The 104784-nt window shown below is 45.2% G+C and overlaps 6 protein-coding genes and 2 long non-coding RNA genes across 21 annotated transcripts in view; 5 read left to right on the plus strand and 3 right to left on the minus strand.

Moving 5' to 3' along the window:
- LOC113032854 (uncharacterized) overlaps nucleotides 1–3993 on the minus strand; it is a 14608-nt gene extending 10615 nt beyond the window's left edge. Inside the window, exons 1-2 of the mRNA XM_026186004.1 lie at nucleotides 3942–3993; nucleotides 3207–3629 (exon numbers count right to left, since the gene is read on the minus strand). Of these exons, the coding sequence (XP_026041789.1) occupies nucleotides 3207–3629; nucleotides 3942–3993 (475 nt within the window). The remainder of the gene's footprint in view (nucleotides 1–3206; nucleotides 3630–3941) is intronic.
- Nucleotides 3994–9436: 5443 nt separating this feature from the next.
- LOC113032342 (uncharacterized) lies at nucleotides 9437–16881 on the minus strand. The gene is made up of 3 exons (XR_003273862.1): nucleotides 16704–16881; nucleotides 9964–10016; nucleotides 9437–9566 (listed from the first exon to the last, which is right to left on the minus strand). It is a non-coding gene; the product is annotated as an uncharacterized LOC113032342 (long non-coding RNA).
- On the plus strand, nucleotides 14586–21300 carry LOC113032339 (C-type mannose receptor 2-like). 5 transcript variants are annotated; one of them, XM_026185217.1, is made up of 7 exons: nucleotides 14586–14774; nucleotides 15451–15653; nucleotides 17931–18310; nucleotides 19275–19631; nucleotides 19717–20043; nucleotides 20114–20211; nucleotides 20602–21300. In XM_026185217.1, the coding sequence occupies exons 3-7, from the start codon at nucleotides 18202–18204 to the stop codon at nucleotides 20740–20742; spliced, it is 1032 nt and encodes a 343-aa protein (XP_026041002.1). In that variant the 5' UTR covers nucleotides 14586–14774; nucleotides 15451–15653; nucleotides 17931–18201; the 3' UTR covers nucleotides 20743–21300. The 5 variants fall into 5 exon arrangements, with proteins under 5 accessions (XP_026041002.1, XP_026040998.1, XP_026041001.1 ...); XM_026185213.1 differs by lacking the exons at nucleotides 14586–14774; nucleotides 15451–15653 and adding an exon at nucleotides 17530–17599 and having other exon boundaries at nucleotides 17931–18025; nucleotides 18257–18310; XM_026185216.1 differs by lacking the exons at nucleotides 14586–14774; nucleotides 15451–15653 and adding an exon at nucleotides 17545–17619 and having other exon boundaries at nucleotides 17931–18025; nucleotides 18257–18310.
- Nucleotides 21301–24280: 2980 nt separating this feature from the next.
- On the plus strand, nucleotides 24281–27275 carry LOC113032341 (uncharacterized). Its single transcript, XR_003273861.1, has 3 exons — nucleotides 24281–24556; nucleotides 26517–26787; nucleotides 26893–27275. It is a non-coding gene; the product is annotated as an uncharacterized LOC113032341 (long non-coding RNA).
- A 12687-nt stretch (nucleotides 27276–39962) lies between these two features.
- On the minus strand, nucleotides 39963–57415 carry dcst2 (DC-STAMP domain containing 2). Of its 8 annotated transcripts, none has more exons than XM_026184973.1 (17): nucleotides 57341–57415; nucleotides 56945–57083; nucleotides 55728–55987; nucleotides 53048–53218; nucleotides 52718–52819; nucleotides 51771–51965; nucleotides 51424–51489; nucleotides 51138–51351; nucleotides 49187–49344; nucleotides 48894–49058; nucleotides 48648–48815; nucleotides 45855–45955; nucleotides 43287–43420; nucleotides 42274–42401; nucleotides 41333–41426; nucleotides 40348–40524; nucleotides 39963–40211 (listed from the first exon to the last, which is right to left on the minus strand). In XM_026184973.1, the coding sequence occupies exons 2-17, from the start codon at nucleotides 57049–57051 to the stop codon at nucleotides 40022–40024; spliced, it is 2430 nt and encodes an 809-aa protein (XP_026040758.1). In that variant the 5' UTR covers nucleotides 57052–57083; nucleotides 57341–57415; the 3' UTR covers nucleotides 39963–40021. The 8 variants fall into 8 exon arrangements, 7 of the variants coding, with proteins under 7 accessions (XP_026040758.1, XP_026040760.1, XP_026040759.1 ...); XM_026184975.1 differs by lacking the exon at nucleotides 57341–57415 and having other exon boundaries at nucleotides 55728–55851; nucleotides 55930–55987; nucleotides 56945–57067; XM_026184974.1 differs by lacking the exon at nucleotides 57341–57415 and having other exon boundaries at nucleotides 51138–51339; nucleotides 56945–57067.
- Nucleotides 57169–68557, plus strand: dcst1 (DC-STAMP domain containing 1). Its single transcript, XM_026184981.1, has 16 exons — nucleotides 57169–57235; nucleotides 57343–57468; nucleotides 57864–57938; nucleotides 58020–58148; nucleotides 59564–59703; nucleotides 59818–59986; nucleotides 60192–60335; nucleotides 60992–61113; nucleotides 61200–61354; nucleotides 61428–61527; nucleotides 61608–61703; nucleotides 63916–64042; nucleotides 64570–64686; nucleotides 65065–65207; nucleotides 68003–68101; nucleotides 68363–68557. The coding sequence occupies exons 1-16, from the start codon at nucleotides 57205–57207 to the stop codon at nucleotides 68459–68461; spliced, it is 1872 nt and encodes a 623-aa protein (XP_026040766.1). The 5' UTR covers nucleotides 57169–57204; the 3' UTR covers nucleotides 68462–68557.
- Nucleotides 68558–71080: 2523 nt separating this feature from the next.
- On the plus strand, nucleotides 71081–98836 carry adam15 (ADAM metallopeptidase domain 15). Of its 2 annotated transcripts, none has more exons than XM_026184219.1 (25): nucleotides 71081–71700; nucleotides 73418–73509; nucleotides 80900–80976; nucleotides 81459–81537; nucleotides 81627–81703; nucleotides 83126–83381; nucleotides 83999–84064; nucleotides 85062–85133; nucleotides 85222–85391; nucleotides 85468–85552; nucleotides 85726–85874; nucleotides 86860–87037; nucleotides 87188–87280; nucleotides 87367–87562; nucleotides 87974–88082; nucleotides 88307–88502; nucleotides 88836–88913; nucleotides 90406–90517; nucleotides 90605–90758; nucleotides 93098–93206; nucleotides 93919–93987; nucleotides 94938–95006; nucleotides 95835–95900; nucleotides 96308–96459; nucleotides 97065–98836. In XM_026184219.1, exons 1-25 carry the CDS (start codon nucleotides 71550–71552, stop codon nucleotides 97129–97131), a joined length of 2922 nt encoding a protein of 973 aa, XP_026040004.1. In that variant the 5' UTR covers nucleotides 71081–71549; the 3' UTR covers nucleotides 97132–98836. The 2 variants fall into 2 exon arrangements, with proteins under 2 accessions (XP_026040004.1, XP_026040005.1); XM_026184220.1 differs by having other exon boundaries at nucleotides 71081–71459.
- A 3462-nt stretch (nucleotides 98837–102298) lies between these two features.
- Nucleotides 102299–104784, plus strand: part of LOC113032532 (semaphorin-4B-like) — a 16823-nt gene continuing 14337 nt past the window's right edge. The window contains exon 1 of one of the 2 annotated variants that reach the window (XM_026185502.1): nucleotides 102299–102460. In XM_026185502.1, coding sequence (XP_026041287.1) covers nucleotides 102370–102460 — 91 coding nt within the window. In that variant the 5' untranslated portion in view covers nucleotides 102299–102369. Of the gene's footprint in view, nucleotides 102461–103208; nucleotides 103551–104784 lie in introns of those variants that run through there. The other variant, XM_026185501.1, reaches the window with a different exon arrangement.

Genomic DNA, 104784 nt, shown 5'->3' on the forward strand with positions numbered 1-104784 from the left:
GGAGTCCACATCTCCGAGGATCTCATCTGGACGACCAACTGCTGCAAGCTGGTCAAGAAGGCTCACCAGCGCCTCTTCTACCTGAGGACTCTGAGGAAGAACCACCTGTCCTCAGACATCCTGGTGAACTTCTATCGCTGCACCATCGAGAGCATCCTGACCAACTGTATAACAGTCTGGTACGGGAACTGCTCTGCCTCGGACCGGAAGGCGTTGCAGAGGGTCGTAAAAACTGCCCAGCACATCGCCGGAGCACCACTTCCTGCCATAAAGGACATCTACAGGAAGCGGTGTCTGAGAAAGGCTGGGAAAATCATCAAAGACCCCAGCCACCCATCACATGGACTCTTCACCCTCCTGCCCTCTGGGAGGCGCTACAGGAGCCTCCGGACTAAGACCACCAGGTACCGGAACAGCTTCTTCCCCACAGCTGTCAGACTCCTGACCAGAGATGGGCAGTAACGTGTTACGCATTACTGTAATCTGATTACTTTTTTCAAGTAACGAGTAAAGTAAGGGATTACTATTGCAAAAACGGTAATTAGATTACCGTTACTTTCCCGTAGGAACGCTGCATTACTGCGTTACTAAAACCGTGATTTTTTTTGCGAGAATGTCTCACGACAGTGACGTAAGCGAGTGCGCCGTTAGTGACAACAGCTGTGTGCAGATCAACAATGGATCACATATCGAGTGCGGAGAGAGTATGAGCGTGCAGCGTTTAAAGCGTGGAAGTACTGACCTTACTTTGAGTTTGATTCCATAAAAAGTGACAAAAACATTAGTGTCCGCTGTGCGTGGGAAGAAAACTTCTTTTTACAGCGAAAAAACCCCTAAACTTCCAACAAGCACCGAGTAGCTACGACGTAATGGGAAACTCACAGAGAAACTCGCGGATTCTTCCACTGACCGCGGCACACCTGCACCAGGGTAAACCTCCGCCTGCCCCACTCCTGCTTTACAGGTGAAAATAGAGCAACAGGACCGCTGAGTCTTTGACTTTATTTATTTTCTGCTGTGTTTTACTTGCATCTATTTGAAAGACTGAGTGTAAACACACAAAATATTTTATTTTATGAGCTGGAATGTGTAGAAAATAGGTTTAAATGTTAAACTAATTTCTTCCAGTCAGAGAATGTTGCAGATAATTAAATGTTTGCTTGATGCATAAAGTTAAAAGATTAAAACTAATAAAACAAGTTTTAAAAAGAGACTTTTCCATTTGATTACATTTTGTATGATGGATTATGCAGCAAAAGTAACTAAGTAACTAAGTAATTAATTATTTTTGAAAATAAGTAATCAGTAAAGTAACGGGATTACTTTTTTGGGGAAGTAATCAGTAATTAGTTACTGATTTTTTCAAGTAACTTGACCAACACTGCTCCTGACATCTGACCCACGTTAACACGTGGACTGGACACACATGCACACAACCACCTATAACTGAACACACACAATGGACAAAAACAAACAAATGGCCAACCGTACCCTCAAACACACAATAATAACATGGACTGAACCACCACTCACAACCACTAGCACTTTATACAGCCTCTGTAGAAACTATCCACATATCTCACTGATCTAAACTGCACTACTGTATGATTCTATATAAACAATCATTACAATATGATAATTATAATTCTAACACTGTTTATAACTTGTATGTTTATATTTCATATTTCTGTATAGTTTTCATATTTATAGCTTGTATACTCACTACAGCCTGCACATACTTATAGTCACAGCATATTCATGACATACCTTCATACCATGTTCATTGTAACAGACCCATTTCTGTAATATATCTATATTGTGGCTAAAGCACTTTAATAATAATAATAATAAACTTTATTTATAAAGCACACTAAAAAACCAAGGGTATACCAAGGTGCTTGACAAAAATAAAATAGGAAAAGGGAGATGGGAGGGAAAAGAGAAAGGACCAGGCACGTATCAATTATAAAAACCTTGACAATCATAAGATATAAAAGTAGTTCACAAGCATAACGGATAAAAATGTACCAACGCACACCAAGTGTTAACTAGGTGGAAAGGCAAGATTAAACAAATAAGTCTTCAGCCGTGATTTAAACAGTGGCATAGAGTCAGACGCCCGGATAGCGACAGGAAGGTTGTTGCATAAGACCGGGGCAGCTACAGCAAACGCGCGGTCACTGCAAGACTTCAGCCGAGAACGAGGTTGCTCCAGAAGAATTTGAGTAGCAGATCTAAGTGCTCTGACAGGAGAGTGTAACCTGAGAAGCTCATTGAGGTAGCTCGGCGCCAAATTATTAATGGTTTTGTAGGTGAAAAGTAATATTTTAAATTGAATGCGGTATTTAATTGGAAGCCAGTGCAAGCCAGCAAGAACAGGAGTGATGGAAGAAAACTTCCTGCTACCTGTCAAAAGGCGTGCCGCCGCATTCTGGACAGTCTGCAATCTAACGAGAAGGGTGGAGGAAAGGCCAATGTAAAGAGAGTTGCAGTAGTCCAACCTGGAAGTCACGAATGCGTTTTTCCAGGTCAATGTGCGGAATACAGCGCTTAGCCTTAGAAATGAGGCGCAGCTGATTAAAACTAGACCTCACAACAGCAGACACTTGCTTGTCAAATTTAAGCGAGCTATCCAGTAGTGCCCAAATTACTGGCATAATCAGAAGGAGAGCTAGCAAAAGGCATCAGAGCAGCGCACAGTTGGTCGCGGGGGATTTTACTATCAAACACCACGATCTCCGTTTTCTTTTCGTTCAGGACAAGAGAATTACTCTTGAACCAACCTTTAACCTCATGCATGCATTCACGAAAATAGTGAAAAGACAGCAAGATCGTCAGATCCATTTCTGGATGGATGCAAACTGCATTTCGTTGCCTTGTACTTGTGACGTGTGCAATGACAATAAAGTTGAATTCTATTCTATTCAATGATATTTTTTATTAAGAGATGAAGTTTCACTCATGTAGGGACTGCTGATACTTAACTTTTGTTTGTTGAACTTGTGATGATTTATTATAAATTCTTCATTACTGCTGGTGTTCGACTCTATGACGCTGTTAGATCAGATTCATCTCTGGATGTTATAACACAGACTAAAGTCAGCGAGGTGTTCTTTAGATCACTAACAACATAAATATAATTGCGTCTGTAGATTCCTAATATAATTTATAGAGCAGGTGTTTGTGCTGGCACAACATGTTCTTACCAACAACTCTGACAGTCACTCCTCTGCTGATATTAAAATGTACTTTTGTGTGATCGACTTCCATCCTGAAGCAAAAGGTTGCGTGATCTCTCTGCTGCACGTCTCTGATCTGTAAAGTGCAGTTTGTCTTCTTGTCTCCCAGATATTCAAAGCGTTGTTTGTGATTTTTTGAATCACTGTCGTACACAAATGGTTTGTTGAGCTGACAGAGCTGATGCTGCTGGCTCTGATACCAGACGACTCTGATGAGCTCTGGTGGAACTTCTCTCCCACCATCACTGAAAGTCTTCAGAGGTGTGAAGGTGCAGGGGAGGGTGGCAGTGGATCCTCTGACAGCACAGGTAGACGTGAGAGGATAGATCACAGTTTGACCCACAGCACCTAAAGACGAGCAAACACAGAGCTGAGATTCAAACACAGTGACTCAGTTTAGAGACAGAAAATACAGACTGCTGTGTGTGAAGCTCTAAAACAAAGATTCAGTTCAAACAATCAGATCTTTGAATCTGGAATCAAACGCAATCAAAAAGTGTCCCCAGATCAACTTCAGATTTAAAGATTCAAACGACTTTGATTCTGTGTTCTCGTTCTGTTGTTTCTGAAAGAGATAACATTTCATACGCGTGAAGCAATCAAGATATCACGAAAAAGGCTTCAGTCACAGTGGAGTTTGTTCTTTAACAACAGTTTGATGTGAAAACAGAAGCTTCATCATCATCACAGTCAGAGTCTTACCTGCCAGCAGGAACAGGAGCCCCCACAGCCTGTTTTTGTCCCAAACTGCCATCCTTACATTTTAATGAGCCGACTGAATGACTTCTTTAAACGTGCGGTCAGCAGTGCTGATGAAGACACTGGCTGACATCGTCTTAGCTTTGTGGTCGTGTCTCATTTCCTCTGATTTTTTCGAGACCTTTTGAGAGCATTACCTGTTACTGAAACATGTCATGAAGTGCAGCTTTGGTGAGGAGGAACTTAAATGTTTGAGTTTCACTGGTAGCTCTATGAAATGCACCACAGAGAGGTGGTCGTGCTGGTAAACAGGCAGTGAAGTCTGATTGATTTCAACCAAGAGGAAAAGAAGCAGAAGCGGTTTGGCTAAAAATAATTCAAAGTAAAACCAAAAAAAACATCAAATCCATCATCAGTGTCACAGTCAGAGTCTTACCTGTGAGCAGCAACAGGAAACCCCACAGAGTGTTTTTGTCCCAAACTGCCATCCTTACGTTATAAGGAGCCGATTTATTGTTTGAATGTCTGCAGCAGGGCTGATGAAGACACTGACAGACAGACTGAGACGCTGGTTTGTCTTTGTGGTCAGTGTTTCACTTCCTCTGTTTGTTCAAAGCTTTACTGTTACAGTACTGTTGAAGTACAGGGAGGAGAAAATAACAGGTTGGAGCTTCACTGCTAGAAGTGCAAACAGCTGAAGAGAGGGGGAAACAAGAAGGGCTTTACTTTTACTTTCACATGTTTATTGTTTCATGTCACTAATTATTATCATGCTTCTGGCATTTACCTTCATGCTCGTGCTCTCATCCTGCTGAAGAAACCTCGCCCAAAATATGTGGAAGCCTCATGAGTCCTTCAACAAAGAAAAGCATTTTAGGTGCTGTTAAAGAACCTGGGTAAATATAACAAACCTCAGAAGACAGAAAACACATTTAAATCAATTTCAGTATTCGACATTTATATAGTTAAACAGAGCAACACTCGCCTCAGGGTGACAGGGATTCGCAGACGTGGTGATTCACAGACAGATGAAATGTAAATGTAATGTAAACAGAACTGGTCTCAGCACAGAAGCCGTTGTTGTGCCCTCTCACACACCACAGCAGACCTGTATGTTTGTCTGCTTTTTGTTTTTGGAGTGCGTCGTGTTACAGATGTTAGCTAACCAGGAATCTTCTACAGCAGGGGTGTCGAACTCCAGGCCTCAAGGGCCGGTGTCCTGCAGGTTTCAGATCTCAGCCTGGGTCAACACGCCTGAATCACATGGTTAGTTCAAGAACTCAAGTTCAAGACATGTTGAGGAGGTAATGTAGCCATTTAAATCAGCTGTGATGGATCAAGGACACGTCTAAAACCTGCAGGACACCGGCCCTCGAGGCCTGGAGTTGGACACCTGTGTTCTACAGGAAACTGTTTTGATGTTTCTATTTATAGACCGCATGGTAGAAAAGTAAAGGTTGGAGGGAAGATGTCAAAGCAATGACTAGCAGCCTTCTTACTTCACAGGTATGAGTGGAAAACAGATCGAGACAAGTGGCCAGCTGTGGTTTTTACAGCTGCAGGAGGTGGCCTCTCACCTACTAAGAGGAGGAAGTGGTGTTTATGGTAAACGCCCCTGAGCTAAGTGCCTTTATTTACATGAATGATTCACAGGTTAGTGCAGAACGTATTGTTTGTTATTAGGTGTGACGTGACTAAATCCTCCCAAACTTCAGGATCCTCTCTTGTCCTGTCTAATCTTAGGTTAGGAAATCCTCAATAACACCTCAGCCTCGTGTCTCTAAGTTGGTCTCCAAACCGCTCAGCTGTCCCTCTCATCTCCTCATTTCTAATTTCTGTCCAATCGGATCACCTCCAGTGAAAATCTTAACGACTTCAGCTCTGTGTTTCTGTTGGTGCTGAAATATCTCAGGTAGTCTGCTCATAGCTCTTTAGGAATCAACTTATTGGTGATTATTTTTGCTATTTGTTGTAGATTTAATTGAAGAAATAGTCGAAGAGTTCAGCTGAGAACAAATGATGTTTAGGCGACACAGAAAAACCTTTGTGGATCCTGGAGAACTATTAAGAAACTCTGGCTCCCTGGAAGCAAACTATAAAGAAATGTGTGGTTACTTTACACTTTCCATAGTGCTGTATATGTACTCAATGATCACTAAAATAGAAAACACCCAGTGAGTGACAGTTCTCTGGGTGAAATGCTTTGGGGTACTGAGGGAATGCTTGGTCTGCTTTGAGCTCACGAGAAGGAAACAGTATCTTAAACTGCCGCCTGCACACTTTGCAGACGCATCTCTGAACACAGATAAAAACAGGAAACTGAGGCGACAGTTCACACAGCTTCGCCACAGTTGGACAGCAGACTCCTGGAAAATGTCGTCTGGTCTGATGAGTCTCGACATTTTCACGCTACACTTTGGGCTCATCAGTACCATCTGAGCATTATTCAAACATCACAGCCTCCTTGAGTACTCTGTGCAAAAGTTTTAGGCAGGTGTGAAGAATGCTGCAAACAAAGAAAGCTTTCAGAAATATAAAAGTTGAGCCATGAGTCCCATTCACAGAGAGTTGGGGAATGGCTGCAATCACAGCATTGTAAGATGGTGACAGATGTACCCTTAGGCCCCTCCTCCATTCAGAGATGGTCTTTCCCTTTTCACGTAAATGGCCTCCTTGACTCCGCCCTCAAACCAGCGCTCCTCCCTGTCCAGGATGTTACATCCTCATCATTGAAAGAGTGTCCACTGGCCTGTAGGTGTAAACAGACTGCAGAGTCCTGGCCTGACGAGGTGGCTCTGCTGTGTTGTAGCCAGAGGTTGTTTGGTTTCCCCGATGTATAAATCCTGGCAATCCTCCTGCACTTAACAGCGTACACTATGTTACTCTGTTTGTGTCGGGGACCCGATCCTTGGGGTGGACCAGTTTTTGGCGCAGCGTGTTTTGGGGTTTAAAGGTCACAGAGACCCGGTGTTTAGAACAAATGCATCTCAGCTGCTCCGATACTCCTGACACGTACGGGATCACTACAGGTTTTTGCTTTGGCAGCAGTTGTCCTTCTCTCCTGGATCGGCTGGAGCTTTCTTTAGGTGCCTTCCCAGCTTTGACAAACGTCCAGCCGGGATAACCACATTTACTCAGGGAGGAGACAGAAGGATGTGAGGAAGCCTTCATCCACAGATGATCTGTGCTTAGTTCTCCGGGATGTTTGGAACAACCTACCAGCCGAGCTCCTTCAAAAACTGTGTGCAATTGGACCTAGAAGAAGGCAAAGGCTGGTCCCACCAGATATTGATGTGATTTCTCTTTTGTTCATTCACTGCATTTTGCTGATTGATAATAATAAATGATTAGCACTTCCATTTCTGAAAGCATTTTTTCTTTACAGCGTTTTTTCTCACCTGCCTAAAACCTTTCAACAGTTTTAGGCATGTAACATGTCACAAAGCTACAAACATCTCAAACTGGTTACTTGTTGGACAAGTAACTGAGAGCTGGATTCAGATTTCAGCCCAGTAGAGCACTTTTGAAATATGGTGGAGCAGAAGATTCACATCAGCGACCTGCAGCCTTTGTGTGATGCTATTATTAACCCCGATTCTTTTGTCCCCATGATAGAACAGAGAAAACCGACTCATAGTGTGTTAAAACATTTATATTTCTTTTTATTCAATCATCTTCCGGAAGAGAGACCCCTGCACAGCCCAAACGCCAGTTGCAGGATCTCTAACATTAGAATCATAAACTGTGCCTCATATAGGTTTTATTTTGGTACTTTACACGTCACACAGGTTCAAACATTGCTTATTTGGCAAAGTTCCTCTTTTCTGTGTCTTATCTATTAATATGCCTGTGCTGAGCAAAAGTCAAAAGTGGCCTTGCTCTACAAGCCTTCAGTACATAAAACAATATAATAGGAAAATAAGGATACTAAGGATATTGATTTCATGACACCATCTGTCCTTATGGACTAACGTCTCTGAGGAACGTTTCCAGCATCTTACTGAATCTCAGGACTAAGAGAGCTCTGAATGCAAAAAGGGTCCAAGCCAATACTAGCAGGGCATCGCTAATCAAGGGTCCAGTCAATATATCTGCTCTGTGACAGCAGGTAATAAAGTAATGGAGCAATATTCAGCCTGCAGCTTCCTGTGGTTAGCTGTTTACTGACAAATATGGGTCACCAACAGGAAGCGTCAGCCACATGTAGGTTATAACCTTCTCTCTGAGTGGGCACTTTGCATGTGACGACAGCTGAAACAGTACACAGTGCAGACTTAATCACAACGCTGCGACTCAACCACTTTGTTATGGAATCTGATTTAGAGCAGAGATTAGAAGCAGGAAATGCCTGCTGAGGTCGGTGTAAACCAGTGGAGGCAGGTTTACACCGACATTAACAGGTGTTAAGTGTTAAAGTTGACTTTAACATGAGTGCAGAGAGAAAATGTGATGTTCCAGCACTCCTTAGAAAGAGAGCGTGTGTGATTCAGTGAGTGATGGTGTTGAACGGGACTCTCAGTTACAGGTCAGTGGTTGATTTTGTCATCATACCATCAGATCTGCAGTTTCTTGGACACACGGGTGAAGAGAGAGAAGCTCAGCTGATCAGCACTTGGTGGTGACTTGAATCAGGTGCTTGGTACCCGACAGACCTGGCGTTTCTAAACATATATGTCCCGGGAGGGTCTTGCAGAGGCCTCTTCCACATGGTGGAAGCATGAGCTGCAGCCTCAACATGGACCAGTGTGGCCCAGGCAGCGGCTGAGAGGAAAATTCAGTAGGAGTTTGGACAGGACATGAAGCAAGACTTTTAGCTGGCCCTGAAATGATTCTAGCAAACTGTAACTTGATTTGAGAGGAGGTAGTGGCCACTCCCACTGCCACGCCTTCCACAGAGAACATCGAATCGAATCCGGGGAAGAGGAGAAGGACTCACCCATCACTGCAGGTGAGGTCATTGTAGTAGTTGTGACAGTGACGGAGCAAATCTCCACGGGGTGAGATGAAATGAGCTGTGGTTGGAGCGTCGCTGGTCTTTGTCTTAGAGACAGGAGGAGCTCTGTCATTTGTCTCTATCACTGGCATCCTGGTCGCTTAACTGACGTCTTCTAGGGATGTCCTACAGGGAGGAGGCTCCAGGGCAGAGCCAGGACACACTGGAGAGATCTGGCTCTTTGCTTGGCTGATCACCCTGCTCTCCCTGCTGCTTAGACTGCAGATGGATGGAAAATTTCACTTCTTCATGCGAGTTGGAATATGGCCAGATTTCCTAACGCTTTGCAGCAGGAGCAAAGTCAACTTTTAGTGTTAAAAAGCTACAGTTGGGATTTACTAAAGAGGCACAGTGAGAGTTTTGAATCAGAAAGGAGCAGACAGGGCTCATTTTCACCGGACTTACTGAGGAGTTACAGAACACACAAGGTTGTGGGGAGAACCTTTAAATTAAGTTTTATTATTTTGATGGTGGCAGGAGTGTTCATTTATTTTGAAAGAACAAGGAGAACAGAGCAAATGTGAAGAAAAACAGTTTGTGATGATTACGATAAAAAGAGACAGCAGCAGGTATATTACAGGTGATAGTGGCGTTGGCCTCATTCTTCTTCGTTGGTCCTCAGTGACGTCTGGAGGCTGCAACAGAAGAAGAAGACAGCAGCCGACAGGTCGGTGCTGATAAACAGGCTCAAACTCCAAATCATGACAAGTGATGCAAACAGAGAAAACTTTGTGATGATTCAGATAAAAAGAGACTCGGTGTTCAGAGGAAGCATGACGGTCTGACAGAGAAAGCCATCTGTGACCGTTGCTGAGGCTTTTTCTCATCCTCAGCACCGACAGTGTTTGTGTAATTACTCTCACTGCCAGAAGGGGGAGACACAGCTCCAGCCTGCAGGGAGAAACACTGCAGCTCTGGATTTCCAACAAAGGAGTTTATAAATCAGAGTTTTAGTTAAATAAGTTAGCAAACAAATGTAAAAGAAGAAGCACTGCACTGAGTGTTTTATACCTGCGCAATACTGTGACTCACCTGAGCTGCCAGACATCTTCAGCTCTCTGCTGCTGACCTGCTAACAAGATTTCCTGAGCAGAAACAAGAAGAACAGTTTAATTTTCAATAAAAAATAAAAAATATTGTTGAAATGTTTGAAAGTATATTTTACAAGTGTGTTCGGCCATGATTTATCAGTGAAAAGTCCATTTTATTTTCCACTTTATTTTTATAGCATCAGATCACAGCAACAGTCAGCTCAAGACACTTTGAGGGTTAAAACTCTACAACATTAGGAAGTAGGAATGGGTGCAAGAGAACAACGAAGGAAGTAATAACTGAAGTTTGTTCTGAAAGATTGACCTGAGAGGGAGAGTCAAAACAAACACTGAGCGGTTCTTGTAGAGAACCACTTCTACTGTTCCTTAGATTTGTTAGTCTGCTTGTCCATCTATCACCGGTTAACAGTACGTTTAGTCACTGTGCTATCCTAGCCTGGAGGGTTGCGATCTCAGGGATAATAGTAGATCAGCATGGGGTTTTGAGGTTCGTTTTATTTATTTATTTTTCCCCCTTTTTTTTCCCTCTCCCCCTCTTTCTTTTGGGGGGGGGGGGGGGGGGTTCCAGAGGTTGGGACATATTTTTTCTGCACCTGCATTTTGGTACCTGAATGGCAAGCTCGCAAAGTCATCTGCTCTTCGTTTTATAAGCTGGAATGTTAAAGGTATAAATAATCCGGTTAAACGCACAAGGGCTTTTACTCATTTAAAATCATTGAGATCCGATGTTGTATATCTGCAGGAAACACACCTCCGATCAAGTGAACAAATTCAACTAATTAAACTGTTTCTCTGCTTGTCTGCATTGCCACAAATTGTTCTATTTGGTGATGTATCATAGAACTGTACTATATAGTGTATGTACGTTTCTGTGTTTGCTAGTAACTACCATCAACCTAAGGTCTCAGCTAATTTATCTTTGCAGAGATGTTCATTTGATTGTAACAGCAGTAGGAAAGAGCAGTAACAAGAGTAGGACAGCTAAGCTAATTATGGCTAAACATTTGGAATTTAATGAAAGCAAAAATTGACCTTGCAAAGATGGATAGGTTTATTTAGAAAGTCAGCTATTTACATTTAGTGTTCGTCCCAAGTAGGAGATTTTGAATTGAGTCTAAATTGACCGCAAATTTACTTAACTTGTTAAAATCAACCAGGCTGTTACTGAAGCAGTCGAGGAATTACCTTTGAGGTCTCAGTCATAGGTAGTAATGCAAAATCTAACATTACACTAACCTTATATTTTTGTAAAAGGCAAAATGGACTTTTTTCCAGGGTGGGGGAGTGTTTCATGTCTGTAAGTTAAAATTGTTATTTTTGTTGTTTCCTGATTTCTAAGAATTGGGAGAACAATTACATGCTAACAAAATGATGCATTTTGGTTGCCCATGTTTGGTGTTGCTTTGGGCTTAGGGTGATCACTGACGATGACTTACACCTAAAAGAGCTCAAAATCAGAAAACGTTGCTCTAAAACATGTTGACATGGTAAATGAAAATGAACAATAATCAAAATTGATCATGCAAACTGAAAGACTACTTACTATGTTTCTCTTGTTACTTCATTAGCCTCAGTGTTCTCAGATCATTCTTTACATAAAAGCACCCAGTTGTCTTGCAAAGAATGTGTAGGATTAGTGCAATCACACACATTCGAAGATACTGGTAGTTATTGTTTCAAATGCCTATTTCATGACAACCAGGCTAAATTCATCTAAGGGAGTATGAAAGAGATTATCTGGATGCTGAAATGATTGTTAAAATACATTAGGCCAATAATAGTAGACCTGTGCTACATTTGTCCAGCTAGGCAACACATATTTCTGCATAAGAGATACATGAGACACCCTTTAAATAAGCAAATTTCATGTTTAAAACATGGAAATGCAGCCAAAATGGACCATACAATGGCCTCAGTGAACACATCAGCACATAAGTAGAGATGAGGAAACTCAATCACATTAGACATTAATATGACTATGAGTAAATTATATATATTATATATTCTGTTACATGGTTTAAAGAATACAATGTGATAATCACACATGAGAACGCTGTTTCCAGTTATACAAATTTATTTTATTTCACTATTAAAGAAACCAATTATGTGAATAAAAGCTCACCACAAGAACATCTCCCAACCCAGTCTTACAAAGTTGCAGTTACAATAAAAAACTGTTGGTGAGCTAAAAAACAATCCTGGTGCTGATGCTTGTCATTGAACGTTTTGGACAGAGCTCTTGATTGAAATGCCTACCGTTGTGTGTAGGCATTTCGGTCCAGATGTTATGGAGTTCAGTTCAGCTAAGATGTATTTCTAAAGCACCGGATCGCAAAAATAGCCGCTTCTCGGCTGTTTATATTGTAAGGTAAAGACCATACAATATAAGAGAGAAAACCCCCCAACAATCAGATGATCCCCTGTGAGCAAACCCTTGATGACAGTGTCTGTGAAGGTTATCAGTCATCAAGGCCATACTAGTCTAAGGAGCTTGGAAAGAAAAGCGCCTGGACTTCTTTAAGTTAAAGAAGTCCAGGCGCTTTTCTCCAAGCTCCTTAGACTTGGTGACGGTGGGAAAGAAAAACTCCCTTTTAACAGGAAGAAACTTTCGGCAGAACCAGGCTCAGTGAGGGGCGGCCATCTGCCTCGACCGGTTGGGGGGGGGGGCACAGCTGTTATAACCCCTGACGCAGCATAGCTTCTAATTCTGAAAGATACGTAGATACCTTAAACCTGCACTCTTTGCAGGACACCAAGCGATGACACGACTTGCAGTACTATAGGAGTCTATGCAGAAACAGTTTTCTCTCTTGAATCTCTGTAATTTTTTTGCTACTGAGTGTCTGGGTGCAGTCACTCATTTTGGGCCAATTAAATCAAATGAACTTCCATTGTCTAAGTTATAGCCCTATTGAACCTGCGTTAACCAGCTTTAATAGGGAGGGCCAAAGTCCTAGTTGTGCTAAATTTCCTCGAATTCTCCTCGGAGATTTTCGAGTAGCTTCCTTTGTTCTTGAAAGTTCTTTTCCATTTGTCTCATCGCTTCCCGTCCATTCCACATCTTTTTGGTAAGGTCACTAACCGTATTTTCTAAGGCCTTATTTTGTTGTTTGAGTATGTCAACTTGGACATCGTAGTTGTTTATCAGATTGTTATGTTCTTCCTGTGAATCATACAGATTTTTCTTGACCTCTTCAAGCTCTCTTTTCATTTCCTCAAATTCATGGCACAACAACTCCTTTTCTCTGTTGGTCACGTTAACATCATGTTGGGAGTCTTTCTCAGTGGCTTTGAAGATCCGTGATTCTCCTTTCGCACCCTCATCGTGTGGTTTCAGTTCTTTTTGAGAATCACCACTCCTTTTGGAAAGCTCCTGGAGGTCCTGTTCAAGAAGTTCGTTATGCCGCCTCAATATGTCAATTTCATGTGCAAAGCATTGGAGTTCCAGGGTCTGTCTGAGCTGTTCACTGTCCGTTGTTTTGTTTTCCTCATTCATGATCCTTTTTCTTTCTTCCCTCTCTTGTAACTCTTTAAAGGCTGTGTTTGCCTGATGGAGCTCAGTTTTAACAGCCTGTATTTCCTGTTGCATGTCATCTTTTTCCTTTTCAAAGTCCCTTTTCAGCTCACACATGCGTTTTATCATCACATCATTTTCCTCTCTTAAAGACTGGTTGTCCTTTTCCATGCCTTTCACTTTTATAACATAGCCTGCCTTTTTGCTTTGCAGCTCTCTGATTTCATCCTGCATTTCCTGCATCACCTCTTTGTGTTGCTGAATTTCTTTGCTATTGGAGCTCTGTGAATCCTGTAGAACTGTATTCAAATATTCCAGCTCTTGAATTTTGAAGTGAATTGTTTCATTCTCTAGTTGCAGGTCTCTTTTCCTCTTGTTTTTAGAGAACCCACTTCGTTTGAAGAGAACTTCAATGTTTTTTTGGAGAATCTTGTTCTCATTTATGAGCTCTCTTTTTTGCTCCTTAAGGTCGGCGTTCTCGACTTTAAGGTCACGTATGGTAGAGTTTTGTTGTTTGAGAGTTTTATTCTCATTTTTCAGCTCTTTGATTTGCTGTTTAAGTTTTTCGTTCTCGGCTCTCATGTTGCATACAACAGGATTTGACAGACTCATATTTCAAATTGAAGTTGATGCTAAATCTCTGTACCAACTAAAAGATTTTTTAAAAATACCGTCAACTGTGTCAGAAACGCAAGTTTCCAGTAGTTTCCTGCCTAGTGAATTCTTCCACTCTCTTTGAAAGACTGCCAAGAGTGAGAACCTCTCCCCTATTTATAGGTTTTCGTGTGCTGATGTCATAAAGAAGACCAGAGATCAAAGGGATTCTGGTGAAACGTCACTGTGTCTGGTCTGGGCAGTTCTGAATTGAATAATAACAAAATGACGGGGGGCGTGTCTGGTAGCCATGTGAAGACGTGTTGTACAGGGCTCCTCAATGCAGGGCCGGCCCGTGGCATAGGCCGTATAGGCAAATGCTAAGGGCGCCGTCCATCAGGGGGCGCCACGCCAGTGCCATAAATGTTGAAAAAAAAAAAGTTGGTACTATTATTTCTAAATACAAAAAATAATCCCACGTTAATTAAAATGCAAAGTAAAGCTTAGTTAATAGAAACATTATTTGTTACAACATTACGCCCCCCCTCCCCGTACAATGCGCCCCCTCCCTTCCCGTATCATGGTTCCTTTTGGACACAAGATGTCAAAACGGCCAAAACTGTCAGGTGGCCAGGGAAGAAAAAAGAGAGAAGAAGAGGAGGAGAAACGAGAAAAAGACAGAGGTAGGTAACGTTAGCCTACATGAAATTATTTGAATGTGATAGTAACCTAAATTTTTAGCATTAAGCTAATGTTACATGATTCGCTAATTGCTAATCAATAAATAGCTAGTTAACTGTTTTAACGTCAGTTAATATTGTGGAGGGGGCTAAATTGTTATGGAAAATAATAATGTAACGTTAGGTAATTACAGTACTCCCACCTTTCCCACCATTCCTCATTTGTATTCATCTTTTAAGCAGGTGTTTTTTGTTTACATTGTTATTGCCTTCTGGTTAGCTAACGTTTACCCTGCAGGTAATAGTCACTTTTCCACCCCTGTATATATTATAGTTGTAAGCCTAGTTGTTAAAGCGCACATCATTAATGTTAATTAAGCAATATCACATGAGAGGGAATGCTGTTTTTTAATATGAACACTGCTGTGATTCGGTCAAAGATAATCATAACATAACATTCTCATATGATATTATACTGTTACTTTGCATTCTGCTAGTCAGCATTTCACTGTAATGATGACAATAAATTGAATCTAATCTAATTTGCATATCAGTTAAGATCATACATATATCTCTTTGGTTTTTCATTTATATTATATCATTTCATTTTATTCCTGGAATCATATGTTTTTATTATTAGACTTTAATACTCAGTGGTGTCACATACTCCTCTCTTCAGATGCACTGTTGAAGTTTCTAAATCCCACCCCTGGGCCATCTACCACATCTACCGCTGCTGCCTCCACTTCAGCAGCACAACCCACCAGTGATGCAGCATCAGCAGCACCAGCAGCACAACCCAGCCATGATGCAGCAGCATCAAGCGGTCTTCCTGCTGCACCAATAGACCCTGCTGACTGGCCTTCTGCTTTAACTGAAAAGGTACGAACAGAGTTAGTTCACAGAGGTCCATTTGTAATTGATAGTGACTTCACATTCCCGAAACAGAAAGACGGGCGAAGGTGTCAGCATGATTATTTTAACAGACTCTTAATCAATGGGGAAAAGGTGAGAAGAACCTGGCTTATGTATTCGAAAAAAGAGGATAGCTTGCACTGCTTCTGCTGCAAAATGTTTTCCAAGAGAGATTACAAACTGAGTAGGGAAGGTCTGAAGGACTGGAAAAATGCAAGCCACTTGCTCAAGGTCCATGAGGATAGCCAGGAGCATAATGCTCACATGGCAACATGGAAGGACTTGGAGGTCCGTTTTGCGAAAGGACTCACAATAGATAAACAAGAGATGGCACTTGCTGAGGCTGAGAGAAAAAGGTGGCGTGAAGTTCTACATCGTTTGGTGGCAATAATTCAGTCCTTAGCTGAAAGAAACATGGCTTTCAGGGGGTCCACAGACACATTAAATAAACCAGACAATGGCAATTTTCTGAAAGAAGTGGAGCTTATGGCCAAATTTGATCCAGTGATGAAGCAGCATGTCAGTAGAGTAGAAAGTGGAGCTGGCAGTCACATACGTTATCTGGGAAAAACAATCCAAAATGAACTGATTGACACCATCAGTTCAAGAATAATAAAATGCATTGTGGAAGATATCAAAACATCAAAGTATTTCTCCATCATTTTAGATTGCACACCTGATCTGAGTCATAAGGAACAGCTCTCTGTCATTGTTGCAGAGGAATCAACAGGAGATCATTTGTCAACTCTCATCCTAAAACGGATAGAGGAGCTTAACATTCCTTTTGAAGACTGCAGAGGACAGTCCTATGACAATGGGGCCAACATGAAGGGAAAAAATAAAGGTGTTCAGGCAAGGTTGCTTCAGCTAAACTCAAGAGCTTTTTTGGTCCCATGTGGTGCCCACACTTTAAATCTGGTAGTAGCTGATGCTGCAAAAAGCTCACCAGATGCCCTTGGCTACTTTGGGCATTTAGCAAAATTATGTTGTGTGTTGTTTTTTGAATCACTGTCGTACCCAAATGGTTTGGTGAGCTGACAGAGTTGATACCACCGGCTCTGATACCAGCGGACTCTGATGGCCTCTCGTGAAACTTCACTCTCATTGAAAGTCAGTGTGAAGGTGCAGGGGAGCGTGGCAGTGGATCCTCTGACAGCACAAGTAGACCAGAGAGGATAGATCACAGTTTGACCCACAGCACCTAAAGACGAGCAAACAGCGATTAGAACGCAGTGACTCAGTTTAGTGATGGACGGTAAAGGGACTGACTCTTCTATAGCGCTTTATACAACATGCCACATTCACCCATTCACACAAACACTGCTTTCTATGCTTGTCAGTGCTTTCATACACCGATGGCTGCATCAGAGGCAACTTAGGGTTAGTATCTTGCCGAAGGATATTTGCCATGCAGACTGGGGCAGCCAGGGATCGTCAGTAAATACAGACTGCGGTGTGAAGCACTAAAACAAAGTTTCAGTTCAAACAACAAGATCTTTGAAAAGTTCTGACTTTTTGATGCAGAATGCAAAGGTAATGTCATCAGATCAACATCAGACACAACCATTCAAACTTCTTTACTGTTCAGATTTTCTTGAGAGAGAATTTTTGATCCATCTGAAACATTCAAGAGATTAAAAAACTCATTTAACTCAATCAAATCTGTTCATTAATAACAGTTTGATGGGAAAACAGAAGCTTTTTGGCCAAAATTATTCCAAACCAAAGTTTGAGAAGCAAATCAAATGATCATCATCATCACAGTCAGTCTTACCTGCCAGCAGGAACAGGAGCCCTCACAGACTGTTTTTGTCCCAAACTGCCATCCTTACGTTTTAATGAGCCGACTGAATGACTTCTTTAAACGTGTGGTCAGCAGTGCTGATGAAGACACTGGCTGACACACTGAGGTGGTGGGTTTAATGTCTCTGTGGTCAGTGTTTCACTTCCTTTGATTTTTCAATAAGTTCATTGTAACTGAAACATGTCGTGCAGCCTGGGTGAGGAGGAACTCACAGGTTTGAGTTTCACTGTTAGCTCCTCTGAAATGCACCACAGAGACGTCGTGTTGACGCAGAGACGACCAAATCCAAAAACATAAGGAGAGAAAAAATGATGTGCTGAAACATCGATTTACTGGAGTTAAAACTTTTAACTGTCCTGTTTTTGTTGTTTCTAAATAATAATTTAACTAAATAATTTCTGCTTGTTTTAGTGTTGATAAGTCTCGTGCTTCTTACTCAGGGTTACCGTCATTCTCGCTCTCAGGCTGACCAAGAACCTCCGTCTGAATAAGGGGAAGCTTCATCAGTGTATCTCATCAAAGAAAAGCCTTTCAGGTGATGTCAAAGAAACAACAAACACAATAAACCTCAAAAAATGTGGTTCTCATGTTTGCTGTGTTCAGACCTGTCTGTAAGGCGAATGAAGACACTCGACAATGAACGTAACCTGATTCTGATTTGATTAAATGTTAAGAGCATGAAGTTCTGAGCATGATGCTGCTTTAAGTGTTATGATTAATAATGAACGAGCAGCTGCAGATGAGATTCATGAGGACGTCTTCACAGTTTTTCAGCTCTCAGTCATGAAGAGGTGTGGACTGATCCTGCTGCTGCTCTCAGGTCTGTGAACTCATCTCAGTCGCCTCATTTACAGTTTGAATAAAACTTTTGATGTCAGAAAATCAAAGAAAGCACAAAGTGAACTGCTCCATAGGGATTATTTTAAAGGTGTCTGTAAACGAGCTTCAAGCAGTCACAGGAACACTCGTACAATCTCCAAAGACCTTTGTCATGTCAACTAAACTTCTAAAGGTTTCTTTGGGTCCAGTTAGAAGTTTGATTGACAGTTTAATGGTCGGTAGTTTGTAAGAGTTTGTATAAAGTGAAGTAAAAGAGTAAAGAAAGAAAGGAGGGAAGAGTCAGTGCATGAACGTGGCTGTTTGTGTGCACTGCTGAGAAAAACACGTCTTGATTTTATTTTCTGTGTAGAAATCTGACTGAAAGCCTGAAACGCTGCAAACCCGTCAGCTCGCTGAAAAAGATCCTGACTGCTTTTACCACGTCCGTGTGCACGTTAGAGCAGGGCGATATGACCAAAAATATTTATCACGATATTTCATTTTCTTATTGTTGCCTAACATTGTACCGGTATTACTGTGAACGGTATAATATGGCCCAGCCCTAGTGCACGTGTTGTTCAGCTTTGAGCCTCGACCACTAACACGTCGTTTTCCTTCATTGTGCACACTGAAGAGGAAAAATCGTCCAAATACATGTGCAATAAGGCCAGAGTGAAAAACAAACTTAGCACTGTTAAAGCAGCTTTTTAAGCTGATGTGAGAGTTTCGCCCTGGAGCAGGAAACCAGTGTGTAGGTGTCCACAGGCACCGTAAAACAGCTTTTAACCAGTACACGAGTTACACATCCTTTGAAGGACACATATATTAACATATATTCACGTCTTTAAAGATGTCAACAAAAAGTTTGCGTTGTGGTAGCATGTAAAGAATTTATTCTCCTGATGACTAAAATAGTCGAGCTGAGGTGAGTCTGTGACCGCGCTGACTGACTCGTGTCCTCTCAGGTTACGTGATGGTCTGCCATCTTCAGTCTGATCAGTTAGTCAGACAGCTCCACCTGGTTGACCTGCAGAAGTCCTGGAACGATGCTCAGCAATACTGCAGAGATGAGTACATTGACCTCGCCATCGTTAACAGCTCAGCTCTCATCCAGGAAGCCCAGAAAAGGGCGGGGAGCACCAAGGCGTGGATTGGACTCTCCAAAGACTGGACCTGGTCTCAAACTGGTCCAGTTCAGTCATCCTGGTTTAACATGTGGTCACCGGGACAGCCAGGGACTGATGAGTGTGTGATAATAACTGGATCTGGATCATGGTTCACAAGACCGTGCTCAGCTACTTATTACTTTGTCTGCTATGACGGTGAGTGTTTCAGACTTTGGTACCAGGGTTTGACAAACTGAACATTTTAGCTGCAGGTTTGAATCCGTCTGATCTTTTGTTTCAGCTGCGACTAACAAACGCATCCTGGTGAAGAACTCAATGACCTGGTCTGATGCTCAGTCTCACTGCAGACAGACGTACACAGACCTGAGCACCATCACCAACACGCAGGACAACAGCCAGGTCGCTTCTATGATGCCATCTTATTATCAAGCCTGGATTGGACTGTACAGAAAATACTGGACGTGGTCAAACTCGAGCACAGCCTCCAACCTGCCGTGGGGGCCCGGGCAGCCTGATGACAGCGTAAACTGTGCCACAATAGTCGGATCAACAGGCTCCTTCAACAGTCATAACTGTAGTGACCAACGCCCCTTCCTCTGCTCCAGAGGTGAGTCTGTCCTCTGTGTTTCTGCACAGTCTGGTCCTCCTGGGCTCATCGGGCTTTTCTTTCTCTGCAGATGTCAAACCTTCAGCCTCGAGATCAGTGAAGGTTCAGCTGAGGGCGGGATCTGCAGACCTGAACGACCCCACAGTGCAAGAATCCATCCTGCAGCAGGTCAGAGGTCACACGGGCCCCGATACAAGGAACAGACCGCTATAACTACTGTGAAATGATAGAGAGCAGTGAGTCTGTGCAGGTTCAGGGACACGTGACAGCACACAGCTGCAGAGATACGGGGCTCGTTTAATGCAATCCCATCCATTTGTATTATTTAACCTTTTTAACTGGTAACTTGAAGAAGTCACTTAATTTCAGATTACTGTGAGGAGACGACATGAACCAATGACAGGCAATGAGGCCTAATTCCAGACTTCAGTTTCATCCCCAGCCAGTTCATTTAGTTCATTTCCCCCAGAAACAGCACCAACAATGTTTTCTGCTCACTACAGAAACAACGGCTGATTAATGAGGAGCTTCTGTTAATGTGTGAAAACTGTGTTTCAGGTGAGGGAGAAGCTGGTGGAGCAAGGAGTCACTGAGGAGGTGAAGCTGAGGTGGAGGACACAGCCTGATGGGAAGGTTTTCCACAGAGAGGAGGAGACAGCCGCTTACAGTGAGAAGGAAGACTGTGGCGGTTTAGTCTGAACGTTATTGGCTGATGTTCCTCAGATGATCTGCTGTGTAATTCAACTTATTTCCATCTCTGTACTCTGACTGCTGGACTGTAACAGCGTAGCTTTGCATGACTGACAGTTGGAAATCATCCTTCTTTATCCTAAGCTCAGATCAGAGTGTCTGATGAGCTGTTTTATGCCTCTTTGTTTCTTCTGATTGGTGAAGCTAAAGTTTGCAGGTGAGCGGGTGGGCGGACCTTCTGTGTCTCAGATATAAATGTTCATGATATCCTGTCTCTACATATGAAAGTTCAAGAGGAGAAAAAGGTGAAACTGAGTGTTCAGAGCAGCCTGATGTCTGAGCTTTTTGACTTCATACTTTATAGTTCAAATGAGCACCCAGCAATATAACAGTAGATATGCCATATATGTCAGTGAATCGCGCATTTATGCTCTCTATTATCATATTAAATATACATTTTTCTGTCTCAGAAATGTCTCTGCTGCTGTTTGATTCTGTAAACTACAGTCATGGCTCTGCATCCATCTTCATTGTAAACTCTATTCAATAAAGTCTATTGATATTTTATTGTCCTGTCAGAACTTTCAGTTGCTTCATTTTTATGCTCTTATTTTGAATTTGATGCCAGTAACACACATCATAAAGGCTGAGACAACATGAAGTTTAATGCTAAACAATAAGACGTCTCACATACAGTGAAGCTGATTGGCGGGACAGCAGTCACATGACTGGCTATGAAATCCCAGACAGACAATCCAACAGTTTGTGAAACATCTGAATGTAAAATGCTGAAAACTTCTGCTGCTCATCTGTTCACAGAAAAATCTGTGAAAGTGACGAGACGGCTGTGTGACGGTGATTTTCAAAATAAATTCAGATCAAATATTTTCTGTTTTAAAACACAAAGTGTTTCACAGTCTGATAAAACTCCACATTAAGACCAGAGTACCTGTCCACACAGCGGTGCATTCACTGCTGCACACACACACACACACACACACACACACACACACACACACACACACACACATTAGAGGAACAGAAGCCAAAAACAACAGGAAACAGATTAAAGCTCATCTATAAAATGAGTTTCCAGCAGTCGCTGCCCTGACATGGACATGGCTGATGTGTTTACAGATTCTGCACTGTAAAAAATGGCAGTGACATATAAACCATGTAAAATCCCTACAGAAATGTATAGTAAACCCCAAAACATATTTTTCCTGTTTCAATTCAATTCAATTTTATTTATATAGCGCCAAATCACAACATAAGTCGCCTCAAGGCGCTTCATAGATACAGAGAAAAACCCAACAATCATATGACCCCCTATGAGCAGCACTTTGGCGACAGTGGGAAGGAAAAACTCCCTTTTAACAGGAAGAAACCTCCGGCAGAACCAGGCTCAGGGAGGGGCGGGGCCATCTGCTGTGATTGGTTGGGGTGAGAGAAGGAAGACAGGATAAAGACATGCTGTGGAAGAGAGACAGAGGTTAATAACAGATATGATTCAATGCAGAGAGGTCTGTCTCAATCACAGTGAATTTTTGTAAACTATTAAACAGAATGTTTTTGTTACATTTACAACATCAATGTGTGATTATAATCAAATTTATTTGTTAAAACTACAAATATTGGGAACAAAAACAGTGAAATACTTTAATATTCTAACAAAACAATTATGTTAATTTGACATGCAAATATTGTAAAAACTATAGTTTTAGTCAGTTGTTTTTAAAATACACGAATTATATGTAAGTCACTTTACAAGTTTATACCGTAGGCCTGTAACGGACCTACTTTAAACATGATTCATGAAATTATGCAAATTCAGGTATACGGCTAATAAAAATGTATTCACAGAAAATGCCATTGTGAACTTGAGAGGTTACTTCTCTATTTTTATGCTATACAAAAATATGCAATTATAATGACATTTTTTAATTATTCAGGCTTATTTGCAGCCTATTGTACAGTAACCTATAAGAAATTATTTATCGATAGCCTAAGTAAAACTTCTGTTCAGTCATAATCCTGATATTCTTTATGTTTCTTTTAATTTTAATGTGATACTTAGACTAGACTACTGTTTTTGGGTTAGGTCAGCAATGTATCATATCACAGGCTAAACAACCTAACGGTGCCTTCCATAGGATGTCTATGGTGCCTCCTCTCCACAGAGCTGTAGGCTACTGTAGCCTGCACTGAGTGCCTCCACCTCCACCATCATCCCCATCGCCAAGAAGACAGCTGTGGCCAGCCCAAATGACTACAGGCCTGTTGCACTTACGCCTGTAGTGATGAAGTGCTTTGAGAGACTGGTCTGTCAGCACATCAGGGCCGGTCTGCCTCCCACTCTGGACCCCCACCAATTTGCCTACAGGACAAATCGTTCCACCGAGGACGCTATCACCATAGCGCTCCACACTGCACTGAGTCACCTGGAGCACCGAGGAAGCTATGTGAGAATGCTCTTTCTGGACTTCAGCTCAGCATTCAATCATATCATCCCAGAGATCCTGGTCCAGAAACTGTCTCCTGTTTACACTCTCCGACTGCTCCCCTACCCATCTCTCAAACACCATCATAAAGTTCGCGGATGACACCACAGTGGTTGGACTCATCTCAAGGGGGGATGAGTCGGACTACAGAGATGAGGTCAACAGACTGACTGAGTGGTGTTCAGTTAACAACCTCCAACTGAACACCACGAAAACTAAAGAACTTATCTTGGACTTCAGGAAGGGCAGAGCAGACCCGGCCCCACTTTACATTCACGGGAGCTGTGTGGAGAGGGTACACTCCATGAGGTATCTGGGCGTGCAGATATCTGATGACCTCTCCTGGACTGCAAATACCACGGCGGTGGTTAAAAAGGCCCAGCAGCGTCTCCACTTTCTGAGAGTGCTCAGGAGGAACAACCTGGAGGAGAGGCTGCTGGTGACATTTTACAGAGCCACCATAGAGAGCATCCTAACGTACGGCATAACAACATGGTATGCAGGGTGCTCAGCTGCGGACAGGAAAGTACTGCAGAGGGTCATCAACACAGCCCAGAAGATCACTGGCTGCTCTCTGCCCAGCCTGGAGGTCACTGCAAACTCTCGGTACCTCAGCAGAGCTGGCAATATCATCAAGGACCACTCTCACCCCAGCAACCAACTGTTTGAACTATTACCGTCAGGCCGACGGTACAGGTCACATAAAACCAGGACAGACAGATTCAGGGATAGCTTCTTTCCCAGAGCTATCACCGTAGTAAATAAGCACAAAAACAACTGAACCTATTCCATACCGTCACTGTCATTATATTATGCTGCTATTCATACTGTCATCATATTAATGCTGCTATCCTGTATATATTGTACATACTATTGTTTGAGTACTTACGATTGTTTTTTTTTTGTACTTTTTATATTTTACATTTATATTTATTATTGAAACTTGCACCAAGGGAGTGGCACTCCAATTTCGTTGTACTCTGTACAATGACAATAAAGGCTATTCTATTCTAGGAGCTGGGTTCTGGTTATATGGTGTTCTTGTCTGTATGTGTTTTTGGTGCCTCCCTTTTTGTATAGGTAGGCGGGGCAGTGAGTCACTGAACCTGGCACACCTGTTACTCATCAGCTGCATTCTTCAGAAGTGTTCTTTAGGAGCTACCTGACAGAAGACTAGTGTCCGAGTATTGACGTTTTTGGAGAGTCTGTAATTCTGCCCCTGCCTGCTGGAGCCGTTGGATTATTTCTGGTGACTGTAAGAAGTTTTGTTTCCTCCCCAGGATTTCGCCTCGTCTGGAGGTTTTGGCAATAAACAGTACCAAGTAAGCTCTCTGTAAAGTCTACTTTAAGCTTTTCTCGGTTATCGGTTATCATTTTTTTAGATCGAGTGCACTACCTGTGTGTGTTTCCTTCCACATAAAGCTTTGCAAAAATTGCATAAAAAGCGCTTGCAGGAACAAAAACATAATATTCCAGAAACACGCTTTGTGATCCGATCAGCTGTTCATAACACTTCCCACAGTGAAACAGAGTCAGCAGTGTTGCCAGCTCCTCAGTAAGGAAAATCGCTATTGGTTGTCCTAAAAGTCCCTAGAAGTCGCTAAATGACGTCATCACCAAATTTGCATAATAGGTCATGCTAATCTAATTGTAACCTATGTTGTTGGAGAGAGAAATAACATCGTGGAAGAGACATAAAGTGAGTAAAAAACGTCCTAAATGCATTTAGAATTTATTTAGAACTACAAATTAAATTTCTTTTAGCAATTATTGTTTTTTTTAAATGTCACAATTCCAACCCTGCTCCTTTACCCGGGCTTGGACCGGCAAAAGTGACCCGAAATAGGCGCTCTGGTGGAGTTACTTTGTGTGTGTGTTTATAAGTAGTTTTAAACCTTGTGATCCACAAAACAGCATAAGAGTAAAAGAAGAACTGACTGTGTTACAGCACCCGCTGCTTGTTGAGAGTAAAAGCAATAAGGGCTTTCACGTCTTTTTTTTAGCGGGTCTGAAAACTTGCTAAATATAGCGACAAAGTTGGCAACACTGGAAGTCGCGAACTATCGCATGTGCGCCATTTCCTGCCCGAAACCGGAAGTGACGTCATTTTCGCGGAAATGTAGTTTTTTACTTGTAGGCCTTAATTGCCTATACTGGTGTTTTTATAAGTCATGTTTGACTCTATACTTTTCTGAATAGTTTCTGTGATGCTTAGAACTCGAATTGCACAGCTGGAAATAGTTTCTTTTGATGCACATGCTGTTTTCTTTGCAAATTTGCATCATAGGATTGTTTTTTCGTTTTTCCTGCAGTATATAAAAATTGGTGTATCTCCAAAATAAAACTATGAAGACACTCAAAATAAATTTCCTGCTGTTGTAAACTATTTTTTGCAACTTTTTTTGTATTTCAAGTTTTGAGGGATAAACCTCTTAAATTTCTCCAAGTAGAAATATATATGTAAAAAAACCAAAAACGATTTTCAATTTTTTTGTAGTTTATTGTACTTTTTTGCAATTAATGTAATTACTATGGACTTAATGCATACATATTATTACAATATGGGCTATAACAGTTGTATTGATGTATAGCAACTTGAAATGCTCCCACAAATGGCACTACAGCATGTAAAAAAAAAAAAAAAAAATTAATAATAATATAAGCTCTGGCGGACTTGGTTCTATAGTAGGTCGTAAGGGTTAAATAAATATCGTCAAATAATCGAGATCTCAATTTCAGTGAAAATAATCGTGATTATCATTTTTGCCATAATCGAGCAGCCCTAGTGTACAGTGGTCCTTCATTTATGGCGGGAGTTACGTTCTAAAAATAACCCGCCATAGCTGAAATCCGAAGTAGCCAGCTTTATTTTTTTACAGTTATTATAGATGTTTTAAGGCTGTAAAACCCCTCACTACACACTTTTCTCAGACAGACATGAACATTTCCACACTTTTCTCTCTTGTTTAAACTCTCTCAAAGTTCAAACCTTTGTAGAAAAATGAGTCCAGTATTATAGAATGGTTGCATGTGTTTACAAAAAAGAAGAAAGTGTAGGAAGCATAAAGCATGTTCCCCAGATGGTATTAATGACATGTACAATCTCACCCTCAGCCCCCAAATTACAGTACAGATTATTAAGAAAACTCACATAAAACCATGTCATCTGCTAATTCAGCCACTGATACGCCAGAGAATGATAGTCAGTCTTATCTCGGAAATATGTGTCTCTTTTACCTTAAACTGCAAGGACAGCTGCTAATTCCTGCCTCTATAATACAGATTACTTGGATTTGAAGGGGAAAAGGTCTTCTGGACTACATGACCACAGTTGGTGTCAGCAAAAGCAAGACGTTCCTTCAGACTGATGCAAGGCTTCAGAGGATACGGGGACGGCAGAGTGGCTGCTCAGATGATGTGAAAGAGGTGGTCCTGCTTCTGCTCAGCTACTTTGAAGAGAAGGAGTCCATGCTTTTCCATGTAGAAGATGCATGTCTGGCAGATGAGGTGCAACTGGAGCAAGTGTCTCTGACACCCACGATTATTGTCTTTGGTAAGTCTGTTTCATAGCTCTCTCTCTCTTTTTAATTGCACTGTTTATAGAATCTCATGTACTGCAGTGCTTATTAATATAACCTGTTAAATAATTTGTTCTCAGGTCAGTCCTGCTATTCCTTAAGATGATACATGCTGAGTCTTGATCGGAACCTCGTCAGCACAAACATATCCTCATTCATTTCTGCACTGTGCATCGTGTTCGGGAGCTACTACAATTTTAACATCCATTATCTGAGCTGGCTTCCACTCTGGAGGTTCTTCGAAGGTGAGCAAATATGTCTTTCTTATTTCTCAGACCTGAGAATCTCGCGTTACAACAATTGTGATTGAGACTCTGAGATCTGGAGTCTGGCTCTGACTCTTGGCTGGGTTTGGACCCGAATTAAGACTGTTTTTATAAAATAACAGTCTTTATTTTTCCTTTTCATAATGATCATGTGTTTTGAATAATTGTATTGTTTGTTATTTTCTCTTTTACCGTGGGAGGGGCTTTCATGAGAATGAAATGAATATTTTTTTTTTTTTTGCGAGAATGTCTCACGACAGTGACGCAAGCGAGTGCGACGTTCGTGACAACAGCTGTGTGCAGATCAACAATGGATCACATATCGAGTGCAGAGAGAGTATGAGCGTGCAGCGTTTAAAGCGTGGAAGCACTGACCTTACTTTGAATTTGATTCCATAAAAAGTGACAAAAACATTAGTGTCTGCTGTGCGTGGGAAGAAAACTTCTTTTTACAGCGAAAAAACCCCCAAACGTCCGAGCAAGCACCGAGTAGCTACGATGTAATGGGAAACTCACAGAGAAACTCGCAGATTCTTCAACTGACATGACTGCTGCAACTCGCCTGCCCCACTCCTGCTAAACAGGTGAAAATAGAGCAACAGGACCACTGAGTCTATTTGAAAGACTGAGTGTAAACACAAAAAAATATTTTATTTTATGTGCAGAAAATAGGTTTAAATGTTAAACAAATTTCTTCCAGTCAGAGAATGTTGTATATAATTTAATGTTTGCTTGATGCATAAAGTTAGATGAGTAATAAATAAATAAAACTAGTTTTAAAAACCATTTGATTACATTTTGTATGATGGATTATGCAGAAAAAGTAGAATTGGGCTGAAAGATCTATCGCTTTATCACCTCTTCAGGTTGTAACTAAAAAACTAATTACTTTTGAAAATAAGTATCAGTAAAGTAACAGGATTACTTTTGGGGGGAAGTAATCAGTAATTAGTTACTGATTGCATGGCGCCATCTGCTGGCCAAACCTTCACATTGCACTACAAGAATAAAGACGATGTAGTGTGCATCCTGGTAACTGTGGCTTGTTTACAGACTCTAATATACTGTGTGGAAATGTACAGAAGATTGTTTGTTTTGTTGCATTCAGTAAGACCTGAAATTAGAGACTGCACTTCTATACAGTCAGATTTCTTCCAACCAGACCAGCTGCCCCCTGCTGGCCTGTAGAAAGAATGCAGATTCAAAGCTTCACGTTCAGATGCGCCAACGTCCATCCTTTTTTTTACAGCCTATTTGTGACTTGGCCGCCATAGCAGTGGGTATCAGTGTGTTTACAGTTTTGTTTACATGTGAACAAAAAGAAGAACAGGACTGTAACTACATGCAACCAAAGACGTGATTGGTCAATGCATGTGGACTACAAATAAATATGTATATAAATGAATAAAAGCATCTTTCACCATTTTTGTTCATTTAGCCAATTTTTTTTTTTTTTTTTTTTTGCAATAAGTCATCCTCTGCCCGCTGTGTCCACAAAGGACGTGTCCACCTATAGGGCTCAGCAAACTCCAACCGCTCCACCACTGAGGATGTAGGCCCATCCTTCCTGTCCACTCAGTGAGCCGATACACACCAACGTTGATTTTCTCACAAATAATTATTCTTATAAAAATAATTCAGTCGGCACACCGCAGTAGGTTTGTTATACTAAAAGCAGTCACAGGTTTATTAACATTGAGATGATCAGATGGTTTACAGTCAATAAAAACATGTTAGTAATATTCAGAGTGAATATAAATGATGTTAAAAACAAAACATCACAGTTTCAGCTAAGAGATGAAGTCTAAATGAGAAGTAATTTATAAGATTGTGTTAACTCCAGGATTACATTAAAAAAGACATTGATTAGCTAAAAACATCCTTGTTCCATGTTTTTGTTAGAGTGCAGTCATGTCGGTGACCTTTCCCTCTGCTCGACTTCACCTACGGAGGACCAAAGCTGACTTCATGAAAATAAAGTAATACAGCTGATAAAAACGACTCATATAAAACACTTTGAAATACAAACGAAAAAATACACAATTTAATTCCTTTTAAATACTTTTTCATGGTCTGTGTTCATCATTTTAAATTCATGTATTAACTTTAGAGAACCTTAAATATTATTTCAGTATTTTTATGATTCGAGATCAGTTTGAGTCAGACTTCAACTTCCATACAAGCAGAACAGTGACTATAATTCTCCTTTTATCCATTTTCCCTATTTCATGTTGTGTTATTTTAGTATTATTATTGATAAATAAATTTACTATTTGAGTATTTTGTGGACATATTATTACTCATTTGTTACTTTTCAGTGTTACATATATTTTGCGATGTATTTGGTCAAGAACGTCTTAGCTCTGTAAATCGTTTTCATTTATGAAAGTTTAAATTATATTTATTTCTAAACACATGTTGTCATTTACAAATGTGTTTATTCATTTGGCCTGTTTGTTTTTCAACAAGTCACCTTTGGTCCTCCGTATATTCGGTGGGTTTGAAACAGACTGCAGGTTATAACTCGTCTTTAATGCAAACAAAGTTTGAATATCACCAATAAAACTCTTCTTCTTTTGTGTCTTCATGTCCCACTGTTACCCTGCAGCGCCCCCCTGTGGTCTGCACAGAGAAACCCGGCAGGTGTGGTGTTTCTGGGCTCAGGTGTGGTGGCGTTTTGGCTTCAGAGCTCACTGCAGCAGGCAGGTGCACTTGGTGCCTTTCTCTTTGTGCATGGTGCCGAACAGCTGAAGGGCCTGGTTGTTGATCAGCTTCCAGAAGTTGTCGAAGGAGATGTTCTGGCCGCTCTGCACACCCATCTGCTCCAGGACCTTACCCAGGCCTTCTTCATTCTCCACCGTCTGCAGGCAGGAAACAGCAAGTCAGTCAGCACTGCTGGAAACACTTAGTGGAAACTCAGGGGAGCGTGATCTCAGGCACAAAGCACTCCACCAACTCTGGTCCAGAATAACAGAGAGGAGGATGTGACCTGCTTCATTACTGTTAGCATGAAAGAGTTTTATTTCATATTTTTTGCTTCTCTTGTATGCTTAAGCATCCATCCATCCATCCTCTTCCCATTATCCTTTTCAGGGTTGTGGGGGGGCTGGAGCCTATCCCAGCTGTAATGTTAATTCAATATTTTTAACATAATACTGACTCTAATCACTTTTTCCTTTCTTTTCATGCAAAGTGTGTTTTAAGCTTGTTTTAAGACTTTAAAAACAACGTTGAGCTGTCAGTGCACAAAGACTCGATTAGTCTGATTGTTACCTAACGTGGGACGTTCTGCCGACTGATGGCAGTTCGCTGAAGAGAAGCCCAGAATTAAATCACCTCTGCGGCGCCCTCTGCTGTGCAGATGACTGCATTTACAGTTGGTTTCCAGGTGATACAACAAAAAGCAGAATTCTTTACGACAACTTTCAGAAATATCATCAAACTTTAAGCTAAAGGAATCAGTTGCTTTGTCATTTCCAGAGATGGGCAGTAACGCGTTACTGTAATTCGATTGCTTTTTTCAAGTAACGAGTAAAGTAATGGATTACTATTGCAAAAACGGTAATTAGATTACCGTTACTTTCCCGTCGGAACGCTGCGTTACTGCGTTACTAAAACCATGATTTATTTATTTATTTTTTGCGAGAATGTCTCACGACAGTGACGTAAGCGAGTGCGACGTTCGTGACAACAGCTGTGTGCAGATCAACAATGGATCACATATCGAGTGCAGAGAGAGTATGAGCGTGCAGCGTTTAAAGCGTGGAAGTACTGACCTTACTTTGAGTTTGATTCCATAAAAAGTGACACAAACATTAGTGTCCGCTGTGCGTGGGAAGAAAACTTCTTTTTACAGCGAAAAAAACCCCTAAACCTCCGAGCAAGCACCGAGTAGCTACGACGTAATGGGAAACTCACAGAGACACTCGCGGATCCTTCCACTGACCGCGGCACACCTGCACCAGGGTAAACCTCCACCTGCCCCACTCCTGCTTTACAGGTGAAAATAGAGCAAAAGGACCGCTGAGTCTTTGACTTTATTTATTTTCTGCTGTGTTTTACTTGCATCTATTTGAAAGACTGAGTGTAAACACAAAAAATATTTTATTTTATGTGCTGGAATGTGCAGAAAATAGGTTTAAATGTTAAACTAATTTATTCAAGTCAGTGAATGTTGCATATAATTAAATCTTTGCTTGATGCATAAAGTTAAAAGATTAAAACTAATAAAACAAGTTTTAAAAAGAGACTTTTCCATTTGATTACATTTTGTATGATGGATTATGCAGAAAAAGTAGAATTGGGCTGAAAGAGCTATCGCTTTATCACCTCTTCAGGGTGTAAATCATGTTTTTAAAAAGTAACTAAGAAATTACTTTTGAAAATAACTAATCAGTAAAGTAATGGGATTACTTTTGGGGGGAAGTAATTAGTAACTGATTACTTTTTACAAGTAACTTGACCAACGCTGGTCATTTCTAATAAAAGCATGTTGGAGGATCAGTGTGAAATCTAGTTCGGTTGTAGACATGAAGGATTTTTTTATTTTAGGAATGATTTGATTGGGAGTATAAAAACAAAGTCTGTTTCTCAGTTGAAGCCCTCAGCGTGGACTGGGATGGATAAATAAGTGACAGAAAAATCTGAGTTTTGCTGACTTTGTTCCAAATAAGGTTTTAAACCCAAAGCACAACAAAAACACTTCAACTTCTACCATCTGTGCAGATTTCCCTTCAGGACTTTCTGAGGACTGTGTCTCCGTCATAACGTCTCTGATCTGCAGTGAGCATTCCCGAACACGTCAGACGTCACCGAGGACGCATATTATTCCAGCCCCCACGCTTAATTAACGAGGAACAGACGCATGTTCTCCTGCAGTCTGCTTACTTGGTTAAACAGCCTTTGTTTGGAGACCGAGTTAAATGATTTGTGATTGGAAGACGAGCTGTGATGTCATCAGTACCTTGGCAATTGCCGGCATCTGACTGGAGATCATGGACTGGAACTGGGTGGTGTTCATGGTCGGTCCGTTGTCTGCAGCTTTGTGAAACTCGGTGACCAACGTGTTGAGGGCCAACTCCAGCTCTGAGTACTGAAACAGGAGCAAAACAGCTGCTGTTAGCAATACTGTTATTAATCATCAGGAATCAATAATCAGTGAGAGACTGACAAAAGCTCTTGACCAACAATTTTTAATTAACCGTTCTTTCTTTCTTAATAAAAAGGCAAAGATTACGTCTGAACCAGAGTCACATTGTTTCATATTCCTGGAAACTTTGTTCCCAAACGTAAAAATCAGTGAGAGCTGCTGATCGCTGATTTTAATCATCGTGAAAAATGTCAGGATATCAAGACAACATCTTGAAATCTGTTCCTGAGAGAAAATTGAGTGAAGACGAATACCGATGATAAACGTGTGTTTGACCATCTCATGTCAAACATGAACACTTTTACACTTTATTGAATGTAACAACAACCAAACTGCATGAAACCATCTTTGTAATAATAAAGAAGCCTCTCATGTCTGTCTGCTCTGTGTTGGTCCAGTGTTTGTGATCCTGATGATTTGAACTTTACTTATTGATGAGATAGCCTTTATTTGTCAGTTGCAGGTCTTTTGCCCACAACCGAGATGACAGACCTTGCCGACCGTACATATAATACAGAAACATCACATTGGGGAGACAGGTCAGGCCAGGTAGCAGGAAAAAAACATTGAAATGTGTAACACAGAAGGATAATACAGGAATGCACAGATATCAACACACCATAGCACAATAAACACAGACAGCAACATGGGGAAGAGTTCCAGTGTGTACATCTGATCTGGGACCGCTACAATCTTCGACTGCGCCTCCAGCTGACCCGATGTCCACATCAGAGGGGAGGTAAGCGTTGGAGGTGGCGTTGGATCCGGGGTAGGGAGGGTGATGCGTCGGTGAGTGCTTATCAGTATATGTCTGTGTGTGCGTGTCCATAGTTCAGCTGAGACAGTGTCCTTCGTCCTGCCAGGCTAAGTAAACAGTCTTCCAGCCAACCCAGGTGGCCTTGCATGGGATGGGAAGGAACAGACTCAACACAGTCGTCATCAGGGAGTTGTTGTTCGGCTCCGGCCTTGCAGCTGGTGCCAAAGGGGTATCCGCATGAAGTGATGGAATTTTTTACTTTAGTGCGAACAGCTCATATGAATTTCAAAGCTGTTCTACAGTCCAACACCGGTCTCTCAATCTCCCGTTGGAGAGCCGCGAGCTTCGCCATACTTGCGTTCTGTGATGTTGTCATTTCTTGTGCTCAAGGAGCCGATTCTGAGAACTCACGGCAGTGTGCCTCCCTGAGATGTCATCCAATTTGCGCCCAGAGATGTTATTCCGAGCGAGCCCTTCCGAGATGTATCCAGTCTGCAGTCAGAGATCTTATTCTGAGTGTTCACAGCAGCCGTAGCCTCTCCAAGATCTTATCCGTGCTGCACTCAATGAGCCCATTTTGAGAAACTCACGCCTCTCCCATCACTTCAATCCCAGCGGGTAGCCTTGTGGGGGTTTGAACAGCTGGTTCCACTTTCTTAATTCTTCGATAAGTCAGGGCCAAGCCAGCTCCGATCAGCCAGAACCCTGTTACCATGGTTCAGAATAGGTAGATATCTTCAGCACTCAGGCTCACCCGAGCCCAAACTTCTCGTTGAGGAAGGGGTGTCAGTTGCATTTAGGGACCAGTTGATCAAATCCATAATTCCTCTTTATGTTTTAGAAACAGACTGTGAGAGAGTGTTCCAGGGAAAAGGAATACAAAAAACACGAGACTAGACAAGGACATAAGCAGGGAAGATGAGGGAGAGGAGAAAAAGTGCGTCCGCCTCCTCCGAGAGCCAAAGAAGAAAGTCAGCAGCAGATACGAACATTTCCACACACAGTTCATCCTGCTGTAATTTTACAGGTGGGCTTCATCCCCGATGTTAGCGACAGCTTACAGATATAAAACAGATAAAGAACAATTGCTCTACCGCTCCACTCTGACGCCCTTCACCTGTCCTTCCTCTTCACCTGGATCTCATCCCTCAGTTGTCTGTGCATATATAACTGTGACGTTTCCTTAAACGTGTTGATTGGGACTTTGGGTCGCTGGTCTGTTAAATAAACTGGTTTCCTGTTCCCTCCATGACACATTCTGTTTCACCAAGCCTTTATCCAGCGCACATCAAACATGGCAGGTATGTTTCTGGGCACTCAGGGGTTTTCCTGCTTTAGGTTTTAAGTTTGCATCTGTTAGCAGTGCCTGCTCCACTCAGTGTGCGGGGAAGGGCTCTTTGTGACGACCTCCACTGACTTCTTACGCCCACAACCCCCACACTGACCCAAACTCTGACTTTAACCCTAAAACTGAGGCTTAACAGCCAGAATCTGTCCTGATACTCACCCTCTGTGACTGCAGCATCTGATGCATTTAAGGAACGTGTGTAAATTACAGCTACAAGTACATTAGTACTGTCAAATGGACTAAAACATGCAGGAGATTAGAAAGATATCTCTTTTCCTGGGTAACTACAGGGTGCAGCTAAATGACACACAAAGCTGGAATCTGAAGAATTTCTAGCATCACAGATCAGCGTCTCCAATCTGAGCGGGATGATGTTTCGTGTGATAAATCCAGCAGTGCTAAAGAACAGAGGCAGCGAGGTCTCTGCACACGTTTAAAGAAACAGGACGACCCAGCCACAGCGTGTTTCCTCACAAGCACCGGGGTTTTATTCCACCCTCTCTGTACAGACTCATTGTGTCAACACTGGATCTCTGCTGTTACTCATATGCGCCTCACCCCGTCACTAACAGGACGAGGATCTGTCAGCCAATCACAATCTGGACTGATAAGGTGCTCGATTTGATTTGAAATGTCCAATGTTCATATTGCAGTTGTTATGAAGCATTAATCATTTACTCCTGAGTGAGAGATCAGTCGTTACTCTTTAGTGGACAAAAATAAACCCATAAACTGACACAAGCTTCGATTTCTGCACCAAATCTTTTGATTTACGCTCTTCAGTAACAATATTAAGTTTCACACTGGGACAAATCATCCTGGATTTTATTTGTTCGCTACACAAAAATATTAACATCAGAAGTTTCCTCCGAGCTCGAAACTGATTAAGATTGGGCAGGATCACAAAAATAAGGGCAGTAATCTTTAAATTCTAATGAAACATAATGAGGTTCCTGCAGTGTGCGGGGCTGGGTTTGAGCTGTTTGGCTTTGCTTTGCCTCGGCCGAAGCAGAAAGTGTTAAACAGCTGAATGAGATCAGACCGAGCGGCCCTCTGAGGGCTCAGCTGCTGTTGTGAAAGAGGGCGGCGGCTGCAGAAGTCTGCCTGATCCCAAACCAGAAAAACTATTTCTCCTGCTTTAACAGGCGAATTAAAGAGAAAAGATGACTGAACACGAGCCGAGACTCAGAACGTGTCAACCAGCTTTTATGTGTTTTTACTCAGAGGGTCCAAACTGCTTCAGCTCAGTCCAGAGATCCTCTGAAAACCCACTTCATGCGATTGTCCAGCCTCCTTCACCCAGTTCATGTGAGCTGCTTGTGCATGGTGGGTGTAGCTGAAGCAGACGAGCACTTAAAGGGTCTGCTGTCGGCTCCACCTGTATTTTTGCATTCTCAGTCAGTTTAACCTGAGCTCAAATCTGCATCAGCGTTTGGTCCAAAGTAGAAGCTGAATGCAACACTGCCTCCCAGAGGCCAAATGCACCAACTACAGCTTCATTCAGGCGGATTTACAGCTTGTAATGGATTTCCTTCCATCCATTTTATTTTGCAGGAACTGCTGTATACTGTGTGCAGAAAAACAGTAGACATAAAACTAACTGTACAAATGATATCAGCTTGAAAACGAATAACGCCAACGCAGTGTGGGAAAGCCCCACTCTTAGGGCATAACGCCACTGCAGACGGGGCGTGGATGAGCAAAGTCAAATCCAGGCCAAAGCCCGGCTGCAGCACCAGAGGTCAGAGCAAAAGTACCAAAGCTCTGCTGGCTCCAAAGAAGAGTCAGTCAAGGTTAAACTTTAGAGCTGAAACAAAACAGTTTTAGTCTCTGTAGCTGATTTCCTCCTTCATCACAGATGAATAAAAAGAAATAAGAACTTATTTATTGGGTGAATTGACTTGTTGAGGCTCTAAGTTAGGGGCGTGGCTTCTTTGGCTGACAGGAGTCCACACAGCCGTCTGTTCGGCTTCACTGGACCTGTGGGCCGTGTTTTGGAGCATCTCTAATGTGGTTATCTGACCAACAACATGGCTGCTGTGTGGTTAGGTGTAACAACAGACTGAAGTCTGAGCTCCATTCTGATGAATGAAATTTCAGCAGCCAGTCAGCACGTACCTGTGCTCATGTTTTGCACCTGTACAGTTTATGAAAGCAGCTGCTGAACCAAGCTCGCTACATTTAGCTGATAACTCAGCGCTCTATGGTCAGGTCTGTCCCCAGAACCCCAAAGGCAAACATCACGTACTCAACAGGAAGAGCCAAAAGCCCAATGCCATCTTTTATGTACAGTCTGTTTAAAACTAAACCAAATGGGGAAGGTTTGCTGATACCATCAACCCACATTTATTTTATTCAAATTGAGCCAGGAAAGAAAAGTTTGACTAGAATTTCAGAGCTTCGGCTTCCAGTAACTGCTGTCCTTTATCTGCATGCAGCAGCTGCTTTCATTTTCAGGTCGCCGGCCTCATTATTTCACGTTTCACTGCGCTGCTTTCATTAAAGCGCCTTTAAGCTTATTTATAGAAAATAATCAGTCACACTGATGGAACATTAATTAGCCTTTAAGGTATTATAGTTCTAACCTGGGCTATTCTCATAAATATTACTTTTACTGTATTACTTTCAGAGAAATAAACTCTACGGAGACGCAAACACCGGACAGAGGAGAGAATCTGCACCTCTCGCACCTGGAAGTAAATCAGTGTTCCCGTTTGATTCGACCCGTTTCCTTCATCTCTGTCTCACACATCCTCATAAACTTGATCATTTCTCTCTCCAGCAGCTTCATCGCGCAGCTCTGGGCGCCCGATCACACCCAGCAGTCCTGCGCTCCGCCCGCCGAGCCCGTCTCAGCCGATCGCTCTGATCGACCAGCCGGGGAGTTCGATTATCTTACCTGAGTCTCCATCTCAGAAGTTCGGTCCCAAAAAACGAGTAAAAAACAACAAGAACAACTAATAACTGAAAAACCACCGAAACCGAGGAGCACCGAGCGGAGAGTGCCGGAGGATTTACACGTTTCCTGCTGAGAGTCACACAAAGTCCTCCCACTCACCACACACACAGTGATACACGCGCGAATACACACCCACTGAACACACACACGGACGTGTGAGCCTCCGCTGCTTTCAGACCCTCTAAACTTTGTGTAACCTCTTTGTTTGTCAGCGCTGAGCTCTTATCAGCCCCACCCACACGCGCGCGCACACACACACACACAGAGGGACGTGACCAGTCCAAACTGACAACTAACAGCAGCGTAAGATGAGCTTTCTGGAACAGCCTGTTCAGGTTTGTTCTCAAATTCTTATAATTGTTAATCAGTGGAGACGCGTCACAGGTCCGTCACAGGGAACTGGACCGGACCAGCCGGGTGTGTCTCCGAGGGCCTGAATAAGTCATTCTTACGTTTAGAGTAAAAGCAGATCTCTGGCGGTGTTTCTGTTGGGACAGGAGAGACAAACAAGCGGCTCGGGGTCCAGATCCAGCCCGCCAAAGCGTCCGGTCCGCCCCTGGACGTTTTGCAAAGTGTGGAAGTTGCAGTGACGTCAGCGACGTTGTTTGTGTGCATAAATTGGCCAAATGACTGTGAATGCTACACGTGAGACAAGATGCTGATTGGACCAGCCAAACATAACTTTTATGCGTTTCCACTGTGACGTGTTTGTGAGATTCCACTCATGAGATTTCTCAGCTGTTTTTACAAAGATGACACATTAAATGATCAAAACTATTTGACTGTGCTCAGGTGAACATCTTCAGATTGTTTAGCTACAGATAAGAGAACATGGAGGGTGGGTCTTATTTCCAGTTTTAAACGTGGTCCGTGAACTCGACTGAATCCTGTTAGAGGTGACAAATTAAAGGAAAAACTAACAAAGTTTGTTAATGTCACATATGGACCGCCTTAACACCGATTGTCCAAGTCTCTGAGAGTGGGTGGATGAACACCTTTCTTCCAAAAGATAAGGTGGAGTGCAGTTTTACACGCTGGCGGTCGTGGCGTCTACTGACATCCTGGAAAAGACCCAGATTCCCAGATGCTTTTAGCAAAAGTGCTTTGTAAATAAACTTTATTCTGATCACTTTTGGATAAAACCAATAATTAACTTTATTTATTGGAAAGAACACAGCGAGCACAGTCCTGCTGTAAAAGATGATCTGAAGAAAAAAAGTCTCTGCTGTCTGAAACCATAAATCAAAAAAGGAAGACGCGTAATGATCGTGGCAGCAAGCAGGAAGCAGTCAGTAAGTGTGGTCAGGCCTCGACAGGTGAGGCTGGCAGTTACTTCCTCCTGCAGAGCAAAACTTTCAATGAAACAAAGAACATTCAGTCTGTAGATTTCAGAGCGACTTATTACTCCGTGTGCTCAGCACGCCTCACGCTACACGCAAACACGCAAACACACAACAATCATGTTATCTGATGCTTTGGCAGTATGTGTTTTTACTTTCACACCAATCAAAGCTTTTCATTAGAAACGGTCTTTTCACTTCTGTCGGTTCCTGTTGTTCCTTTGTGTCGTTTTAAGTCTGTGTGGTTCGTTTGGTCTCTTTTAGCTCTTTATTCTCAGGTTTTGTTTCTCCGCTGTCACTGAAACACTTTCACGTTCTGTGCTTTACCGTGGACGGATCAGAGGATCAGTGCAGCGTTGAGACTAACGTGGACCATTTTGGGTAAAACAGAGGAACCAGAAGACAGTCAGTCTACATTCTTACCATCACCTACGGCCGTCGGGTCGACAGGTGAGCTCGAAGGATCAAGCAGCAGATAATCATTCATCTGTAAGGTGACTGAGCTCAACAAGGCGAGGAGCTGCTTGGTGGTGTCAGCTGATGTCAGGCAATCTCACCTTGGAGGTTTTCAGCGTTTGTCCTACTGCAGGGATGTCGAACTCATTTTACACAGTGGGCCAAATATTTGGATCTTAACTGACCCGGATCGGTGAAATTCTGTCAGTTTGAAGAAATTAAACTAAACCCTCAGATTTCTTATTATAAGAAAAATAAATATACTCCAACAGTGTGGCTCAGTTCAGTTTGCATGATAAAGAAATCACGACACCTTAAACTGTAAGAAATAAACATGTAAAATTACAGAACAAGCTCAGGTAAATCTTTGCTCAGACTGTCTTGTACTAATAAACAAAATAGATAATTATATAAAATTATAAGAAAAAAGTTTTTCTAATTCACAGAATTTTAAAATGTGGCTTTACAGCAAAAACAAAAACACAAGAAAGTTGTAAAACTTTTAAAAAATACAAGTAAGTCCAAAATTTATCGCCTGCTCCACATTTTCCAAACCCAACAGGAGTCTTTGCCAGGCCCATTCTGGCCCTCGGGCCTTATGTTTGACACACCTGCCCTACTGGGATGAGCCCTTTAGATCTCAGACGTTCTCCTGTGTCCCGCCTTTTTGTGGCGGTCTCAAAAGCACAAACCCGAGGCTTCAGGATGTGGGTCCACGAACCGCTACCGTCTGTTTTCTCTATGATCCGTTTATCTGGAGCACATCTGGATTCTCCGCCTCACTGAGACGAGACTCGGACTTCAGAATTTAGCCCGTATTTTTGTCTCTCTGTGGAAAAAGTCGATAAGTGGAGCTAAAGTTTTGTTATCAGGTATTTCATGTGTAAATTTGCTTTATTAGCTTTAATCACAAAGTGGAACATCTGGCTGAGCTTCATGGTCCGGGAGACGGAGCCCAGAGAGAACCCGATGGTTGTGGAAGGTCCTGGAGGTTTTGAGCACGGTCGGGTCGGTGAATGACGACTGAGACGAGGGACTCGTGCTCTGAGAGAGCAGAGTTAAAGGAGTGGTCGCTGTCGGACTCGCCTGACCCGGGTTGGTCCTGGTACATCAGGTCTGCTTCACTGGCCAGAGGGGGAAACAGATGTTCAAGACTTTTAACCTCCGAGCAGGTCACATTTAAAAATATCTACATGTGGACATGCGATCCTTTACGTTTACCATCAGCTTCTATCAATGCCTCCTTCAGACGTGTCCTACCTGAGTTCAGAGTCCAGGTAAACACTGTCATCACTGCTGGGGCGCTCTCCTCGTTCTGCTTCCCTTCCTGAGCGGCCACTCGGACTTTGCTGCCTCGCTGTGGGGATCCTCCTCTTTATCTGCGCGTTTGTCTGGCGGGTCGACGACAAACTGGGCCGCTCATCATCAGTGGAGTCTCTGAGAGAACCAGACAGAGAGCATAGACCAGTGGGTCCCACTGTGGGGCAAGCCACTCTTGGGGGACACAGAGCTGCAAGATGGAGGGGAACCTTTACCCCAGATTCTGAATCCGGGGCAGGGAAGAACATGTTTGACTGATTTAGAGGAAGCACTTCTGTGCTGAAACATCTGGATCGCTCATCTGCTCCTTCACTAAATTTAATTTGGAAAATAATGTTAAGAAGCAAATATTTGTTGATGGGCCCCGAGCACAAGTGCAAAGAATTTAAATCTTTAACATGACTCTTGACAAGGAAAGTAAGGAGAACCGGTGCCGTTCTCAGCTGCTCCAACAGCTTTGGGAAACATTTATCACTGAAAGAAGTTCAGAAACGCTGAAGAGTAACAGATCATAGCTGCGCGCTAGGTTTCTGTTAACAGCGATCAGTCTACGGGGAGGCGTGTGCAGCAGAGACTGACAAATGTAGCTAATACAAAAACCGCAATTCCTCTGATGGCCACTTGAGGCAGGCTGCAGCGGTAAGTCAGCCTGTGTGGGGGCGTGGCCTCAGCTGTCGCTGCCAGCTGTTTGTTTTTAAACAGTGACAGCAGGCATCTCCATGGAAACCGTTGTAATTCTGCCTCGTTACAGTTGTTTGGACCCTTCGTCACCCTGCGTCTCTGTGACGTCCTGTCACTGGATAACGTCAGAACTCAAATCCAGTGCCGCTTCTCTGCTTTATAAATCACTTAAAACAGAGTCAATGAGACACATGGCGACACCGCTCTGGCTCAATTTTACAGCCCTTCTCTGGCGTTCACTCACAGCTCCTCCTCGCTGTCTTCCTGGAAGGTCAGAGGTCGTACGCAGATGACACACGTGCTCCCCAAACTCTGGAAGCACGGCCGACAGTACACGCCTGCAAAGAGACGGCAGCTTGTAAAAAGAGCATTCATCCTCATTCATGACACAAACTCTGCTCATTTTAAATCGCTCACTACGAACTTATGAGGAAATGAAAGGACCAGTGAAACAGTGACCCAGGCTATCACTGGGTGCAGTCTGATATAAAGTTCTCCTGCTGGGTGGACTGATTCAGTGTCACAGATAACAGGTGTTTTTTTATTAACCAGCTCAATGTAATCCTCTCTGCAGCCTTTTAAAAGGATCTCTTGGCTCTGTGAAACCTAAACAGAAGCTAAAGAGTTAAATCTGCTACAGTTACAGTTATCTCTCACTTCAGCTGAGTCAACAACAGTGAGTGCTGCAGGACACTCCCTCAGCGTGCGCGCACACACACACACGCACGCACGCGCACGCACGCACGCACGCACGCACACGCACGCACGCACGCACGCACACACACACACACACACACACACACACACACACACACGCTCCAGTTTACGGCGTCACACTGCAGGTATTTGTCCTGGTGTGAGAAATGATTCAGTCTTTCGCTGTTTTTTGATGTAAAGCGTTACCTCACTGTTTAAAGGGAAAGACACACCTCAGAGACTAAATCACATCACATTCATCATCAGGGCTGAACATTGATGCTATGTCCAGCAAACAGACTTTTCAGGGTTGATGCAGATATCCGGCACGTGGCTCCCTGTGCTTACTTTCTGTTGCAAATGTGCAGAAAATCTGCAAAGAATCTGGACAGGAAGAGGCGCCACGTGGAGAGGTTAAAGGTCAATCCACCCAATAAAAACTAAAAACCTCAGGACGGTTTTACCAGGGAGCGCCCTCGGTGGGTTTACCTGAACAGTGCGGGGCATCACAGATGACTGCGCTCAGGTCAGGCAGGCGCAGCACCTCTCCACAGACCAGACAGCAGGCAGGTGTCGACAAGCCCAGCAGGTGAGACAGGCGACCTCCTCCAGGTAACCTGACAGTAATGCAAACAGATCGCATCCTGACCTTCTGAAGGTTCTGGTCCCTTAGTTTCAATGAATAATACCAACCCTGTTATTAATGTAACCACACACAATGTTTCAACATTAAACAGGCTGAAGTCGATCTACTCTGCTCATCCCTGTCAGACCTGTTGCATCGCATTAACCACAAGCTGTGACAGTGAAGCAGCATAAAGGATCATCACATCACGCCACGATCTAAAGACACAAAGTCAGTGACATCAGGGACTCCAGCGAACCACGGTGGGAGCCGTTATCCACACATGGAGAAAGCCTGGAACAGTCCTGGAAGCTTCCCAGGAGCGACCGGCTGACCAAAATTCATCCAGGAGGACCTGCAGGCCTCAGTTAAGGTCAGAGGTCACGATTCAACAAAATGAGAGTGAGCAAAAAATGGCCTCCGTGGGAGAGTCCAATGAAAACCACTGCAGACCGAAAAGATCGTCTCACATCTGCCAACAAACATCTGGAAGATCCCAGAAACGTCTGGGAAATATTCTGTGGACTGACGAGGCAGAAGCTGAACTTTGTGGAAGGTTTGAGTCCCGTTACGTCTGCGTCAACCTGCACGCAGAACATCAACCTGCCACCACTACAGTCGGACTCGGTGGTGTGATGGTCCGGGCTGCTCTGAGGGAACCACGAGTGAGCGAGGATGTCGGCCCATCAGGACGCAAACACAGCAGCGAGTGTCTTTCCCTTCACGAATGAAATCATCATTTGAAAAAAAAAAAAAAACTGAATCAGACTGAATTTGTGTTCAACAGTTTCTGAGGGAAATACAAATGTTTTTCACTCCTACAGCACCTAAAGCGTGCACGTGTTTGTGGGACACGACTTTAGGTCAGTCTTTGTACCGTATCAGCAGAGCATGGAGACGTCCTCCTCCTCCTCCCGGGTCGGTTGTGCTCCTGCCCACAGACCTCCTCAGGGCTCTGCGCACCCCCCTCCTCTGATCCAGGATCTGCTGGCGGAGGAACCGGATCCTCTCCTGTCGAGCGCAACGACAACAGCCCAGCTCGTCACAATCATGTCTCACTTTTCCCTCACACATCCAGAATGTCACGCTCTGTGATCAACATCCACCACAGCAGCAACACAACCTCCTGCTCTCTGTGCAAAATCAGAAACATTGGCAGAGTTTCAGCGTTTGTCACGGAGAGTTAAAACATGCCGCTCGGCGGGAGGGTGAGGGCAGGTCCGCTCTGTCAGGCGATGCAGAGATAAACGGACATGTTGCAACGACACACTGACGGCCGACAGATGAACGTGCTGCTTCTTACGCTTTGTGAGGGAACATTTCAACATAAGCAGCACAATGAAGCTGGAATCATCAGAAAATTCCACGTTAAAGAAATTAAGCTAGTTTCACACTCCAGTGACCTGCTGGTGTCCCGCTCAGATTCCCACTGAGTCCGTTTGCTTCTCCTGCAGCTCGTCGTGGGTTTGTTTTAACATGCAGTGAACCGCGGCTAACACACTGATTAAGGAAACAGCATCAGTGAGACGAACACGGAGTAACCGACTAACCATCCTTATATAAAACATCACGGGGCCGTAAATGAACCCACGCTGTCATGTTACTGAGGACTCACATCTAATCTGTCGAGGCTCCGACTCCACACTAACAGAAAAATCAACAGGCCAAACTCAGCCCAGCAGCATCCCAGCAGCTCTCCCAGTCATCTAAACGGAGCCCATGAGGCTGCGCTGGGCTCAGATTTGGCGTGACACTAAATCTGACCCGGCGTCCTCCAGCCAATCGCATCTCCGGCACGCACTCCTGGCAGTCAGAAAAGCAACCACGCCCAGAACACGCGGCTGATTATATTTCACTACAAACAGAAGAAGAGCAGGAATCCAGAAAGCAACATTGGTGTGATTTATTGCGTGAAAGTTGCATCCAGCCTGCAGAGCGAACGACACGTGCAGCAGACACACACTAACGTGCAGACAGAGGAAAAGCAAACACCAAACTGAACTCTTTGTGAAATCAGAGTTGAAAGCGGCCGACGGCAGTGGGTCATTTCCCAGAAATTTCACAACCACCACGACCAAAGCACAGAAAACAGATGTGTTAACAGACACACTAGTCGCCGTTTGCCACAGCAGTTTGTGATCAACATTAGACACACAGCCCCCGCCTCAGAGCCGTCGACCAGCCGGGCGGCACAGGATGTTCTGGTTCCTGTAACCCGAACAATCAGGGTCGCGCAGAAAGGCGTTGCCAAAATACATGAGGTTGAAGCGGCGAGCACCTCCACACCGTTAAACCTGCGCCAGCTGTCGAGCAGCGCGCCCGCCTCTAACCTTTTCAGCGTGAATGCTTCGCAGTCACGAGCAGCGCGCACGACCTCAGAGTGAGTGCAGGCTGCAGCTGGGTCATCGCCCGGATTTCTAACATGCGGTGAACGTGGATCTATTTGAATCCTGACAATAATCCTTTCCTAAACCGCAGGCTGCATTTACAAAAGATGGCACCGCCACCATGAAGCCAGCCGCTCGGTCTCATGCCCAGCGGCATGCTGGGAAATGTTTCTAACCTTCATTGTGAAAGTGTTTTGGCAAAAGTCAAACGTTGGTGTTATTTGGTGGTTGTTTATTGATTTATTGATTTCCTTTTGTGGGGAATCGTCTAAGACTGGGAAAGCTTTGGCCTTTAAACTGGAGATCGGATCTATGTGACGGAGTTGCCGGGCTGGTTTGTGGCAGCAGCGTGTTTTCCTGACTTTCGGCCTCGCCCGGGCTCGGGTCTCTGCGAGCAGTCCGGACCTGCCTCCTCCTTCCTCCTCTCACTCTTTCATTCTGCAGATTCTTCAGATGCCTCTCTGCTCCGTGACCTTTCACCCACAGCAGCAGCTGTTCTTCCTCTTCGCTCGTCTCACCAAAACAGCACACCTTCACTCGGAGAGGAGGAGTGGGCGGGGCATGCAGGTGAAATAAAAAAACCTGCCCTGGGGCACAGCTCTCCTGATCCTCGTGTTGTCAGAGGATCGGTTTACATCATCTCTGCGAGGCTGGCCGGCGTCCAAAATCCACGAAGAGAATATGAGCCCAGGTTTGAAAAAAATGCGAGCCACCCAGGAGCGGCTGCGTGCGCTGCCAGACAGCTTTGTTAGAGGGTTCAGAGCTGGTTTAAATCAGAGTTCTCCTTGTAAATCCACACCACTGCAGTGGATTTAAAACTCACACAGTGTCGACGGACGGGCAGGAGGCATGACTCAGGTGCAGACTTCCAGCTTCAGTTCAACTGGTTTAAACAAAAACGCAGCAATAACCTGCGACAAGGTTTCCACCCACCCACAAATTTTCTCCCATTTCTCCATTTCGGGGACGCCTCTCGCCCTGTGACAGCTGGAGCCCGTCCCCGCTGTCACAGGGCGAGAGGCGTCGTCCGAATCATGTGACTCTAAGTGTGTGAGTACCTGCTCTCTCTCAGGGTGGTATGAAGCACAGATGAGGCGTCTGCAGCGCTGCATGAATCCGCTGGTCAGAGACACAAGCAGAGCCAAACCCAACAGGAAGCCTGCAACACAGACCACAACCAGTAAAACCAGTAAAGTCCCTTTGTCTCAATGTGGTTAAAAAAGAAAGGTGAAAATGTGTGTGGCTGAAACACCGACCCCGTCTTCACGGTGTGACGGCAATAACACACAGATATCGGACGGACAGCTGATTTGATTATGAAAAGGTTGCAATCAGACAAACATCACATTTGTCTGCATGTAAATCTCTGATGTCAGGTGAACATATTTGTGTTGGTTTGCCTCTGCACACTGGGCTCTGTGCTGGGTGGGTGCTCTGTTAGAGGCGGCCGGGGCTCAGGCCTTTGCCATTTGTTTTTCTGGTGGGTTCTTATTAGGGCTGCCACGATTAGTCGACTATCAAAATCGTCGACGACTGATTTAATAGTCGACGCGTCGTTTGAAGCTTTGTAAGATCACAAAAGATGCAGGAATGAGTAGCAGGATTTAAGAGTGTAATAACGGACTGAAACAGAAGATGGCAGCACTGCATGTACAAGGATGCCAGCTGCCGTTAAACCCCGAAGAAGAAGAAGCAGCTGTGTCCCAGAATTCATAGCGCGGCCCAGCTTACTTTCCAACAATGGCGGCAGCTAGTTAGTTTTAATATTACTCTTATTATTCTTTCTGGGTCACAAAATAAACGTTTAACATATTTTCATGGAGAATGTAGCTGTGTAAACCTCAAATATCTGCTCAGTTTATCAGGACACCACATATTTTCAAAAGCGCTCCGACGTTTTCTGAGACGTCTGTTACCCACTAGCTCGATAGTTAGCCGGGGGCTAGGCTCACTAGAGCCGTGAGAACACCGGACTCCCGGCAAATCGTTTTCAAACCCACCGCCGTCTTTCGCTACTCAGGTTAAACATGATATATGAGTCACTTAGATAACTTAAAAATGTTATTGTTTGGCTTTTTTTAGTATTTTATTTGTTCCTGAGTAAATCGGTTTGGCTGAGATTAAAGTTATAGTTTTTACACAGCTGAATAAACGTCAAGCAGACAGCTGATCATCAGAAGTGTGAGATGCTCCAGAATTTACTCCGGTGTCCTGTTAGATTTTAGATAGCAAGGAGTTTATTAAACTTCACCGAAACAATCTGCAAATTTCATTAAAATTTAATAAACGATCATCTTGTCTTTATTTTTAGTTAGCACAGACCTGAAACACTTAAAGCTGTAAGCTAATGATAGTTATATAAGAGCAGATGCTGCTGGTGCAATAAGCTGTAGTTTTACGTCCAATGGATGATCATCTGATTAGTCGACTATCAAAATAATGGTTTGTGGCAGCCCTAGTTCTTATTGATCTCAGTATCTAATTATTTCATTGTAAGGTTTGAAGCTCATGCTGTGGTCTGAATAGTTGAGTAAGTGGAGCGTGTAAAGTGATGAAGGATGCTACGACTCCATGTTGTCACGTCATATGAGTGTTAGAAATCTGACTGTCTGCTCTTTCAGTTTTAATGAAACTCAAATATTCCAAAAGCTCTGGACGGATCAGTGACTGATGAGTCATTGCTAAGCTCAAAACAACACAACCTCTTCCTCTGCTCATCTTTGTTGTGATGTTTGCAGGTCAAAGCTGGATTAAAGCTCCTGAGCTCAGGACGTGTTTGTGTCAGAGACACTCTGTCGTCACAGCTTCTCTCAACAGTCACTCAAAACGTTGCTTCCAGTCATCTGCGTGTTCAGACAAAACAACGCAGTCGCTCTGACACTCGGATTCCACATTCCTGGGTAGTTTTTTTTTTTTTTGTTTGTTTTTTTAAATCCTCTTCCTCTGCTGCTACTGGCCCGTTTCCAGTACAGGAAGCTTCTATGAACTCAGGAATCTGGCTTTTATTTTATTACGACTTTGCTTCCAGCAACAAAATGAAACCACTGATGCCTGAGATGAATAACACCGATTATCTCGTTACAATCAGCCTCCTGGTGTGTCCTTGTGTGGGATTTTTAACACAGCAGGTGAGCAGTCAGCTGTTCGAGGTGATGCCCTGGAGGCAGGTAAAAGGCCAGTGAGTGATTAGGGCAGGGGTCACGTTGCACACAGTGATCCAAGGAAGGATGACAGGTGAAGCAGCCAGTATGCTCAGAGCCCACATAAGGGTTACTGCAGCTCAAAGGAGCCAGATCACTCCACCTCCACCTACAATGAGCACAGAGCCAGGCCAAGGTGGTGTCCCGGTCTGATGAATTACTTTTCCTTTTCCATTGTTTACCTGGAGAGGAGATGGAAGCAGGATGTACTACAGGAAGTGTGTGTGTGTGTGTCTGCGGGGAAAGTATAGGTCCTTAGATTGAGACCACATTCATCTTCCCTTCATGGCAGCGTCCTCTTTTGTTCAGGGATCATTTGGGTAGATTGTGAATCCGTTAACAGCTAAAACTAGGAAGATTATTCAAAAAGCTGCAGATGCATAAACTGGATCTTGTAATCAGTGCAGACCTATCGATCTATTAGTACAAAATCATGTTATTCATTAGATGACTGCATTAAAACTGCGTCCAAAGGCTCCACAGCACAGACACTGCAGAGGTTACAAGAGCTGAAACTGAGCAGACAGCTGGCAGCTACAGCCACCTGCGTCACTGCAGCCACGCACTGATTTATTCTAAGCTTTACGTGGTTTGTCCTCCTTTAAAGTTCAATGAGGCCAATTGTGATTCGCTTCCTGTGTGATGTCATACCGAGGATGAAACACGTGTTGTAGTTTGGTTCTGACGGCTCCAGCAGGCACTTCTTGCTGATCACGGTGATGTTTCCCCGCTGCAGGATGTTGAACGAGGCCACCACGTCTCTGTAGATGTCTGAGGCGTAACCCGACCCGTTCACCTGGACCGCCACCGTGACCGGAACTATCGGGACAGAGCGTCACGCTGGTCACCGCTCACAGTGAAAACACAGGGCTGTTTTTGGCAGGTGTGCTGGCTCACCTCTGGCCACGATGTCCTCCGTCACCTGGTGGTGCACCTGATCCAGAATCCAGAACACCAGGAAGTCCAGCGCCACCAGCAGGCTGCCTATGATCAGGTGCCTGAAGACCGAAACCAAGCCCGCCATCACCGCCCGCCGCTCTCTGTACGTCAGCTGAAATGACACTGCAGGACAGACGCGTCAGATCGCTTTGATGAACATCGCTGATCCACAAACCATGACCTCGTCCAGCACCTGCTGTGTACCTGTCACACAAGCTAACAAACAAACCCACACACACGGATGTACTCACGTGGTGTGATGTAGGTCTTGGCCTCTCTGCGCGTGATTGGAAACACAGAGGCTCCGCCTACTGAGGTCACCCTTTGGTCAAGGTCTTTAAACTGAGCAGTGATGTAGTTGTTATCAAATTTAATATTGTGGAGGTACCTGTGTCTGTACTGCACTGCCCTGCAGACACACAACCACATCAACACCCATCAGCAACAATCAGCATCGAGGTTAATGCAAAGCAACGCTCGTGGAAATAAAGTGAAGTGTAAAGAGTGAGACGAGGGGAAAAAGTCAAATAAGGAAGCTCGTGGAGTAAAAATGCCACAAAGAGCTGAACATGATAAAGTGGATCGATGAAGCAAAATACCTCAAAAAGCGAAATGAAACTGAATAAAAAAGGAAACGAGCAGAGCGATGTGAGAAGACGATGCAGAGCTGAAAAACTGCAGCGATGAGATTACAGATGAGTCTCTGCTGCACAGATGTTGCTGCGTGAGCTATGAAAGACTTCCTGAATCGTCCTCGTGTAGCTGAAGTAAACTGAAGCATGTGGTTTGCATTTGGCTAAAGTGACCTAAAGCATGCAGAGTATGTGCAGATGTCATGAACTAAAGAGCGCAAATGAACCAAACTGAATCAGGCAGCTCAAGTAAGCTGACGCCTGTGGATCAGGGAGACCGAGCGGCGCATGTGGAGCGAAAACAGAGAAATAATAAAACATTTTCCTGCTTATTTTATTTTTTGCATTTTTCACACTTGCAGATCATCAAACAGATTTTAATGTGATCAATAATGATTTGGTTTACAGGGAGGAAGCTCTCCAAACCCACCTGTGTGAAGAAGTAACTCCACCCTAAACCTAACACCTGGTTGTGCGACCATAACTGACGCTGAGCAATGAGTGCTTCACGTCGCTGTGGAGGAAGCGTGCCACGCTCTTCTTTGCAGAATTATTTGAATTCAGTCACATTAGAGGGTTTTCCAGCAGGAACAGCCTCTTCAAAGCATTTTAGGCGCCACACGATGCCGTGTTCCTGATCACCGTCCTGATGGTGGAAGGTTCTCCTTCATCCTGGTCGAGAGCAGAATCCATGGTTCCACCAGTTACAGCGACTCTGACCTCACCTGATGCGAGTGAGGCCTGCGGTTCTTTAGATGTTGTTCTGGGTTCTTCTGTGACCTCCCAGATGAGCCACTGATGCGTTCCCAAAGTAATTTTGGTCGACCAAAGTTTTACAGGCTTAGAAACGGATCTGCAACCCTCTCCAGACTGATGGATGTCAGCGACTTTGTGTCTCAGCTCTTTCTTTCAATCGAGGAATGATTTGCTGCTGTTTGGGATCTTTTGGCGTGCTTCGCTCTGTCAGACGCGCTTTGTCTAAGTCAGGGGTGTCCAACTCCAGTCTACTGTCTGCAGCTTTTAGATGCATCCCTGCTCCAACACAGCTGAATCAAATTGCTTGGATCATCTCTTCAGCACGCCATCAAGTTCAGCAAAGGCCTGATAACAAGCCATTCATTTGATTCAGGTGTGTCGAAACAAGGATGCGTCTAAACGCTGCAGGACGGTAGCTCTGAAGGACACCGCTGGTTTAGGTGATCAGCCCCGGTGTGGCCGTGAAACTGAACTCATGAGTTAAGTTTTATTGTTTTATTGTAAAATGCATCTATTTTGATTGTAAGCCCAACAAGGGACAATTGTTGAAAATTAGCAATAGCTATAAACTTGTGTATTACATCAGTTTCCTGTTTTGTACTTGGACTCAGATAAGCTGCGCTGTCCCTTTTAAATAAATAGATTCAAGGAGGGGACGAATACTTGTGGTGTGACTGAAGGATTTTAAAGTGTTGCGTTGCATCTATTAGATGAACTGAAGCATGTGCACTGTGTGGAGCAACTGAAGTGTGCAGCTGTTGTACATTAGATAGATTCAGTGAACCAAGTGTGTAGATGTGAGAAGAGTCCCGACCTGAGGAAGGAGCAGGCGAGCAGGACGAGGCCGATGTACGCCAGCGGTCCACTCAGCTTCTGAAACACTTGAAGTTCCGATGAAATCTCCGACATGATGCTCTGAGACATCTGGTGCAGAGACTGGCTGCTGTTGGCATCCAGGTCAAAGTCCAGTGAGGCGGAGATGTTGAACTCAAACTCACGCTTCATCTTCTGAAACACTGCAATGACAGCTGAAAGAGGCAGGAGTCAGCCTCTGTGCGCCCGGCAGTAAAGGCTAAACAATAAAGAGGAAATGGACTCACGAGCCGCGAGACGTTTCCTCAGGTGGTCGGCGATGTAGGAAGGGACGATGCAGAAGAACTCGCCAGCTGAAAGACCAACAGTGAGACGATTACAGAGACGTAAAGATGAACGTGAGAGCAAATACAGAGTTTGGACTCTTTGGTTTTTAAGGCCACGCTGACATTAGAATAAAATCATTGAAATAAGTGAAAAGTGTCCTGGACCGTGAACAGTAGATCTTGTCCGACACTCCTTTTCCACGTTTTATTCTTTAAGTCTCAGAGATTACAGCCTGACCTTCTGTAACTTTGATATTTGTGCCTCTGAGGGTTAACGTCCACACAAGGACCGGGATACATGGACGCACCGCGGGCCAGGTTGCAGAGCGGCAGGAAGCCGTCCACGATGTTGCACAGGAAGTTGAAGTCGCCCAGCAGCTCAGAGCAGTCGCTTCGAGCTTCCTCAAACAGTGACCGGCACTTCCTGTACGGAGTTCCCATCTTTTCGTTACAGATGTCCCCGATATCGGCCAGGAAGCGTAGGACATTCCTCAGCGCGCGAGCTGCAGGGTCAGAGGTCAGAGGTGTAAGGTGAGTATCTGCAGGCGTATGGCAAACATGGTCGGTCTGACACACACTGTCTCCTATAAGGCCTCAGCCCGCCCACAGTGCTACACACCTCAGGCCCAGCCTCCTCCCTTTACCAAACACAGAAACTCAACTTAAAATCTGATGTCAGCGACACCTGTTCTGTTCTGGGCGGGGCCTGCAGCTCTGAGAGTGTGGATCCCCAGGTATGCACATGGAAGGTGTGAAACTGCAGCCAACTGTAAATGACTGTGGGTGAAACCATCAGTCCTCTTTAACACAGGGCTGCACTTCCTGCCTTCACAGCATGGTTCGGGTCAGTTTTCCTTCATCTACACCAAATGAGAAAGTCTGAAGAGCCTATTTGAGATAAATACATGCTTTTACAATCTTATGACCCTCTGAGGCGTCTTTGATGTTTGTTAGCTCAGTGAAAGTGTTTTCTAATTGGTTCATTTTGTTATGTCACAGGTGCAAAGCTTGCATTTATATTGCATGTACACTTCATCTGTTTCACAGTCACGGCCACTTTCGAATGACTAACTTGTCTTTGGGACAGAAAGAAACGTACAAACTGTACACAGACATGCCCCGGCTGGGATTTGAACCAGGAACCTTCTGTCTGTGAGGATATAGTGCTGACCACTGTCGCACCATGCACTGGATCTGGTGGCTGCATCTGCAGGAACTGCTGTCCCATATCAGCTGGTTAAAGAGGCTGCCTTACCAACATGGCGGATGCTGTCTGTCATAGCGTAGATGAAGTTCTGGACTCTTCCTGCGACGGCGTACGCGTTTCTGCTGATCTCCCTGATGTGGTCCAACACGGCTGCAAACCAACAAAAACACTGACGCTCACAGCTCGCCACATTCATCTGATTTGTGACTGGATCAGAAAGAATTATATGAATCCATGAAACTGGATAAAAACGGCAGCAACTGATATAAAATTCATATTTTGTTTAAAATTCTATTAAATTTCAATATGAAACACGAGTGGTAAATTTTTAGGAGCACTGGCGGCTGTAACTGCAGTGGGTGTGGGGGCGGGTCTTACAGAAGAGGGGCGTGGCTGCTTTCTGCATCAGTTCCTGCGTTTGATTGGCTGCCAGCTCAGCTCCACACAGCAGGCTGGAGGCGGCTCGCTCGGTGTTCTCCAACGTGTTGCTGAGCGGACCGGACACGAGCAGCGACACGAACATGAGGAGGAGGAAGTTCCTGCCATGACCTGAAACACAGGAAGAGAAGCGCTGTGATGGCGTGGACCTGGCGTCTAATTCAGAAGCTCTGATTGTCCACCTCTAATCGGGAATAGTGACTCTGCTGGGAACTCCATGTTTATTTGGGACCTTGGGATTCAACCTCCACTTCAGAGCTCGTACTGCATCAGGTCCATTTGCGTTTGGGAGGAGGTCCAACTCTGTTTGAAGGTTAGGGAGCACGTAGAGTGTGTGTTGCTTCAAATCTGAGAACTCTATTTGTGCCGTTGTAGAAGTCTGCTCAGAGATTTCATACCTGGAAGCTCATAAGTGGAGAGAGTCACGTTTTTTCTGAATCAACATGGAGGCTCTAACTTGATTTATGAGTCCTAACTCATCCCTTTGAGCTATGACGTCATTTAGAAATGCTTCTCTGTTTTGGAAGCTCATCTTACTCGACCGGTAGTGTAAGCGCCACAATACCAGAAGACGGTTTACTTGACTTCATATCTAGATTTTGCACAAGAACAGCATGATGAATTTGAATTTCTTAAAGTTGTTCCCTTTAACACAGCGAGTGACGTCGTGGACAAAGATGGAGACCTGCGTGTGACGATGTCATTTTGATCATTTCAAAGCAGAAGTTCTCAAACTGAATTGTACAGGAGCTCAGAAGTGTCTTATTTAGAGCTTTAAAGGGCAATAACAGCTCGACCTCTCAGAGTTTTCACCATCTGAATATTGGCGCGCAGTCTCTGAGAGCTCTGTACGGCGTCACCTGTGGTCGTAACTTTATTCTAGAGATGGCATGATACCACTTTTTTATGTCCGATACCGATACCGATATCATAAATTTGGATATCTGCCGATACCGATATGAATCCGATATAGTGTTTTTTAATCAACAAAACTGTTTTTTAAATATCTTGCTGCATTTTGTATAAGTTCATACTCAAGTTTAAAGCAACAACTACACTAAAGCTATTCTGTTATACCTGTATGCAAAAAAAATGTTTCATAGTTCAGCAATACTGATCAATCTAATAAACTTAGACCTACACCATCCTCCCTATTCTGGTATTTTAAAGAGTACTTAGCATAAATATTAAGCAACCTAACTAATAGGGTTCCAACTCCCAGCAACAACAAAAATAAATAAATAAAAAATAGGGAACCACCCCTCACGCTCCACCTCATGATGCTTAATCGACGTAATCAACTTTAATTTGATGCAATGTGAAAAAAATGCACAGAAATCAATTATTTTTCAAGAAATATTAAATAGATTCAACATCTTTCTTCAACAAAATTGCAGACTGCACAGATGGTACCTTCCCAAAGGAAAAAGTACTATAGCTTACTAGGGTATATATATTAGACTTAATAGTCACTATATACAATAATGGACTTCTATTCATTTTGCATCAAATTAAAACTTTGGGTGTCAGATAATTATTTATTAAAAGCTCGACATTTTAAATGAGAATAAGAAAGAAAAGTATGTCTTTGTGCCCCCTTTTCCCTGTTCATGCCCTATCGGCCCCCCTGGCTAAACTTTGCTAGATCCGCCCCTGCACAGTTACCAGCGTCAGCTACGTAGAAAAAGATCCTCGAGTAGAAAGTAACATTAAATAAATTCTAACAACAGCTGATCAAGCTTAAACGTGCTTCTGTTGTTCAGCCGCTGGTTTCCTGTTTCTGGTGCAAAGTGGGCCAAAAGCAAACTAGAGACACGGACTCGCGACAGAAAAGCCGATCAGCTGATCATTAAGCAGTTTCATGATTGAAGTAGCAGCAAGAAGAGGCAGTCGCTCCATATATCGTTTGTTAAGCTTAACGCAGGAATGCTTTACAAACATTCAGAGATGGACTTACACACTTGCTTTACTTCTCTCGGGATAACTTTGTCGGAGATGAAATGCCGGGTTGCTAGCGAAGCTCCAAATGCTATCCAGACCACCGACAGGTCCCGCATGCCACAGCCGCTCTATCACGTGATGCATACTGCTCCGACGTGCTAACGTTCTGAGGTGAGTTACGGCGTGTTGCAAGTTTTGTGAGGTGCTTTCGTGATATTTAATGGATCGGATTACATTTTTTATTTTTCTCCGATATCCGATCCAGTAATTTAGGTCAGTATCGGACCGATACCGATACGTAATATCGGATCGGTCCATCTCTACTTTATTCAGGAGCTTTTTGAGAGCTCTGACTTCAGTTAGAAGCTCTGCTGTCTGTTTCAGAGCTCTGGCTGTTATCGGAAGCTCGTCCTCTGTTTGGAGACTAAAAGAAGTTGGGCTGACGGGATCACTACCATCCTCATGTCATCCAAGAAATGTCTGTTTTTAAATTATTTTTATTCTTAATTTACAGAGTTTATAAGTTTCTTTAGTAGTAGTAGCACTAACGATGAGGACTTATTACAACACACAATATTGTCATTTTTGGGATGTTTTTCTCTTCTACAGCATGTCAGATTTATATCGATGAACAAAGAGAGGATCGGTATAAAACCTTGAAGGCGCGTCGCTGACAAACCTGAGCACATGGAGGGCAGCATGACCATGATGCTGGCCCTGACGCTGACCGACAGCCCCATACCGAACGCTGCCAGACCAGCCAAGCACAACGTGGTGTGGGCGCAGAACCACAGCGGCTGTTTCTGCAGGAAGAGAGTCATGAGTCCGTACAGAGACGCGATCAGCAGCCCGGATACAAACGCCACCATCCTCTGCCCCACCTCCACCAGGTGAGCTCTGAGCTTCCTCCTGCCGCTGAGTCGAGAGCGTCCCGCCGGTCTGTGGAAGCAAAAACAGTGAACGACATGTTCACTAACCTGCAGCACCACATAGACATGAAGCTACAGTGCTGCCACCTGCAGGCCGTGACGTACAGGTGGATTCACAGTGGCTGGGATATTTATCAAAGATCCGTCTTTGTAGGACAAATTAAATAAAAAACTAATAAAAGTTTAAAACATCAGCCCTGTCTTATTGTATTTAACAAACATGTCTCAGGACTACCTCACCTTCTACCTGCCTTTTCCCCGAGACTCGTCATTTCAAACACAAAAGGCTGAAAAGCCTGATTGTTGTTCCTGTTTGCATCGCGCTGGTGGACAAACAGAGACGACTACAACGGAGTAACAGACTTTAAAACTATCTGTGAGTTCTGAGTAAGAATAAACAGCTACGTGTCTCTGTTACACCGTTTTAATGTTGGATTAATGGAATAGAAACGATGAGTTTCAATGTCAGCTGTGAGTGTGCGCTGTGCAGTAAAGGTCTGCACAGACACGGTGACGTCGGCGAGGTCTGATGCTGGGTGTGAAACCAGAGATGATAAGCCCGTGTGCTGCCCCGAAGCACACGTCTGTTTGTCCTCGCCTTTCACCCTGATGCAGGTCGTAACTTACAAAATACCATCCTGTTGTGTAAACTCATCAGAGTCCACTGACGTCAAGCCAAGTGAGAACTCTGGGGTTGTTTCCCCAAATAAAGCCGGAGGAGCCCCGCCCCCACGGATGAATGTTGGGTTCACTTTCAGATGCTTCCATCCTTTATATACAGTAAAATAATTTGCAGGAAGTGAATAGGAGGGAAGTTAAAATGTTCTGTGATGAGGCTGTGGAGCAATAAATGTGAGCACAAATCATTTTTTAAAAAGGTGAAAGGTTAACATCCAGGTCACTCTAAATGAGAATGTGTTAGCTCAAAAGCTAACAGTTAGCACTCAGGTGAATCTGGTCCCTCTACCTGCTCAGAGCTCCTCGGATAGTCTCTGTGACTCCGCCCCTCTTCACCTGGACTGAGATGTCACTTTTCATCAGGAGCTGTTTCCTTTCTTCACTCCTCATCTTCATCTTTTACACCAGGGGAAACGTTTCCGCGTCACCTGGAAACCAGAGACACATCACGTGACAGGCCGAAGCTAACAGAAGCTCCAACAGTCAAACGACGATACGTTTGTAAGCGGTGTGCGCTTGAACGCAGGTTAGAGGAGCGATTTGTGGTGAATGATGACTGACACTGGGACACGTCACAGCTGTGAGTTCACCCACAACAATTCAAAACTCAGGTGGTGGAGCTGATCAGCCCTGAGGCTGCCAGCCGACGGTCAAAACCTGTTTCCAGGTGTTTGTGCTTCCTTACAGCGGCGCACAGGTGCGTTCAGACCATCCTGCCTCCAGTTGTCCATCGGTTCCTCTTCAGCCAATCAGAGGAGTTTCCGGTGGCTCGCCCGCTCTTCAGGGCGCTGTTTGGAGTAGCGACCGGCACAGGTAACACCTCCAGCGACACACCTGGGCGGTTCATCTCTGAGCTTCAATCCGCACATGTTGGAAACCAGCGCGGGCATCAGAGCGAAAAGACGCCGCAGAGCTGCGCTCATTTTGGGGCCGATCAGCTGTTCGGAGGAAACAGGAGCGCGCACAGAATCAGCCTCTCATTAAATAATTTCATTCACTGTAATATACTAGCTGATGTTATTATGACTTAGTCACATTGTTGTTGTCTTTATTTTTAATATTGTGTAATTTTATCATTTGTTACTATAAATATAACGAATGCAAAGCTCTTCTTTTACTTTCCAGCTGTTTTTATTATTATTCTGAAAGGTTGTTAGAAAAAAGCCGATGTGATGTTTGACTCCTGTTGTTGTTCGTCTCACCAACAGTCTTGTTCCTGGGCATTGCCCACAACCTCCCGCTGACCTTTGACCTGAAGGTGGCAGTAGGATGTTTGTTTGTTGGTGAGGCGAGGTCGCACACTCACATCTGTTCTTTGAAACACGTTTGAAACACGTGGAGATCTGACCGAGTGTGTGTTTCAGCTGTGTGTCTCGCAGGCGGACTCCTGTCTTCGTCCTTCAGGTGTTCGGTCCTCCTCGTGTTTCCCAGCATGCTCGGCTCCCGTGGCCGCTCCTACCTGATCCTGCTGGCCCTGTCTGTGCTGTACGCAGGTAAACAGACGCCTGTGCAGAGTGTGCACACGGCTCACAGTGTGGTCAGTGCCGTCATCTTTTTCATGGAGTCGTATCAGAAACATTCTCGTGTCCAGTGAGTCCAAAGTTTCATGAATCTGCAGGAATCGGCACATATTTGGCTTTTTAACTGAAAAAACAAAAATAATGAGCTCAGAAGGAGATGGAGGGAGGATCCACTCCTCTCGTCTGTACCTGTGAAAGCACAGATGTCCAAACTGTCTTCATTCTGCTCCCCTCGCTCGTGTGTTTGGTGAGAATCCCTGAAACCAAATCATTGATGCGTCATTTAGAAAAAAACATAAAACCCACAAATAACTTTTCTACAAGCTCCACTGTTTCATGTCAGCAAAATATTGATCAGCAGGACAGATTTAATAACACTTTATCAGCAAACATTAAACACTGTTAAAAACAAAGTGCAGCAATCAAACCAGCAGAGGTCAGTGCTGTCTGAAGTCACACAGACCTGCTCCCGTGTGACTTTGGGATAGGCTGATATACTGATCAGTGTTAAAGAGTTCAGACAACACCAACGGCAACAATCAATGTGTGCGTCGTCCCGAGGGCTCAGGCTGAGGCCGGCTGCACTTCCTTTTGGTTCATGAAGACGTTTCACTTCAGGCATCTTCAGTTTTAAAAATGTTGTTGAGAGGTGAAATGTTTCATCCTCATGAACCAAAAACCTTCATTTCGACCACTTAGGATGAATGAATACTAAATACATATGAATGAATTAACAGCTACAATGTCAAAGACTACAAAGACCTCTCATGTGATGGAGTGACATAAAAGCGAGTGTTGGAACGTGTTTAAAGCAGCGGTCCCCAACCCCCGGGCCTCGGACCGGTACCGGTCCGTGAGTCGTTTGGTACCAGGCCGCGAGAGTTGAGGCTCAGGTGTGAAATGTCTGGTTTTCAGGGTTTTTATCGGTTTTCAGCGTTATTTTGTTATCGTCTTTATCGTTAACTCTGTTTTCCTGGGTCTTTTCACGTCTGTTATGAATAAATCTTCTTTTTTTCGGTACCGGTTTTATTTTGTTGTATTTATCCGCGACACCTTAAAGGCCGGTCCGTGAAAATATCGCGGGCATAAACCGGTCCGTGGCGCAACAAAGGTTGGAGACCGCTGGTTTAAAGGACGTCACTGATCCTGTGAGCCTGCACAGTAACATTTATGAGTCTGAGTCGTCCAACATTAAAGTGCACTGAGACAGTCAGACATACTGGGTCCACAGGCCTCACTGGACCCAGTCTGTCTGTGGCTGATTAAATCTTTTACTAAATACATAATACAACATGCAGATACGATTGGTTACCTCAGCGGCTGAATGGGCCTGATTAACATGTCTTCAGGTGAGTTTTGTGTCATGTGATGCTGCGTCCCGTCTGCAGGCCCAGTTTCAAACATCCAGCGTAACGTGGAGGCCGCCACCGTGTCTGTGAGCTGCAACCTGGACCTGCAGGTCCGTCACAGCAAGCTACTGTGGAGAGAAGCCATCAAGCCATTTTTGATCATCACACAGGAGCTCATGGTGAGAGGAACATGTTTCAAAGCTCCTCTAGTTTAACATAATAATAATTATCACCCTACCTACTGCCATGAACATGAAGCTGAAGGGGCCTCAGATCTTTTGCTTCTCTTCCAGGATAATAAAGAAGGTTTTGAGTTGGAGGCTTTAAATGTCAGCAAGAAGTTTCAGGACATCAGAGACGAGATGGTCCTTCAGTACGGATACGACCGATTCGAATCTAAACAAGGCGGCGGTAACAGCACCCAGGAAGAGTTCACCGCCAAGACCCTAAAGCAGTGCGACGGTAAGTCAGAAACACCAGACGTGAAGTTCAAAGGTTTCAGGCAGGAAACACAATACAGAAGGAAACTGTTGATCATCATCCTCGTGTCACCAATACGAGAAAACAATCGCTTTAAATGTCGTCACTAATGTGATTCAAAATGATTTCACACCTGCTTCACAAACGTCATTTAAAGATGAGAACTCGCGCGTGGTTTGATCCCCAGGTGTGGTGGCTCAGGGCGTGCAGCGGTGCGTCGATTGGTTCGCCAACAGGTGGACGGCGTGTTTGGAGGCGATCCCCGTCCCCGTCATCAACTACATCCTCTGCATTTCAATGAAGTTTCACTTCCTGTGTGACATCATGAAAGGTAAAAGGTTATACGTACCACGGCGTTATGAAATATCCACATCCAGCTGACCCCGCGGTCTCTACTCTTTCCAGTCAGACATTTCTAACTCACAAACATCAGCATCAGAATACATTTAAACTGTCACCAGAAAGTCTTTGCTTTAAAAAATAAAACTGAAATTGGGCTCCGGCGCTTTGGTGTAATACCACTTTGAGCCACAAGGTGACACTGAGTTTAGCATCCAATCACAACACAGCATGACAACACTATTATTGTTAGCTCGGTGCTAGTTTGACATTTGTACAGAATTCACATTAAAGTAATATTTAGCGACTTGTTCTGGGAGCTCGGAGAGTAAAAACGAGCAGTTATATTTTTAAATAGTAAAAAAACGACTACACTAAACCTTTCTGGTAAACGCTGCCATCTTGTGGTGGAAGTTTTTATTAAATTTAGCTCAAGGTTTTGCAAAAAGCACCTTTAAATTTGAAGGTGTGCAAACATTAGCTTCAGTGTTCTGAGCGGTATATCGTACTCAAGTGTCCTCAAACGTAAACGGCAGATTATTTTTGAGTTATTATTTCAGGGTTGATAGTCTTGGTGTTTTGGTGACTCTTCTGTGGTGCTGAAAAGGCAGCTGCTGTGATCTTTAGTTCTTCTCCTCCTCCCATCAGTCATGACTCCGTGGTGCAGGGACAACATTCCCGTGGAGGGAAACTTTGGTCAACTCTTCGACCGGCTGAATGTTTCGGTTGACCTGCTGTCCAGAGAGTTCAGCGCCGAGCTCACCGTAGAGGTCAGACCTGCACCGCCGGTCCTCCAGCACCACCCACAGGACGAACCCAGAGTCGGCTGAAATGTAACCTGCGTGTCGTCTCGCAGGAGGAGGAGCAGCCGGCGCTGAGCGAAGCTCTGCTGGACCAACAGTTCACCAACGCTGTCAAAACATCCTTCCAGAAACTGACATCAACGACGGGACGGGTGCTGAACATCCTGCAGATGCTCCTCTCCTTAACCTTCATCACCTTCTTCACCCAGTAAGAGTCTCACCTTCACCTTCATCCCGTTAAGATTCACACCTTTATCTCCATCTTCTTTTCTCCTCTGCAGGGCGTTTGGGTACCTCTGGCAGTACAACAGGGACATTTGTTTCGACAACGTCTACATCACCACCTACTTCAGACAGATCGATGCCCGCAGACGGAAAGCGGTATCATTCTCATCCTCATCATCCTCACTTCAGTACAGTCCACGGTCTGACCGTCCTGTCCTCTCCTGTGCTGCGTTTAGGGGAAGCGCTGCCTGCTGCCTCTGAGGAAATCTGAGAAAAACAAGCTGATCAACCCCTGCAGTCTGAAAATTTACCCCGAAGAGGTCAAACAAGTGGTGCGTTCAAGAGCAGTAACTCTGGCAGTATTTATGTAGTGTTTCACAAAGTGCTTCACAGGAAATAATCCACTGTAATAGCAGCAGTGACGCGACTCCTCAGTTCTTTGCACTCACCTAAAAATCTGCAGATTTGTTAAAGGATCATTACCCTAAATACCATTTTTCCATCTTTTTAAGTTTAAGTTATTTTTATAAATAACGTGTTTAGACGTGGCCCAATCAGAGTGCAGCACTCTCACAAACAGGTATGCAGCAATAGCAGATTTCTGTGCCGTTATAAATTCAAGGTGCAATTTCAGGACACAGTCTGTGTTCAGCCAAATACACCCAGAAAAAGGTGTAATACACATTTTACTGTTTTTACAGCTGATGATCACAGTTTAGTTTAATAAAGATAAAAAAGTATTTGAGGTTGTGACTTTGAACCTTGTCCCCGTGCCGGGCAGGTTTTTCATTTACAGTGGGATGCAAAAGTTTGGGCGGCCTTGTTCATAGTCATTATTTTCCTGTATAAATCGTTAAATATAAGCGTCAGTTAAATGTATCATATAGGAGACACACACAGTGATGTTTGAGAAGTGAAATGAAGTTTATTGGATTTACAGAAAGTGTGCAAGAATTGTTTAAACAAAATCAGGCGGATGAATAAATTTGGGCTCCACAAAAAAAAGAGATGAAATTAATATTTAGCAGATCTGCCTTTTGCAGAAATTCCAGCCTCTAAACGCTTCCTGTAGGCTCCAATGAGAGTCTGGATTGTGGTTGAAGGTATTTTGGACTGTTCCTCTACAAAACATCTGTAGGTCATTCAGGTTTGATGACTTCCGAGCATCAACAGCGCTCTTTAACTCACACCACAGGTTTCAATAATATTCAGGTCTGGGCTGAGATGAACGTTGTATTTGTTCCTCTGCATGAATGCTTCAGTGGATTTTGAGCGTTGTCTTGTTGAAAGATCCAGCCCCGGCGCAGCTTCAGCTTTGTCTCTGATTCCTGGACATTGGTCTCCAGAATCTGCTGATACTGAGTGGAATCCATGTGTCCCTGAACTTTGACAGGATTCCCAGTCCCTGCACTGGTCACACAGCCCCACAGCGTGATGGAACCAGCACCATATTTCACTGTAGACAGCAGGTGTTGTTCTTGGACTGCTGTGTTCTGTTTCCTCCATGCATAACACCCCTTGTTATGCCCAAATAACTCAATTGTAGTTTCATCAGTCCACAGCAGCTTATTCCAGAATGAAGCTGGTTTGTCCAAATGTGCTTCAGCAAACCTCAAGCGTCTCTGTTTGTGCTGTGGGCGGAGCAAAGGCTTCCTCTGCATCACTCTCACATGCAGCATCTCCTTGTGTAAAGTGCGCCGAATGGTTGAACGATGCACAGCGACTCCATCTGCTGCAAGATGATGTTGCAGGTCTTTGGTGCTGGTCTGTGGGTCGACTCTGACTGTTCTCACCGTCGCTTCTGTCTCTCTGAGATGTTTCTTGGTCTGACACTTCCAGCCTTAACTTGAACTGAGCCTGTGGTCCATTGTCTCAATCTGTTCCTAACTGTGGAGACAGACGGCTTAACTCTCTGAGACAGCTTTCTGTGTCCTTCCCACCATGATGCTGAACAGTCTTTGTCTTCAGGTCATCTGACAGTTGTTCTGAGACCCCCGTGTTGCTACACTTCAGAGAAAATTAAAAGAGGAGGGAAACTTACAATTGACCCCCTTAAATACTGTTTCTCATTATTGGATTCATCTGTGCATGTAGGTCAGGGGTCACTGAGCTTACCGAGCCAATTTGAGTTCCAGCAATTAGTTCTGAAGGTTTTGGAATCAATAAAATGACAACAGATTTATGCACCTGCCTGATTTTGTTTAAACAATTCTTGCACACTTTAAATCCAATAAACTTCATTTCACTTCTCAAACATCACTGTGTGCGTCTCCTATATGATATATTTAACTGACAGTTTTTATTGTACCAACCAACGATTTATACAGGAAAATAATGACTATGAACAAGGTGGCCCAAACTTTTGCATCCCACTGTAGCTGCAGAATTTCCAGTCTTACTGCTGCTTTGCACCACTTCCTGTTTCAACCCCTCATTAACCCCACCTTTCACTCCCCACCTGTCTGTGTGTAGCAGAGCTCAGAGCCAAGACAGCAGACTAAAGTTAGTGTGTGTGTGTGTGTGTGTGTGTGTGTGTGTTGGCAGATGTCAGGTGTGTTTCAGGTGCTGACGGTCTTCCTGCTGTCCGTTGTCCTGCTGACTGTCGACTTCTCGCTGTCCCACGTGCTGGACATCATCAGTAGACACACCCTCACCCATTTCAACATCACCAGTAAACACACACACGCACACACACGCACGCACACACACACACCACTCTCCAGTCTTAAATCCCACACACGGGTCAGCTGTGTGCAGGGCAGGTGATTTGAACATCAGCTGTTTGGAGCTGCTGGGGGTCATTTCGATGTCCTGCTGAAGGACCAGCAGGATGACTGGAGTGAAAGAGGTTTAAAACCTGTATTAAGTAACACTTCATATAAGTGGAGCTGATATCAACACTTGTGTTTGAAACTTTGTGAAACACACAAACTGGACAGGATATATTCTGTTTTCGCCGCGCGTCAGGTTGGCGATCTGTCCGAGGTGCACCCCGCCTCTCGTCCCGTGGTAGCTCCAGCTCCCCCGCGACCCATAAATAATAAATATTTTATTTAACCTTTATTTATACAGGTAGTCCCATAATAAATGTTACTCTGCTCTTATCTCATGTGTTTAGGATTATCTTACAGAAATGCTGCAGATTGAACTCGCTGACTGCAGGGAGTTTCACTTTGTGACTCCGCCCCTTCTCTGCAGGTAGTCACCAGGTGGACATCAGAGTGGAAGGGGACACCATGATGGCCCGCCTCCTGAGGACGACAATTTCAGCCTTCAACAGCTCGTCCACCCTCAATATCCAAAGTGATAACCAGGGTGGGTCATAGGTCAAAGGTCACACAGGATTTGTTTAGCATATATTCAAATTCACCAGATCATTAAACAACCAGAGAATCAGGCCTAAAAGATGACCACCAGAGGGCAGTACACAGTACTGTTACACATGCATCGTCCTGACAGCACATTTTAATGACTCCGATTTTCATGTTGATGAACACAGGCGCTAATTAAATCAGACTGATTTTACTATGTGTCCATGTGTGTCAGTTACATCTCTGACACGCGAGTAAATGTCCACGTTTGCTTTGTTGGATGCTGAAAGTTTCAGTCTCGACTGCCGAACTTTTGCTGACAGCGCAGTTTGTCTCAAACTACACACAAAAGTGTCCCACACCGCTTCCTCTCCCCCCTCAGAGTGCATGTCCCCCCCCTCCACCCTCTCTGCTGAGGTCTATGTGAGATGTGTGTGTTGTGTCCTGCTGGTAGCGCTGTTCAGCTGCCTTCAGATTTACACCAACCGGCTCCGGCATGTCATTGCTGCCTTCTACAACCCCAAGGTGAGCGCACGCACACACACACGCACACACACACATGCACGCACACACATGCACACACACGCACGCACACACACACACGCACACACACACGCACGCACACACACACGCACGCACACACGCACACACACATGCACGCACACACACATGCACGCACACACACGCACACACACACACACACACGCACACACACACGCACGCACACACACATGCACACACACACATGCACACACACACACGCACACACTCTTTTGCCTGTGGAATAAAATAAAGTAAAACATCGTCTGCAAGCAAACATATGATTGTATGACACTAACATGCTAATTTTTCATAATCCAAATTAATGTTGGCACAGTAACACAGTAGTGCTTGAGTAAACAGGTGGCTCTGCGATGTTGCAGTTTACACGCTCACCTAACATCTAACATGAAACAGGATCGAGACCAGAAGTAGCTGTAATATCTCCTGAGGACATCCAGCACCAAAACCTGGGAATCAAATATGTGGAGCCAACAGAATGGAGAACAAAACAACCCATAGTTATGTATTAAAATTGTACTTTGAGACATCATCATGCAGGGTTTCTGGGTAATTCCTCTCTGGCCTGTCCACATACATTTGGCTGTAAAGTGCTGTGTGCCCTCCTCCCCCCTCCTTTCCTGCCACATGAATATATAAAGAAGCTCCTTCATGTGTGAGAACAAATCAAATGTGTCAACTCGACTTAAGTTGGTGTTAAATCCAGATAAATCCAAGTTCATGTTATTCTCGAATGGCAAAGAGTCGCTAGCTACGTCTCCTAAGATTAAAACAATTCAAGGAACTGAAATTTAAATGGTCTCATGTATCAAGGGATCATTATAGATCAGAATTAGTCATTTAAGACTCACATTCAAAGGCTTGTGTCGAAGTTAAAACTAAAACTAGGTTACTTTTTTAGAAATCCCTCCTGTTTCTCCCTCCAAGTGAGAAAACACTTGATTCATGCAACTTTTTTACCTTTATTGGATTATGGTGACCTGCTTTTTATGAATGCACCTGCCCACCGCCTACGAGGTTGGAAACGGTGTACCATTGTGCTTCATGTTTTATTACTGGCTATGGAAATCCACCTTTTGCATATTCAGACTCTCCCACTGGTTGATCTTCATCTATAAATCTCTGCTTGGGCTGGTTCCCTCTTATCTGTGTGTTTATATGTGTAAAAACCACAACCAATACAGCCTGCGTTCTCACAATATCATACAAATGATTGTCCCAACAATCAGAACAGAATTGGAGAAAAAGGCTTTTAAACACGCCGCCCCTGCTTCCTGGAATCATCTGCAGGAGGAACTGAAATGATCAGAGCTGGTTCCCTCGGGGAGTTTAAGTCCGTCTTAAAGGAGAATAACTCTTTTACTCAGTGTGATGGTTTTTAATGTCGCTCTTAATTCGATCTGTTATTGTATATTTTTCACATGTTCGTACAGGATGTTGTATTTGTTTTAAATGTTATACACTTGTGTGGTACGTGTATCTTTACTTTTGTTGCCATGATGCCAGGTCTCTCTTGGAAATGAGATTTTTAATCTCAAAGAGATTTTTTACCAGGATAAATAAAGGACTGAAAATACAGAGACATTAAATGAGAACAAAACTGATGTTGCATCTCTGATTTGTGTAAAATCAGAAGTTTGTGTGGCGTTAACATTTCGAGTTCTCTGTGTTTCGGTGATCGTTCAGCTCAGACTTCAGTGAATATCAAAGCGTTTCCTTCGTGTGTGTGTGTGTGTGTGTGTGTGTCCATTTCCTCATGGCGGTGTTTGTTGTGTTTGGTCACGACTGATCACAAACAGACAAACAGAGATTCGGATGGAGCGCGTGCAGCGGCCGGGTCGCTGTGCCGTCTGTAGCGACAATAGCAGTATTTGTTGTGTTTATTAGTAAACAAAGAAACATGAAACGAGTGTTTGTCTTGGTTTGAGCGCACGCCGTGATGTCACTTCCTCTCCTGAACTGATGAAGAAGTAAACCGCTCAAACTCATTAGCACGCACGCTCTGTTTAAACCCTGGGAGATGCTGTAAATCTGATCTGAGAGCAGATTAGTGTAAGAGCATTACAGCTGAGCTGACTGTGGCCGAGAGACATTCAGATAGAGCGAGAGAGCGAGCGAGGCTGCGAATGAATGAGCTTCAGGTGCACACGTGGTCTGCACATTCACACTCAGCACTTTGCAGTCCAGCATCAGCTGCTGCTGCTGACGCGTTCACACGGAGGATCAGAGAGTACTCGGATACAGCCGTGATCGAGACGTTCCTTTATCCTCAAACTTTATTTAAATCTGCTCCATTCAGGCCGTTTCCTCAGGAAGCTTCCAGTCCTGCAGCTCTGGTTCTGACCTCCAACCTGTGCCGACAGCAGCTGTAACAGGAGAACAGCTTTGTGTTATATTTCTGCACATTTTTACAGAAGTGTAAACACGTGAACATTGTATACAGATGAGATCAGGTGACAGTCATTTTAATGCAACACTGGCAAGAAAACATCGCTTTAAACTAAATCAGTGACATAATAATAATGTGTGTTGTTGCACATACAGAGAATATATCATGTTTCTGCTGCAGAGCGTCACTCACCTGGGCACACAGTCAGCACCAGGTGATGAAGAGCAGGCCGGTCCCAGTTAAGCTTCTCTCAGCTTTGATCCAAGCGACTGAATCGCGTTTTAGATTTCAGGTCTTCAGACAGAAATGTGAAGCATATAAAGACTTTCCATGCATGTAAAACAAAACGTCGTCTCTGTCTGTGTGTCAGAGGGAGAAGACGAGGATCTTGTTCCTTTACAACCTGCACATTCACGGCCGGATTTCCAGCAGCAGCAGGAAACGCATCATCAGCCGTGGACAGAGGACGGTGAGTGGCTTCCTGCCTGTAGAACCACGTTTCACGGAAGTCTGCTCTCAGAGGTGTTTTTCACTGGGACATAAAACATCAGTCAAATCTGATTCGACACATTGCTTAAACTTTACCGATTTTTGACTCAACATAAAGTTTTAAAAATGTTTTCTTGTCCTGGAGTTTCACCTCTGCAGCTGCAAAGTTCTCACACAGACTGCAGTTCTGGATTCTTTGTGCTACGTCTCCGTGTGTTCACGTCTCCTCTGCTGCCTTCAGGTGTTCCAGCGCCTGCTCAGGTGGGGGCACCGCCTTTGCTGGCATCATCACGGAGAGGAAGCATCCAGCTCCGAGAAGACGCACTACGCCAGCGGTTAGAGGAGAGAGAGGAAGCTCCACCTGGATGAAGAAGAAGTCGTCCAGTTTTTCGTGGCAGACTCGAGCTTCAGGCAATAAAAACACATTCAGTTCAAACTGGACTGAAGCTCGTTTTATGTTTTAGTGTGAGAGTGAGAGTGGATTTGACTCTGTGAGAGGTTTCTCTGAGCTGCATTTATTGCAAACTTTATTTTTCTGAATCAGCCTGAATAGCTGCATCCTGCTACCGTGGTAACCCACTGCTGAATGTATCCGTCTCCCATTAAACCCTGTGAAACCATCAGTGTGGTCAAACTGAGCCGACGGAACAATCAGTCATTAACTAAACTGTACAGTCAGTACATTTGATATACAGCACTGTGTGTGATCACATGATCCGATTACTCGCCGTATGTACAGAGGAGTTATGTAAGCAGCTGATCCTCTGCAGCGGCAGCAGCACGTGCCGCGTTCGCTCAGATTCAATCTGACTCTGGATCAGTTTACAGCGGTGCACCTCTGAGGCGCTCCCTGAACTGTTTCTGACCCCAGTGACTCATAATCCTCCCGAACACACTAATTATTCAGCTCCATGTGGACCACAGGAACACCAGTAACACTGCTTTTAAACTCACATTAGTCCTTCAAACAGACATGGCTGTCATGTTCTCTTTTTCATGAAGCAGATTAGAAAAGAAAATAAGAAAGAGATAGCATCTTTCCTCTCTCCTCTGGCTGCAGCAAGTAAAACAAAAAAAGTCATTTCAGTTACCTGAAAGAGTAAACTAGACAAACGCAAACATGTCTGTGAGCTTAAGAGTCTTTGGTTTTTTGTTCTGGTGTCTGTAGGTAGCATCAACCTGCCAAGAACTGCAGATGAAACCAGTCTTCTCCTGTAGTTTAAACAGAGAGCAGACTCTCAGCCACCTCCTCTGACTCCTACGGGGTAATGCTCATGTTTGCATTAAACGATAAAGCACCTCGAGGCATCTGTTGTTGCTCCTCAGGTCAGCCAACATGCCCCAGGCATGTAGGAGACATCCAGGAGGTATGCTACAAGATGCTGAACCACACCAACAGGCTCAACACCACCACACCCTTCTATGAAGCTCCTTCGGTTGGAGGGATGCTTAAAACAAAACAAAAGAATTAAAATTAAAGCAAAATAAATCTCTGTGATTTTGTGAAAGCTCCAACATATTTCCACACTGTTGGAGGACTCTAATATGTTTGCATGTCTTTGCTTGAATGGTTAATAACACAGCCTGGTTCAACCTGTGGACGTCACATCAAACAGGTGACAGGAAGTGTTCAAATCCACTGAAGAGTTATCATCTGTGTGTGTTGGTGTGTCTTTATTTTATTTTTTAACTTTTTATGCATTTTTGGGAGGTTTATTTTTCACCGTCTTACTTTACTGCCTGCCTTCGTTCCCACCAGAGATGGGCAGTAACGCGTGTAACACCTTACTGTAATCTGATTACTTTTTTCAAGTAACGAGTAAAGTAAGGGATTACTATTGCAAAAACGGTAATTAGATTACCGTTACTTTCCCGTAGGAACGCTGCGTTACTGCGTTACTAAAACCGTGAGTTTTTTTGTGAGAATGTCTCATGACAGTGACGTAAGCGAGTGCGACGTTCGTGACAACAGCTGTGTGCAGATCAACAATGGATCATATATCGAGTGCGGAGAGAGTATGAGCGTGCAGCGTTTAAAGTGTGGAAGCACTGACCTTACTTTGAGTTTGATTCCATATAAAGTGACAAAAACATTAGTGTCCGCTGTGCGTGGGAAGAAAACTTCTTTTTACAGCGAAAAACCCCCTAAACTTCCAACAAGCACCGAGTAGCTACGACGTAATGGGAAACTCACAGAGACACTCGCGGATTCTTCCACTGACCGCGGCACACCTGCACCAGGGTAAACCTCCGCCTACCCCACTCCTGCTTTACAGGTGAAAATAGAGCAACAGGACCGCTGAGTCTTTGACTTTATTTATTTTCTGCTGCGTTTTACTTGCATCTATTTGAAAGACTGAGTGTAAAAATGTAGAATTGGGCTGAAAGATCTATCACTTTATAAACTATTCAGGTTGTAAATCGTGTTTTTAAAAATTAACTAAGTAACTAAGTGATTAATTACTTTTGAAAATAAGTAATCAGTAAAGTAACGGGATTACTTTTTTGGGGAAGTATTTTATTATTTATTTTATTTTATCTTGCTCATTAAATAATTTCCCCCAGGGATCAATAAAGTATTCTGATTCTGATTCTGATTCTGAAAAAGGTAAAAAAAAAAAAATTAAAAATAATTTTCATTATTTCAATTATTTAATCTGAATCTGTTTATTTAAAAAAGGCAATAAATAAAAGTACAAACCCAGCACTTTTCCAGTTAATGCTAAATCATTTTCTCTCCAATTTTGGCACAAAAATGCAGGAAAAAAAAGAATATTGTGAATTTAATAAATTTGAATGTTAAGCATTTGATAAGAAATACTACAATTTCCTCATCAAAAGCTAAATCGTTTATAAAACAGCTAGCATTTTCTAGTAATTATAATAATAATCTTTAAAATAGCTGCAACACGTACATAAAGGTTTACGCTGTTTTACTTTGAAGGGTCTCTCGCTGTGTTTCCTGTCTCCTCGGCCAGCCTGCTGACGTCACCGTCGGTCCCAGTATAAACACGGACGGTCCTGAGCGCTATGTTAATGAGCAGCTTCAGGCCTCCAAACACGGATGAACCCAGCTGTCCGGAAACAAACGCCCTGAGCCGGAGGAGCTGGCGGGGTCCTCCCGGGACTGGCGCTCAGTCTGGGACTGTATGACACGTTTGGCTGGAGCTGCGCAGATAACGGTCCGAGCCAGAGCCGTGATTTCCCGCTACTTTACCGACAGTAACGGACACTCCCCCGCCCGGGGTTCGGGACAGCACACGCCGCTTTGTGTGGGTGTTACATGGAAAAGAAGCGCCATGGAGTTTCAGCGGAGCCTCTCCCAGAGCTCGGACACGGTGAGGTAACGGGAGCGGGACGGGGTTGCCTCACACACACACACATCAGACAGCAGCAACCTGTTGCTGGTTGCCGGTGACGCAGAGAGGATGAGCGGGACTACCGGGCTGTTGCTGCTACTGCTCAGCGGCCGTGCTGCGTTCATCGTCTGCCGGTCCCTGAACGCACCCCAGGATGTGGGGAGTCTGCCTCGGGACGGACAGACGGACGGTACCGACAGTCTGACAGCCACGGTGACAGGTAACGATAACCGACTGATGGGGCCGACCGTCATTCAGGAATACACCCGGAGCTTAAAAAGTAACCATGTAATTCATCCAAAAATCACTGAATCTGGTCTTCTCAACCTATTTTTATTGAAAATAAAACAAAAAAATAAAGGAGCCTCTTTACATTTAATTAGAAATGTGTAAACAATAATCAGAGAAAGAATCATAAAGCTGAACATACTGTATCTCTACTTAAATTAACTTGGTAATATGAAAATTTTAAAATTATAATGAACATGTCCAAAACCCAAGAAGTCTGGGTAAAAAGAAAAATCACTGGGATTAAAATAAAAACATTAATTTAATTTTCAAAAATATTTTTACATTTTATTTATTTATGTATGAAGTAGTTACTTAATCAAAGAACAGGAAACAATGAATGTAGCTGTGATAAGTAATATAATATAACTATACGGAGACTAGTCCTGGTTATGTGCAAAGTCGTCCTCCAAAATGTCAATTTTTACATCAGGAAAAACCAAAATTAGAGGTTTAAAAAATAATTAAATAAAAGAGAACAAATGTGCTCTACAGACAGAAAATGTAGGAGAAATATTTCATTAAAAACATTTAATCAAGGATTGTTTCAGTTTTCAGCCTGTTCGTGTGTATTATTGTGTTTATAAATATGTTTCTGTGGGGACCAGTGTGAGTTTTTAACCTGGTTAGTGAGGTCCTCGTGGGCAGTGAGGTGATGGTGGTGGTGCCAGTTGTCCGCAGCTGGATTAACCCTTTGTCTGGATTAAACTGATGACCATTTGGATCGATCTAGGATTTCTTGGTGTTGTTGCCATTGTTGCCATAACAACACATCCTGAAGGCGGACCTACTTGGAAGCACTTTTGTTGAGTTTTGGAAGATTGCGTGACAGACTCAAACCTGTGACCACGCCACTATGGCAGCCGAGGAAAGGCTGCTATGTGGCTTCTAACGTTGAATAATTCTGTCTGACTTTATTTTGTCACATAGAGTTTTATAATTCTGTAAATTACAATAAAAGAATTTAAGTTTCGTTTCTTCGTTTCACACCATAAAGAAAATGGGAAGATTACTTACACATTAAACTCCAGATGTTCCAGAATCACGTCCATCACGATTATGTACGCGCCTACAATTAAGATTGTTTAATTAAGCATCACCCAATAGTGTCCCTGCTCGTATAAGGTGGAGACATTTGTGCTGAAGAATGGCAAAAACTCACAATCACTCTTATCTGTGATCACTGTGGATCTGCTACTTTTCACAAGTCTGGGCTAACTTTAAAAAAAGAAAGTAACTGATTATATAATTACATAAATTTAAAGTTAAAAATAAATGTGAAAAATAGTTGCATCCTCATGACATCACAGAGAACAGTGATGCTAATGAGGGCGCTTTCAAAGATGGCAATAGAAACGGGTGTAACCTTTGACCCCTTTCTAATTTAATACTTGGCATGTTGCCGTGGTAGCTAATCGGACTGCCTCTCTGTAACCTGCTGTAGCGTGAACACGACAGAGCGTCCAGACGGCGGACGGCCTCTGATTGGCTGTCAGACAGCACACACTTGGTTCTCAGATCAATTGTTAATAATTAGCAAGTATAAAACTGCCATAGAAACAACATGATCGTGTAGCCTCTGTGTGGAACCCCGTGTTCCCAGTTCTCCCAGTAGCTTGCTGGAGTTCACCGTCTGTCTTTGTTCTCAGGTGTGGACAGACGCCAACGCCCACTGCTGGCAAAAACTCGCCCATTCGTTCTGGTGGACGGGCGGAGACGGAGCCTCGAGGAAGCTTTCCGGGTAGGATGAAAATGTCATTTCGAGGTGGTGCTGCTGTTTGGGTGGAGTATCTGTGTTGGTGCAGTGGTCCTGAGCTCAGTCTGGTTTCCAGCTGGAACTGGATATTCGGGATGGGTGGGAAACACATTCAAACACACACTTCCCTTCCCTATTTGAGAAAACAAAGCTGATTTAACCCGCCCATCTGTTATCGCGGTTACCTGATGCGAGTATTTTGGGCACGACATGAAGGGCGTGAAGCTCTGCCTCCACAAACTGCATGTACGGCAGCGTTATGAGGACAGAGACAGCTGAAAACACAAGAGGAGGAGATTTTAAATCATGTTTTTCACTTTTTCAATATTCACCAGTCCTCATTTGTAATATTTTTTCTCTTGTCAAACATCAAATCATGAAGTCTTTGTGTTGCCCGGCACTAGATTATCTCCAGCAGACGTGGCCGGGCTGTGGGGGTGGAAGTGTCAGCACAGATTGTGTGTTTCCACACTGACGTTACTTGGACAGGTTACAGGGTCTTTCCTGCACACAGAAATCATCTGCACAAACACAACATGTTGCTCTTCAGGTGATGATACAACACAAATGAGATCCTTCAGCTAGGCTAATGCTGCCTGATTGCCTTTCTCTGTGCGTGGACTTACATGTGCAGTCCTCCCACAGAGATCCACTCTGAGCCAGAAAAATGATATTTGCACGTTTTTGAATGTTACTGTCCTTCTGAGAGGCCGATGCTGTCCACAGTCAGTTCCCACAGAGACAATCTTAGGTGAGCATTGTCCAACTCCACCATCGTGGACTTCAGCCAGCGACCGTAGACCTTCCTGCTAATCGTAGGTTCAGACCAGAATCTGCACTAAGCTCACTGAGACTGAAGTCCACTGTGGAGTGCATCAGCAGGCCACGAGACTCCTCTGAGAAACAGCTGATTGCAGTAATCATTGAAGACTCTGGAGAAGTCTCCATTTATGGAGGACACGCTACATATTAGCCAGGCTTTGACTGCGTCTTCATCCAGCGAGTGTGGGAGCAGTGAGCAAAGTCGTGACTCTTGCTTGGACTGTGTCTGTGTTCGATGGATACACTGACGCGCTGCACACGCGTCTGAGATGCTGTTGGATGATTCACGTTAGCTAACAGTCGCAGGTGTTTGTGAGGAGGCTGTTTCTTTGTGGTGTAGTTTGTAAAGAAGGTATCGTTTACAGTGACGGTGAGAAAAGCGTGTGTAGCTTTATTGATAATGCTGGATAAAGTTCGTTTGACCTGAACGGAAACCCTCAAACTTGAGCGCTCCACAAAGACTGACGGCAGAGCTGCGGAGTTTATTCTGCAGACGAGCAGCAGGAATCGGCGGCTTTACCTTCTCTGTCTCAGTTTCAGTCCAACTTCTGAGACGTTGTGACTGTTTGAGAGAGGAAGGAAGCCGCAGCGTTGATGGTTTTCACCAGAAGCTTCCTGTAGGCACGCTGAGACCTGACTGCAGGAGGGAAGAAGGGGAAGTTGGGGAAAGAGCGTTGTTAGAGGATGGACACTTCCTGCGCTGCTGAGAGAAGCTCTGAAATCATTTCCTGTAGAAACCCCCACCCATCCCAACCCCACCCAACCAGGAGCGAACGTGGAGTTTAGGAAGAGAGAGTAGGAGAGCGGGGCTGAAGGACCCCAGACCATCAGCTCTGACCAGCAAAACCATCACCGGTGGTGCTCTGCCCATAGCTCCCCATGGCAACAGTCTTAAGTTGCTTCGTGCTGCAAGCTGACGACCTTACAGCTGTGATCTCCAGTGATCAGATGGTCCCATATAAACTGCATATGGTGATGGTGGGGAGGAAGAACTTCCATTTAACATGGCTCAGGGTCACCTGATCCATCCGTTCACAAAGTAGCCACAGACCGTTCCCACCCGGCTCCCCCACCGTCAGCCTTCCTCTGAGGGAGGATCTTTTCAGCAGATGTTGCAACATCGTGGATGTCGTGTAACGCAGTCGCAGCTGTGGCTCAGAGAACATCAAACACCGGTGGGATCAGTCCTGCTTTCCTTCACGCGAGCCGTTCTTCGGCTTTCACAGAACTGGAACAAAGTTCATCTCTGGCCTTCTTGTTTGTGTTTGGCTGTCGTTGGCGGCGCCTGACGTCGTGCTTCCCCTGTGTCTTCCTGACACGCGACGTAAACCAGGCCTCAGCTCTCTCCCTGTTGTTGCTGTTTCACTCCTCCTTGTTTTTCGGCCTTTCTTCCTGCTCTGTTGTGGTCGGCAGCTCTCGGCCTCGCCCAGAGTTTCTGCAGCTCTGACATCATCTGGAGGCCGGGCGAGAGACATGACCTCACTGCATGGAGAGCGAGTTTTAGGGGCGAAGAGGGAGAAACCTGTCAAGAAGGGAGGGTGGTAACAGATGGTGAGAGTGGGCGAGAGAGGCTGAAAAACACAGCGAGGGGAGGATGAGGTTATAATTAGGTTTGTGGAACAGAAATGTACTTTCAATAAAAACCTTAGAAACAATCACAACAGTGAAAGAAAAAAGTGATGCAATGAACTTTTCCTGAAGTATTAAAACACATGTATGTGCTCAGACACACGAGGAGGGCTGATTATCAGCAGGCTGAGAGGGCGGGCACAGCTGTACGTGTCACCGGGCCGCGTTTCAGGAGTTTGCAGGCCTCCCCTTAAATGCCCTGTAAGTTAGTCTGTAGGAACATCATCATTGCACTGTGTGGAAATGAGGCTACATATAGCATATATTCAGGTGACTGCCTCTCGCTTATGTCTGCAGATAGCAAGACGTCAGGTTTCTTAAGCAAGAGGACCAGAGCTGTCCCACCGGAGTGTCCGACGGGGTCCAGTCCATTCATTAATGTTTCCATATTTTCAGTGAATTGCACTGCTGTTATATGAAGAACTCCGTGATCTCTGACTGTTATGTTCCTTTGTGTGACTCGCACTTGTTTCTGGCTGAAATCTCGGAGTGAGTCGAGCTGATGGAGGAGTGATGGTGAGGGCAGACTGAGCGTGGCTCAAAGTGCTGAATGAGCTGAAGGTGAGCGGCTGAGCCGACAGGCGACGGTGAATCTAAGCACGGGAGAATCCAATTAGCATCGAGGGGGCAAAAAAAACACAGAGCAAATTTAGCAAAACCAATCACAAAGGTCTTAGCGTCTCAGCGACGCCCAACGACCTGGCAGAGGAGAAGCGAGCCGAGGTCGATGACCTGCAGGGGACGACCTTGTGAACCTCAGCTGTGCAGGCTGATGGGAGTTCAAACACGAGAGAAGGAAGTGGAAGCACGATAGCTTCAACTCACAAATGCAGAGAGACTGCAGGACACAAAGGGAACCAAGTGAGACAAGGAGACGCATCCAGGACCAAAATCACAGAAATTCCATTCAATTTTATTCATATAGCGCCAAATCACAACAGCAGTGGCCTCAAGGCGCTTTATATTGTAAGGTAGATCCTACAATAATACATACAGAGAAAACCCAACAATCATATGACCCCCTATGAGCAAGCACTTTGGCGACAGTGGTAAGGAAAAACTCCCTTTTAACAGGAAGAAACCTCCGGCAGAACCAGGCTCAGGGAGGGGCGGGGCCATCTGCTGTGATTGGTTGGGGTGAGAGAAGGAAGACAGGATAAAGACATGCTGTGGAAGAGAGACAGAGGTTAATAACAGATATGATTCAGTGCAGAGAGGTCTGTTAATACATAGTGAGTGAGAAAGGTGACTGGAAAGGAAAAACTCAATGCATCATGGGAATCCCCGGCAGCCTACGTCTATTGCAGCATAACTAAGGGAGGATTCAGGGTCACCTGGTCCAGCCCTAACTATATGCTTTAGCAAAAAGGAAAGTTTGAAGCCTAATCTTAAAAGTAGAGATAGTGTCTGTCTCCTGAATCCAAACTGGAAGCTGGTTCCACAGAAGAGGGGCCTGAAAACTGAAGGCTCTGCCTCCCATTCTACTTTTAAATACTCTAGGAACAACAAGTAGGCCTGCAGAGCGAGAGCGGCGCGCTCTAATAGGGTGATATGGTACTACAAGGTCATTGAGATAAGATGGGGCCTGATTATTTAAGACCTTGTATGTGAGGAGCAGGACTTTGAATTCTGGATTTAACAGGAAGCCAGAACAGGAGAAATCTGCTCTCTCTTTCTAGTCCCTGTCAGGACTCTTGCTGCAGCATTTTGGATCAGCTGAAGGCTTTTCAGCGAGTTTTTAGGACATCCTGATAATAATGAAGTGTCCAGTTTTACTGTTTGCAGTACTTAATCATAGTTCCTAAATCTATGATTATTAAACGATTCGCCAATAAGAAAGTCGTTTATTTCAGATCAAAATCAGGATTTTCCAGCCGGGTGGAGCTCCTGAACCACAGCACTGTGGAGCTTCTGATTTGGCTTAAAAAGCAGAGTTCCTGCAGTGGAGCTAATTACGTTTTGTGTTTCACTCTGATTTGATTAGCGATGAATTAAGCCGACTCAAAAACGACCCAGCAGCGACGACGCCGCCGTTCTCCGCCCAGAGTTTGTCTCTGCAGTTCTAAATACTGACGTCAGTCTATGAACCATCTTACATCTATAATGCATTTGTTGCTTTAATAATTCTTGTTCTTCAGATTAAGAGCTACAATAACACGCTCGCCATTTTTAGTAACATGAACAGTAACATCTGTTCCAGCTGCTTCGTCTGCTTTCAGGGAATTATTTGGACCGTTTGGGGGAAAAAAAAAATGCACATGAGAGCAACTCGAGTCACGCCTGTTTCTTTTAGCGGTGAAAGAAAATCTTTGTACATCAGCTGCGTGCTCTAGAAATGAACCTAAAGGGGGCGCTGTCATGCTCGTCTGGAGGAACCAATCAGAGGTCTGAACAGCTGCATGTTTCCAGCTCGCAGAGTTTAGTATGTCGCTGATTCTGTTTCCTCTGCGCTGCCTCTCAGAGTCGGACCCTCCCAGCTGCAACGATCATGACTCAGCCAACACACACACACACACACACACACACACACACATCCTGCTGCACAATAATCTGACCCCACCACAGTACAAAGTTCAGAGAGGGTGGGGAAACAAGCACGCCTCAGAGGGGAATTCTGTTCACTTTTAAAGGAGAACTTCACCCAAAATCTCCCCTTCAAACCCTGCAGGACTGCAGCCCATGATGTGAGGAATACGTGTTGTTGTTTAGTATCACCACTAAAACGAAAGATCCGAACGGAGCGAGGGCGGTCCAGGTCACATGTTAGTCCAGCTTTCCAGAAAAACAAAACTGAAGGTTATTAATCATCGAGTGGGAGGAGAGCAGAGATGCTCACGCTGACTATTCATGAGTCAGCTGTGAGTTGTAAAGCTGCTTTTTTTTTTCTTGTAAACTGTAAGTGTAACAAAATTAAAGATGTTCAAAGTTTGACTGTGTGCTGTGAGACCAGAGCTGTGTGAAGGTCCCACAGTTCCCCCAGTGTGACGTGATATGATCCAGAAATCAACATAACCCCAGATTATATTAAGAACTGCACATTTCCACGATCGCAGCGCGGCAGCGGCCTGGAGCGGCTCCGTGCTGCGTTCAGGAACCGTAAATGCACCTGGGACAGGAAAGAGAGCAGAGCTGTGTCTGCAGCTTTAAACAAACACTTCTGCTGCCGCCTCTGCATTGGACTTGCTGTGGGTGGGGCTACAGGCAGCCCCGCCCACACACAGTGATGGGGAACCAGGTGAGGCAAAGATCAGGCGTTACTCTGGGCTAGCCGGTGATTCTACCTGGAGAGAGAGAACGGAGGAGTCCATGTGGAAATTCAAAGAAGAGCTTCACAGTCGTGCTGAGGAAACGCGAACACGACCATCCAGATGTTCATTTAGTTTAAAGACAGCAAAAAGTTCTGTGGTTTACTGATTTGTTTGATTTGTTTTCGAACAGGACATGTTCTGTATTGAGTATGATATAGATCAGCGGTCCCCACCCTTTGTTGCCCCACGGACGGTTTAATGTCAGACAATATTTTCACGGACCGGCCTTTAAGATGTCGCGGATAAATAAACACAAAGTAAAATGACACGACCGAGACAAAAACGGTGGTAAATATAATAATGAACGGGAATTCACTGTGTAAGTGTGTAACTTTATTAGCAGCGTCCTCCTGAAATGCCACGACAACAATGAGAGTGACATCCTCCTCTCTGCCCCTTAATGCTCTCAGGTCGCTATGGTAACGTGTAAATATCCCTTTCAAAATAAGACACGCAACTACAACGCGGGAAAAGACCCAGGGAAACAGTTAACGATAAAAACCCTGAAAACCATAAATTTCACACCCGAGCCTCAGCTCTCGTGGCCCGGTACCCAACGACTCACGGACCGGTCCGGGGCCCGGGGGTTGGGGACCGCTGATATGACACAAGAAAGAGCTCTGGTAAACTTGGGATACACCATGAACATCGTCCCGGCCAGCACTGCCGGGACGATGTTTTAACAAAGGAAACTTAAATCCCGTTTTGCATTGCAGTGGGAAAAGTGTAGAAGCCCAGTGCACAACATCTGGCTGATGTCAGAAACATGTGGATGGAGGGGATTTCAAAGCATGTGTCAGGTGGCTCTAACAGGACGTCCAGCTCTAGCTCCGACACAGCGGGGCCCGATTCAGTCGCTGAGCCTCGGTGCGCAGCGAAGGTTTATGAGGAAAAGCAGGGCGTCATCAGCCACAGGAACGGCCACGTGGCTGCTCCCCATGACGGGGGTTTCACAGGAACAGTGCTGCTACACCCAGTAACACACACTCCTACACTTCCTCCAGAGCTGAGAGGAGAAAGCCGCTGGACAGGAAGTGCCTGCACTTCAGAGAGAAGCTCCATTAAGACAGGAAGGTGTATTGATTAGATGGCGGATGTACTCTGCACCGCCACATCCTAAAGGAGCAGAAGAAAGGAAGTCACCGGAATGAAGTAAAAATGGTGGAAGCGGAACAATGAGAGTGGGAGTGGGCTCGCTGAATTATGAGAGTTGGTGCTTTTAATTCAGGGTATGAAATGATGATGATGATGAAGTTGAGCAGTAAGTGCGTTTAATAATAAAAATCCAGATGATGATTGGTTCAGGCACACATAGGCCCTCTGTGGTACCTGGAAAAGTTCAGACAGCTGTTAGAGCTGCAGGTGACTGGATATAGAGCAATGAGGAAGCTCCGCCCCTCCACAGCTCTGTTAGTTTCTGTTATCTTAGCCAATCATTTATGCCCCTGTTGTTTACCTCCACAGGTGCCCTCAGCAGTAATTTGAATGTGCAAATCCGTCTCGTTAGCCTCGGGTATTTGTGCCGTTTGGACGCGCTCCATCCTGTTCTTTTCTTTCCTGCCTCCAGAGTTTAATCGGCTCAGTAAATGAAGGAACTGTTCTTCCTGTGTTCCCAGGATGGCCACCCTGACAGGCTGCAGTGTGGGCTGGAGGTGGGAGGAAGACTCTTCCTGCTGGAGCTGGAGAAGAACCAGTGAGTCTGAGCGGCGTGACATTAAACACCACATGTACCGAACCTCCTGTGACGTTAATCTGAGCTGATATAAATAAAGATGTCGCAGCCGTCACTGCGGATCGTGTCGGATTGAGGAGACATTTTTAATTTTATCGCTGCTGTTTGATTCTGAATTCTTTCTCAGTCGTCGTCGTCGCGTACACTCGCCGTTTCTGACTCAATCACTTCCTGTTGACATTAGTTTACAGCTGATATGTGGGGGATAGTCAGAGACTTTATTCTGAGCCCCTCCCAACTATCAGCTGTCCTTTGGTGTTGTAATATTTAACTGTTTTGGGAAGCCGTGCTCTGACACCAGCCTGGCAGCAAACATCGCAGGTTGTTTGAGAGGCCGTAACGCGAGGGCGCGTCGCATCACTCGTTTGAATGTGATTCTGTTAATGCTGCTGTTTGATTCTCGCCGTCTCTCACACACTTTGATCTTTGTCGTGTCTCTTTAGCGACCTGCTGCCCAAACCGCCAAACGTCTTCTACTACCTCCCCAACGGTACCGGAGTGTCTGTAATGGCCAACCCTGTGGTGAGTCAGCGAACGCACCGCAGCCGTCAGACCTTCCCCGTGGAGTCGTCCAGCTGTGACAGATGCTGTTGTGTTTATGTCGCCTGCAGACTCACTGTTATTACCACGGCAGCGTCAGAGGATTCCCCCAGTCCAGAGTGGCTCTGAGCACCTGCTCGGGACTCCGGTCAGTACCCGCCCCCAACAGGAAGGACAACCTTTCAGGCCCATCACAGCGCGTCTCGCTCTCAGCTGGAGGCTTATTTGTGGTTCAGAGTTTCTAAAAGTCGAGCGTTCGGCCCTTCTTCCGTGAATCCTCGGCTTGGTTTCAGGACACAGACATCCTCTGCTTTCAACTTTAGCTTTGAAACTTTCCTCTTTGGGCTCGATCAGGTGACCCTGAATCCTCCTTTCCTCTGAAAAACTAAGAGCAAGACACAACAAACTAAAGCTGAGAGAAGATAAACCTTTACATGCCACAGAGAGTGGAGGAGAACGCCCCACTGCATCCTGGGACGCCTGCAGGAGAGTTCAGGGTCACCTGTTCTGAGTTTAAGGTGGAGACAGCTGTTAGAGGTTCCTGTACGTATTAAATACAGACACTATAAAAATACAGTAATTTCAGTGTGAGAGAGGAAGGAAGAAGAAAAGAGTTTCTGTGCTTAAACGCTCGAACGGACGTGAAGCCTGACAAACGGAGACGCACGGTTCAGGAGGAAGTCGTCGTGTTTAGACAGCGCTGGTTTCCAAACGCTCATCCTGTTCTGCAAAAACAGAAGCTGCAGATTTCTGCTGACGGGTCGAAGCTGAGTGTCAGGCAGGCAGCTGCTCTCTGAAATATGAATATTTATCGCTGACAGCTGTCTGTGTTTAGACTGACAGATGTTCACGTTCAGTCGGTGGGATTCACTGCTGCGTCACGTCAAAAACCAAAAACATGTCAGAAAGCTCCTTAAACCTAAAAACCTCCAATCCGCTCAGTCCAGGACTCGATGTTTCAGGTCTTTGTGTTTAAGGCAGTGTTCTTGGCAGAAAACCCGAGTGAAGCGTCAGCGTTCCAGAGCCGGCCGAACTGATCCGGATCAACGGCCTCTGACCTGACACAGAAAACGTTCGAGCTGCAGGACGATTATCAGGTTTATTTATCAGCACGTGAAGAGAGAGGGTCCGGCCCCGAGAGTAATCGCTGAGCTCAGATTATACACAAGCTGTATTAACCTTTATTCATCAGGTTGGATTACTGAGAACGTAAAAACAAAGATTTTCTGTGCAGCTCAGCGAGCTCTGTGGTGGTTTCCTGCAGCCTGTAGGTCGCCGTGAAAAGAACCGAGTCTGGTTTGTGAAATGAATCGCGAATTTATTTTCTAACTGCACAAAAAAACCGGAGTCATCATTTCCCTCGATATGATTTCATAACTGCACGCCCATCCTACTTCCTGTGTCGTCAGCATCATGATAACAAATCAATAAAAACCAGTTTTATTCTGTTTTTTATTGTTATGTGATAGAAATATTTACAGTGGAGCTCTGAGGTCAAAGGTAAACACTCCTGTGTGTGTGCTTAGAAATATGAATAGGACCCCTGTTAATCAGCTGCTTCCTCCTGCAGTGGCATCGTTGCCCTGAACGCCACCCTGAGCTTTGAGCTGCAGCCACAGGAGGAGCACCACCATCACCACCACCAGGCGAGGGAGGAAGAGGAGGAGGAGGGTGCAGGAGGGGAGAGTGGAGGAGGAGGTGAGGATGATGAAGGAGGAGTCCACCTGCTGTTCTCCACCACCCCCCTGGAGGATGACGCTGCAGGAGGCTGTGGAGTGTCGCACACCGCCGTCCCCCCCATCCACAGCTCCACACACACACACAGGGTGAGACAGGCCGCCATGTTTTTATAGAGAGCTGAGTTATAGTCTGCACAGTCAGGAAGTGCTTACAAGGAATGTGTTACAGGTGTTTGCAAAGGTAAGGCTTAGGGCCCCCAGGAGGTCAGATCTGGAGAGGCTCTGGCCCACAGTCAGTGACAGGAGCCACGCCCCCACGGACATGGAGGGTGAAGTGATGCAGTGCTGTGCTCACAGATCTCACACACCTGAAACAATCCGCGTGTTTAAGTGTTCCAGTATTTCACCTGCAGTCAAACAGGAAGTGAAGCCGTTCCTCTCCCCAGACTTTGTTCAATAAAGCAGGAATTTTAAAGAGTTTTAAGATGTTAGATGACGTGTTAAAGTCAGATCAGCAGTTCCTGTTTTATGTGAGTAAAACTCACCTCACAGAGAAGGAGACTCTCTTTAAGGTGAGCGAGTCTGGAGGCTTCAAACTGTAGGTCAGCCCTCGTGCGGCAGCTGTTGACGGGGTCGTTAAACTGCAGAAGTTTGATAAACTACAAATACGTCAAACTTTTACTCCCATTTGACCTCTGACCTGACCTCTGACCTGACCTCTGACCTGACCTCTGACCTGACCTCTGTGTGTGTTCTGTCTGCAGACGAAGAGAGACATCCTGTCTGAGACCAAATACATCGAACTGGTGCTGGTGGCCGATCACCAGGAGGTCAGTGTGTGTGTGTGTGCGTGTGCGTGTGTGTGTGTGTGTGTGTGTGTGTGTGTGTGTGTGCGTGCGTGCGTGCGTGCGTGTGTGTGTGTGTGTGTGTGTGTGTGTGCGTGTGTGTGTGCGTGTGTGTGTGTGTCTCTTAGGCTACGTTCACACTGCAGGTCTTAAAGCTCCTTCTGATTTTTTTGTCTGGTTGTTCACACTGCAAATAAAATGTGACCGCAAACGCGCTCCAGTGTGAACCCTCAAAGCGGCCCGCATGCGCAAAAGAAGCCGTCACACATGACGCGCTCTGTTTGCGGAAGGAAAAATGGCGGCTACAGAGCTAGCAGGTGTTGTTGCAGCAGTCTATCAATTTCTGCAGAGTCGTAACCGACAGAATTTTGACAAATTAATTAGAGAAAGAAGGACACTGAGAAAAAAGGGCCCGTGCTTTAACAATGGCCGCCATGCTTTCTCGTTTGTCTCCGGCGCTGATAATCGGCGTCTGTCTTGTGTCAGTGACGTAAAAGACGGATTTAATGCGACATGACCATCAAACAGCAGTCGCTTTCTACAACATCAGATATGTATCGGATTCAGCACCACATGACAGTGACCCAGGTCGGATTTGATGCGCTTTCGCCTGCAGTGTGAACGTAGCCTTAGTTACCTCTTCAAAGCAGGATTTCACAGGTTTGTCTGATGGGACCCGGCTCAATGCAGCAGAGCGGTGACCTCTGACCTGCAAAGGTAATGTGATTTGACAATTAACATGGCCTGGCGTTTGGAGCAGAGAGGAGGGGCGTGCTGCAGCGAGCCAAACAAATGTCTTTTAAAGAGTTTCAGCTGTTTGGGGTTTTTAACCTGCAGTAGCGCGTTCTCGACACAAGATGGCAGCAGTTTGTTTCACCCTGAAATGTGCCGACTGATTCTTTGTCGTTTGCTGATTTGATTTGCAGTTTAACATGTTGGTTGTTCCATCCTGATGTGACTAAAGCTGCAGTCTGCTCCACAGTTTCTGAATTACCAGAAGAACAATAACACCATCATCTACCGCATGCTGGACGTGGCCAACCAGGTGGACTGGGTGAGATCTCTGACTTCCTGTCACAGCCGGCCTCTGTAACACTGCAGCAGCAGCAGCGCACCTGAACCGCCTCTTCTTCCTGTTTCAGTTCTACCGTCCCCTGAACGTCCGCGTGGCGCTCACGGGTTTGGAGATCTGGAGCGACCGCGACAAGATCCGTGTGGAGAAGAGCCCGACCGACACCCTAAGCAACTTCCTGGAGTGGAGGACCAGAGACCTGCTGCCACGCCTTCGCCATGACAACGCCCAGCTCGTCATGTAGGAGCACTTACCAAAATAAAAGTCTCGCATCGCTCCTGGTTCGGGTCGTCACGTGTTCGTTTCTTCTTCACAGGGGCGGGTCCTTTGACGGCACCACAGTGGGGATGGCGTCTCAGTCATCCATGTGCTCCAGAGACAGGTCGGGCGGCGTCAACGTGGTGAGTCGGCCTTCGCGTCGAGCTCCGTTTACTTCCTGTGTCACTGTGATTTAGTGATTCGTTTACATTTTTAGCCAAACAAGATTTTAGTGTAAAACATTTTGATCTTTTTACACTTTACTGACAAAATACTTGGCTCCATAAAAACGAAGCGATTTCTCTCTTCCTGTCAGGATCACCTGGTCAGTGTTCTGGGCGTGGCTTCAACTGTTGCTCACGAGCTGGGTCACAACCTCGGGATGAGCCACGACACCGCGGAGCGCCACTGCTCCTGCCAGAACGAGCCGCGGCTCGGGGGCTGCATCATGGAGCCCTCAACCGGGTCAGTGCCAGACTGTTTAACCCGGGTCAGCATCAGACCAGAACCCCCAACCCTGCTGAGACTCATCGCTCGAGTCCTGCTTCTCTCTTTACTCTGTGCTTTAACTGCTTTACATCTCTGAAGTCTTAAAGGTCTCGTCTCAGCAGGAGCACAGCTGCTTTTAGTCGTTCCCCCTTTTCCCAAAGAATGTGCTCTTAATGTCTCGCCCGGTCAAATAAAGTTAAATAAGGTTATTGAATTTTCTATTCATTTTCAATAAGTACCTCTTATTACGCCCTCGGACCCGTCAGGTCAGAGTTCGCACTTCAGGCTGAAAACAAAGGTGAACCGTGACCTTAGCTCCGGTGCTGGATCGTGTTTCCTGTTCGATCAGCTCAGTCTGTCGTTTAAAAAACCCGATAAAGCCTAAATGAAATTATCCACAGAGACCAAAGCGTTTGGTTTTTGCATCAGGCTGTAAATATGCTGTAAAGTTGGACTTCCTAGGCTACGTCCACATGAACACGGGTATTTTTGAAAACACAGATTTTCCGTTTTTGTTTCTTTGTGTGTGTAAATGTAAGCACGACAAAACTGCAGATAGTCGGATTAACAGCCGTCGTATTTTGTCTCTATCCGCCATTGTAGAAATAATCTGATGTAAACAACAATGTGGCGCACAGCGCCACATCAAACAAGGCGCACAGCTTTGACGTTGCGTGACTAACTCTCAGTTTTCCTCGTCCACACGTAAACGCAAAAACTGAGTTTTTGAAAATCTGCACCGTGGCAGGAGTTTTAAAGAATCTCAGTTATCAGTGATCGAAAACGCCGTTTGCGTGTGACGCAGCCTTAATGTGTCTGTTGTTTACTGGCTCTCTGCTGGAGCCTCAAGTGGCCATTAGAGGAGCCGCAGGTTCAGTTTCGGTGTCATTTTTCAGTCCTGAGGCTTTCCTGGTTCGTTTTTAGCCGTGTAATACCAGTGTCCTGTGACCTCTGACCTCAGGTTCATGCCGGGTCAGCTATTCAGCAGCTGCAGCGCTGCAGATCTGTCCGTCAGCCTGCTGCACGGCGGCGGTATGTGTCTGTTCAACGTGCCACAGCCGGAGCACCTGCTGGGAGGACCTCGCTGTGGAAACCTCTACGTGGAGAAAGGAGAGGAGTGTGACTGCGGCCTGCTGGAGGTACTCGCCTGTTCACCTGCTTCTGCAGCACCTTTGCTTCAGTTTCAGTCACAGTTACTCTTCGTCACTCCTAGCAGTGATGAAGGTCACACACGTTACTTTGGTTTGTTCTCCTTCTTGATGATGTGCTGCTGTGCTCTGATTGGTCAGGAGTGTGAGGACCCCTGCTGTAACGCCTCCACCTGTAAGCTGGTTCCTGGAGCTCAGTGCTCATCTGATGGTATCTGCTGCCAGGACTGTAAGGTCAGGCTGACGTCGATGCCCACAAATATAAAAACAATGTTTCCTGCAGTATTTTCATCTAACTCCTCCTCTTCCTCCTCCATCAGCTGCGAGCGGCGGGTTCGGTGTGTCGTGAGCCTCTCGGGGAATGTGACCTCCCTGAGTACTGCACAGGCTCCTCCCCCTACTGCCCCCCCAATGTATTTCTGCAGAATGGGGAACCCTGTGAGGAGGGCGCCTCCTACTGCTATGGAGGAGTCTGCGCCAGCATGCACAGCCAGTGCCAGACGCTGTGGGGACCCAGTAAGACTCCAGTCTGTACCTGTCCCTCATTTCCTGTCCTGTGCTGGATGTTTATATTAAACATGGAGGAAATGATCACTGTGAGCCACAAATGAGGACTTAAAGCTGTGTGAGGACGACACAGCTGAGAATGAGCAGATAGATTTAAACCGAGTCTAAATCTCCTATCAATCACAATTTGTCACAGCTTATTTTAGCCTAAATCTGATTGCACCTCACGTACCAGCGACCTGGAGTGAGTTTGACCCGCACAGTGAACAACACTGAAGCCAACAAAGCTTAAACCAGTTTGCACTGAGCCAGCTCCTGTTTGAAGCCTGGTTTCTGTTGTACTCTGACTAAACTTTGGCTCTTTTGGTTTAAACCAGTTTAAAACGTGCATTTGTGACTGGTTTTTATTTCTGTCTTCAGATGCCACCAGCGCTCCCGCCGTCTGTTTCTCGTCTGTGAACAAAAAGGGAAACAAATATGGAAACTGTGGTCAGCTGACCAACGGCTCCTACATCCCCTGCAGGAACTCGTGAGTCCACAGGGGCACTGTCACGGTCACTGCTGCGTTACTGTACTGCAGGCCTACAAATCCCATCATGCCCGTGTGTGTGTGTGTGTGTGTGTGTGTGTGTGTGTGTGTGTGTTCATATCTTCTTTTGGAGACCAAAAATTGGACGTTTGCTATGCTTATGGGAACCAAAATTCCAGCTTTTCCCGCACTTCACTTCCTGTCACGTTTGCTTGCCGATGCAGGGACGTTCACTGCGGCAGGATCCAGTGTCAGGGTGGGAGGGACCGCCCCCTGCTGGGCACCAACGCAGAGATCCTCACCACCAGGGTCCACTTCAACAACAGCGACCTGGTCTGCAGAGGCACCTTCTTCCACCTGGGTGACGACGTGTCCGACCCCGCCACCGTGGCCCACGGCACCGCATGCGGCCGCGGCAAGGTCAGACAGCGCCTCCTACAGGCTGGGGGACAGTTTGTATTTGAATTAATTCTCTTTAGTTGCAGTAATTTTAATTATGCAACAACAAAAAAGGATTAAAAGCAAAGCGTCTGTGTAGGTTCGCAGTCTTCCAGGTCATGGTTATCGAAGCAGCTGGGAAAGAAAAATAAAGTTTCAAAGAAACTTTAGTCCAGTGGCTTTTCTCTCCAAGCTCCTTAGATAGAGAAAACCGAATGTTCCACTGAAGTTCCAAATATTCCGAGTTTTGTAAGATTTTTGTGAGAATTTCTTGAAACAAACTTTTGTAGAAGTGTGATTTTGTTGCTGTTTCAGGCCTGTTTGAACCAGAAGTGTCAGGATGTGTCAGTGTTCGGTGTGGACGAGTGTCGCAGGAAGTGCAACGGCCACGGGGTGAGTCACGTTTAAAAATGTGTGAGGTATACGTTGGCACAAAGACAGAGGTTTCCACCATAATTTCACATGAGACCAAATAAACTCATCAGTTTACTGAGGTCATGATTTATGTGCTGAGGAGTCGCCCCCTGCTGGTCATGAGAAAGACGTACTGCCTTGCACTTTGGGAGGATCCTTCACATTAACCCTTTAAAGCCGGTCAGAGCAGCACGCTCCAGTTTGCGTAACTATTTTTAAATCCCGGTAGCTCTGCAACCGTGTAAGCTAGCGCAATAAATTTTTTTGCATATGAAACTGGAGGAGTTGTACTTACATCTTATGCCATCAGCTTGTCCTCGGTCACAGTTTCCTTCCACATGTAGCTTTGCAAAAACTGCATAAAAGCACTTGCAGGAACAAAAACATAATATTCCAGAAACACGCTTTGTGATCTGATCAGCTGTTTGTAACACTTCCTACGTCCATCAGCGCGAACCATCGCATGTCCGCCATGACCTGCCCGAAACCGGAAGTGACGTCATTTTGTGGAAATGTAGTTTTTTACCATCAGGATCTCATGAGCCTATACTGGTGTTTTTAAAAGTTATGTTTGACTTTATGACTTCCTGTGTCGTTTCTGGGATGCTGAGGACTCATATTGCACTGCTGGAAATAGTTTATTTTGATGCATTTGCTGTTTTTTTTGCAAATTTGCAGTATAATATTTATTTTCATTTTTCCTGCAGTGTATAAAAATTGGTGTATCTCAAAAATAAAACTATGAAGACACTTAAAATAAATTTCCTGTGGTGGGAAACTAGTTTGTGCAACTTTTTTGTATTTACAGTTTTGAGGCAAAAGAACAACAACCTCAGAAACTCTGTAATTCTAAACACAATCTTATAATTCTGAGTCGATGCGTCGGCCGTACAGACAAGAACAGGGAGACGCCACCGCCAGAGACGGTCAGGAGCAGCGATGGGCAGTAACGCGTAATCAAATTATTTTTTTCAAGTAACACGTAAACTAAGGGATTACTATTGCAAAAAAGTAATTAGATTACTGTTACTTTCACATAAGCACGCTGCGTTACTAAACTGATTTATGTTTGTGAGAGTGTCTCGTGACAGCGACGTCCGTGGCAGCAGACGTGTGCTGATCAACGATGGATAATATGGTATTTACCTCCAAAGTCCCATAAAAGAAGGAGTCCCATTGTTAGCATAAACTCAGCCACCTACAACATTTCCACCTCACCACCATCCTAGTGGTGAACACCCCCCATCACATGAAAAACTCCACCGACTCCACCAACAAGGTCCAGAAACTTGGATCCAGATGAGACCGTAGTGTCCTTCGATGAGCTCTGTTTCCTTGCACACCTCCAGCTGAGGCGGTGGAGGCAGAAGCAGCAGTTAGACCTCCGCCTGCTACCACAGACTGTAACTACAACTGGGTCCCTGCTGTTCTTGGTGACAGTGTGAGTCTGTTTTGTGTGTTTGTGTTGCAGGTGTGTAACAGCAACAGGAACTGTCACTGCGAGGTGGGCTGGGCTCCGCCCGACTGCAGGTACTCGGGTCACGGCGGCAGCGTGGACAGCGGCCCGGCCCGAGCGCCTCGAGGTGCTTCGCTCTGAGAAACCATCCAAAAATGAGACGATCCTCGTCTTCTCCGCAGCGCCCGTTAATCCTTCGTGTTTTTGCGTTCAGAATCGGATCCCGTTCGAGTCGCCCTGCTTGTCATCTTCCTCTTCATCCTGCCGGTGGTCCTCCTCTTCCTCGCTCTTCGGTTCCCTGGTTTCCGTCAGCGTCTCTTCTGCCTGGGACCGAACAGCCCATTTCATAAAGCTCGACAGCACAACCGGTAACCGTGTGTGTGTGTGTGTGTGTGTGTGTTAGGGCTGGGTATTGTCACTGATTTCTAGAATCGATTCGATTTAATTCTATTCGAATTTTGACAGAAATTTTGACAGAAATATTATAATTCAGATCAGTACATTTACATATTTCTGTATCAATAAAAAGGAAGCTGACACTTTCGAGACTTTATCAAAGGTGTGAGCGTCACAGCAGAGGCCTTTGTGTCAAAGTAGCTGAAGATAAAACAGAAAAACATGAAGGTGGTTTTCCTGTTCTGGGATTTTATAAAAATATTCTGCAGTACATCAAAAACGAAAGAAAACCATTAATCAACACATGATTGTAATCTGAAGTTACAGAGGTTTTATTAGAGACACGGCGTTTTGCATTTTGAATAATTTTAAAAAGTTTACATTTGTTCAGTTTTGAGCAGCAGAAATTAGGTTTTCTTTTCAGAAGAATGTAAAAGGGAAAGAACAGCGGCCGACAGCCTGTAAACAACAGTAGACTGGTGCGTAACAAGCAAGCGAATAATGAAGGAGAGAGAGGGAGGGAGGGAGGGAGGGAGGGAGGGAGAGGGAGAGAGGGAGAGAGAGCTGTGCATCGCGGTGGAAGCAAAACAGTGAAAGAGTGAATCATGACGATGTTCATGTGAAGCGTAGTTTGGATCTTCTTTTGCTGCTGGTTCGGTCAATATTGTTTGGAGAGACATCAAACTAACAGCTTTAGAATCGGCGCATAAAGGACGTGAACACAAAGCGCCGACAAATCAGAGTCAGCGAGCTGTCGGCTTCCAGCCCCGACCGTGAGAAAGTCACATCTCACTGATTCTGATCCGCGGGTCCATGCTGTGTGTTTACGTCTTTGTGTTCCTGCTCTCATTTACTGTTTTAGCTGTTTGGTGGTTGTTGAAATTTTGTGAGGTTTCACCAGAGATTCTGGCGTTTCAGGAAAAATAAATTTATATTTAAAAATCGATTCAGGATTTTAATGAATCGATTTTACGTTATCCAAGCCAGAATCAATTTTAATCGATGAATCGATTATCAAAACCCAGCCCTAGTGTGTGCGTGTGTGTGTGCGTGTGTGTGTGTGCGTGTGTGCGTGTGTGCGTGTGTGTGCGCGTGTGTGCGTGTGTGCGTGTGTGCGTGCGTGCGTGCGCGTGTGTGCGTGTGCGTGTGTGCGTGCGTGCGTGCGTGCGCGTGTGTGCGTGCGTGCGTGCGCGTGTGTGCGTGTGTGTGCGTGTGTGTGTGTTACTGATGAAGATCAGTTAAACCAGTGCAGTCTTCCTCATGTGAAACAGTTAGCTTCATCTCAGTTGTACCGCCTCTCTCCACCTCCAGCCTGGTTCTGATGTGCTCTTTCTTACCCACGATGCAGTGTGGCTGACTGTGAGATGTGGGGTTTGGAGGTAACGCCCACTCACGTCTCCAGGTACTGCTGGACCTGCAGGGTCCTGCTCTGTGCTCTGTCCCGTTAGAGTCAGAGAGGTGATGAAGCGCTGGACCGATGGATGCTGATAAAGTGTCTCTGCTGTCGTTGACATGCTCGCCCGCTTCCTTCACCTCACTGACTGTCTGCTCTCACCTGTGGAGCAGAACCAGGTCAGGGCTTAAAGCTGTGCGGGTCCACGTCTCCTCCTGCAGAAACTAAACAAAGTCAGAGTTTGAGGCTCCTTCAAGCACGTCTCAGGACGCGCTTTCCTGGCGCAGCTTTAAGTCTTACCTGGATCCTTCCCACCTGACTCCTCACAATCAGCTGTTTCTTTTCCTCAGCACTGACGTGAAAAATGTCTCAATCTGTTTTTCCAGTCAGCAAACTGAGCAGCAGGGCCTCGTAATGTTTGTTCTACTGATGATTTATAGATCTAAAAAACGAACGTTGTGCTGTTAAATTTGGCCAAAATCACCTTCATTAAAACAAACACCCAATGAAACGTCTGGTTGTCTATGATGCTGCACAGCTGGAGCTGCTCAGTAAACAGACTTTTTAAATGAAACTTCTCATATATGGGAAAGCCTGCGTAAACACAGAGCTTTGATTTTCACAGCCAGGAATCAAACACAAAGCAGAGTGATGGTGTAGTGTCCAGCCTGTAGAGCGGCTCAGGTGATTAAACACATGTAAAAAACCCCGAGCTCCTCGTGTCCACCCTCCACAAACCTGCAGCAGCTTGAACTGGTGCGGCTGGTGTTGTGTTTGTGGCCTGTAGGTGCGGTGACTTTAGATCAGCTGTTCTAAAACATACAAACTGTAATAAAATAAGAGCATCACAGAGATTCTGAGGACGAGTCCACACCTGAGCTGCCCGTGTCTCTTTGATTTACTCACCTTCTCGTCCAGGACTCCGGCGATGGAGCGAGTGGACGGCAGGAACGGAGAGCAGGTCCGACCTCTCAGATACCACCTGAACCCTCAGACGGACATCCCGCTGACCCCGCCCCAAAAAGAGGTAACCAGAGTAACCGCACAGACACGCCGACACTGACTGTTTGCAGCTGGAGAGGTGCAGCACGCCATGGCAAACCGCCTGAGCGAGCATTAAGGGAATTAAGATGTGTGTGTGGAGAGCGAATTTTGTATTTTTGAAATCGGTCTTTTTAATAGTAAAGATTTGAAGCGAACTGTGGAGGTTTTGTTGATTTTCTGTGAGTGAGGTCTACCACTCGTGGTTTGGGGTTTTTCTTTATTTTAATCCACGAACACCTCCTACGTTTCCTTTAAAACGCACCCAGTTCTTCTAAACCTCATCCTGCTAAATATTAGACTCTTTCAAAGGCATCGCCCTTAATCTCTTGAAAAGGTTTCTTGTAAGCTCCCAAAATATATTTCCATATTTCTCTTCTTGTATCGAATGACATCACAGACGGTGTTACTTTGAGCATATATGACTGTGTGCGCTGTGGCGCCGCTTCCTTCGCCCTGCTCCGTTCTGAGTAAACTTCCTGTCTGCAGTGAGTAAAATTAATACTGAGACTCGAGCAGAAGCGAGCGAGGCTTCGCAGAAACATGAAGTGAAACGTCGCCGACGGCTCAGAGGAAGTGGCACGCTCCAGCACCTTTTCCTCTTCTGTCTGACATTAACACACCTGCCCGTTTGGCCTCTGACCTCTGAGTCTGTCAGCTGTCACTCTGCTTCTGCTTCCTGTTTCCTCTCCAATCAGGTTCATGACAGACCTGCTCCTCCCACTAAGCCACTCCCCCCAGACCCTGCTCTAAAACCTCCACCGCAGGTAACCGCTCCCCTCTAGGTGTGTGCGTGTTCAGGTGTCCTGAGTGTGTCTGCGTGTCGTCGTGATGCATGATGTGTGTGAGTCGTGTCGTCTTAGTCGTAGCGAATCATTCGTGCAGATTTAAGTGTTCAGTGGAAAAGCAGGAAAAGTTCAGCATTTTAAAAGATCCTCAGATTCTCTGCGTCCCCGAGACCTCAGAAATAAAATCAGCTGAGGTCGTCTAACGTGTCGCTCTGGGCGGGACTCTGTAAGAGACGGTCAGCAGGGAAAATAAACCAAAGACGGCATCAGTGAACACAACGAGCAGCAGCGACAGGAAGCACCGGCTACGTGAGGAGAGTGAGGCGTGCTGGTGCGTGTGGACTCGTCTACTTTTCCTTAAACATGACACTAATTGAGCAGCCGGAGGATGGCGGTCAGCTGCATTTCCAAACAGCAAAGGCTTGAGAAGGCGCTCTTCATGCCCGGTTTCAGGCCCTCACACACCTGCACAGGTAGATGTGTTGGCTCGATGAGGTGTTCAGCTGAAGTGGATCCTGGACAAACCAAACGTGCTGCAATCTGCTGCTGCTTCTCCCTCCTTTCCTGCAGCAGCGAAAGCTTCCCAGCAGAAGTGCAGCCAAACACGGCGTGTTGTTTTCTGAGGAGTCGATCAATAACTCTCCAGGACTGCGAACGACTTCAGTGTTTGTTTGCTAGCACGAAAGTGTTTTGGGTGTGAGCCGCCACAAATGCCACATAATTAGGAGCACGTTATAAATTTTCATAGCTGAAGTACAGAAGCCGACTTCGTCAGCTCAGGTGGATGCTCACCTGCAGAGCAGCCTTAACGAGGAATTTTGAGGATTCCCTAAAATGTTGAACTCTTCCTCGCTGACTCAGCTCGGCCTCGTCTCCACCTCCAAACACTGACTCGATGTTCTTCTGACTTTTTATTTCTGCTGCTTCAGTTGGTCAAACAGCGACCGGCCCCCCCCACCAAGCCTCTGCCCCCTGACCCCCCCGCCCCCTCCAACCAGGTACGCTACCTGTAGTGTGTAGTGTTACTGTCCGTCCCGTTTGTCTGCAGTACGTGTGTGTGTGTGTGTGTCGTCTGTTGGAACGTGTTGTCACTGCTGATGTAGCGCTGAAGTTAAAACAGAACCCCACTCAGCAAAACTGGAGCTCCGCCTTCTTGGTCTGTTAGTACAGTGACCTCACAGCAGCCATGTTATTGGTTGGATGATGTCAATAAAAAGGCGCCAGCAGCACAAACACGGTCCAGAGGTCCAGTTCAGGTGAAGCTAGCAGATACCTGTCAGTCAAAGAGGCCACGCCCCTAAAAGTGCAAACTTTAATCCTTAAATACAAATTAGCAGAATTCACCCTGGACTGACTCACTGCTGCCTCTGCTGGATGTCAGAGGAACTGCAGCTGCTGGTGCTTCATTTTCAGGTCCCGCCGCTCCAGTCGAGTCATAAAACTCTAAAATATTTAAATCGAAAAACACAAATAAGAAATAGAAATACCCCCTCACACCTCCCCTAATGCAGCAGGTGGTCAAGTTAATCTGAAGTTCCAGGAAACTGTTGGTGCCAATCAGCAGGTGAAACATCTGCCTGACAGCCTAGTTTGTCTGACCCATGTCTTTCCTGCCTGCATGCTGCGCTATCAGTCTGATATGAAATAACATCTCATTAGTGAGTCAGACCTCTCGGTTTCACGTCAGTCAACAGAGAATTTCAAAATAAAGCTCAACGACCTCGAGTCCTCGCCACCTGCTGTGCTCTGTTTCCTCCTCACGTTTCCTCGTCTTTGTTGCTGAAGCTTCACTCTTCTTCCTCTCTTCTTCCTCGCTAACCCTCCAGCAGCTGGTGAGTCGACCAGCTCCGCCCAACAAGCCTCTCCCCCCTGACCCCATCACACCTGGACAGGTACGCCCTACCTGCATGCTGCTAGCTGCTAGTACATAGAGAGCATATAGTAGTGCTAGGAGCTGAAATGGTGATGAGATGGATCAATCACTGTGATTACTGAGAGCTGATGGTCAGACTGGCTGTGTGAGGGTGTGATGTGATTGGTTGGCTGGAATCATGCCCAACATTAATGAGGCGTTCAGGAACGCAGGTGAGCGTTGGGCATGCAGGCTCCTGATTGGATAGAATCACCTGTTTTATCATTTCAGACTTGGTAAGTTTCAAAGCTGCAGCTGATTCATTCGTAAAGAGGAAACCAATCAGCCGTTTTGATTTAAAAAATCCTCCAAGCTTCTCCATGATGTCACATTTCCTTTGAGCCAGCCGAGCAGTTACAGGTGACACTCATTTGTTTCTTTCTGCAGGTTTCTGTTCCACTCAAACCTCTAGTCCCAAAAAAGCCCCGCCCTCCAGCCATGCCGTCCAACCCCTACCTTCCGCCACACCCCGTCTACAACTCCAACAGTAAACCGCCGCCACACGGGGCAGTCGCACCTGCTGCTGCCGGACCCAACAGGTACACCCGACAGCTTTTTGTCTCTTTCTTAAAGCTTTCTGATCTAAGACGATGACGTAAGTGTACTTCCTCAAGGTTTCCTGTAATCTGACAGGAAGAGACATGAGGACATGTTTGCATCATGAGTGAAATTGCAGCTGTGTTTGAGCCAATCCGCTCGTCCAACAGACGAAGAGTGGAGCTAATCGTTCAACATGTACAGTTGTGACTTTTTAACAGGAAGCTGCTCTTTTTGTAAAGTGTTGCACAAATGCCAGGGCGTGAAAACGTGCGAGTGAGGGTGGCGGCTTCCTGTGGCGGGTATGCAGCAGGGCGGAGGCGCTGAACTCGCAGGAATCTCTGCAAATTTGATTCAGCATCACACCTCTCAGCACATGAAACTAAAACAGCATCAAGCATAAACAATAAAACCTGAGAAACCAGAGTCACAGGCGCCAGTTTTGGGCGGGAGATTTTTAGGCCTGAAACGGTTTGAAGATGTAAACGTGTTGAAACTGAATTTGAAACGTGTGCAGGAGCTGTTTGCTCCGCCGAAGGCCGTCTCTGATGTTAGCCTTAATGTAAAAGTGAGCCGTGAGCAGTAACGTCTTCTCTCCTCTGTGCAGACGGCCTCCTCTTCCTCCGCTGCGACCCGCCGTCCCTCTGAAGGTGGAGTCCTCTCCTCCGCTCTGACCCCCCGGGTGACCTTTGACTGATCACAGAGCAGCTGAAGGTGGAGATGATGGAGATGATGGAGACTCGCTGTCACCGGATTTCATCCTCACGAGTATTAATGAGCGCTGCTGTATCTCTGGAGTTCAGTGCCTTGCTCAGCAGCACCTCGGCAGCGGTTAATGTGGATGTTTGGGTGACGTCACGTTCATTCAGTGCCTTGCTTAAAGACCCTCGCACCGACCTATGATTAGTGGTTTCCAAACTGTGGTCCGCGGCCCATCTGCAGACGTTTCGGTTGTTTTTTTTAAGACGTTGTTTTTAGTGAAACTTTGTTTTTTTTAAATAAACGCGTATGCGCCCGGACAGACTTCCTGCCTGCTCCAGGATCTTCTGATCAACAAAGACTTGGATGAATGTTCGAGTGGGCAGCAGGAGATGAGTCACAGATTTGCTACGTTTTCTTTTCTGTTACAGAGAAAACAGATTTTTCCACTTTGCTCGGAATATTTTTATGAAGATTCCCACACACAGGCTCGAGTCGCTATTGGACAACATCCTCGCTCTTATTTTGAAAGCTGCACTGCTGCTGACCCGAGCCCAGCTCGTGTTTCCCTACAGACGCCGTCTCTGCGTCCGCAGCTGGCGATGACTCTGTGCTCCTCCCTCTCCTGGGATACACAGTGAGCTGGACGAGCGACCAATCACACCCTGCAGCAGGTGTACAGGAAGTGCAATCACCAGCTGAGCTCCGCCACAGTCAGAGGAGAGGCGGCTGACGACGGCTCCTCCTGGCACAGAGTGGGCACAGAGCAGCGGTCCGGTGCGTTGTGATCCATGCGTGACTTCCTGCCTCACTGATGCCGCATATGCAGCGTCACTGTGCAGGAAACGCCGCTGTCAGGAAGAGCGACTGCGAATAAAGCTGTAACGCTGCTAACTGTGCTGACTTTATTCTGAAAATGTCTCCATCCTAACTTTCACGTATTCACAGGAATAAAGTAAGACGAGGCTTTTGGCCGTCATCACTTTGATCTCAGAGCTTCAGCCTTTATTTTCCAAATGTCACAATAAAGGATCAGGACTTTATGCTGTTACGTAATGTCAGTGAGCTTTTGTTTTTTTAAGGTTTCTACTGTACAAACGCTGCTCTGATGGCGTCGGTCTTTTCAGCTTTGCAGGTTTTATTTTAGTGCTTTTTATGTACGTGTGTACTTTGACTTTATTGTGAAAATCTGAGGTTTTTGTTCTTTTCTTAAATGTTCGCCACACCTCTCTCGCCTTCGCCCGCATGTTTCTACACCTGCTGACTGTGTTTAATTTTGCTGGCTCGTGTTTTTTTTATTTTCTGAACCCGCCTTGAGAGCAGAGACAGCAGGAATGTGCGCCGATCGTTTGTAACGTGACACCAAAGAAACGCTGGGAGACTAAAGCGATGAAGATTCAGAGGAAGGTTGATGTGAGCTGCTAAAGGAGCAGTTTGCAGTTTAACCATCGCCTCGTCGCCTTCTCGCTTGCAGCTGTGTGACGTGCTTCAGTTTAAAGACATCTGAGAAAACGTGACTGTTGCCTTTTTGTAGTTTCTGTCCTTGGATCCTGGAGGTGGACCGAGCGGTCCCCAGTCACCCCGAGAGGGCTGGGGGTTGATTCCTGTCCAGCCTGTGTGCCTGCTATTAGATTAAACTGCAGTGATGTGAATAAAAGAAAGTCTGACGCCTCAACTTCAGTTATTTTGTCCCCACAGTGAATAAATGTTTCTAGGTGGTGTTCAATAGAACAGACAGCTGCTGTATTCAGAGCAGATTCACATAAACCTACAGTAAAATAAACATATCAATAAAAGATATATATATTTGAAACAACCTGGCCTTTCTTCTAGAGTAAGAGCGGATGTGCACTTTTTTTTTCATTTATTATGAAAAACCAACGCAAGAAGCATGGAGGGTAAAACCCCGAGTCTGAAGCCTCGGGCTGTCGTCGGGTTTGAGTGACTCGGTCTGCACCAAGTGACTGAAAAACCTGGTTATTCCTCCTGCTTCACTAGAACGAGCAGAAGCTACAAAATGCACTTTGCTTTTCTCAGTTTGACCTGAGACCCTGAACTCAGGAAGTGTCGCTGAGGTCAGATCATCTCTAAGCCTCCTGCGCGACCGCAGGAACCACGGACTGTCGACACAGAATAATAATAATGGATTGCATTTATAGAGCGCTTTACAATGCCACTATTCATTCACTCTCACATTCACACACTGGTGGAGGCAGCTACAGGTGTAGCCACAGCTGCTCTGGGGCAGACTGACAGAAGCCAGGCTGCCATATCGCGCCATCGGCCCCTCTGGCCAACACCAGTAGGCAGAAAGGTAAAGTGTCTTGCCCAAGGACACAACGACCAGGACAGAGAGCCCGGGGATCGAACCGGCAACTTTCTGGTTACAGATGTGCTTCCCAACCCCCTGAGCCACTGTCGCCCCCCAATATACATAGACTGTATATGAAAGAGGACACTGGGCCCTCTGACCACCACCAGTAGGCGACGGGTGGGTGGCGCTCATGTGACGTCACCCACTGGTTTTTGCACTTTGAAGCTTTACTGCGAGTGTTTTGGACTTGAGTGACCACATCTGGACAAAGGGTGCAGACACTGACTCCTGCTGATCAGTGCAGAGAACCCTGAATGTCACTGCTTGTTAGTACATTACAATAATAATTACATTAAAATGCTTGGACAGCACAAACAGAGTCACTCAGAGAGGCCACGCCCTTTGCAATGCAAACTTTAAGCCTTAAATAAATCTCAGCCCTGCAGGTCGCTGAAGCCTCGTTAATGTTTATGAAGCCAAACGTCATGAAACCTCTGAGGTCTGCTGATCCAGATCACTTTCTTTAAAAGTGTGGGAATAAAAACAAGAAAAAGAACAAGCTCACATTCAAAGGCAGGAAGGTGAAGTCCAGGCACTGACGAGCTTCTCCTTTCTCAGTTTCTGGCTCGTTTGTTTCTTCGTCGTCTGAACTTTTTCTTGTTTCCAGAGGGATTTTTCTGTCTCCCCTGAATTTCACAGCAGCGTCTGTTTGTCTGGCTTCTTTGTAGAAGTGAATCTGAATAACGTGGGGAACAAAATCTCTCGCTTTTCCTGACGCGGGAGACTTTCTGCAGAATTATGAACTCCACTGTAAATAAACTGTCTCATGGAGGATGTGAAAACAAGACGAAAAAGTCAGATTCAATCTCTCTCAAATAAATAAATAAAAACAGCTGTAATGCTCGGACATCAGAAGACTTCCTGCAGATGTTAGATTAGATGTTGGCTGCAGACTGAAAACTGGCTGATATTAAGAGTATTTACAGAGTGTGGAATCACTCCATGACACTGATCATGTTGCAGATGCCGTGAGCTGCTGTAATTATGAGGGGTTAAAGAGATTATGGGGGAAACAGCCTAAGATTTGTTTGTATTGCACATGTTGGGGCGATCGTGGCTCAAGAGTTGGGAGTTTGTCTTGTAATCGGAAGGTTGCCGGTTCGAGCCCCGGCTTGGACAGTCTCGGTCGTTGTGTCCTTGGGCAAGACGCTTCAGCCGTTGCCTACTGGTGGTGGTCAGAGGGCCCGGTGGCGCCAGTGTCCGGCAGCCTCGCCTCTGCTGGCTGTGGCTACAATGTAGCTGCCATCACCAGTGTGTGAATGGGTGGATGACTGGATATGTAAAGTGCTTTGGGGTCCTTAGGGACTAGTAAAGCGCTGTACAAATATAGGCCATTTACCATGTTTGTCTCCACGGCGACCTGTAACTTTGTAAACCCCCACATCCACCTCCGTCCATCACCGCCTCCTCTCCTACCACATCCACTCTAATAGAACTCCTCGGTTCCTCGGAGCAAGACAACATCTCCCGGTCTGACTGAAAGCATCCTCACATCGATCTTCACGTCCATTAAAGAGTCCAGCAGACTGTGAAAGTCTCTCTCTCGCCTCTGCCGCAGGAAAACCAAGCAAAGAGCACTTACAGCGGGCTCAGGTCCCACCGGAGACTTCCCTCCCCGAGCCGCATCACTGCCCTCCAACACAAACGAGCTCGGAAGCAGGAATTTCCTTCCTGTGTTACCTCCCAGCACACGCTCGAGTCTCAGATTCAGCTCGTGAAGGGCTCTGTTTTCAACATCAGATGGTGAACGCAAAGCTTCACGCATGACTTCACAGTCACCCGCCACTTTGTTAGGTACACCTGTTCCACTGCTCGTGAAAGAAAACATCTAATGGAAGCCACTCCATCCATGTGGAAATGATAAAGTTCAAACTGAGCAGCAGGTGAGTGTGGCGTGTTAGCTGGAGTCAGACACTGCTGATCTGTTTACGAGGGATTTGCCCTCGTAAACATTTGTAGAGTTTCCACAGAAAGGTCCACAAAAGTCAAAAAGATCCAGTGAGCAGAGGTTCTCTGGGAGAAAATGAGCTGATGGGAACAAAGTTACAGCTCGGGTCTGCAGAAGAGCATGTCTGAATGCACAGCATGATGGGCCATAGCAGCAGAAGACCACACAGTGTGCACATCTTCTGATGAGCGCTTCCAGCACACAGCACCTCAAACAGACGCCTGCCCAGCAGAGCACTGCAGCAGCTGCGCGGTGCTCTGCTGATGTTTCCAGCGTTTAGATGAATCTCTGCCATGAAGAATTAATGCAGGTCTGAAGGTGGAAGGACTCAAACCAGGTGTAACTAACAAATTGGCGTGTGAGTGTTGTAAGTTGCATTTTAAAGGTCATCACTCGTGCTCGGTGGCTTCTTCGCGTTGGAGCAGAAACTAGTTGAAGTGGTCTTCAGCGCTCGTCTCCACCGCGCTGGTTTGTAGGTCAATGCTTTTTCTTCCTGTACATGCGTGCCCCATGGGGTGAAACGGAAAATCAGTGAGTTGATGAGGGCGGATGTGAAATAAGGTGAAGCACCGCAGAGGAACACGAGAAGCAAAGAGAAAACCAAAGTCCCCTGATCAGCTTTCAGAGGAACAAACGAGACTCTCATTTTGGCGTCTTTGGTGAAAATAAGTGTTATCTGCACAGCGTGACACGAGCCAGCTCAGCCCAGCACTGAGGCTGTGCAGAGAAGCTTCCACCCTCCTCCCTCTGACCTCCGACCGCTGCGAGGAGGAAGCTGTGGTCGTGTTGCTCAGTGATCAGAGCCGCATTGACTCAGAGCTCGGCAGAGGCGACAGACGAGCTGCACGTTTAACAAAGCTCTGCTCCATCACCTTCACCAGCTCATCCATCATGGCTCTCCCAGCCGTCCTCCTCCTCCTCCTCCACCTCCTGTTGAGCTCCGAGGGTTCCCTCTCTCCTCCGCGGATCTCCTTCGCTCTCAGTAAGTCCAACGCTTTGTTTTAATTTTGTGCTTGAGTCTCGCAGAGTCTCCGTCCCTCCTTTTTTATTGGACGGTTCTGTTTTTTCTTTAAAGGGAAAAAAGTTTATGAAATCTTTGGATGTTTTTTAGTTTTGCTCCCAAAAGCAGATTTTCTCAGTGCGGGCTTAATAATGATTACTGTGATGTGAGAGGTGATGTTTTCACATCTGTTTGTCTTGGAAAAACAATGTAAAAGCTTTTTTTGTTGCTTCAAAGTCAGCTGATTTTCTGTCCGCCTGCACGGCAGAGATGCGTCTGTTCGGCCTGATGGCGCTTTGCACGAACCATCTAAGGTCTTATCTTTGTAATATCTGCTGTGATGCGTTCACTTCCCCGGGGATCTGTCCTCATTCCGAGCTTGTGAAACAGAGTTCGGTCACATGTTCAGCTGAGACTCGTGAATATGACGAGTTTGTCTGAAAACAGGAAAATGATCTAACAGGAAAGATTTCACACATAGCTGCATGTTGCAAACATTAACGCACCAGCGCGCACTGCGGAATAATCCTTCGTTGTCTTACACCGGCGCCGCACTTCACCCACGCTGCGTGCAAACTGATGTATTTCACGTTTCTGACACCAACTCGGTCCACACAGTGTTTTTCTGTTGTGCAGTCACATGCAGCCGGGTCAAAGCTGTGCTGTGCGGGGCGTGGACGCACAGAGGAGTCGTGCCAGATGTTGTGTCAGCTGGACGGACTTTCAGAGCTATCGCTTTCTGTAGGCTGCAGCTGTGGCCGCGAGTTTTCCAGGAGAGTTTGTGCAATCGTTTGGCTTCGCACGCTGGAAACGTGTATACGTGTTTACAGCAGTGGGATCGAAGCAGCTGGGATTCATCATCAACTCTCGCGGGAACCTCCGCACTTCCAGATTCTCCCACCCAAACCCGTAATCCGAGCGAACTTCATCATTCTCCATTCTTTGCTTCTGATTCATATGTAAATGATGCAAACCCCATCGGGAGCAGCCTCTGTCACCTTCAGTGTAAAAACACAGCTGCTGGAGGACAGACTCGCACCTCCGCCAGCTCCAGCTCACTGGAACCAGTCACGTAAGTTAACACTGCTGCTGACAGGCAGGATGACAGACGTGACAGCATCCTGTCAGGCTCCAGAAGTTGGAGACAGGCTAAGTTTGCGGAGAGAAGCGTCGGGCTGAACGGCACACGACAGCTTCCGAGTCTCAGTAACAGCAGTGTGGGTGCAAAACGACCCCCGGCACCTTCAGCAGGAGGCCTGCACTCAGAGCTTGGTGCAACAGTCACTTCTCCATTTCAGAAAAGAAGTTGGGCCTTTATCGGGTTGAGCAATGGCATCAAGTAAACCACTAGCTTTGGTTAATCGATTTATTGGTAAATTTATTATATCCCAGAGCGGCCAATTAACACCTGTGTGTAAGAGAACAAAGAGCTCCAACATTAGCTTAAACAGTCACAAGCAGGTGAAAGCGTCACTATATCATCTCACTAGTTTACAGCTCCACATAAACTCTGTTAAACAACAGTTTGCTATCACTTATTAAAGGATGGATGAAGCTCGTGCCACTGCCAGCCAGCTTCTTGTTAACAGGTAACATGCGTTTCTTTCTGCTTCTCCTTTTTCCTACTTTAAACTGAAGCAGAAACTTTTTAAAACAAATATATGTGAAAATATATCTCAAATATGTCTGACCATTTAAAGGCCATTTACACAAAAAAGAGAAATGTAACACTGATGATTTCTAAACTCAGAATGACCTTAAAGCCTGAGGCTTTTTACAAAATGGAAACAGAATAATCTGTGCATGAAGCCTTTATTCAGTAAAGGATGTAGTCGTTGTCTTAAACAGCCCCTGAGAGCAACAATACACTTCCTGTCACATCGTCCTCCCTCCTTTCTCATTTTCTGGTCCACGAGTCAAATCGTTGATCTCCACTTGTTCCTGCCTGTTCGATGACTGTCACCAAACATTCAGATCCCTTCTAGAAACATCCCACAGTGAGTTGGCAACTGTTCACAGCAGACATTGCCTCGTAAACGAACGTCCTCATCTCTCATTACACCCTCGCTTTCTGCAAAATGGTCCAAAAGACTCCAAAGCACAAGAAGTAAAAGGTGGAGCTTGATCCACCTGCTCAGATGGCAGGTCTGCCTCTGGCTGCTCCTCCTGACCTTCTGTGTTTCCTGCATTTAACACACTGATGCAACAGTTCTGTTTATTCCTGGGATCCAACATCCATTTGATCTCGTTGATGGTTAGACCCTTTCCTTGGTGTTTAACCTGCTCATGATAGTGAGCTGTCATCA

Source organism: Astatotilapia calliptera, chromosome 11 (genome assembly GCF_900246225.1).
Source record: "Astatotilapia calliptera chromosome 11, fAstCal1.2, whole genome shotgun sequence".
Classification (NCBI taxonomy): Eukaryota; Metazoa; Chordata; class Actinopteri; order Cichliformes; family Cichlidae; genus Astatotilapia; species Astatotilapia calliptera.

Excerpts from the sequence above, each read along its gene's own strand:
- LOC113032339 (XM_026185213.1), top strand. The coding sequence starts at position 17,538 with ATGACTTCTTTAAACGTGTGGTCAGCAGTGCTGATGAAGACACTGGCT. Across the intron at positions 18,026-18,256 it reads ATCAAAGAAAAGCCTTTCAG|TTTTTCAGCTCTCAGTCATG; the intron begins GTGATGTCAAAG and ends ACGTCTTCACAG. Across the intron at positions 19,632-19,716 it reads TTACTTTGTCTGCTATGACG|CTGCGACTAACAAACGCATC; the intron begins GTGAGTGTTTCA and ends CTTTTGTTTCAG.
- dcst2 (XM_026184973.1), bottom strand. The coding sequence starts at position 57,051 with ATGAAGATGAGGAGTGAAGAAAGGAAACAGCTCCTGATGAAAAGTGAC. Across the intron at positions 53,219-55,727 it reads GCTGCCCTCCATGTGCTCAG|GTCATGGCAGGAACTTCCTC; the intron begins GTTTGTCAGCGA and ends CCTGTGTTTCAG. Across the intron at positions 42,402-43,286 it reads CTCCATGCTCTGCTGATACG|GTTACCTGGAGGAGGTCGCC; the intron begins GTACAAAGACTG and ends CATTACTGTCAG.
- dcst1 (XM_026184981.1), top strand. The coding sequence starts at position 57,205 with ATGATGACTGACACTGGGACACGTCACAGCT. Across the intron at positions 57,236-57,342 it reads CACTGGGACACGTCACAGCT|CGGCGCACAGGTGCGTTCAG; the intron begins GTGAGTTCACCC and ends GCTTCCTTACAG. Across the intron at positions 60,336-60,991 it reads CCTGTGTGACATCATGAAAG|TCATGACTCCGTGGTGCAGG; the intron begins GTAAAAGGTTAT and ends TCCTCCCATCAG.
- adam15 (XM_026184219.1), top strand. The coding sequence starts at position 71,550 with ATGAGCGGGACTACCGGGCTGTTGCTGCTACTGCTCAGCGGCCGTGCT. Across the intron at positions 85,392-85,467 it reads GACAACGCCCAGCTCGTCAT|GGGCGGGTCCTTTGACGGCA; the intron begins GTAGGAGCACTT and ends TCTTCTTCACAG. Across the intron at positions 93,988-94,937 it reads CTCTAAAACCTCCACCGCAG|TTGGTCAAACAGCGACCGGC; the intron begins GTAACCGCTCCC and ends CTGCTGCTTCAG.